Source organism: Achroia grisella, unplaced genomic scaffold, assembly GCF_030625045.1.
Source record: "Achroia grisella isolate CSIRO2021 unplaced genomic scaffold, CSIRO_AGI_Agris_v1 utg5640, whole genome shotgun sequence".
Taxonomy (NCBI): Eukaryota; Metazoa; Arthropoda; class Insecta; order Lepidoptera; family Pyralidae; genus Achroia; species Achroia grisella.
This window is the reverse complement of record NW_026712945.1, coordinates 4,336-148,514: the sequence shown is the minus strand read 5'-3', so window position 1 is coordinate 148,514 and position 144,179 is coordinate 4,336. Positions and strand designations below refer to the sequence as shown.

The 144,179-nt window shown below is 31.8% G+C and overlaps 1 protein-coding gene across 1 annotated transcript; it reads left to right on the top strand.

Annotated features, from left to right (window-relative positions):
• Window positions 1–58,287: 58,287 nt before the first annotated feature.
• Window positions 58,288–143,048, top strand: LOC131848597 (lachesin-like; the record flags this gene model as incomplete). Its single annotated transcript, XM_059198514.1, has 6 exons — window positions 58,288–58,304; window positions 116,307–116,330; window positions 124,707–124,839; window positions 125,515–125,726; window positions 130,048–130,261; window positions 142,871–143,048. Coding segments are annotated over exons 3-6 (680 nt in total), but the record flags the coding sequence as incomplete, so codon positions are not given.
• Window positions 143,049–144,179: the final 1,131 nt, after the last annotated feature.

Genomic DNA, 144,179 nt, shown 5'->3' with positions numbered 1-144,179 from the left:
AATATGTACACCAACTTTCAAATACACGGAGCGCTATTTATTGATTGGATTAATTCCTATACTGCGAAAAGATAATTTAAGGATAATCTCAATAAGCTGAGAGCGGAAAAGTCGTATGTGTCAGGTGACATAATAAACTAAAATTAAAAAAAAAAAATGTACTGGCTGTGAGGATAACAAATTCAATAAGACAAAAAAGATGTACAACCAATGTATAAATTTAATAATTTGCTAGTAAATTAGTCGTATAAGTACTTATGATTAGATTTAGATATAAAATAACATATTTGTCTGTTCTTCGTCCTTATTCAAAATAGTATCTAAATAACATAAGAGCGAATATTTAAGAGTTCTAAATACAATTCCATAGTTCCATTACGATATTTACAATGCTAAAAATAACCTATAGTGATATCTATAGATAACAACTAAAACGAATTTCTTTTTTAATTTCCGAAAAGTTTATTTTATTAGAATTTTTGGTCATATTACGTCCTTGGCAAATTCTTTTGTCTTATAGCTGTATAGTGTTGTAGAGACAATGATAAATTATTTATGAACTTGCGGATTTGTATAACCAAAATAGTCAGAGAGCTGACTACTTAAATAAATAAACACAGTATCTATATTTAGTTTGTGACTTTGGTACTTGATAGAGTCACGTTTTGAAGTATAAATGGAGTGAGTATAAAACGGTCAATAACACATTAATTTATACTTCAGGGAGCATTTATTTATTTCGTTTTTCTCGTTCATGTAAAGTTATTATAGATATTTGTTAAATAGGAAGTACCATATATCGTCGGTTAAATAGAAAAATGGCAGTATTCAAAATGTGGAATTGTACATTTTTTACAAGACAAGCATTTAGTGTTTAAATTTATTTAAATTATTTTTTTCTTTAAAGTTTTAAATTTACACTGAAATATTATATATCATTTTAAAGGTATTTAGATAAAGATTAAGACGCCGTGGTTAATTTAATTGACTTATATAAAAGGAGAAAATTCTAGCTTCTAATTTTGAAAAATGTCATTTTTCTATTTATTCGACGATATGTTTTGATTATTGATTCTTTGTTATCTTTTTTCCACTATTCAATATCATTTCACTTAAAAGTTCATTCTCCATAACGTTTTTATACGACGTTGTATATATTTCGACGATATATTTCAAGCCTTCGCTTCTTTCGCTTTCGAAATTGATATTTACAAAGTTCTTGTATATTCCACCATCAGTTATTGTCGCGGTTGCTTCTTTAGTTGGCGATAAATCAACACAAGAAATCCCCGTTATATTCGTTCCATGGGGATATGTAAACGTTTTAGATGCGTGTCGTTTGAAAAATAATAATCCATGTTTTTTCACTTCTGCGTAGGATATGCGTGTTCCAAAGTCGTAACCTTCGTATAGATCGTAACTTGAACATAAATGACACCAAGAAACGATATAAGTCACAGTGATAAGTAGAATTAACGTATGACACATCTTTTGTATTATAAATTAACTTACGAAATGCTGATACAATAAGTAGTCAGTTGACGCTATTTGTGTCAAAGTAGACTAATAATAAACTGATAAATGAGATTAAAAAGTTTGTAAACATAACTTAAGGGTAAATAGTGTTGTTAGTAAGTAATATTCTTTTAATTGTACAAAGTTTTTTAATGGAAAATAATGGAATTCTGGATATGCGTTGTAGCGCGGTGGTTCTTCTCACTACTGTAGCGTTATATGTATAGCTGCACCCGCGTCTTCTTACTTTATTGAATGAATTTAACTTTATTTTTCTAAAATAAAAGTAGCCTAAGTTACTCCTTATTACATCCATATAGAGATTAGCCGGAACAAACAGACAGACAAAAATTGTAAAAAAAGTTACTTTGGTGTATGTACTGTATTTATATTCATATGCATGTAGTAAAAAACGATTATTTCAATATTACAAACAGACACTCCAATTTTATTTATATGTATAGATGTATAGGTTCCTAAAACCACAGATAAGATAATATTACATACTAAAAGCTAACGTTTTTGAGATGTATGTACGGATCTTTAGTGTACCTAATGTGTACCTTAAATTTATAAGTATTCTCTAGCTGTGTTTTCACGACGGTGTCATAAGGGCTTTACGAAGAGATAAGTAATAAAAACAAGGTTCTACATTCTTTGAAGTTTTCTTTATAGAAAATAGTCTAAAATTATCTCCCTTTACATTACAGAGCAGCATAAAAAAGATTGGTGTTTGTCTTACATGACTAAACGCCTTAATAGCTTTTACCAGTGTAGTATTTTTAGATGTTGTTTATAGTTAGCGAGCTCTAAGTTATGTGATGACAATATAAATTAAATATAACCGTATAAATTTATATATAAAAAAATATAAAACATATTCTTCTAGATTTGTAGACGTCATGACTTGATTCTCTATTCAAAATAATAATTCAAAAACTTACTTCGTCGAGAGACCTAAATATAATTTTTATTCATAGGTTTCTTTTTAAAAATTTGTTAGACTATTATAAATTTATAATGATGTATATGATAATTGTACATATATATGTAAAATCATTCCTCTTAACTGATAAGTGTGTCATTGTGTTAATGTCATGTAAATAGTTCGAGAGCTGACAGCAAGTTTAGGATAGGTCGTTTTATATAACACTAATAGTTTATAACACTAATAATTCCAATCCGACTAGCTTCTCCCAATACCGTCCCATATCCATTCTTCCCTTCTTTTCCAAAGTCCTTGAATCAGTTGTCCATAATCAACTATATCATTATCTCTCTGCCAACCACCTATTATGTCCCTTCCAATCTGGTTTCCGTCCTTCTCACAGCACTACTGGGGCACTGCTCAATATTACTGAGGACATTCGACTAGCTATGGATGACACTAAGCTTACTGCTATTATTTTACTGGACTTTACTAGTGCCTTTAATTCTGTTGATTTTGACATTATGCTTGGTGCTCTGCGTGCAGTCAATGTGTCTATTCCTGTTATCGAATGGTTTTCTTCCTATCTTCTCGGTCGTCAGCAGTGCGTGAAGGTAAACGACGCCTCGTCAGTTTGGTCTACCCTCACTGCTGCACGTGCCTCCAGGCACGCCAGCAGTGAGGCTTTCTTCTTTACTCTTTTTGATATTTATTAACAACATATCTCGCACCATTTCTTCTCCCTACCATCTGTATGCTGATGACCTGCTATTATACCGGCACTTTTCACTGTCAGAATTACCACAAGCTATCGGAGCATTAAATAAAGATTTATCTGCCATTCAGTTGTGGGCTAATTCATTTGGCCTCGTTGTTAATCCTGCAAAATCACAAGCCATGATTGTAGGTAGCAGTAGGTTGCGCTCTAGATTAGACTGGACTGAAGTACCACCAATATTCTACAACGGTGTTACTGTGACTTACACCGATAAGTTAACAAATTTAGGTCTCGTAATGGACGGTACGCTGTCTTGGTCGCCTCACATTAATGAAATTAGTAGACGTATGCACTTTTCATTTCATTCGCTCAAACGTCTCCAATACTTTCTCCCATTCAATACCAAAATTATGCTCGCTCAATCTATTCTCCTCCCCGTTCTCGACTATGCCGATGTTTGTTTCATTGATGTGACTGAAGAGCTTCTAAACAAACTCGAACGTCTTCAAAACCTAGCCATCAGATTCATCTTTGGTCTGCGAAAATTCGATCATGTTTCTGTTTTTCGTAATAAATTAAAATGGCTCCCTGTTCGTCTTCGGCGTGATATGCATATCCTTTCCACTCTGTATAATATACTCTATGATCCCAATTCTCCATCGTACCTCCGTTCCCGGTTTCAATTACTCCCTCCACCCACTCGTCCAAAACGAGCATGTCAGGTTCAGTCTAGAATGTTGAAGCTTCCTACATGTAGAACCCATTTTATGGGAAATTCATTCTCTTTTAGAGCTGCTTTTTTGGTGAATAATCTGCCAATTCACATTCAGGAAAGTCCTTCCATCACCACATTTAAAAAAAGATTAAAATCTCATTTTCTCTCCATCAATACATGACGTGGTTTCAAATGTAATCATTATATGTAATAGTTGCTTATGTATTTGTTTAGGTATTTATATATGGTTATTTTATTATATTTATAATATAATATTTATTTATTATATGTATTGTATTTTATATATTTAGTGTGTGTATGCTTTTTTTTTTTGTTTGTTCTTTAAGTATACATTGGAATGTCTATGGTTATGTATTACAACCACTTAAAAACTCAAGCACTATCGTTGCCCGCTAATTACCACCTCTGTCACAGCATTAGGTTGGCTGGAAGAAATCTCTTGCAGAGATAAGCCCGCCCTTGCTCACAATTTAGTATAACTGTCTTTGTCTATTAATGTAATAAGTGCAATAAAAGTATATATATAGTTTCTAGTGTGGACGAAATTGTATGTTACTTGTCGAAGAGGAACGTTAACCTGCAATTTGATTCATACAACATGTTTTGCAAAAATCAATTTTTTTTTTATTACACTTAAATCGTATTATGCAATGGTGGGCGAAAAAAAAAAATTAACAAGATAATGATACTGTATAGATACAATATAAAATATGCCTATATAAAAAACGATTTTACCATAAAAAACACAACAACTATGGCTTATCTGTGTCTATGGTAACATCGTTCGTATTTCACATTTTTTAATACAGTACTAATAATTTCTAACTATGAAAATATAGTCATATAGTCACGTTGTGACACTATATTAAAACGTTACAGCTCTTCTTTTAAAGATATATAAATCTTTATAAATTTTGATGTTAGCTCTCTGACTACAATCATAGTAGCAAGCAGTAAGATAACTTGGAGTAGTACTTATCAACTACTTGTGCGGTGGCGGTCATGAACTACTAAATTTTAAAGTAATTATTGGGTAATTTAGCATGATGAATAAAATAATCAATGTTTAATGGTTAAAATATAACTTAAAAAAATCTCACTGATTATTAACTTCGTTAAAATTACACGAGCCTCAAAAGAGCCGTCAGATGGTACGGTAGTCCTCGACTTGGCGGGCTCACTGCCATGCCCTATTCGTACCCTATAGGAGAACGTACAAAACATACCAATTCACGCTACGTAGGTATAAATAAATAAATAACTCTGTATAATTAACACAGCATTATTTAGTCCCACGGTAAGCAAAAATTGTGTTATTGGTACTAAACAAGTGATATAACTACTTAGATATATATTTCTTTTAAATACATACATTATATACATAGAAAACACCCAGACCTATACAAATAGTCACTCATGAATTTGCACCATGCAAGGAATCGAACCCGCGACCATCGGAAGTAAAGCGTTGTGCTAATCCGCTAGACCTACGAGGCCGTCAAAGTCGAAAGTAGAGGCATGTAATACGTTTATGACGTTTCCATTTTCTATATTTGTTCAAACGTCGTGTTTTTTATTGACATTTTTTTCCCGCCAAAATAGCAGTTACTGTATTCATAAGAAAAACAAAAACTTTGTACCCCTTTTACGAAAATTGCGCCGACGGAGTTTTATGCAATTAGCACACTTATAGTTTGCATAGAGAAGAAGAGCAGAATGCTATTGTGTTTTTAAAACTGTACATAAAAATACATTAAATAATTAAAAAATGACAACTACGACTCTTTTGTTTATTGCCTGTGCGACTGCCTGTGCCTGTGACTATAGAAGTATTGTCTTTGACAGAACTTAATGTTCAAACTTATAATTTAAATTTACTATGGTCGAATTTCGACTACTAGGCGATAAATAGTTGAATTAAATAGGAAGCATTGGTTATATGCTGAGTGCGAAACAGCAAACAGTTCGCGCGCTAATGTAATCGATACGAAAGGTTTGAATAGAAACATTATCACAGCTCTCATTTTATGCTAGCATATTTTCCCTCGCATTTACAATACTCACGTATTTACATTTAGATATTTGTATGCAAATTTTATCAAAGAAAATATAGAGTGGAAAAAACCTCGTACATAACAGCACCTTTTCTCGATTGAGCAGACTGTGAGGGTGTGTATTTTGTCAGATTAATCGACTGTAAAGTTGTAGTGAGCAATGCTCAGGTGTAGTGTTGCTGCTAAGATGGATTACGGGACAACAATAAAGAATGGGACACGTGTTTTCCACAGATTACAAACAGGACGAGGATCGAATATACTTTTATTGTTAAAGACGTTTTTATGTAGGTACTATGAGAAATGCGCGCGAAATTTATAGCCTATGTGTTACTTTGATGTAATTATAGGCTATATTATTGTATAGTTTCAATAAAAACTATTTAGTAGGTACTTCTTGCGTGAAAAAGTAAGAAACATTCATGGATGCGTTTACAATATTAGTAATATTTCTCGTAGCACGTAAAAACTATTATTTTGAGAGAATTTAAACTTCTTTTATTCCTGTGTATGTTTGTCCTAGTAGTAGTATACCTATCAGTGGTATAAGATTTATGAGTTGCCATTCCGTCGAACTAAGATGTCATTCTTTCATATTAAAATTATAGCTTATTATAAGCAAGTAAAAGTCGATAATCTATGCTAAAAAGGAATACGAATACGCCATGCGCAGTGGCCACCAATATTGCAAACGCTGACTTCGTTATGGAATAATTTGGGACAAAACGCCCCGCCTATTCATAACACAAAAAAAGTGCATGCGCGTGAGAGAAAAATAAAGCGATTTGACAGTTGCAAACCACACTTTCAAAAATTAAAAATATTAACTTTACCGTCTATTTATATATTGGAGATAGCTGTATTTGTTCATGAGCATCCAACTGGCCCTACCAGAACCTAAAATAGAAATGTTTAGGGCGAGTCCGTATTACCGATCCATTGTAATATATAATAAAATCCCGGAAACCATAAAACAAGAAGATAAAATTAATTTATTTAAAAAAAGGCTTAAAGAACTACTGACGGACAAAGCTTACTATACAGTAAAAGAATTTTTAACAGACGTACTATAGGAGCTAACTGGACACTACAACAGATCTAAATTTTAGATTTTATTATGGGAATTAGTCATCTACGAAATTGCCATACTCTTTAAACAGAGTCCATGTGTATTGTTAATTGATCATATGTAAATTTATGTATATGCATGTGCAATTATAAATAAATAAATAAAAAATAAATAATCATTTTGAAGCTAGTCGTCCCGCTCGCCATCAATATTGCAAACGTTCACCTCGAATACAGAATTTGGGACAATGCTTTGTAACTGACCTCACTACTCGAGAGAAATAAATTTATTGTGATATAGCATGCCCTTGTGGAAAGCTGTTTGATACCTGAGGCTTTTGTGGAAGGCTGTTTATTCGATTAAGAGCCTTTCCGGTGAATACCGATAGCTGTATGAAAATCATGTCAAGTATTCCGTTAGCTATAACCACTGAAATAAAACTACATACAATACAAAAGTGACATAGGGCTACTCGTTAAGTTATCTATATAAAAAATATTATTTTTAATTTATTTGTTTATTGCAATATTACAATACCATAACAGAATACCTCTGTGTACATGTACAAATCTAATCAAAAATAAAATATGCGCTAATTAAGAACCTCTTTTATGTAAACTTGTACTGCTTAAACTAACTTTAACAGGAACCAAATCAAAACAGTTGAAGTTTTCCATTTGAAGATTATTTTTTGTGTAAATTTCTATCTAAATAATTTGTGATAATATTACCGTTTCTAAGGATTCCTTTTTAAAAAGTCTTATTCCCGCTTATGATTAATAAGTTATTATTACTATGATGTATTTAATCCCTAGTGAATTTTTTAACTGTCGCCCTTGACACTAATATGTGAACAACATATGTGTAATATCGAGAATTGAATGGAACAAGATATAGATAAGTATAATGAATAATTTAGTCAAATGTTAATATAAAAAGTATTTTTAATCATAATTAAATTAATATTATTGTCATTCATAAATAGTTTTAACACTACATTTCGCTCAATGGTCCGAAAGACACGATAAGCCCGCGCCGAAACAATATCTCTGGCTCAGCAATTAACTCGACCGCTGTTGATCGCTCTCGTAAATTATTTCGCGCCATAAACTGCGCACCGGGCACTAACTCGATTATATGGACTCAGGACTCATAACTGTACAGCTATTTTTATGTACCAATGGAATTCAGTTCGCTTTGTGTATTTATTATTGTATCTCTATAATTAAAATATAAGTATATGTACATATATTTTGACTTTTATGACCATTATATGTTTATTGTTTGCCTATTCATTTTTCTTTTGAGTGCTGGACAAATATTATTATTATTATGAGAAGTGTATTTACACTTCCAAATTGTCTAAAATTCCTTCCCTAAATTGTATCGACTGATAAAATCTATCCTGAGCCAAAATTCAAATTTATACAGATGTATTAATGTAATCTTACCTGAATTTTTAATATTTTTATATTATGATTAAGTAATACTCGTATATTTATCAAGGCACTTTTATTTTTAATCAACTCTCCGCTGTTCCAAATTTCTCATGGGTCTTCTTTTTTCCTAAATTGTAAATTATGAAATTAGGAATTTTTGTTTAGTTGAAATTGACAAATTTGTCACTATAATATAGAAATCCACTAAATAGGACCTTACAAGAGTAAGAGCCATATGTTCCTAATTACATTACTATAACAATTTTGTGTATTTTATGTTATTTATGAATGATGTAATTAACAAAAAATATAAATATTTTTATTTTTTCTATTAAATATGTATGTTAGTCTAGATGTTAGTTGTTTGTTAGTTAAGATATTTACAAGTGACAACTTAACACAAATCACAAACAGACAACGTTTGGAATATATGTATGTATAAGTTTGTTCAATATTCGTAAGTTACGATTCTAATTATAAGGTGGCTGTGAAAGATTGTGACTACATGATACACAAGACAAAGATAAAAGAAAACGGGATGACCAATAGAACCTGGGATGATGAAATACTTAAAACAGCAGGGAAACTATGTACCAGAATCACTCAAGAGACAGAACAGAATGGAAAAGATCAGAGGAGGCCTTTGCTTAGAAGTGAGTAGACGACCAAGTACTATTAGATATAATGTTCATTCATTCATTCATAATTTTAGAACTACGCTCTTGTCGGTGGAGCTCTTGCCACTTTCTGCGATCTTCCATCATGCTCTTTAAATGTTGATGTAACACGACTCCCATTTTGTCTTTAATTTGCTTGATGTAGTTGTCTCTCGATCTTCCCCTTCCTCTCTTGTCTCCTATTGTTCTTTAATAATAGTTTTCATAAAATCATCGTGCCGTATCAAGCGCCCTTACATTCTTCCTCGTCTATTTTCCATTTTCTGAAAGATATAGTGTAAACAGCAAAATAAATATATATTAATGTTACGTCTGAATAAAGAGCTATAATAATAAAAGTAGTTGGCTGAAAAGGTTTTGCCTTTGAATCGTTCTCAAAAACTTTAGGCATTAATTTTTATTTCTAGCTATTGTTTTATATAAATCGTTATGTACCTTAATATATAGTTTTAAGTCATTACAATACAATATATTTTTATTCTGGCAATGACATTTAAATTGGAAGTAAATTTATTAAATAAAAATCATTCGAATCATTTATCAATAGTAGTACATAATGGTAGAATTTCACAAATAGATTATCTTTAATGGAAAGAGCTATTTATATTATTGAAACGCCGTCTACCATTTGTGTGAACAATTTCATTGGCAGTTGTAGACATTTTAATCATCAAACTTTTTGTATAGAATATTGGTAATATTAATGGCTCATTTCGAGGAAAATACTTAAATATAGATATGAACGATATCACAGATATTAAAATTAAATCCTTTCTCTTTGTGAAAATAGAAACAAACATTTATAATACAGTAATTAATAATGAAGTTACTAATTTTCAAAGAAATAAAAAAATAGTAATACGTACTAATATTAGTGTTATATACCTGTAATTTATGCCTAATTTAGTTTAGTTATTTTGCCCAAATGAGGCTTGAATACAGTTAGTTCCACGGAGGGTATTGCCGCTGGAATCAATGTCGGGGCAAACTGGCTCGCCCTCAGGCCCCAATCTGCGTCTAGGGAGGGGCGGAGGATTGTAATAACATAAAAAAATGTACTAGTTGAGATTCTTGCCAGTTCTGAACTGAAGTGGCTGAACTGGACGGTAGGACGAGTGATAAAAAATATGATGTGCGCATAAGATCAATATACATGTTTGATTTTCAGTTTGTGTCCGTCATATAGCGCTTTGATTGATGCTACTATGTAATATTCTCTAATTTGTGCTGCCACTAAGCATTGCTTTTACGGTGGGTGTTATTAATTGAAATATATGTATTTCCATTTGTAAATATATTAAATATACTTGACGACCTCGGTGGTATAGCGGTCTGGCACACCGCTTTACGTCCGATGGGTGCGGGTTCGATTCCTCGCACGGCACAAACATTTATATTCATGAGTATGATTGTTTGTATCGGTCTGGGTGTTTTCTATGTATAATATGTATGTATTTACGGATAAAAAATATCTATGTATTTGTATCAGTTGTCTACTACCAATAACACAAGCTTTAGCTAGCTTATCTTGGTTCTGGATGGCGCTGTGTGAAATGTCCTGAGATTATTATTATTATACTTTCACTGTATTATATTGTTACTTGCTGATAATGTACCTATTTATAGATAAGGTACCGCAAAATCAGTTAGGTATTTTTTCAGTTCATTGTCCACTACAAAAAAATGTAATGATTAATTTTTATACTATAATATAAGTTTACATCTAATATACTAACTGTTACCGACAACTTCGTCTGCTAACAGGTATTGTTAGATAAAAATGGCCCAATCCGCCTTCGAGAATCGGTCTATACCTTCATATCTAATTCTATTCAATTTAGTTGTGAATATGAAATAAACAGACAGATATACTTTCGAATTTATAAAAGTAAATTGTATTTATAATATTTATATAAATTTTACCAGACAACATAATCAATAGATCTACCTCGTAGTTTTTTCTAATCTTGACATAGCCAGACAATCGCCGACCCACACGCTGGGAACCATATTAGAAAAAAGAACTGTATTTTTCGCGTGAAATATGTTTAAAAGGGTTACCTGTTATCTTTCTACCTGTAAGGGACATCGAAATATCGGCCATACATAAGGATTCCAGGGCTACCGTCACTACACAGTACTAAAGTTGTGTTTCAAAAGAAGTCCATGTAATAAGTATTCATTATAACAGTAACTTTTTTGCATAATTTATCCAAAGATATTGTATGTATTTACTGGTCGTGAGAAAAAAAAAATTACTAATAATATTTGTTTTTTTACTATATTTCTCCTCAGCTTTCACCAGTATGTTTGTTATTATAATTATTATTAGGTATTGTTTCTTCATACATAAGAGCATTAATTACCATCAATGTTTATCATATTATACACTATTACCCGCGATTTTATTATTTTTGACGAGAATAAAGAAGAAACGGAGGTTCGTAAGGTGATACAATATTCACGGCTTTCATTAAATGCAATTAGCTATAATATTAGTGTGGAAGTATGTATGAACCAAACGTACATACGTAAACCAAAGAAGAAATAGTTCATTGAAAATTAATCATCAAAAATATATTAAACGTTATGAAGAACTCTATAAAAATCTGGCAGAGATAGGACACGCCTAAGATTTATAAAAATGTACAAACTGAAGATTTTAAACGTAGTGATTAATTGCTTAGTGGTGAGGATGGGTTGAGGCAATAGATATAAGAATCATAAAGGCAAATTGTCAAAATATGCAATAAAAATAAAAAGAAACTGTGGCTTGTCGCCTTCAGCAACAAATAAATATCTATCACTTATTTCGTGCTCATAGTACTCGGTTTGTTGGATTGAGTCTAGAATTATTAATAAATAGATATTGCGTGATATAAACACGTTCAAAAACACAATAGACTTAAGAACCTCAAATAAAAACGTAGTTATTAATATTATATGAGATATGGCAGTATAATTTTGGGTTCGAAGCATGGCCATATTATTATAATGAATTAAGACCTGCATTGAAAGGTATTTGAAATAAAATTCTTTGAAAACCCATATTAAAAATCTGCTACCGCGCATTTTCTTTAGACCAAGGAATACTTGCTATACTGCTTTTGACGACATACTTGATACCGTTCAAGAGTCTAATTTGCGCTTGGAGTTGCATAAAGTGAATAGGCCTTTCAAAGCGACGTGAACGTCTTAATAATATTGTATATAAAAAACATACAAAATTATGTTTATGTACTCGTAGCTTTGACTATATACTCATAATTTTTTTTATTAAATTTAGCTTTGAACCCGACGTCGTTATAAATTAGGTCAATGGTTCGGAGGTAAATTTTAGTTCACAGGAATGGGGACGCATGTAAGTATCATGAATATCAGCATATTCTGTATCTATGATGGTGTTCATATCTATAGCGCTCAATAGCTTGTTTGTTAATATTGTTAAAAAATATCTGTTTAAGCGATGAGCAAATTCTACCGCCATTTTTTAAATTTCAAATTACATTTAAGTTTTTTTTCGTTCCACAGATATTTTTTTAATGTAACGTACCTACGTGACAAACATATTATTGTTAAGTACAAAATTGCTTATTCTACATCGGTTTTCATGTTTATTTTTGGAACTGTCTGAGTCCCATGTTATACCCATAATAAATTCATCTCCATTGGAGTTTTTTGTGGATTCTCGCGGGACTTGCGAGGTTTTATTTATTAATTATACCATTTGTGGTGTCTTAATGCGATATTTAACTGGAACTGGAATGGTAAAAAAGCTGACATCTTACCTGACCTGTATATCACGTAAATATGTGATGCCCATGATACGCATACATTGACATTCTGCAGTGTTAAGCTGCCATGCCTCCGTACTCCGTACACAGTAATTTTACTGCCTTATACCTCTATTTAGATTGAAACTTACTTTACAAAGCAAGTTGTTACATAGATGACTCGTCTATCCCGGTAAAGTTATGTAATAATAAATAAATAATAATAATAATAAATATCCCTGGACAATTAACACAGCGCCATCTAGTCCCATGGTAAGTAGAGCTTGTGTAGTAGACAATAGATACACCTAGACCGATATAAACAATCATATTTATGAATGTAAATATTTGCACTGTGGGAGGAATCCAACCCGCGACCATCGTAAGTAAAGCGGTGTGCTAAAACGCTAGATCACCAAGGCCGTCGAATAACAAAAAAACTATTTGCCTAACTACATTTTTTTAAGTATCACAAGTAGTACCTGAAGTATCACAGGTCATAGTACCTGATAGTAGCCCAAAACCCCCCCAAAAAGAACCAAAAATTTTTTCAACAAAAAAATTACTTTTACTAAAAGAGGATGATGAAATTTGGAGAGGTCTGGGGACATATGGCAACCCTATACCCGGGTAACGATGATCGACATCGATTTCTCTCAGAATTGGCTATCGTAGCCACTTGATATATTGTCATTATGTTACCCAAAAAGTTCTATCGTTGTATCCATGTCTACAAATATATATATATAATATAATATATAGTACATCAGTACACGAACGAGTATTTTAAAGACAGAATTTCGTTTTTGTTGACTCGTGGAAGACATCAAACTCATAACAGCTTTATTAATGTAGTAAATCATATCTTTACGCGTATAATTCTGTTCTACCGTTTTCAATTTTTTGTTTTAGGGCAATACTCATAGTGCCATATAGACCCAAGTTAAGCTAGATGAAGCATATGTTATGGGTACTAGGTAACTGATACAAAGACATAGATTTTTTTTCGTAAATACATACATATTATACATAGAAAACACCCAGACCGACACAAACAATTATACTCATGAATACAAATGCTTGTGCTGTACGAGGAATCGAACCCTCGACCATCAGAAGTAAGGCGGTGTGCTAAACCACTAGACCACCGAGACCGTCATGTAAATGAATAATCTATATTAGATTAATTTAAATTATAAATTGATTGAACTAAATTTTCTACTCGTGGTGGTAAAGTAGTAACTTTCATTGATTTAAGCGACGTTCTTATCGGTGGAGCTCTTGCGTCTTTCCACGATCTTCCATTATACTCTTTAAACGTTGATACGTCACGACTTCAATTCTGTCTTTAATTTGCTTGATGTAGTATTTGCCTTGGTCTTCCTCTCCCACTCTTTCTTTATCTTTCCCTATATAATAATTTTCATACATTTATCGTGCCGTATCATGATTTCTAACAACACTTGTACCACAACTGTAGTAAAAACAATAAATAAAGCATTTATACGACGCCGTCTTTAATTTTTGTTAACTTATGAATAAAATAGTAGGTAACGTATTAAAAAATTATTATTTCATTTTTAAGAATTTCACATATCTTTATTTTTAATTGTCTTTATCCTATATGTTGATGCATATTTAAGAATATGAATAAATTCATTAAAATTTCTTGACTTTTTAATAAACATGATTTTACGATTTTATTGTAATATGCGAAAGAAAATGTTATTGAATTGTTTTATTTTCCTCTCTACAATGTCTTAAGTTATACGAAATTACATTTGTAAGCAAAGGACTAGCATATTTGGTGCTCAAATCTGCGACACCTATAAAATTTTCCGCTCCAATTTGCTGTTTGCCCGAAATGGTGGATCCGCCGCTCGCCGGGAAGAAATTAAAATAATGCGGAATTTCAACGCCTGTTTTGCAAAAGGAATTTCTATTACCCTGGGTATTTTTTAAATGGTTTTATTAAAATGGGGGTAGTGTGGTGTGAGTGAGCTTCGGTGTAGACATTTTGAATATCTGCATTGAATGATTGCGTATTTAAATCTTGGTATTCCGGAATTAAAGACATTTTAAATTTAATTTACTAACTTTTACCCGCGACTCCGTCTGCTTTTCTTTAGATATTATCTAAAAAAAAGAACACGAAGTCGCCTATATACAGATTAGCACTTTTTGTTTATAACACTAGCTTTTACCCGAGATTTCGTATGCTATTTTTGAGATAAAAGATAGTCCTTGTCAATCTTACGATATTAATTAGTTTCATATTAAATTTCATTAATATCCTGAATGTCGTATAGTCGTGAAAAGTTAACATACAAACAAATAGACACACACACATATACAATATTACCATGGGAATATGGATAATAATATACATGGCAGGATTATGGGATTCAGTAAACCTGAATTTGCCTGCTCTTTTTTTTGTTAAATTACGCTAATATCATCATTCGTGTACCCTTGTAAAAGTAGTTACTATACAAGAGCATGTGAATGAACGGGAAATATCATCTGATAGTTAGATATTTCCCGTTATAAATATATAAACGAGAAATGTCATCAGATGATGACATTTCTCGTTTATAATATTAGGTTGGAAATATAAACTGATATTTCTTTACTACATCACATCTTATGCTCTGCCTTATCTATAATGACTGGTTGATACAAAATTCTATCAGGCTTGGCTCTAACACAATTATTTATATTATGCAAAAGAATAAATAAATGTGAATGTTGGAGTTATTTGTGCAAGTGTACAAGTGCCTTTTGTGAATATATTATGTACAGATATACTCAAACAGCTATCAAAGCTTGACGCGAAGTCAAGAGTTTCGCAAATATTGCGAGAATATTCGTAAATATTTTCGAAAACAAATCTCATTTCGAATATAATGGTCCACAATCAATATTACGTTGCTCGGCTTTTATTTATCTCTTCGCATTTTGTGAAGGTTTCGTTTGTTGAAACTTAAATAAATTGGACACTTTGTTGTTGCAATAAAATAAATATGTTCACGATTTAATTCCGGATGGCGTAGGTAGCGATATTTACAATATAATGAACATCCCTGTATTAATCGAATGTCATTTTTCTTTCATTTATCTTGGTTTCGAATTATCAATGTAAATAAAGACATATTGACGTATAATATTTATGACTATTATATATTTAAGATATTACTAATGCTATTCATTTGAAATATAAAATAATTTTAGACCAATCTACTCCTAATATGAAACAACTTTCTTTGCAATAGAAATCAAAATCTGTATATAGAAAATTTCTAAATATTATGCTAGTTAAATTTAAAGAGGTTCACTATGAAAACCCATTTTAATTCTCCTTTAAGTGTAATTTTGACCTATTGTGGAAGAAATAAGACATACCCTATCTCTGAAGTTTATGCAGCGGAAAAGTATCTTAAAATCTGTACATATAAATTGCACTATTGATATCACAAGAAAAATTCTTCATGATTTAATTAGTGCATGCATATGCATGCATTACTAATGTATTGTTAAAAATTTAAATTCAATAAATACACTTCTTTCTAAACTGAAAATCATTAACCATAAATGTTACTTTATAAACAATAACATATATAAACAAACCATTTTGCTAAAGTATTAACGGTAAATAATTAAATTGTAAATTAATTCTTATTGTAATTCTTTGTACAGAGGAAAAATAGTCACATTAAGAAATCCATTCTTTAAAACAACAAATTAATAAAAAATATGAACCAGTTTTAGTACTTCTTTGACCTTTTTGAACCACAACATTACTGAATATTTATTAGAAACAATGTGTAACCCTACTGTACCCTACTAACGGGTTATGAGGAGCACAGTGTCTAAAATGTAACATGCCACTGAAAGGAGAACTAATATCATCACAGGATGACTTAGGAAGTGGACTACAAGATTGAATATATCCTACAAACTTGGAGTCAATATATTGGTACATTTTTATGTAGAACACATCAATTATACCAATTTTTCCACTAGGATCCCATATAGAAGCGCGTAGTCACTCTATGGTTACGTCGTAGCATATCTCGGTTCCGAAAATATCCGACAGAGGGCGATACTAGCCGACTACGTACAGTCGCAATTCACAGCGCGTAGACACTGTACGCGGCGTAGCGTCTGCGTAGCGCATCGCGGCCGGAGTAGACTGTGCGCGGAACTTACGATAACTGTGTGCACATAATTATTATTTGTGTGTGGATTATTGTGATTTTGTGTGGATTTTGTGTTGTGCCGTGATACCTTGTTTGGAATTTTTTGTAAGTAACGATTTATATAAAAATTAGTTTAGTTCACTCGTATGTGAAAACTTAGGTAAAGTTGTTGGATTACAATATTTAATTAGGTTAATTGTTTGGCATATTGGAAGTGGTACTATAAAATAATTTACTATAACTTAATAATAGATTTCATTTATCATTTCATATCATATCGAGTTAATTTTAATCTTTTACAAATATATTGTTGACAGTAATATCAATTAAAAAAAAGTAATATCAATTAAAAGAAAGTTTATAAAAATATTATTTATAGTAGATACAATCAACATTTTGATAATTTTGATATAATAAATATAACTTTGAAATAATTTCAATATATAATTTTATATAAATTATTATTTCATTTATTAATATTTCAATTTTATTTTATGTTTCTAGATAATAAAGATGAAATAAAATGTAGGTAAATTGATTTTATTAATCAATAAGAAATAAAAATAAATCAGTATAATAATTAAATTTATATTAAAATAGTATATTATTGAATTATCTCATTTTTTAATAAATTTGTTTTAATTATTAAATAAATCTTGTTGAACTTTGAGTTGTATGTCATTTTTGGCATATTGTAAAAAGTATCTTTTTGGTGTTAAATTGATTATAGAATATTTAATTATTCCTCAAAAATAATTACATACTGAATTTTGGCACAATATCTGTGTGAGTACCTACATTTAATAAAAATTAATAATGAAGTCATTGTAAGGGTTGGGTAAGAGATCTCAATAGATGAAGCTAGTGGGCGTAAGAGATGGATCATTACTAATTGGAATTATTTGTCCTATTGTTAACCATCGCAGTAAATTCCTGATTAAATCCTGAAGCAAACACGCACTGAAAAATCATACATAAATGTTTGTTACTCTTTCACGCAAAAACTACTGAACAGATTTTGATGAAACTTTACAGTAACATAGCTTAAATTTTTTATTGAAATTTAATGCGGGTGAAACCGTGGGCACTTCTAGTATATTATAACTAAATATAAATTTTGTAAAAATAATTTATAATGTACACTTCCCACACAATCCGCCTAAATAAATATATTGGAATCATCGATGTTGGGGATGTAATTAATACATGTAAGTTATTATTAATAATAACACAGAGCCATCTAGTTCCAAGCTAAGAAGAACTTGTGTTATGGGGAATAGACAACTGATAGAATTGCTCATATAAATTACTTCTGTAAATAATGTTATGTATCTATGTAACATACATACCAAATTTTATTTCTGTAAATACGAGTACATACATAACATACATACAAAGGAAATAGACCGATATAAACAGTAGTTCGCATGAAAACAAATATTTACACCGTGCGAGGAATCGAATCTGTGACTAAAGTAGTATGCTAAACTGCTAGACCACCGAGGCCGTTATATGCATGTAGTATTGTAAGCTTGTTATTGATTAATTAAAAAAAAACTTACGTTAAATTAACTGATCTGACTTTATGCTCATTCTATAATTTTTCACTGGTTTGCATTGATATAAGTTGACTGGTCACAGTCAGATTGTACCATTGCAAGCCGGTACCAAAATTGATAAAATAAAAAAGGATCATCACCATCATCAGCACGCCGAGCAGTTCTCAGAACTTGTGACACGAGTGTAGGTATAAGGGCTCCTTGTCGATGTACGTCAAAACTCATCTTCACCGCTCGTGTTTCTCTCCCTGCCCAGCCAAAACATTCTAGTACAGAACCTACCTCATTTCTAGATGGGCTATGGTCATTTTGAGGACTGTAGAGACATTTCGCTGGCATACCTCTCGATGCAATTTCGATAGCATATCAATTAGTTCTTAACATTTTGTAATTGTTGATTTGTATTGCATAGTCTTTAGGTATATTTGTTTCCCATGATACAGTGAGCTCTACCAATATTACACGATTATTTTTCAAAATATAATTAACCTTACACAATACTTTGTATAAGATGTGTATTACATTATCAAATATTAACCATATCTACTTCTTGCATAATGTATAGGATTATGGCAATTACGGCGGCTCGCGGCTTACCACAATGGATTCAAATACCCTCAGCTAAGTGTGGGCGTGTCGTGTCTTTACTATACGAAAATAGATTTAATTAAGTACGTTATTCTCAACACGTAAGACATGAATTTTTATGATATCAACATTTATACACCCATATCCGTAGCAATATTAGATATTTAGAACATATGTCGATGTATTTTTCTATGAATGATGATGGAATGACTGACTAATGACCTCATTGCTAGCAATATACTATATCGGGTTGACTTCCACGATAAGTTCCTGGTGAATTTGTCATGATAAGCTAACTGACCTGACCTCATATTCATCTTATCCTCTACTGGTGCCCTGCCAGCGTAAGTCGTTAGTACAGGCGGAAGCACCATTTCAGTATCATTTATTTAAAAAAAAAAACTGCAACTGTTTCCAGCACGAACCGCGTGGAGGGATCTATCGACCTGATATGGTACATTGATACTAACAATCCCTTTTATCTGTATGTCGGTATGTTACACTTTCTCTACTAAACGGCTGAACGGGTCGTTATTAAATTTTGCGTGAACATTAATTGTATAACGAGAACAGATAGGCTATGCTTTATCGCAAAGGAGTAGACGAAGTTGCGGGCAACAGTTAGTACCTTAATAACTTGTATTGCTGCGTTGATTCTAGTTAATTCCTAGCTATGAAAGCCCTGAATGAAACTAATCATAGAGTGTCGCCTCTTTGAGTTTTATTCTTGTTATTTTTGATAATTATACGATGGAATTCTAAAAGATACTTAGATTTAATGGCATTGTTATATTCATCCATTCATATTCTTATTATCTTATAAATTGGAAAGACTTTCTGGCCGTCGTAGTGTTTTGGAATCATGTACAAGCTCATCTGAATAGGGTAAAATCTGAGTCTTTGCCAGTACTTCATTCGCCCGAAAGGTCTCTAAACTGACGGTAGATATGACATATCATAAGAGTCTCTAATACACTTTCATAAATAGAGATAATTTGATTTCATTTTATTTGTAAGGTATCACCTTTTCACGGCTAAATGGCTGAATATATCTCAATATAATATAAATGTGAAGACAGATTGTAACTCGGAGAATGAATCTATTCAGAAAAAATCTGACAAAGTCACTGTTAACAGCCAGTTACCCGAAAAAAAAGAGCATTGATAAGGCTGATAAAACTAAATTAATATAAAACTTTGTTACCATACGTGAACGATAGATGGCGTTCGTAGCCACTAAAATACATGATTATAAAATAATATTGAATAACATTGTAACATATAATTAGTACAATATTTTCGGAATAATATAGCCTACGCTATATTGTTCTGAAAATATTATCAAAATATTGTAGACGACTCATAAAACTTTGTAAAAATTACGTTAAAAATAATGAATAAAATGAAATAATCCAAATCAGATTTCTTATGATGTATGTATGGCAAATAACTTGACACTGTCCACCCGATGGCAAATGGTAATCGTAGTGAACAGCAACACTCAGATACAGAATACGTTAAGATTTTCTTCTTCCATCGTTGGTCTTAAATTTGAGTTTATATGAATAATTATTTCTATTATCTTTCCTCATATAAAAATTCGAAATAACATTTAGGATAACAAGAATTAACATATACAGAAAAAGACTTATTTATAGCAAAAATGAATTCAGATTCCAAATCAAGAATAATTTATTCAAATAGGACATTTTAGCCGCTTATGATCGTAAAATTTTTTATATAATATTTTTTCTAAGAACCTCACTAAGAAACTCAGACCTACTCTCTAAGAAACTCAGTTGAATATCTTATCATCATCTAGAATCATCTACAACTTCTATTCTAAAAAAAAATCCAGTACAATTAAGAGCTTTCCTTTAGAGTTGTTACAAAATTACTTAACAGAATAGCTATTAAAACTTGACAATCCTAACTTAAATGTGGGTAGGGACTTGCCGTCACAGTCCACTGCAGTAAAGTTTAACTAACATCTAGTTTTTGTGGTTACCATTAGTTAGTCCGCTTATAAAACTTCAAAATTAGACTTGACTTTACTGGCATGCAAAATACAAAACATATTCTACTTTATATATAAACTCAATTAAGTTTAATTTCGCGACCACCGACTTCATATACTATTTTGAGATACCAGTACGTAGATACCAGTATATCATTCCTTGTGATATTGTGCCTACATGTTCTTATTTGAGCTAGTGGTAGCGCAGTGGTCGAAATTCGACATAATAAATTCAATTTTCAGTAAAAATGTAGATAAATAATATTAGATTCTTTCAGCAGTTTAGTAATAAACAAATAGACAAATAAGCTCACTTCGCTTTACTAATATGAAAGTATGGATTATTTATATTTTTTCAAGTCTAGCTTGCCTGAATAGGTTTAACAGAGCTAGACTTTACAAAGTCGTCTATGTGACAATCTTTGGAAGGAAGTAGCCACCTTTGTAATAACAATTTTCTGCTTTGAAAAGATGTCTGTTTTATCTTAGGCAGAAAAATTGCAGTTCACGAGGTATGATACCTTAATCTTAAAGAATGATAGTGCATGTATATCATGGTAATCATATGATTTTATATCTTTGGTGCCGTTCTTGTATATAGGTGATGAATACCACTTCCATTGGGTGGGCCGTCTGATTTCTCTCACTTCTGGTATTTATTTTTCGTTGTACTATTTTACATTAATCTGAATAAAACATATTCTACTCTAAAAATAGAAGACGTTAAGGGTAGTTTAGTACAAATTAACCGTTTATCTTAAGTAGTTGATTACGAAACGTCCGTTAAATATATTACAGCATGTTAACCGCTCTTAGCTGATAAATGCCCATGACGCCGTAAGACACGCTAAAGTGCTATCGTATGTACTTCGTATTTATGTCGCAGTTGCCGTGGAAATTGTTTTGGACATTCTATATTAATGTAGACAAATGATGGGCTCATATGGGGAGTATATATAAGAATATACTCGGACGAATGTGGGCAATTAGGTTGTTAGTGTATTACTTCAGTTGTGTTGGATGAGAGTTGATAAATAGGCAGTACTGTCATAATATTATTGTTAGAAATATGTTTATATAGAACAAAACTGCATAGCTGTTTATCGTTATGTTCCTTTTCCTCGAGAATTGGCGGTAACTGCGAGAAAATAATTCCAAATTTAAATATTTACTCGCGTCAATTTCAATTTCTAGAAACTCTATTTAGCAGGTATTTACTGTCATTTCAATTTTTGAATTTAGAATATAGATACTATGGTATGTAGTTCGTATATATGTCGCAGTTTCTGTGAAAATTGTTTAGGGCGTTCTATATTAGTGTAAACAAACGATGGGCTCATGTGGGGAATATATATAAGAATATACTCGTCGAATATATATTTTTTTTATTTAGACCATAGATTATGTAGTCCTGAATTATAAAAAGATAAGGTTTTAAAGTGCCAGCTATTAGAGCTGTATGTTGATAGATTACTTGGAAGAAGAAGGTCAAATAAAAATTGTATGAAACTGTACGTAAGCTTTTTCGGCATTGCTATTAGTTGCACAGCTTGTTTTTTGCAGGCCCGCGTTATTTAGAATAAAATATTTTTTTAAGTCATTGTACAACAACTTTTTAAAATTCATAATCCAATACAACGATGGCTAGTGGACCAATACTAGTAATGTACCATATCAGGTCGTCTCCACGCGGTCGCACAAGTAATTTTTAGACACCCATTATCGAATGGTTACCTCATTAAAAGGACCATTTGACGTTAATTAACTCCTATAAATCCCACGAATCATTCAATCGTAAACAATTCTACTAGACCGGGACTAGGCTAATTGTTTAATGTAGTAGTGGAAAGGTCAACGTCTTTTCCTTATACCTAAATAACAACTTAGTTTCCTTATGTAAAATCTGATTTCCTGTACCGACAGAGACAAGAGTAGTAATTCAGATTACATAATAAACTTTTTGTAAGTAATATAAAGTTTTATATAATTATCAGTCAAAACGAAATGTAAATGAAAAATGTACGAATGTATTTATTTTATTATTTAACTAACTTTTGCCCGCGGCTTCGCTCGCGTTAATGTATCTCCTTAGGGGTGGAATTTATCAAAATCATTTCTTAGCGGATGCCTACATCATATCTACCTGCATGCCAAATTTCAGCCCGATCCGTCCAGTGGTTTGGGCTGTGCATTGATAGATCACTATGTCAATCCTTTGAGTTATATATATTTAGATAAGAACTTAAAATACGTTCAATTATTTTCTGAGTTTATTTAAATTTATAGTTGGTTCTTCTCTTCAAATCTTTAACAGTCCACTGGAATGGCAGCGTATGCGTAGTAGTAACGTTTGAAAGTAACGATACGATGTTAGCATCTACTCATAGTAGCAGTAGTAACGTATGAATATAACGGTAAGTACTATGTTAGCATGTGACCGTTAATGTATGTAAATTAGGCGACGGTATCACGTACCATCAGGTAGAATATAAGTTTTGTAGTCAATATTATACCCATTTTTTTATATAATTTATTACTTTTTACAACTTGACATCTTTATAAAAAAAACAAATGAATAAATGTTAAAGAATACAGCGCAAATGATGGCGACCGAGTGCGGAGACCTGTCAAAAGAGGTCTCCGTAGAGACTCCTTTTTATTATTTTCAAATTTATATTTAAAAAATTGTTCTTTTTATATGTCATGTTTTGGTACATTTTACTTATTATTGTACTTACGGTAATTTGCAGCTGTTTTTTAATATACTATACTGTTATTCTATATAATCAACGTGTTTTCATCATTTAGACACCAATATAGTCCACCGATTCGTCACTGCAAGTTTTGTTCTCCACATCTTTGTTTGTCTGTCAAATTAAAAAATATACCAATCATTTTGGGATTTTCTGTGAATGTGTACCTGTGATATAAATCTTTCATTCAATTAATACCAGGAGGTATAACACCTATACAGCGTAGTAGATGAAGGGTATAATTTGTTAATCTCTTTGAATTACAATGTACAGAATTCAAAACCGATCCCTTAATCTTAATTAAACCGATTGAATGGTAATAAGAGGACACAGAAGCGATTTGTACTTGATTTGAATAGTTTAGTACCCTTCAACAAGATAGGTATCGACGCAAAAACATTTGTGTAACGATAGAATTAATGCTATATGGTTTATTTAGATGTATTATGTATGTATTGACGAAAACAAAACTGCATTTAAGTATTTATATCAGTTGTTTACTACCCACAATAAAGAGGGTAGTGTATCGGCGTTACCGTGGCAGATGGCCATCGTCAGTGCCGAGACCATAGAGACAATTTGAATTTATATTTTATTATTATTTCTTATAAACCTTATAGACTTACAAGGTATTTATGATATGGGCCATGTAGCCTGAATTAAGCAAAATAAATAAAAGTAATTAAAGCTACTTAGGTTGGGCGTTGTGTACTCGTAAAGTGAATTGGATCATTATTGTTATTATTATTACTTCCTTTTCTTTTATGTAATTGAATCACGATATGATAGATATCACGTTATCATGTGACACATGTGATACCATTCAAGCATTACCGTTCCATAAGACTAACATGTCTTGTCTCTTATCCTGTGATTATCATCATGTATAATATAAATAATAGTGGTAACCCTGGACTATCCAGTTCAGGATTATTATTTGCACATATAAAATATTAATGTTACCTGTGACTTTCGTTTCCATTCATATATTAGAAAATAATTCTTTAAACATATCCACATATAATAAAATGGGATCAAAATCATTAAAAAACAAAAATATCTGTTTGTTTGTTAAGTCAGAAATTAGTAAAAAATTCTCATAATATGTTGTCAAATATGGGTCATTACATAAAATAAAAAAAGACGAGAAAATATTTCACGGATAAAATAATTATTTTTAAGAATATTTTTCAATATCTTATCAAATATTTTATAAAAAATAATACATTTCTTCATAATTGTCAATGTGTTTGTAGAGGAAATTAAATAAACAATGTTCAATAGCGGAGGAATGTAAATATAAATTAGGCGCCCCTACTGCTGCGAGCAATCTGTTTAAGGTAACCTTAGGATAACTGATTTAATTGTCGAATATGTAAGTATTTTTAAACAACTTAAAGAATTAAATAACTTTAACGTTATAAAGATTAAATACCAATTTGAAACTATTATTTTTATAGTTATTTCAAAACTTCCGCGATTATAAAACGAATCTAGTTTTTACGCAAATTAATAAACGGTAACTGGATTAATATTGCTACTATACTTTTTGCTTTACCGATATTTTGTGAAAAAATCGAGTGAGGTAAACGGTTTTTTAAGCTTTTTTATCACTAGCTGACTGGATCGACGGTGTCCTGTCAAATACAGCGATTGATATGAAAATAAACTAGTAGGTAGAGCTGCTGCAATCTATATATGAAAGCAAATACCTAAACTGTTACGTATTCTGTCGTTACTTCGTAATTCTTGAAGTAACTTAGGTACTGCAGTTATTTAGTGACTAAATTTATTAATTAACTATAGTTACTTAATTACTTCAGGTACTGTAACGATATTTTATCATACTAATAACCACAGATAACATCTTCTTAATCGTTTCCTCACTGCTGAGGATCGCGACTCTACAGTATCTTGTCGACCAGCTGTCGTCATCGGTTGCGCTCAGACGCCTGGTGTAGTGCGGCGCAAACTAGTAATGTAATGTTTAGCTGACCGGATACCTGGTCTGACCATCTTGTGGGACTTCGGCCTCGAGGTCTTTTACCCTCTATCTTGCCTGTTACCATTAGTGTCTCCATATTGTCTACACTGTCTTGTCTGCATCGCGCAATGCGTTGCAGACAAGTAGAAGACAGATGCCGTGACTCTTCCAATTTGAACTCTTTTAGTATAGAGACGTTTGTACGGTGGGCTGTCCACGGTATCCTCAATAGTCGACGCCAGCACCACATTTCAAAGGCATCAACTCTTTGCCTATCAGTGGCTTTGAGCGTCCATGTCCCTGCACCATATAGCACGATAATATAATATTACATAATAACTATTTACTTTATCTGTGGAGAAAAAAGAAAACAGAATGTAAACAGGTAGAGATATTAGGTAGATTTGTGAACAAAATAAACTAACCGTAACCTAAATTGTATGCATTATTGTAATCCAATAGTCAGCCATTGCAGATATAGCATTTATAGTAACAAATTAGAAATCATAATTGTTGATATCTGAACACTTTTTAATAATGAATTTAATATTACGGTGCTCTCTCAGAATACACGGTTTTATTTGGATACTACAAAAACACTAACAAATGCGGCCTACTACTGAATATTACAGGCCAAATATTTGGCCGGCCTAATTCCGAGCTGTTCCTAACACGTAAAACGATATCATTAGTATCAAAAGTACTAGTAACGTAACTAAATTGAACAACAGTAACAAGTACCAGTTGATTTAGTTACCAGTACTTACAGTTACAGTTACAGTAGTTACAGTGGTAAACCATATCGATAGTTTTATAGCTCAATGAACAAGTGAATCAATTTTTCGTCACTGTTTTACCAATTGGTTTCTGTCACAATATTTGCCTATCAGTTAACAAACGACATTTCCACACACGAAGCGTAACAAATTGGAATAGAAATAAAAAAGAACTAACCCGATATACCTTTCAAGCGGTAGTTGTGATCGAGAGTGAATATAAAAATATGATTTTTCCAACATACCCAGTTTAACAAGTTTTCCTTTGCTTATAACTCTTAATTGAACTACCTCACGGTAGTTGGAGAAGAGATAAAAAAGGTCGAGTAGATGCAAATACTACTGCTTGCACAAGATAAAAAAATATACAAATTAAATACTGATTTGATGTGTATATTTTTTTAAATGATATCATTCAAACTTACGGCCCGCCTGATGGAACTAGAAATTGGTTGAACCTGAAATTGCCCAACATAAGAAACTTTGTTATCCTTCGACAATTTACAAATTCGTCGCTTTGTAATCGGTGTATTGGTTAGTAGGTTGAGATATGACAGTGAAATTACAGGGTACAAGATACGTTAGTCTTCTGGAAAAACGAGAATGACGACATAACCATGGTCCAAAAATAAGCGAGGTTGCAACTTACCGTCTATTACTCAGTTTGATTGTCATTCCAGTTACCTAAAAATACGTGAAGTTATCTATGTATCTTGTTACCCGCGCCATCGTCTGCCTATACCATTTTTTTTAAACTATAAAATTAAAAAAATGTAGCCTAAGTTACTCTTTATAACGTAGCTATCTATCGGTGAAGGTCCAATCATTCCAGAGAAACAGAAAGGCAGACAAAAAAAATTATTATGTAAGTACCGTATATACTTTCATGTGTATTTAGTGAAGACCTATTAATTTTAAATTTGTGTAGATGTATGTTCATTTTATGTATGTATTTAACAGTGAAACTAAAATTTATACAGTTTTTATGTCGGTCAAATACAGGCTCGTAACCTTTTCAAGCCAAAGTGTAAACGACTAAGCTAGTACGATATATATAACAAAAGAATGCAAATAATCCTAGCAATACTATTATATACGTAACTTGACTGCTAACATTTGTTTCTACAAATTCCAGTCTATTTTTATAGAAGCAAAAGGTATCCATTATAAGTTTGAAGCGTGTATGCTGAAAGTTTGTGCGTCTGGCTGTGGCGTCGTAGCTCATAAATCGAGTTCAATACTTTATTTTCGTGTACTCCGCTCTAAACTGATTTATTTTCAGACATCTTTCACGAGAATTGATTCAATTATTTTTAGCTTATATAATACTAGCTGACCCGCGTAACTTTGTCTGCATCGCACTTATATGACGTTTAACATTATTTTATCCAATTTAGATAATATCTTTTAAAATTATAGCCTATGTGTTATTCTGATGTATAAGCTATATTACTGTAAAGTTTCATCACAGTCAGTTGAGTAGTTTTTGCGTGAATGAGTAACAAATATTATTATAATATTATTAAGATTAAGATATAGTTTTACGTTTAATTAAGTGAAGGTTTTTGGTTTACATACTGCTAATAATTGCTTGGACAGATTCCTCTTAAAACCCTTAATATAGCGTTCTTGAAAGACCGCATGTTTTTCTTTATAATAAAGGCTTTTGTATATTAGTATATAATAAAATTATTATTTAAATACATATTAAGTTTAGTTTAAACATACATGTGGTAAAGTTTGCAAACATATAGGCTGATAGGCATATGTCTACCAGCGTTTCAATATGTTTATGCGAACATATTCTGGATATATCATATCGAATTCCTAGAAAGGTTCATAGAAATGTACACCTTTCTACGAACTCACATAATCAGTTATGGCATTTTACACGGGGTTTGTTAAATATTTTATGCAACGGTTTCAACCGCGTGAAATTTATAGCCTATATGTTATTCTGACGTATAAGCTATATTACTGTAAAGTTTCATCAAAATCTGTTTAGTAGTTTTTGCGTGAAAGAGTACCAAATATACGTCCATACTCACAAACTTTCGCGTTTATAATTTTAATAAGATTTGTCTTATTAGGACACATTGGTTAACAAACAGTAAGTTTTTTGTTTCTATTAATAATAATAACGATATTGCTGGAGAACTTAAGCAGTGCAAGCCAAGCAGACTTTGTGTATGCGTACTAGAATAACTGTTAGATATACTGATATATTTAGTTTTGTAAATACACAGTCCAATACAAATAATCATACTTATTGTTGTCTGTCAACATTATTTATAAGACTGTACTGTTCGATATACAAAAATATTATATTTTTTTAATAATAGAAAATAAAATACGAACTATAAAAGTAAGTGGCTAATACGTCAGCAACAATATTCATAAATACAAACATTGGTTTATAACGTGCGAGGAAAGGAAGCTGTGGCCATCGGAAGCAAAGCGGTATGCAAAACCGCTAGACCATCGAGGCCGTTATGATTAAGCGAACGTTATTAGTATCGGTCTCGCTGTTTTTTAAGTACATTATGTATGTTTAAAAAAAAACGGAGTATGTATATCAGTAGTATAGTACCATAACACAAGCTTGCTTAGCTTGGAACTAGATGGCGCTGTGTGAATTGTCTAAAGTTATTGTTATAAATCCAAAGAAGTCTAATTTTCTATGTATAGTATGTATGTATTTATAAAAAAGAAACTAAGTATTTCTGTCCGTTGTCTTGTACCATAAAACATACTCTGCTTAGCATGGGACTATATTGCGCTGTGTGATCTGTCTAGAGTTATTATTATTCTAAATAAGCCTAAGTCTAAATTTGTACCGAAACATCAACAATAAAACTTACTTTTATTTATAGATAATCTTGTGCAGGACTGATATTAAAATTGAAAGGATGTCCCTCGAGTGAGTTATCATCCTTTCCCCATAATAAATCACATACAAATTGATTTCAATCTATTCATACATATACCCACGCACGTAACATTATACAATGAGGTCCATTTATATCACATACAATTGATATTTTCGTAATATGTTATAACAATATAATACTTTTTATATATTACCTGTATGTTAGAGTTGCTCCAATCGTCCTGTTTGTCCAGCACACGTCCTAGTTTATATAGTGTCTTGGATTGTCTTGAAAGTTACTAAACATAACATACTAACGTCCTGGATTGCTAAATTTTAAAATTAAAATGAGATATATATTTTATTTAAATACTTCTATTAAATAATAATATAATTGTTTTAAAACTTGAATTTCATTTCACGAATTTACAGTACATAATAAAATAACTATTGCAACTCTATTACTGTGTTCTGTTTTTATATTGAATTGTCCTGATTTTATCAGCTCTAATTCATCATCATCTGCTTCTTCCTTATCCCATTTATTTGGGGTTGGCGTAATATGTTTTTCTCTTCCATTCACATCTGTTCGCAGTCATCCTGTTATTTACTCCCTTTCTCACCATATCGTCTTTCACACAGTCCATCTCTTTTTCGGTCTTTCTCTACCCTTATAAGCATTCACATTCATATGTAACACCGTCCATAGGATATGATCTTCATTCCTACGCATTACATGTCTATATCACGATAGACGATTACTCTTTAATCTCTCCGACATCGGTGCCCCTTTCATGCTTCCTCTGATGTATTCATTCTTTATCTTGTCTATCCTTGTCACACCACACATCCATCTATTTTTATCAACTCTAATTCCTGGTTTATTAAATTTAGGGTTGGCAACCCTAGTCGAGATACACGTGGTATTCTAAAAGATGGCATGGAAACCTCCAGATTAAGTACTTATTCAGTCGATTTAAAAAAGGATATTTTTAATGAAACCGTACCAAACGAACTACAAAAAAAGTAGAGTCTCAATTTGATTGTATTTTTTTGTATTGCTTGAGAAACCGTTCTCTACAAACACTAGGGAAAATGAATTTTATAATTCCTTTTTTTATGTAGAAGTGAGTGCTTCCCATATGGTTCTATGTTTTTTTTATGAAGTTCTAAAGTTAATTTCCGAATTGTTTGTTTGTTATAACAGCTATACTACTTAATATAATTGAAAATGTGTGACTGTCTGTCCTATTATCACAGTTGTTATCAAACAGCTGAATAAATCTTTAATAAAATTTGGAGTAAGGTAACTGTACCCTGAGGACAGACATAGAGTATTTTCATTTCATAAAATCAAACGAAATCGCGATTACAGTTGGTATCCCATATAAATGTTTTTTTTAAACTGTGTATAACATCCTTCCATACCAAATTATTTACCGGTAAACTTATTTTATTTCGTTATTTAATTTACACAGCCAAAGAACTTTAAGCATCTAAAGCTGATATTACATTAGGACGAAACGTGCCTCTGTACAGAGGTTTAAAACGAATTAGTTAGGTTCTTACTTATGCCGACAGTGTATGTCGCTATATTATATGTACATATATTATTTTTATATGCCTAGAATGGCACGATTCATTATAAATTTTCAACGCATAATGAGGCATTATATTTTACAATCAATAATGAATATAGATCGTAAAATATAAAGCCTATAGAGTAGAGCTTGTTTATCGAATCGAATTTGATTTGATTTGATTTGATTTGACAGAACTTATGTATATTTATATAAAACTAACTACCCACCTCGGGTTCGTACGGATGTGGTATACTAATATGGGGTACTGTGGATTAATAGCTTTTCTGTACTATTATATATATATCATCATCATCATTGCCTTCCCTTTATCCCATTATTTGGGGTCGGCGCAGTATGTCATTCTCTTCCACTGCTCTCTATCGGTCGTCATATCTAAACATACTCTTCTTTTATTCATATCATCTTTCATTATACTATTATATATATATATTAAACATATAAACCTTCCACTTGGATTACTCTTTCCATTGCTAAAAATGCATTAAAATTCGTTGCGTAATTTAATAGATTTAAGCGAACACTTAGCGGAAGCGAATTCATTTTATATTAAACTAGCCACTCATTATTTAAATTATTAACCGGGTCTTAACACGAATAATTTTATGGCAAATAAAGGTATTTACCTCTCTCGACGTTTCGACCCTAGCGCACGAGCTTCGCACGCGTATACATGTATTATATATATAAACCTTTCTCTAGAATCACTCTATCTATTAAAAAAAATGCTTCAAAATCCGTTGCGTAATTTTTAAAGATTTAAACATACATAGGGACGGACAGATAGCGACTTTGTTTCATACTATGTAATTATAAAGACGAAAGAGACGAAGTCGCGTGTAACAGTTAGTGTTGTAATAAAACCTGAATAACTTTTATTTTGAATTCTCTGAAAGTGACGCCACGTATCGGAGTGTATGTAGCGTGTCCCGACTCTCTTTAACTAATGACATCTTTGTATTCACACATCTAAGATCTAATCAACGTGAGTCGCCTTGCTCATCTTGTATGTTCTCTACGGACAAAGTTTGTGAAATCTTTCGACAGATAAGCAGGCTTGGTTTAATTAATAAATGTATTTTGTTTGTCCAAAGTCTAATTTATCTTGTCGTACAAGTTGACAAAACAAGTGAGTGAAAGTGACAATGTCACAAAAGTCCATTTGATTTTCTAAATTCAAATAATGATCATTTATACAGTTTCAAGTAAATTTGTGTCCGTCTATTTGATGGTGATATAGAATCGGGTGCTGCGTGTGGGGACTGGTCTGTTCGGGTTACGAACATTGATTAGACTATTTGCTTTTGACAAAATCGCAATAACATATGCTGGTAATCACTCAGATTTCGCAATTTTAAATTAAAAATGAATTGGTATTAATGTAAACATGTATAACCATATTTGAAAAGAATAACTACGAGCTGAGTTTCTAGTCAGTTCTTCTCATTTCGAAATCATTACGAACTGACGGTAGATTTGACGTACCATAAGAATCTGTAATATACCTACATGATTAAAGATATTTTGAATTTGAATTTGAAAAAAACTAACCATATAATTTACCTTAGTGTATAAGTTGACAAAATAAGTGAATAAATGTGACAATGTCACAAAAGTCCATTTGATTTTGTAAATTCAAATAATCATTAATACAGTTTAAAGTTTGAATATATCATGGACTAATTTGATAGTGATATAGAATATAGTCATATCGTTAGACACTGTAGCACCATCCAATTTGTATTACAAAAATGACCCTAAAGTTCGTTTGAATTTTTGAATTTAAATAATGATCATTAATATAGTTTAAAGACAATATGTCATGAACTAATTTGATGGTGATGTCGAATCTAGTCGAATGGATAGACTATATGTATATTGTATATCAACATGAAATTTGTTTCACTTTGTGTTTAAAGTTAATTGTGGACTAATTGATATGGTTTATATGTCCTAAATATGCTTTTGAAAGTACTGAGATAGAAGTCATATAATTTGCCTTAGTGTACGATTAGATGGCGCTGTGTGAATTATCAAGGGATATTATTATTGTTGCCAGTACGCAATCATAAATTAAACGATTAAATTAATTTTCGATGGCGCTGTAAATTGTGAATTATCACAACCAGAGGATATTATTATTGTTGCCAGATATGTATATAATTTTGCATATTATACAGCAATCATGCACAAAATTTTTAAATTAAACAATTGTTTATTACCTTAGATTTCTTTCTTACCAAACCAGGTAAGAAAAAAATTCTGAGGTAAGACACATTTTTTTTGAACGGAGTTAAAACAAGGTACTAATCCCTTTTTGATTATAGTTGAAGTTTATTTGGCCAAGCACACAATCACAAGTTATGACTTTGTAGTGCTCATGACTGTTTCAAGTTAATCCACTACGTCATTTACAGCGAGTTGAGTATATCTTTAACTTATTGTTAATTAATTCAATTCGAGTACAGAGAAGCTGATACAAGAGTAAGTAGCACTATTGTCTGTACTACTTCGTCTCATAATTAATTAAATTAAGTTGATTTGTCAACTGCAATACGTATATTCTCCCTATTAACATACTCTAGACTATTGTTTATTTATTTATTGATTCTTTTGCATACAAAATTGTATACATGACGGTCTCGGTCTAGTGGTTTAGCACACCGCCTTACTTCCGACGGTCCAGGTTCGATTCCTTGCATGGCACATACATTCATATTTATGACTGTGATTGTTTGTATCGGTCTGGTTGTTTTCTATGTATGTTATGTATGTATTTAAAAAAAAATCAATTTTTTTATATTAGTCGTCCGTTACCTATAACACAAGCTCTGCTTACCGTGGGACTAAATGGCGTTGTGGTCATTGTCCAGGGTTATTTATTTAATTTATATTTATTTATTTATATATATTTTATTTATTTCTCTGGTAAAATGGGGGTGGAGTAGGGGGAGTGAAAAAACATGCAATTCGTGTGACGTCATTTATGAATACCCCCAATTCTACCTTGCCCTTAAACCCAAAAGGGTTGCAAACCCTTTACCGCAAACTTTCTGTAGCCCAAATTGGAACATGTCCATTTCTCCACGACATGTTCGACATATTCAGGCGAAGAAGCGACCGTATAATCATGTCGGAGATTTTAGTTACAAGTGCAGCTGAGAAAGATGTGTCCAAATTCAATTGCAAATTTACAATTTATGAAGAATAATGATGTGTAGAATAATACATGACAAAAATTGTGTTTCTTTATGGATTATCTACACATACTATAGTTATATATAGTATAGATAACGAATTCGTTAGAGTATTGGTTAGATATTAAATAGATCTAAAATACAAATAAAAACTTTGCCCTTTTTATTTTTATTAATTTACCATTTATCATTAGACGGGTCGTATGCTTAGCCATAAATATATTCCCGTACCATGCTGTAATAATCAATAAACTGAATGTGAACTCCACGTGAAGTGCTTAACCTGTTAGAACAGGAATGGTCCATCGGAATTAATTTGAACGTGAAACAGGGATGGTTTTTTAATAAACATGTACAAAGTAATTTCTAAGAGAATTTCTTTTTGGCACGAAAACACTCCGAACTGACGGTAGATTTGACATACCGCAAGAGTCTGTTATAGACCTACATGAATAAAGATATTTTGACTTGATTTAAATATTTTTTTTGTAAATATATACGTATAAAGAAAACACATATACCGAATATCTCAAGTTTCAATGGGTTAGTGATTTCTAAGCATGATTTATATAATTCTACTCCATATTGAAGTATTTATATATATACTGGTACATTCAAAGTTCGTACGTGCTTATTAGAAGTTATATTTGAAGGGTTAGTGAGAAGTTAAGAGTTTCCGGAACCGTAAAGCGTACACGAGTCGAAATTATAAAGAGGACTTTAACAACTTAAGAGATATACAGAAAACTAGTTGTTTATTGCGGTTTCGTTTATTTTCGAGAGAATTGTTTTTTTGTAGATGATTTATAATAATAATAAGGTAGGTAGAAACAGTGAAAACTCTCCCAATTATTATCTCGTATACAGGTGTCATTCCAACATCCTTACACACTAGCCTTATAGATATTACAAATTCATCAACTTACATACCTCTTCAAAAGTTGTAATACTAAACACATGTACCATAGGCCAAACATTTTTATTTTCTGTTTGAAAAAAAAACATTATTATCATTTCTTTTATAGTTGTCATTGTTTGGCAAAGACAAGTAGAAATAGAAATCTTTATTCAAATAAACTCATTACAAGCACTTTTGAATAGTCATATTTTGATTCTACTATTCATTCGGAATGCAGATTCATCACAAGAAGAATGAGCAAGAAACTTGTGTATTGCTCTTTTTAATAAATGTTTTTTTATATATATAATTACAGTATAAAAAGTAAGAGGCAAGCGATAATCAACATAGAAATCACTACACACTCATTATTAGTGTAACCAGATAATATTGTCAGTGCTATGGATTTAAAGTTTTTCTATAAAAACATTATTATCGTTAACGAATTCTTCAATTTTTTAGTAAGCTTTTTGCAAAGGAACTGTTTTATTTGATATTTAAATCAGACTTATTATATTTATAACAGACTCTGGTATTTTATTATAAAACCTTACGCAATTGTCATAAAACGAATTACTAACTTTAGCCAAACGACATTTAGGTAAAATTGGATTGGAAAAAATGAATGATTAATAATAATAATAATTTATTTATTTGCTTGCTACAGGGCACAGTTTTGGATCTTACTAAATAATAGAAGTGCATGACTTGCAGCACCCTGTAGAGGTATGCAAATATTGAAATGAAATTATAAATCAATTCAATACAAAGTTCTGTCGTTACATTTATAAATGTCACCGTCCTACAAAATCCGAAAAATAAATGCATTTTAATATTTATATTAATTAATTAATGTCAGCTTATGGTTAACAATTATTTAATGTCATCCATTCAGCATACAAAATAATCTTTCACTGAGTAAAAACACGTATTTATCACCCATTTCATTAATTTGTCTTTGAACCATTTTAAACAGAGTTTTGTAACTGTGGTAGATGTTCACTACATGGTAGTATAAAACAAAGTCGCTGTCGCTGTCTGTCCGTCCTTTAAAACGACGCAAGGGATTTTAAAGCGTTTTTTTATAGATAGAGTGATTCACGAGGAAGGTTTATGTGTATAATACATGTACACCCGTACGAAGCCGGGGTGTTTAGCTAGTATATTATATACTAGCTGATTCTCGCAACTTCATCTGCATTATATTGCGCCCAATTTACATAATATATTTTTGAATTATAGCCTATGTGTTATTCTGGTGTATAAGCTATATTACTGTTCAATTTCATCAAAATTCGTTTAGTAGTTTTTGTGTGAAAGAGTAACAAACATCCATCCATACTCACAAAATTTCTCGTTTATAATATTAGTAAGATATAGCAGGTATAGCCATTACTGTGGTACAAACGAGTTTTCATTTTTGAATGGAGATAATGTTTATAGATATAGAATATGTATGTGGAAAGGAGTTATGTTTTTTTATGTAAATCTCATACAAGCTAACGGCTCACCAGATGGAAAGATAATGATGTCCCGTTGTCATGTAACACCGTAGCATCCTTTATTCGGTGCTATTCCAGAGGATTGTGATACCTCTGACCCTATAATTTCACTGTCATAGTTTAGTTACACATTATTATAGATAAGTTCGAAAAGAAGTTAAGTTAAAGCAGAGGTTGAATAATAAAATAAATCAGTCACAGTTATCAGAGAGACCAGTTCCTATATTAATCTTTATAATATAATGCTTCATATTTATATGCGCAAACGGCAATAAAGGCGCCCAAATAATTTAACTAAAATTAAGTTGAAACCAAGTAATTATCTACTGTATGAGAATACAATAAAATAATGTGACCATACCTTTGTTTCTATGAATGGGACACTTGCGGAAAAAAAAACCAAAAATCTGAAAATAATAAAAAAATAATAATATTGTCCGTTTATTACATATTGTTGATATTAACATGAATTACAAGTAGCTATATATATATAATAATATGTACTAGGTACCCACCCCGGCTTCGCACGGGTGTACATGTATTATACATATAAACCTTTTTCTTGAATCACTGTATCTATAAAAAAACCGCTTCAAAATCCGTTGCGTAGTTTTAAAGCTTTAAGCATACATAGAGACGGACAGACAGCGACAGCGACTTTGTTTTATACTATGTAATGATAAAGCCACACCAATTAAGGAAAACAAATAATAAAAAAATAGACCAACATGCTACAATAAAATAGTGCTAAAAATGCTCATTAAAATGTACAGCATGTCCGAAATGATCAAGGAACCTATATATGACCCAGGTCATTAGGCTCCCTGACTATGGAAAACGGGACAGACAGCTTGAAACCGGCACTGTCCTACTACCGCGCGCATGTATGGTCACATTACAATACAACCATGTGAGCGTAGACTTTATCTCATTAGCATATTATTATATGCAGAAACGCTTGGTGGATGTAATGAATATCTAGGGTTTTAACCGGTTTATACTAGTTTAACCGACTTCATAAGTGCAAGTACTCAATTCCATTCAATGGTGTTTTTTAGCGTCCTAGTCTACTGGTTTAGCACACCGCTTTACGTCCATGGTCGCGGGTTCGATTGTATTCATGCGTATGATTTTTTTAATCGGTCTGTGTGTTTTATATGTGTAATATGTATGTATTTACAAAAAAAATTATCTATGTATTTGTATCAGTGATCTAGTATTCATAACACAAGATTTAGCTAGCTTAACTCAGGTCTAGATGGTGCTGTGTGAATTGTCTTTAAATAATAATAATTATTATATCAAAATTCAAATGTTCAAAATTGTTTATTTAGGTATCACAATTTTACAACTACAACACAAGATTCTACAGTTGTTGAAGAGTTCTTTTAAGCATAAAGATGCCTGTGCCAGGACGTATATCTCTCTTCTAGATCGTTCCCTCATTGCTGAGGATCGCGACTCTACATTATCTTGTCGGCCAGTTGTCGCTATCGGTTTCGCTCAAACGCCTGGTGATATACTATATAACGTAGTAATTATTGTCCTATAGTAGTTAATAACACCGTATAGGTCCTAAAAATCATTACTTCTTTTTCATGCAGCGCTCCAGCCGCTGCAGCATTACGTTGAGCACTGACCTATTCAGTAGATGCTTCGACAGACATACACATGTACGCACACGCGCTCACACGTAATTTGTGTACTGTTTTTTTTGTAATTGTTGCACTGTTTGTTTTTTCTTTTGTTTGTTTGTTTAATGTGTGTTTTAGTTTTTTCTTCTACTGAATAAATATCATTTCATTTCATTATTACGGATCTGAAGGAAACTGCTATAATAAACCAAAGTTATAGTAGAGATGCGGTACGCTAGTCCATTGTCACATTTGAATGTACTCACCCAAATGAGGCAATATCACTTTCTTTTAAAGGTTTTTCAGAAAATAAAGAGACATATAGCGTGTGTAGATTCAATATGTTTGTAAACTTAGTAACTGTTGGAATATGATCACCAATAGTGATGTTACAAACATGCTTCATGCTTCCTGTAGTGATGATCAGGTTTCTCAGGATGAATATTTGTGGTCTTGTATATGCTAATGGTAGAGGAATTAAACAAAATAATATAAATCTATTAGGCCAGCTAGTTTATTATTTCAGTTATATTATGTTGGTAATTTGGCTAACCGAGTGTTTTTATGTAGACTAGCTGTACATGCGACTTCGTCCGCGTGAAATTTAACTTTATTTTTCTAAAATAAAATCAAAATCGGTCCAGCCATTTTACAGATTAGCCGGAACAAGCAGACAGAGAGACAGACAAAAATTGTAAAAATGTTATTTTGATGTATGTACCGCATTTATATTCCATATGAATATAAATGCGGTACATACATCAAATTTCAGAGATTAGCCGGAACAAACAGAACGACAGACAGACAGACAAAAATTTTAAAAAGTGTTTTTTGGAGTATTCCTTATTTATATTCATATGCATGTAGGAAAAAACGGTTATTTCAATATTACAAACAGACACTCCAATTTTATTTATATGTATAGATAACGGTTTATGCTGGCAGAATACCAGTGAAGGATGACAGGATGAGCAGTCAGGTCAGTTAGCTCATCGTGACAAATTAATCAGAAATTATTCACGATGGTTTCCAGAGGAACCGCATGGAGGTCGACCGGCTATGGCAGCTTATGCTTCTACATTAACAGTAATATAGATATCAAGCAATCATGGCACATATGGTACTATAGCGTCAACCTGCTATGGTATATTGTTATGGGGTTATTAGTCCACATTACTAAACTTACCTCTACATTTACATCCCCGCTTACCAAGTGTTAGCACATATTGTAATAGTGTACCTACTACCCTAGTACTGATAAGAACATTGTTCCCATTCCCATTCGATAAATAACACGTAGTTCAACTATGACCATAAAATTAGAGAAATGGCTGCCATAAACATCTCTAAGACAACATTTGAAATTAAAAGTAAAAGCACACAATGTAAATATGAAACAATGTAAGTTGGAATTTAAACTACTTATTTAACACCGACTGCTCTAGTAATGTAAGTGGATTAGATATACTTTGAATATTCAGTACCAGTGATGCAAAACTTAGTTGTTTATTGAACACAGTTATATATGCATTTGAAAGAAAATCTTATTTAAATAAGATTATTATTTATATGTTCTTTATAGAATTAAAAAGAAAATAGGATATTAAACAAAAGAAACTATAAAAATATCATTTAATTTTTATTCATTTTTCTTTTTTAAAATACATATATATGGACATGGAAGAAGGGATGTATCTGACATAGGTATTGCTATGTTTACTAATTTATCACGACATTGCGTTATTAGAACCAAATTGTTTTTAAGTAAATAAACATTTTTTCATTTTTCAAAATATAATACAGTACAGTAAATTTTTGTGGTACTTGAATTGTTTCCAATTTCTATTACATATTTGAATACTAGTACGTCTACTAGATGGCGTTACCGAAAAATTTTCCTTTTTTTATACTACGATGGTGGCAATCAAGTATACGGCCAATCTGATGGTAAATGGTTACCGTAGCCTATGGACCCTATCTTCAAAATATTTTTGTATGTATCGTTTTCTAAATGTAAGCAAAATAAGAGCGGAAAATATAATCGATAATGTAAATACGAAACAATGTAAGTTACAATTTAAACTAGTTATTTAACACCCACTATACAAGTAGTGTGAGTGGATTAGATCTACTTTGAATATTTACGAGCAGTGAAGTAAGACTTAGTTGGTTATAGAACGGTATGTGTGTTTTTATTTACGACGGTATCGGTGGTCTTGCGGTTTAGCACACCGCTTTACTTCCGATGGTCACGGGTTCGATTCCTCGTACAGTACAAACATTTGTATTTATGAGTATGATGGTTTGTATCGGTGTGGGTGTTTTCTATGTAATATACATGTATGTATTTATAAATCTAAGTATTAATATCAGTTACCTAGTACCCATAACACAAGCTCTGCTTACCGTGTAACTAGATGGCGCTGTGTTAATTGTACAGGGTTATTTACTTATTTAATCTAATAAACAACATGCTTAACCTACTTTGATGTTATATCTATATATATTGTAATTATCACAACCATAATGTTAAATAATGGAGTTAATTATAAACAAGATAGGTAATTGTGTTCTTACTAAGGTTTCATAATATCTGCTCGTTTGTTTGGGCAAAGTTATTAGGGAATTTTGGGAGCATAATAATATGTTGGTAATTACATGTAATGTACGTACGTGTGCCTACATAAGCTGTACTACATTATAGACATTTACTTTACTTTTAAAATAATATATGACTATATATATTTTACTAGCTGTTATATGCGATTTTGACTGCGTTTTTGTGATAAAAGACCTAAAGTTATTCCTCCTAATGCAATCTTTAGTCATAAAAGGTAACAAACAAACAGTAATACTTTCATAATTACAATATCAGTGGATTAATCAACCAGCGCCCTGGCTTTGTCCGGTTTTTTTGTGGTCATACTATGTTTCTTTTAATGGTAGATAATGCAATGGTGCTCTCATCTAGGCTAAATGTTTATGCTGGCGGTGTATCAGTGGAGTATTATAAGATGAACACAAGGTCAGGTCAGTTAGTCCATCGTGGCAAATTCACAATGAATTAATCATGATGTTTTCAAGGGGAATCACGTACCGGTCAACCCTAGATATAAAAAAATCATATAGCACTGATAGAACAATGTGACCATTGCCATTCCAGAGAAATAAGATGTCATGCCTATGTAATCTCACTCCTTATTTCAATCTGGCCTCGGTGGTCTTTCGATGATCGCGGGTTCGATTACTCGCACGGTACAAACATTTGTATTCATGAGTATGATTGTTTGTATTTTTTCCACACAATAGATGATGATAATAGCTACAGGTGGTGACCATAGCCCAAACAACCCAATAAAAAAAATAAAAAAATGCGCTAACGGTTTACGCTGATGGGGCATCAATAAAACATAATAATATGAGCATTGAGGTCAAATGATAAGATGAAATGAACCACGATGGTTTCCAGAGGAAATTGCGTGAAGGTCGACCCATAATAGCGTGACATTAACAATACTATAGACATCAAGAATCATATCGTCACGATAACACAAGGTTTGCCATTCCAGAGAAATAAAATGTCATGCATATGTACTTTGTCAAATTTCAACCTGACATTGTATGGTCATTGATTACTCGCACGGTACAAACGACGGTTATCAATCCACATTACTAACAATCCCCTTTCCCCCCCCTTGATTGTTTGTATTGCTGCGGGTGTTTTGCCATGTATATTATGTATGTATTTACAAAATCGTCTAGTAGCCATAACACAAGGTCGGCTTAGCTTGTGACTAGATCGCACTGTGTAAATTGTATTGAAATATTATTATTATTATAACCTTCAACCTCAAAAATATTTTATGAAGCTGCTTGATGACTGAAGTATGTAAGGCAGAGGTAACAATTTAGACCTATTTATAAACTAGTGATTTCCATTTATGCATACCTTAAATAAAATTAATAATGTCACTTCGAGTAACCGTCCAAACACTTTACAATAAAGACCACCTTTTTATCAATTTCCTAAAATAACTTAACTTTATTCCAATCTTCCATTATTAAAAATCAGTTGGAACGTTCAAAGTTCGTTCTACTAAATTAAAGGTACTTAAAAACCCTCTCTTCGTCATCAATTGACCTCGTCTACCGACGGCTGTTTGCTAAAACCAATCCCAACAGTTTAATTTATATAGTAGGTAGTTTGATCTACTGGATGCGGGTGGAATCAGGGTTGACAAACGTAAATTTATTTGTCTCGTATGAAGAAATAAAAAGAAAGATTAAATATTAATAATAAATAACAACTTGGATAATTGATATTGAGTCATCTGGTCCCAAGCTAAGCAGAGCTTGTCATAGCTACTAGGCAACAGATAGAAATACATATTACAAAGGCCCAGAAGAGAGGCTAAATGCGGAGAGTAGAGTCCATATTACATTACATTACATTACTTACATATGCGGCAACGTGCTGGTGTTTCAGGCGTCCATAGGCTATGGTAACCGTATACCATCAGATGGGCTGTATGCGTGTTTGAAATCTACATAGTACACTACGACAAAAAAAAACATAATAAACAACTAAACCGATACAAACAATCATACTAATGATCCATGATTCATGAGTTATGTATATAAATGTTTGCACCGTGAGAAAAATCGAACCCACGATCGGAAGTACAGCGATGTGCTCAACCACTAGTTAGAGAACGTCAAAATCTCGTACATTACATCACTATGGCACTGCAACCTTGTTCATTATAGTATTTGACCGATTGTGCTAGGTGAAAATTTCTTACCAATTTGTATGAGGTTGCAAATGTCTTCACTTTAGTATTCGTACAAGAATCCTTATACGGTTGGCATCCCTAGATGGAATTGAAAGTTTTACTGATGGGCAGTCGCGATTGCGTACACCTTAATGAAATTAACAGAGAAATGAATTGACTCCTCGGAAACCATTGTTACCTAAAACTGCTATTCAATAATGATACTTATCACTTGTAAATTTATTCGTATGGCTATCTTATACTAAGTACTTAGCTAATAACTTAACAACTATATCTTTATATATTACAATGGTGATAAATGAGTATACGGTCCATCTGATGATAAATGGTTACTATGGACGCCTGAAACACCAGGAATGTCACGTGCGCATTGCCGAATCTTAAGAAAGCTTAGTAAACCCTTATTGAAAAACACCATCCTGTAGTTTCGTAAGAAAATCTCGGTAAGTTCATTCATTCCACAATCTAATGGTACGCGGGATGAAGCCGCACTGTACGAGATCACTTAGGTTTTAGTGTGTGAGGATGAATTCTCTGTTGATGGCGAGTGGTGCGATAGTGGTATGATACCTATCGAACAATTCTTCAAAACACACAAAGCGATGTTATGAAACTTAGTAACTATAAACTTAACTAAACACTTCTCACGACACTGCACAAGCAGGTTGGTTATTAATTATTTTCATGTGCCCTCAAATGGATCGAAACCGAAAATCAGTGTTTTGTTCCATGAACAACCTTCCACACTGAGGTTACGAGCTTTTTTTATATTGCTGTGGATCACACATAAGGACACAATATATTAGAGATAAATAAAATATTGTCTATTAAAAGATTAAGTGCTGTGTCCGGAATATTTTAGTTCTATCATATTTTAGTTATAGTGCTAAGATTTCTATACAGCACTTTGTGGACTTTCACTACTGTGGTTGCTGTGTAATCGACAGAATCTCCGATCTCGAGTGCTTTAAAGAAAACCAATGGAGTGAGTGAAATATTTAACTTTGACCTTTGGTTAAGAACTTTACCATTACTTGTATATCTAGTGGTATTTAATATTTATTATATAGTTCCAATTTGTTATATAAGTAAGATATTAATGTAGGACATCATGTTATAAGTAATTAAAACAATTATGTGACAACATAAAAGTAGAAGATGAAATCATCACAGTTTTTGATATTTGTGTTTGCACAGCTACTTCACTTGAGAAGACTGTTAGTGTTAGTTACATACATATAGTAGGTGCAATGTATATGTCTAACTAATAAAACAAATCGAATATAATAAGTATCAATCATCTTCATACTTGTGGTGAATACAGAACTTGAAATGTATAATTTTGTTCAGAAATTATATATATGTATAATTGTAATACAATGTGGAAGAAGACGAGCCATAGTGGGCTCGTCTCTAGTCTCTAGTCTAGTTTCTCTAATTTACGGTTTTTACCGTTGTTTTCTATCACCACATAACTATACCGTATACCACATAATTTTGGACTTCTGGAATGGCATCACATGATAACGTGATGTCGGTTTTGCTGTTCCTGTGTATAGGTAAAGATTACCACTTACCATCAACTGGTTTGTCATTACAATTACATAAAAAAAAGTATAGTTAAATATTAATTTTACATATAAAATTCTCGTGGCACAGATTTCGTGTTTATACTCCTCCGAAATGGCTTGAACGATTTTGATGAAATTTTATATGTATATTCAGTAGGTCTGAGGATAGGTTTACATCCAATTTTTATATCCATAAGTGTTAAGGGTGACTCATCACAAAATTATTTTTTTTAATTTTTCGACAATTTTTTATTATGTGACATTAAAATATATATAAATACAAACCTAAATTTTTACCCTTATAACATCAACCCCTATTTTTTAATAGCGATTTTAATTTATATGGTAAAACGACATTTACCGGGACAGCTAGTTAATATGTAAAATTTCACGGCTTATGATAGTTAAAAGTTAGGAGTACCTAATAAATTATTTTTATTTGGTACCCTAAATATTTTAAATATTATTTTACCATTTCTGTCACTCGCTTTACATGCGTCCAATTAATTTTCAACCGCATAATATTGCGAATTGCAATTGAAAATGTGTTCGAAATGACACCCGTTTTGTGGCCACTTATATTCACTAACGAGCCACCGCTACGAATTTAATTATATTTTAAATTTCTACTTTTAATTAAAATATTTACTATTTGAGTGAATATTTTTGCACATGCATTACACATGTTTGTACTGTAAGTGGTTATTGGATCGCACTTCTCTATCTATATGTATAATGACGAATATAAATCATATGTACGGAAAAAATAAAGACTTTTTTACAACTATAAGAGAAAGACAAGTATTTTAATTTTGATTTTAGTGTTCTGTGTACAGAGTAATTACATGAATAACGTGTGTAAAGTTGTGGTCAATTTCGCTAATCGTGATATTACCTGTGCCTTGTGTGCTTTTAGATACAATATAGTCTATGTGGCAGAATCTTTACGTCAGTTTTTATTCATTTACGTTCATAAAGCTGAACGTAAGTGAATAAAAACTGACGTAAAGATTCTCGTTCGTTAATAGGAAACAGAGAGACACAGTTTTGAATTTATAATATTAGTCGAAGATTAGAGGGTGTTTTAAAATTAAAATTGTTTTCTTCATTTATGTATTGCTCTCTTTAGAGAGAGACAAACCTCTTAACATTCCATGGATGCACAGTACGGATGCCGGATCCATCGTGTATCAAAGAGGGAAACTCCGAGTAGTTCCCGGGACTTATGACCCGGGTGTAGGTTTACGAGCACTCGTAAGTAGTAAGAACTATACCTGCTGACATTACAAAGAGGTAAACTTTGAGAGTTTGGATGTTTAGGATAATTTTCGATACTACTGATCTAATTTTGAAAATTCGTTTAGTGTTGGATAGTCAATTTATTGGGGAATATTATAGGCTATATAAAACAATGCTATGATTAATAGAAGTGAAGCTGTGTTGAAAAATGTTGATAAAACGGGGAAAATGTGACGCGGGCGAAATTACGCGGTTCAGCTAGTTCTAAATAAAATTATATTATAAAATCAGCTTATTTTATCTTGGGAATATCATGCAAGTTGACTTCCCAAAAGTTATGCAATCTTGTAACTTATTTTACTCTGGTGCCTCCCCGCAACTTCCATCAATTTAAAATGGTAGCACACTTTCTGTGTGAGAAACTTGGGAGGTATAACACAAGTTTGTCGTGAAAACTTAATTTTTAACACACTGCCAAAAGATTGTTCTCATTTGTACTGTTTTTTACCATAAAAATATGTTGTAACAGTAATATGTAATACTGGTTATTGGCTAGTCGATTACTGTGTTGAATGAAATAGAATTAGGTATTTGTGAATAAAGTAGATTTGCTTGTCTATATTATTTAAAGATTAATTACGATGAAGAAATCAAAGAAGAACAGACACAGAATCAATCAATCTTCAACACTGGTATAAGTTTTTTGTATCTATTCCTGTATGAGGTATCAGAGCTCCTAAACGGATGATATTTTGTTATAATTTAATTTTATGTCTACATATATAGGAAAATAACAATATAAGAAAAAAAACTACAGCACGTTACTAGCACGATTTAGCGATTCAAAACGTTCTAGGAAATTATAAGAAAACGGATGATATTTTGTTATAATTTAATTTTATGTCTACATATATAGGAAAATAACAATATAAGAAAAAAAAACTACAGCACGTTACTAGCACGATTTAGCGATTCAAAACGTTCTAGGAAATTATAAGAAAAATGCAAGGAGAACAAAGAATTATCAAGAATTGACGTAAAAACAAAATTGTATAAATAACAGAACTGTAAACTTAAATACAAATTTAGAATATAAACATATTTTGCTTAGCCGGTTACAACATATTTTAATGCGCATTGTTTTGTTTATAGAGCTGTAGTCGAGATGATTATTAGCAATAATTTATGAAGATCTAAGAAGGCGATTAAGGTCATGATCTCATTTTCTAGTTGCGGTAGTATTTTTATTGCCTCTTTATGTCAGGATATTTAAATTTTATGCTACTTATTTATTTGTATGTATTGCGATTTTTTAATTTATATGAACAGCACCACTGATCATAATTATGAGGCCTATGTTACTATTCATGCGTTACCATTTTGGAGGACTACTCTGTAAATTCACTGCCTTATCTTCGTGAAAATCAATTTATCAAAACCAAACGATTTTCTATAACTATTGGAGTTTTTTCGTTGTTTTTCCTAACATATGATATTTCATGATCATAGATATTTCATTAATATACTTTTTGTTATGTCCTCATAAGGTTTTATTTTTATATCTTTCCATATCTATCCCTTTATTGGGGTTAGCACAGCATGTCATCTTCATTCACCATTCCTTAACGTAGTCCAGTCACAATATCTGCTTACTGTCCTTTTATGCATATCATCTTTCACGTAGTACTTTCATCTTTTCTTCGGACCTCTTCCTTTAAATCTATCTACTATATAATTTAAGGAAGTGGTTTTTACATCCATCTACTTTCATATTCAAACTCATCTTTAAAACATAATCCTCACTCTTCCAAGTCCTTACTGTTCCAACTCTGACAAGTCCATATTGTCTATTGTAAAAATATATTTTTGTTTCGTAAAACCGCGTAATCTGCAGAAGCTCGTAAACGAAAGTGTATACGATATATAATATATTATTTCCCCGCATACAAGTCATGATTCAGGCCTCTCTACATCTTGGAAACTTGCCAATCGACATAAAGTGATATACTCATATCGAAGGTGAATATGAAACACGGAACTTCACTATATAAATATCAATAAAAAAAGTATATGACGCGTTAACGGCACATGCAAAAAGTGACTATACTCCTTAAAGAATAGAATAGAAAATATATTTATTCAAATGAAATCACTGAGTACGTTAAAACTATATCGGAGGACTATATACAAAAAATGGCAAATTATATTTTTTTAATAAAACTATATGTACATCTATATACAAAACTTAATCAAATTATATTTTTTTAATAAAAATGGAATGGTCTGCGATAACTTTTTAGCCGGACCAGTGGAGGATAAGATGAGCATGAGGTCAGGTCATCTTAGCCAGGTCTTTAGCCTATCGTGGCAAATTTACTCGGTATTTATCTCGATTGTTTCCAGGGGGAACTGCGTAGAAGTCAACCTAACGTGGTATATTATAGTAATGGGTACATTATTTCACAATACTGACATATTACTTCCTTCTAGTCAAACCAATAAGAAATTAATAATATAAGTATTAATCTTTCTTAAACAGCAACGCGCATGTCTTATCCATGGTGTTTTAGACGTTTATATGCTACAGTAAATGTTTAATATCAGACGCGCCGCCGATTTGTCACAATTGTGGTATATTAAAAAATATCTATCTAAAAAAGCAGTCACTGTTTCTTCGCTCACGTCTTTTAAACCACGCAATAGATTTTAGATTTTCAGAGAAAATTTCTTCCAATACTGTATAATTCATAGTAGAAAGTAGGCGGGAATTTAAAAAATAATTTGTCCCCGACAGGGCGGCATTTAGTATTTAATACGCTATTCTAACTTAAGATTCAATCACTCGACAATACCATTGATCTTTTGTTACTATGGTGAATACAATAGTCTTTGGTTTTTGTTCTTTGAGTGTACCATAGACAGTTGGTAATTAATCATGACCATTTTGTTCAGCACAACGGATCGCTTTGTAGGTAACAATCTATTTGTATTGAAACCACGAGATTTAGTAGGTACATTCGCAAAGAAGTACCTTTGTTATTATGTAATGTTTTCTTTTAGTATCAATATACGAAACACTATAATATATATACTAGCTGTGGGCGATAGTATGAATGAACTTCATGCGATATAAATCAAACTATGAATAGAAAATGGTAAATACTTATAATGAAGGTACAAACAGTAGCAAGGCAACAGTGACAATATAAAATATGACAATTCTATAAAGAAACTACATTTAGAAATGTGCAAAGAGTTTGCAACACTTGCTGTGCACATGGCTTCAGTCGTGTGAAATCGAAAAAATTGGATTCAAATATTACCATTTTCTTTATAAATTATAAGAATGCGCTATCTCTTACTCCTTCGTCCGCGAAATTTTCGTAAAAAGCAGTACAAAGTTTTTGCTTCACGTATTAATATATAGATAATAGGTATGTGTTTCAACAAAACATGCAACAATTTGAAACGATAGTCAGTTAATTGACTTGGTGATGACTCGGCCAAAAGATAATAACTTCACTAATTACTTCGTGTCAACGCTATTAAGATTATTGTACTTACTTACAAACATACAACAGGGCTGCCAACCACGCGCAAATGTACGTGGTACGGGGAGTACGTGGATTCTCATATCAGTAGGTACGATATTTATGATCTTTGGTACTAGGTACTACGGGCAGTACGTGGATTCTCATATCAATAGGTACGAAATTTTTGAACTCTGGTACTAGATACGGGAAGTATATGGTTTCTCAAGTCAGTAGGTATAAGATTTTTAGTCTTTGGTACTAGGTACGGGGAGTATATGGATTCTCATGTCAATAAGTATGAGATTCTTGGTCTTTGGTACGGGGATATTATGTATTTATTTTTGAATTGAGGGGTTTGGGCTATTACTTAGTACTTAGACCTGTAGCACTGCGACCTGTAGCAATCTACTGTGCTCGCCCTTTTTTAGAATTCGTTGCCTAAGCCTGTCAGAGACAAGAATTGAAGGATATTCTTTGAAGCGATGGTTTTCATCTCCTGCGGATAGATTGTGCACTTTCCAAAAGTACATATTTCGTTTATATACGAGTGAGCTACAACTTCATACTACATTTCCCAATATCTGTAAATCCTTGTTAAGCAAGAGGAGAAAAAGTGTCGGTAAGCAATTCGATACGCAAGTTGTGATTTTGTAAAACGGTAAGATGTAAAATTACAGGGTATGGAGGCATGACACCTAATCTTCTAGAACGGCATTAAAAGTACTTCACACACAGAGCCATATCCTGACATGGTGCTGTTCATGTATATATGTTTTACATTCCAGTCACAGAAAACATGTAAATGTCCCCAAATTAATAAAATATAATATATAAGGTGTACGAGATAGGATAGGATTTTCGAGATTTTTACCTACTCTATGAAAAGAAAAATGTTTATATTTTGTTAAAGGTTGGTAACCCTGACATCTAAGCTCCAAATAGCCTTTAAGAGAGCATTAACAGTTAGGATTAGTGTCTTCAAATTACGACTCACCCTTGACTGTTGGATCCTCGCATAATTCTCACAATTCTTTTGTCTACTCATTAACAACGTTTCGTAATGTCTTCATTTTCCTTTTGTTTTCTTTATTGGTCTGTTAATTAAAACAATAGATTGCTGTATAGTTGACATTTATTGTTTTACGGACCCTTGAGGACTTATCTTTAATAAATTGTTTTGTTCTTAATTCGAAATTATTCTTTCGAATTTTTCGTAATTCGAAGAGGCATGAGAAAATATGCAGCTTGCTTTATTAATATTAATAGAGAGTAATATTTATTCCCAATTTATTACCTCTGTGGTTAATTGCCCGTACATTTAAGATTCCGAATACCAGATATCGATAGATACTAATTAATTAAAATAATCAACACTATCTTCCATATACTTATCTTCTACCAGCGCCCCTAGCTATCGGCCATATTGCTAACTAGTAAATTAAATATGTCTCGTAAAGTCATTTTATGCAATTGATGTTGTTATATTTGTAATTGTGTATGTGTATATGTATACGTATGTCTACATTCCAAAATATATCTAGTAATTGAAGATATGTATATGTGTGTAGCAATACAATCGTTGACAATAAATATATTTTCTTTCTTTCGTTCTTTCTATAATGATAATGACCCTTTCTGTAATGATGAATAAGGACAATTTTCACAGCACCATCTAGTGTACATAGATAGAGGAATATCAAAATATATATATACTGGAACATGGATGTGTTCTCGACAGGTGAATTAACACTAGTTCATCATATAAAAGCAACTAACGAAAATGTTTGCGCAACGCATTATGTATCTAATTACAATGCAAATAGGGTTTGCCAGGTCGCAGCACGATGTTAAATTATCCATTTTCACAGGCGTCCATTATGTTTATATAATATAATGATAGTGCCTGTTTATATTCAATGAATGTAAATGAAGAGGCATGTTCATTATTTTGTTCTTGTTTAATTTAAATAAACATTGTGTATTTGTACGAATGTAATCACTAGCTTTAACTGGCGACATCGTCTGTTTTTTAGACCTATTTAAGAGAAATAACCATACTTTTATTTTATTATTTTAGTGCAATGGTTTCAATTAGCGCACGCGAAATTACTCTTAGATTAACGAATTTGAAAATTTAAAAAAATACGTACTTTACACTTAGGATTACATTTCTCCCAATACCATTACCCAAATCAATTCAAATCAAAATAATCATAGAACCTATATTTAGTTATTACATAAGTGTAATTTCATGCATAAGCTATGTTATTCTAAAGTTTCAAAGAAAATCCTTTCAGTACTTCTTGTGGGAAAGAGGTACAACCGTCCGTACAAAAATTCAAATCCCACACAAATTTTTGCGTGTATAAAATATATATTTGGGCTAGTCTACAGTTCATTCCCGACATTAAATGACACTAACAGGCATGTCCAATGATATTTTTGCTCGAAATATAATAGGGTTTCGAGTATTTATGTTTGATATTGTTACAGACATTTCTGACTTTTTACAATATCCCTTACATGACAAGAAAGTTGGAATATTCCATACTAAGGATAGAATTTATTGTCAAGATTGATCTCCTTCTTAACATGTCATATACTACACTAATACTATAGATGGGAGTCTGTCTGTCTGTTTCTTTTCTGTACGACTAAACACTACTAAATTGTATAGTAGTGTAATGTAATTTGACATGAAAATACATTATATTATGATGTATATTATATCTTAAAATCATTCCAAAAGAGGATGAAATTTATGCAGATAAAGCCAGTATTAATTACGTCAATTGAAGTGGAGTAGAGTTGTTTATAAGAAAAAAAATTTTTTTAGATACTTCTCTTCTTTCTATTAAACGATGTTACTCTGCGATGTGCTTTCTGGACTATTAGATCTATTAATTTACGTAACGACTTTTAATGCAGTTTTCAGCAATATAATCAAGAGGAAGGTTATATTGCTAGTATGTTTTGATATAAAGCAATTTACTAGCGTTAACTTTGAATTGATAGTTGGGACAAACAAATTTATCAGTAAATATAGATTAATATTTCAAATTACGCTAAATCTTTAATGCTCTATGATTATAGATATTTATGTTTTTTTTTGTCCCAACTATCAGCAAAGTTAACACTAGTAAATTGTACATTAGTAAAATTTTATTGTAATCAGCAAGACAATTATTGGGCTACTTTTTTATATTCATTTTCCTAATTAATCAACACTGTTCAGCCTTCATTTCAATATTTAGGATCAGTGCAGCAAATTATCGTCTGCTTCCGGTCTCTATCTACCGTCATATCTAAGCTAACTCTGCTTTTACACAGTTTATACATCTTTATTTTCGTATTGTTTTCTCTTTTTTCTCTAATTAATGTATTAATAAAAAAAAAATAAGATTAAGTAAAATAATAGAGAGGGTAAGATGAAGGTGAATAATATGAAGTGGTTTCAGAGGAGTTTCTTCCTGCGTAAATTTAGATAGCTACCTACCGAGATTTTCTTGCTAGGCGCGGGATACTTAAACTTAATATACCCTTTCTGAGAAACCTCATGGTGTAATCATGAGGTTTCTCAGAAAGGGTATATTAAGTTTAGATATTAGGTATATAAAATAATAACTGCGCCCGCGACTTCATCCGCGTAAAATGACGATACAGACAGACAGAGTTACTTTCACATTTATAATATTAATAAAGAAATAAGGATATTTAATTGGACTATTCATAATTCCACATTTCATATAACTACGTTCTTGTGACAACTGTGGTTACCGGTAAGAGTTTTGAGATACATTCGTTAAAACATTGAATACTATCACACCTATTTCACCTATTTATTATAGTTTTAGTTAGTAAGTCTGTGGTATTTTATTATAAAATTAAAAAGTTAAAAATCACTTGGTTTATTTTATGAATGCAATTATTAATATAGCTTTTCTTCTGGTGGGTCGTCAATTTGGTACTATTTTTAATTATATAAAAAAAGTAAGGTAAACTGAAGGGTTACGGAACTTCAAGCCTGAAGTTCTGTAAATCGTTGTTTAATGTTTAAATCATAAAATATTTTAGAACGTATAAAAAGAAAATACTTTTATTTACTGGCAACATAAACTTGTTTTAGTGTAGTAGAAAACACGTCCGTATCGGTGAGTATTTCTAACAAAGAGCACAGCATTGCCATTACACAAAATTGATTACATAGTTGTGTTGGGTAGCCAACTACAACATTTGTTTTTAGAAAGAGCAATTGGAGTGACTAGTGTTAAATGTTTACCTGAGTAGGAAACAGAAGTCACTAAAATGCAGATAATAAATTAGTATTGTTTTTACAGTAGGTAAATATATTTTTGTATAATGCAAAAAAGAGAGATTAATTAAGAATCATAAATTATTATAATTTCTGAATATTGAATTACTTGTGATTACTGGCTCATTTGTATGAACATAAACAATAATTTTCCCAATGAAAAGAGTTTTAAATTTAAAGTTTAGTTTTATTTAAAAATAGAATTCAATTTTAAATATTCTATGTGACTATTAAGTATCAATCATGGGAAAATAAAAATTCAAAAACAATGTTCATTAAATTACTTTAAAATGCCAATAAAAATCAACAGATCATTTTATATAAGCACAGTCTAATCTAGTGAACGGAGAATATAGGATTTTAATATTTTTTTCAGAATTTCAAATGTAATATATAACACTTTTCCTGTGATTTTCCTTCCTTTTTTTTGAGACAAAAGATAACCATGTCTTTTCTTGTCAGACACCTTACTTACCTACGTTCCATAGATAAAAATACAAATAATATTTTGAATAGTCACGTTTTTTTTCTTTTGTAATATAATAAAATTTTATTCTACTGGTGTGCCGCCAGTTGTTGATGCATAGATAAGAGCATATTGTAAAATATACAATTATTGGAACTACAAAGGAGCATAACAGAACAATCGGCTATGTCTATGTGTTTAGTCGTTTAAAAAATAACAAATAGACAGAAACACTTTCACATTTTAATATTAGTACATTAGTATTTTTTTAATAAATCTATTAAGATATTCAAATTCACAGTCTAAACATTTTCGAAACTTTCCTTTGCCTCCCTCGCTGGGGAGCTAAAACTAAACGCATTTACAATATTAGGGTACTTTCATTTCACTATAGTTCAGTACTTTGAGGGGTAAGTCATTAGAGTTCCACCGCAAGTTGGACCCCTGTTGACCACTAACCTATTATAAGTCAATAATAGACAGAATTAGTTCTGTAGTTTAATTTACATTGGTTTCAAACTTACAACTAAAATGGAAATCGACACCGTAAGTAACTCAATCTGTATCTGAAAGTGTCATATTAAATTTACGAGTCGTAATCATTTATTCACGGTAGTGTTAAAAAATTAATTTAATATTATATTATACGGCCATAATTAATTTAATTCTGTTGTAATTAGTAAATTTAATTTAGATATTTACACTAACACGCGCTCAGCCATAATTACCTCGACTATTTTATAATTAGTGAATTTATTATGGTTATGTTTGACATTCAGTAAGACAAATAATATTAATCTATTCACAATTTGACCATTCTTCAACGATAAACAAAAGAGTATATATGTATGTGATATTTCATCAAATACAATTAAATTAAATTCCATTTAAAAGTAAAAAATAAATTTTAGGGATGGACAACCCTTATCACTTAGGGGTATGAAAAATAGATAGTAGTCGATTCCTATTGGACCTATTTTAACAGCCCACCTGTGCTAACGGTATACGTTCGTGTAACACATTATAGGATGACATGCTGTCAGTTCAGTTTCTTAATCGTAGCAAATTCTGCAGTAGTTTATTACGATGATTTCCAGGAGTACCGCGTGCAGATCGAGTTAACATGTTTATTGCTAACTCTTTGCACATTTTTATGTGTTTATTTTTCTACCTATTTTGAATGTATTTTCTTTCAGAATTGTCATATATTTTTATTGTCACTTTATGTCTTACAACCATTTGTACACGTATCTTCATTATAAGTATTTACCATTTTCTATCCATTGTTTGATTTACATCACACATACAGTCCACTCATTCTATCACCAACATTTTGGTCCTACTTCGGTAGATTTCCAACATTTACATCCTACAATGTTTTTTTGTGTAATAGTTATTTCATGTATCCATAAAAGTAATTAGCTTGTGTTACATGTTATTGTTTGAAGACATATAGAATTATTCATTTATATGTACTACATATTTGCTATCTAGTTTATAAATAAAGGTCTCTGTATCACACAGAATACTGGAGAATCCCAAAGACTTATATAATGGCCCAATTAAGTTACCGACAAACAACTTGTTTGCTCTTAGGTTAGGTAAAAGACTAAACTGATTTACGCGGACTCCACTACAAACACCAAACTATAACAGAATCTATTCTTGGTACTTTTGTTACCATTTATTCAGATAACTTGGTGTATATAGGTAATCTCTTCTAGGTGATAGCTTACCGGGCTTGATTTTATTCTATCATCTTCTTACTTTTTTTAATTATCTAGTAGTAGATTATTAAAAAAAAAGTAATACGTGTGGAGGACCGATCGTCGTGGAGATCTATGGGGGAGGCCTTTGTTCAGCAGTGGACGTCTTAGGGCTGCGATGATGATGATGAATACGTGTGCCGTAGAAAGGGGAGCCAAAGTTGTGTCGCGTTGCAGATAGTAGAGAACATATGAGTACTTTAGTTCTTTACTAAATATATTTAATATACTAGCTGATCCCGTAAATATTGCTTTGCCATATAAACTAAAAACACTATTAAAAATAGGGGTTTATGATAGGAGGGTGAAAATTTGGGGTTGCATGTATTTTTTAACGCCTCATTATAAAATTAAATTTTGTCCAAACAATAAAAATTAATGTTAGGGGTGGACAACCCTTATCACTTAGGGGTTTGAAAAATATATAAGATTTCATAAAAATTGGTCTAGCCGTTTCTGGGGAGTATGGTAACTAATATTATGATACGAGGATTTTAATATAAGATATATAAGTATATCTTATCATCTTCTCGCCAGCATATACCATTGGCATAAATATATTACAAAAAAAAAATATATGTAGAGAGGAGGATTTATTCACCACAGATTGTATACAATAAACTTCCAACATGAGTATTATTAAAGATACAAAACATGCCTATATCATCCACATATTATTATATACAAGTAACAAACATACACAATAAGGACAAACATAAAATAAAAACATAATGCTGTACTCACGACCTTGTGCATTACATACATTCTTCTGTATTGCGATGGCTCTCTGGAGACGCCGAGGTCAGGGATGCCAACTGTACGAAGTTCCTCGTACAAATACGAGATTTTTAATCTTTGAGTACGAGAAGATATTTATTCTCGTACAATTTTGTACAAGATTTAGAGATATGCAAATTGTAGCCGTCACGCAGGGTGCTTTGTATGCTGTATTTCGGTGGTAGGGTACTGATTCGGCAGTGAAATTACAGAATAAGAAGATTGACATCTTAGTCTCTGGCATAGTAATGCATGAGCGGTATCATCGCAAGTGTCACATGATAACGTGATGTCCGTAGCCTATCATGTATAATGGTAACGGTTATCACTTACCATCCGGTAGGTCGTCAGCTTGTTTGCTATTCAAATTGGAAAAAAGAAGCATTTCTCACTACACCTGTAATATTTGAAATCAAATAATAAATAAAATTAATAAATCCATACTTTCGTGATTATTAAAATATGTAGGCAATAAATATAAATGTATAAAAATTTCTAGTTAAGTTACAATGTCATGAAAATTATTATTTAGTAATTAAAGGAGATGAGATTAGTGAGAATTTTACGAAAAAATATATTTAAATATGGAGGCAAAATATAAAATAGTACCTATTAATTGTTTCTTACTTATCTCTTGTCTATCCCTCATTCTCACCACTCGATAACAATATGACTGTACGAAAATGTACGAGATTCTCTTATTTATTTGTACGTGGTAATAGTTTCTGAGGATGACAACCCTGGGTCATGCTATTTCGCAAAATAATATCAAGCCAAATGCGAACATATGTAGCAAAACGAATTACAAATGACCGTGTCCCGTTCGTTCCGCAGGATGAAGTCGGGGGTTAGAAAATAATTTTGACGCCATTTTTTTTGAGTGACGTAATAGGCAGTGTGTTCCCAATTGCCTGGAGTTCATAGGATTACTTTTTTATTAATTAAACGAAGATTGCTATTGAAAATTTGCTGGAACTTTTTAGCGAGGTATACTTTGTACATATTAGGTACGGACCTTCAGATGATACTAGCTGTTACCTGCGGTTTCGTCCACTTTTGAGACAAAACATAGCTCAAGTCTGTTCACGTTACATCTTGATTTGACGTTTAATTTTATTTATATTAATTAATATATATATATAATATTTTCCATTACGAAGAGCGTGACAGTGCTTGTTTAAATCTATTATTTTTAATATTAATTATTGCATCTTTATTTAATTTTCTATCTACCGTCTGTTGACGTGTATTAACTTAAATAAAACGAGAATACCATAAGTGTTTGAATATATTTCTTTAATTTGTTTCTTTCAGAATCATCCTCAGAAAAGGTAGCAGTTTGAGAAGAGATTTATATAGAGGTAAATAAATAAATTCACCTTATTATATATACATTAATGCTACAAGGTCAGAAATGACGGAAATTTAAACTTTTTATTTCTTTGCTTTGGTGTTTGGATATTTTACTTGTACAGAAAGTACAAGTATATTTACTAGCTGTGCACCAGTAGAGAGGATCATAGATAATAGGATGATCATGAATTCAGATCAGTCAGATCATTGTGGTGAATGTAACAAGAAATAATCACGGTTATTTAGAAATCCCCCTTAGAAGGGATCGCGTAGATGTCAACCAGAGATGACATTTTGAAATAAAAAAAATTTATTCATGTAGGACATTTTAGCAACTTGTAAACAGTTCAGCATACATATATAATTAATAAGAACTCGCAAGAAACTCAACTGTATTTCTTTTTTTTAAAGACAGATATGTCTAACGTTAATTGAAAATTTTGTGCGTGAACAACTATTGCCATACTGGTTTGTCATTGCTAACACTATTACTAGCACTGACAAACGTGGACAAAAGTTAAATAATCCCTTTTCCCCGTGTGTTATGCCCCTTCATTATGGACTTTTACTATCATAACACCTTTCATTTCGAATGTCCAGTCATTTACGCAGCTTTGGGCAGGGAGAGAAACGGGTCCAGGTTCTCTGTCACACAATGGACCCGGCACCCGCACGGTGAATCCATGAAATGCTAAAAAATTGTACTCTACAAAGTATAATAGGTTAAAATTGTAATGATATTTATTGAACTACAAAGAGTATGGATGTCGCTACAATACGTATAGTCCATTGAGATATAGCAAAGTTTATTCTCGCTTCGAATTTATTCATGAAGGGTACTCGCCCTGTGATTTGTCGTTTGGGAATTGCACCGCGGAGATTAGGTAGGTCGTGATGTACGTGTTTTGTTTTAAACCGTACTTTGTGGTTACTTGGCGATCGTAAAATGAATCTTGTTGCGACGAGGTGCGAATAGACGGAACACTATTGGAAATAAAAGAGAGAAATAAAATGTAAAACAAAAGCGCTCGTAACCGTCTTTAGGTATTATATATTTGTACAGGTTATGTTTCTTTTATTACTGGAGCGACAAATGTAGCAACTATTGACAGTGAATAAAAATAAATCTTATTATAATGATTATTATAAGTAACAACCTATACATCTGTATGAAATTTTATACACTTATATTTTCCTGGATAATTCAAAGCTTATTACATGTGTATTAGAGGACTTATACATGCAGGTTTACCCTTATTGTAGTACATTGATCTTACCCTTATAGTAAATAATCTGTATTGTTATACTATTTGTAATTAAGCTTATAAGTGTGTACTAAGATACAAGTAACAATTTTCTATCTATCTTATATAAATGCATAGATACATTTTTGTTTGTAAATACATACTTAATATGCTTAGAAAACACCTAGAACAATATACAGTATCATATGCATGACTCCAAAATGTATGTACCATGCGAGGAATTGAACTCGTGACCATTGAAAGCAAAGCGTCGGGCCACCTAAACTACAACAGTGGTTAAATATATTATGCATGTATTTATAAGAAAAGGCATCTAAATATATATATGTATATATCAGTTGTTTAGTACCCATAACACAGCTCTGCTTAGTTTGGCACTAGATGGTGCTGCGTGAATTATTCAAGGAATTAAAAAACAATCACCGACATTACGTCATCATGTGGACGTTTAACATGTCGTGCCTCCGTAATCTGTAATTTTACTGTCATCAATCAATTACTTTAATACCCATCCTTCCTTCCTTACTAATATTATGAATACGGAAGTAACTCTGTCAGTCTGACGCGCTTTCACACCAAAACTACTGAACCGATTTAAATAAATTTGGTACATAGTAGATAGAACTTGAGATAGGACATAGGCTACTTGTTAATACGTATATAAGGTTGTACGGGGTTGAAAGGGGGATGTAACATTATATGGAAGTGTCGTAATTTTTAAATCTAGAAGCTTGAAACTTATCTTTACTTAACGCGGACGAAGTCGCGGGCATAGATAGACGTAAAATATAATATTGCAATATCTTCTACCGTTCGGAATGGATAGTATTGTGTCTTTGTTGATCAATAGTGTTTACTTTCTTATTATTCACATACATATTACATCATAACTAAAATATAAATATTTAGTATCTGTAAACAAAATATGTCGATCTACGTCTTCTTAAGACCTAATATTCACAACCCAATATAACAGAAAAATAAATTATAAAAATCTTTATTCAAATAAACTTACTATAAGCAATTTTGAATAGTCATAATTTTATTGATTCTGCCACTCATTCGGAACTCAGACTCATCACAAGGGAATCTCCATAAAGACTATAGCAAGACTACAAAATGGTTATTGTCTAAAATTAATGTAAATTGAGAAGTGCAATTTAATATAACTTTTAATCTTGCAAAAGTGTCGGCGCTTTGTAGCAGTACTATAAATATTCTGTGGCTTGGTAAAGGTTATAAAATCTCACTTTGTATACGGAAAAAAATGTTAAAGCCAACTTATCAGCATTTCACTTTAGAAGCGAACAAAAACTCGATACCGTTCGTTCTTATACTCATACATTTTGTGAACCAGAATATATATTTTGTATTCTGGAATTACCAACGAAGGTCGACTGGAATAAAAGTAATTTGCGAATACCGCGTTTCCATACAAAATGGTTGCTTACCATAATCTCGAACTTTTATAAATGTGTTTTGTCTACGCATTTACATGTGACAATGTGGTTTGAATAATATTATATACTTTATATGCGATATTTCATTACCCTACATGCTTCAAATATGGAGCTTTTATGTAAAAAATATTTTGCAACGCGAATTGGATTTCTGTAACAAGTGGACGTGAAAAAGTCAGACAAACATGGCAGACTGACAGTTCATTTTCTGATACGTCAGGAGTCGACCGGCTCTCTACGAATAAAAAGTGCTCTGAAACAGGGTTATATCATACCGCGCGTATATGCTAGTCTGTACAAATGTACGTAATATGTAATGATATCATTATAGACATTTCATACAACGCCTTCTAATTTCAAGCTAAGTAGAGCTTGTGTTATGGACACTAAACGACTGATACAATTACATTTTTTCCAAATATATTCATATAAAATAACTAGTTCGATACAAACAATCATATTCATGAATACAAATATTTGTACCGTGCGAGGAATCGAACCCGCGACCATCGGAAGTAAAGCGGTGTGCTGAACCGCTAGACCACCGAGGCTGTCAAATAGGCAGAAATTACACATAGATAGCTACAAGTTTGAGCAATAATAGGAAATTCATCGCGGACGATATCTCTATATAAATCAAAATAAAAGAATAAAAAATCTGTGCCCTCTCAAGAGATTACTCAGCTTCAAAATGCTCTGTCATAATTTAATGGCGCGTAAAAAGGAATATAGGTGAAAGTTATGGAAAACTCGACGCTGTACTCTCACATGGAAACACATTAATATTATGCGCGAGAGAACTGCTGACAGATTAAGAACGATGAATTCGTACACGGCCGTTTGTTTATTTCAATATTTGTCACCTGGATGTTGTAATAAAATCTCCTTTGAAATTAATAACAGAGCCTGCAACTTATTAGACATACATATATTGTTATTAAATCGATTGGAATGTAACGAACAATAAATTTTAGTGAAGCTTAGCGTGAAACCCGCATCCAAAACTAATAAGCTAACTCTGAGATAGAACACAAACAAATAAAAACATACAAAAAAGCTCTGCTTACCCTGGGACTAGATGGCGCTGTGTTAATTGTTCAGGGTTATTATTTATATAATAATATAGTCTAACTTTACTGTTTCTTTTTTATATAATTGATAAAACTGATGCAAGGTAGCTATATGATGTACATAACGTTATCATGTGACGCCCATAATATCATTCTTGCGTTTTCATTCCGGAATTCTAAGACGTCATGCCTCTCATACTCTAATTTCATTGTCTTATCTCTCCCTTCTCATAGACCTCACAAATCTTCCATGCGGCTGTAATAACTGAGACAGAGTTATTTTCACACACCACTTTTTATAAGATCTTCTTCGATAGATTTAAATTTATCGAGGTAGATTTGTTGAATCTACTTTCCGAAAATGCAGTAGTAAGTTACTTAAGTTTATTTGAATAAAAAATATTTTTCTTATCCATAGTCTCTCGTACAGGTGTTTCGTAATTGGACGTATTGCGTGCAATGCAATTATACTGTAAATTTTTGATAGCCATTTTATGATCAGTAGATCAGACAATTTTGTATACATCGTCTGTTTTAGTCGAAGTTAGTTATGCAACAAAATATATGAAAAAAAAATTCTGAAACGAGCATGATGTACACTTAAAGAATGTAGACTTAGGTGATAAGTACATATTCTGCGTTAACCTGAAAACCACGTTGTGAAAAAGTGCCTTTGCATTGCTACAATAAAAAGAGGACGTGGCCGGTCACCACCTGGTTGACTAACGTACATAGCGACATGAAGGGCCTGTTAAATGACGATGCGTACCACCGAAACGTATGGCGCCTTAAGATTCGAAAAGCCGACCCCGCATAATGGGAAGCGGCGGGGTGAGGAAGAAGGATAATTTTTCTAAGCTTATTGCGTTAATGTTATTTTTGTCGTTGCAAACAAGACGGAGCTGTCGTGGATTAAATTTGTTTGATGTTTGCAGAAAATTTTCTGCCGTGAAATGCCTACTGAAACTTACTTAACCTTTTTCAACAGTATCTTCGGGTCAGTCATAAAAAAGTTATGTCATAAATCATTTATTTCCAGTTAAATCTGGGAACATCTGTCGAAGTATTGTCTGACAGTTAAAATCAAAAAGAGATTTGGGACTTGGAACGCTCGGGGCGCGCGGGATGATCGGGGAATAAACATTTTATTTCTGGGACCTAGTTTTATTTGTCAAAGGTTTATTGTTTACAATGGTGGACCACCAATATTCAGCCAGAGCTAAAATATAATTTCGAGAAGTAGTAGTAGATATGCTTCTTGTCAAGTAAAAAAAAATTAAGTTTAAAATATGCTGATGACTGGTCTTCTGCACCTTCCTAAAAAGTTATAGTTGGGGCCTCAGGGCGAACCCCTTAGCCCCGGTATCAACTATGAGGTAATTGCCTCAGGAGAGCTAGAAGACTTACCTCTTGATTGGCAGAAATTATACATAATGAAAGAAGTAAACAAATAAATAGGGGAATTAAACAATTTACACTAAACCTAACTAGGGTTGTTATTATTATTTGATAAAATTTATATGGCACCACAAGACTTATGAGAAGCAGCACTTTTCAAATAAAAAAAACAACAAAATTGCTTCCCGTAGAAAGTATAAAACAATCCGAAAAATGATGAGCTACTAGACTGCCAACAAACAAATTCAATTGTCGAAATGAGAACCACCCCTTTTTTTTGAGGTTAAGAACTTCCTTTTTGAAGACGGTCAAACATACTGTACGGTAATAGCGTGAAGAAATAAGTCAGTTCGGCGACAAGTTAGAACACGCGAAAAGTGTATTAGTTATAAGAAACTAGTAATAACAACTTTATAAGTTTAAGAATCAAGTGTTTGAGATTTATACGTTAAGTTTGCTATGTAAGCTAAAACTACCTGCAAACTGAAAATGTTGCTGAAAAGAAACTTTTTTAAACTATATATTTTCTTATTTACCTGTGTTGTGGTAATAATTTAGCTAATAAAAAGAAATTGACGATTCACCTGATGATAAAAAATAGCTGACCCCGCAAACGTAGTATTATCATATAAATGAAAACTGATGTTGAAAAATGGGGTGGATGGTAGAAGAGTGAAAATTTGGGGTTGTACATATTTTTTAGTGCCACACTATAAAAAAAATGTCTACAAAATAAAAATAAAATATTAGGGGTGGAGAACCCTTATCACTTAAGAGTATGAAAAATAGATAGTAGTCGATTTTTAGACCAACTGAACATGCATAATAAGTTTCATAAAAATCGGTCAAGCCGTTTCGGAGGACTATGGTAACTAATATGTGACACGAGAATTATATATATAAGGTCTAAACTCCACGTGAATGTCCGGTGAAGCTGTAAAGGCCAGCTGCGGCCAGGCCTTCAACAGCATTAGAGTAGTCCGAAAAAAAAAACGTGGACGAAGTCGCAGACTCACTCTATTGTAATGAATAATGCAGTCTATATCCGAACACTGTAGGTACTAATAATTTGTACTGCAAACCAACATCCTTCGATCAGCTAGTTTATAAAATACAACTTAATGTTTTAGTGATGTTGAATTATAGTACCGTAATTGTTACTTATTTTAATTCTCATTTCATTTTACTTTGAATTTAATAAGGTCATTAGTATTCATATATAAAAACCTAAAACAGAAAGAAATGTGTGAATAGAATCAAGAAACTGAACAAATTCAATTGTTCACTTACTGACTTAAATTTGTAGCGATCAGTTAGTTTATAATTTACAACTTAATGTTTTAGTGGTGTTGAGTTATAGTACTATAACAGTTACTCATTTACTTTTACTTTAAACTTAATAAATTCGTTAGTATTCTATGCGCGTAAATATATATAACAGAAAGAATAGATTAATTATTGTTCAGTTTCTGGGTTAAATCTGTAGCGATTAGCTAGTTTAAAAAACACAACTTGATGTTTTGGTGGTGTTGAATTACAGTACTGGAATATGTAGTGATTTATTTCAAATCTCATTTAAATTTTACTTTGAACTGAAACTTTTATTACTACTCATAAAATAGAGTGAAAGTTTTATATCAAAAAGACGTACTTTTTCGTCTAAAATAATGTCGGAAACATAAGCATAGATAACTGAAAATACTTTTACATTCTTTATTTCTTCCATAAATTTATTTTTGGACTAAACCGTAACAAAATGGCTTTGGAATTATTTTTATTTAAATCCACTCATGTTTGTTTTTGTTGATTAATTGTAATGTACAAATGAAATCTACATTCACACCTGTCTATATGGGGTAGTTACTCGTCGACGTGTACTTGATACTTACTAAATTACCATGAGGTGTAAGGCGTCGTTATATAACAACATGATGTCTGTATTGCTGTTTATGTATAGCGGAAGACTTTGCCAGAAGTTGTACCTCCATCTCACCTATATCAGCTGCCAAGCAACTTGCTTTGGTAGCTGTTTATTTTGATTGATAGGCGATATAAGAGAGAGAAATTATAGGATAAAAGCTATGACCTTCGTCTTCTGGAATGCCATCGCATGGATGTCACATATTGGGATTTCCTTTTCTTCGAAACGAATTCCTTTTTCAAACACTCCATGTAAATTGCGTTTCTGTATTCCACGTCTGGTCGTCTCGGTTGCCTCGAACAGACAGAAGGCTTTCCTTTCTCCTTCCCATTTGAATACCCTATATGTATTAATGGGAGTACGACGGTACGACGGCGCCACCAATAATTCGTGACATTACAAATTAATCAAATGATTACTTTATATTTATATATAGAAGTTATACTATTGTTCTAAATTTGAAATGTAAGTAACAAATTAGTCAACCGAGTGTTCTTTATATATTGCAGCTAAACACATAATACCGTTATATTTCTAGGGTTAATATATATAGTTAGCAACCACTTATGATTGTCATTCCAATTATATTAAAAAATATATATACAATGCATATGATTATCTTCCATTGTTTACGTAAACAGCTCACGATACAGTTGTAGCAATGAAATACATGTTTTATATACTTGTGACATTTCAGTTGGCGCTTGAATTGTAAATGAGAAAAATAAAATATGATTATTTATGGACCCCCAAGTTATTCCATAGGGATGGAGCTTGCCGACAAATTAGGGTTGATGTGGATATTTCTGTCAGTACTCGTACCTCGCTATTGTTCGCTTACTACATGTGCCTGACTTTGTTCGCAATAGGTTTTAATTATTATTTTTACGTCTACCTACTGTTACATAGAGACTGCGGATGCTTTAAACATATATACTTTTAAGGTAATTTTTATTATACTTACATTTTAAAATATCATTTTTGTTTATTTTTCTGCAACGTATATTTAGACTAGTTGACTTATATTTAGCTTAATCTACTATGAAATTTCCATTATAATGCTTATATAATTACAATAAAATTATTGAATTATACCTATCAGGTTTTAACGACTGCGAAATGCAAGTCTTGCTTAGTTAGGAGCTTTTTTGTACATCCATAGTCCTTAATTTATTTTTTATCTTTATTGCAAATGTGTAAAATTTTCAAGTTAAATATCATACTTTAGCATTTTCTACATGTTAATTATAGGGCAAGATCATAAAGAGGCAACGTAAAATGAGGCATTTTATAATTTTATGGTGTCCATATATGTATGTCTGTCTGTAGTATTGTACCTTCTAAATGAATTATGATGTGGTTTTTTGGTTTGCACGCTGACGTAACTGAAATGGTTCTTAGCTACAATTTATCTTTTGTTCAGGAGTTACTTAAAAGTACTTAATTTAACTTGAAAGTAAAATTAAATTAACTTAACTAAATTTAACTTAACTTAAAAGTAAATAATTATAAAATTTTAAGTTACTTAAAATTTTATAATTATTTACTTTTAAGTAATATGTAGACAAATTTAATATTTAACAAGCTTTTACCCACTAAAGGACACGGTTTCAGAACTACGCATTATTTCAGTGGCGTTACAAACGAGCCGTGGTATGTGCTACACAGGAAAAGCACACATTTCAGGAATTCCTGAAATACCGTTTGTTATTCCACACTCATTTTAGATTCCTTTGAAACTTCGCATGTTTTGTACAATATATTTAGAGCGATATTTATAATTTAAATGCTTTTTTTTTTCAAACAAACCCCAATTAGCATGTGCACGATGAGAATATGTAATAAAAACTCGATTGAAAACCGTACATTTGTTATTGTTTATTTTCAATTGCTGTGACGAGTTACATTATGCTAGTGTACTCGCAAATTTTATTTGCGTCACATTTTCACCTCCTCCACTCAACTCCCCCTGGAAACCACTGTTTTTTTATGGATGATAGGAATGACGTATCCATTTTCGTCAACGGTTTACGCTGGTGGGGCACCAGTGGAACATGATAAAATGACCATGAAATCAGGTCAGTTAGTCCACCTTGAGGAATCACTAGGAATCACCATGATTTTCAGGGAGAAAGGTATTGTGTAACCTGACCTACCACAACATCATACATATGTATGATATTTGTGGCTTGGTTGACTAGATAGGGGTAGTTCCAAGAAAAGTAGAGCTTATGTTCGATTTATCTTTTTGTCCAGTACCCATTACTAGACAAAAAGATAAATCGATAAATACTTTTATAAATACAAACATAGGAAACAACCTGTGGAATCTCGACCCCATTGCTAGTAATGAACTATGTCAGGTTGACCGCCACGCGGTTGCCTCTGGAAGCTATCGTGATTAATTCCAGGTGAATTTATCACGATACGTTAACTGATCTGCCTCATGTTCATATTATCATCCTCCACTGGTGTTAGTAAGATGAGCAGGAAGTCAGGTCAGTCAGCTCATCGGTTATAATTCACCAGAAATTAACTTATTTACTTGTGTTTTGGTGGTTAGTTACCATGTTGGATTACAGGATTTGCGTGGAGAGTTATCAGCAATAGGGCCAATAGTTCCCGTGACTAATAATCCCCTTTCCACTCTATTATACTATGGCTGAGTTATGCACAAATAGTATTGGATATATCTAGACCATATTTGCAGTATGGGTTTATTTACTCATGTGACATACCGTACAAATGATGTGACCATTTATTTGCTTGCAAAGTGGGACGCCGTAAAACAGGAACGAAAACAAGAGAAACAATACAGTAATATTTTTACTCGTTCTTCATCGCTGAAACTGTTTCCACAACGGTAACGGTAGAATAAAAAATGACTGTTTAAAAGTGTTGCAAATTAAATTTTGTTTGAACAAAGATTATTGCTAGTTTTTTTTTCTTGTTTTGTATACCACTCTTGTGTACTTCTATTTTTATTTTTAGTATGCAAGTTTTTCTCTTTATTTTACTCACATAAACACTGTTTTAAAATTTATTACAAGGTTGTTTATAATTATACACATTATGCAGACGAGATGTTTAATTTATTTTTTTATGATATTATTAAAGAAATCCCTTTAGAAAGATGTAAAGGGAGGGGACGCCCTAAGAAAAGATAGATGGATTGTGTGAAAGATGATATGAATAAAAGAAGAGTATGTTTAGATATGACGACCGATAGAGAGCAGTGGAAGAGAATGACATACTGCGCCGACCCCAAATAATGGGATAAAGGCAAGGCAATGATGATTATTAAAGAAATCCTGATATTTAAGCTGTTGCAAATGTCCCGGTAATGGCTCGACTGAAAAATCAATATTGTAGTAAACAGCGTTATGAAATATATCGTTTATATGTTGTGTACAATTGTAATGTATGTTTCTTCTATTCCATCATGCGCCATCCACCACCTTCTGTCTTTTCTCCTCTACCCAAAGGTTTTCTGGAGAAGATCGTTTAAGCGATAAGACCACTTTTTGTACCTATATATTCTAAATACTGTTATCTTTTGTATTTTTTTTTTGTTACAATAAAGAATAATAAATAAATAAACAATGGCGAACAAAGTTTTAAAAACAATAATATTATTATGGTAAATATCTCGCTTATATATTGTTATAAAATGGTAAACAACTGTGAAATGAGTTTAAATTATTGTTGTAAGTAAACTGTATATTATATAAAAATTCTCGTGTCACAGTTTTCGTTCCCATACTCCTCCGAAACGGCTTGACCGATTCTCATGAAATTTTGTGAGCGTATTGAGTAGGTCTGAGAATCAGCCAACATCTATTTTTCATCCCCCTAAATGTTAGGGGTAGTCCACCCCTAATTTTTTATTTTAAGGCAAAACAACGATTGCCGGGACATCTAGTCAGTATATAATATTCTGATTGCATACTAAAAATAAAACACTAATACAAGAGTGGAACATAAAAAATAATTAAAAAGAACAGAAAAAATCTTTGTTAAACAAACATATTTTTTGTCCAACACAGTTCCCGCATTCTTTCTATAAAAACGGGATTTTTTACCTAGCGTCACAGCAGGATAGTCTGCAGGATTGTCCCACTTCCATACCTAGCTAATGGTCACATTAGTTACGAAGCACGAGTGCATGCTATATATTCATGCAGGTGGTTCTAAGCTTCAGCCGAGAATTAAAGCAGCTGCATTGCTTCTGATTTAATGTTTAGCCATAATACGCAATCTGTTAAGGCTATAATATATAATATACCACGTGTATATGATTATACAATGGATAATAATTTAACTCTTATTAATTCAACATCCTTACACGCTAGCATCACATACTAGAACTTCATTTGTATATCTTTATACTATTTCAAAAAGCTGTAATGTGTGGAATTATCATTCATATTATATTTGTTAAAATTTAAACACTGCGCGATATACAATAATTATTGATGTACAATAATTATATATTATGAAATATATTAATTATACAATATTTCATAATAACTACAACATATATCCTTACTAATATTATAAATGTGAATGTAGGGATGTTTGTTACGCTTTCACGCAATCTACTGAACCGATCATCATGAAATTTTGTACACATGTTCTTGGAGGTATTAGAATGAACATATGATTTTTTATTTAAAAAAGACAAATATTTTTTATTTAAAGGATTCAACGCGATCGAAACCGCGGGTCACAGTTAGTTATAAATATATTTGAAATTATCACTTAATCATTACTCAGTCGTGTTCGCAACACAACTTCGATTCCACTTTAACAGAGACACAGTTGTAAAGGGTGTTTGACATGACAATTACAATTGACACATTGTATGACAATAATTACAAGTAATAATATGTATTTTAATATAACAGTATATGTACAATAACCTTTATAATAAAATCATGATCTAGGTTGCACCGTTAGCTACAAATTCTTTAGCGTGTAGTTTCGCTGACGATGTAGCGTTTACCTATTAAATATGTAATATTATTTCATCAAAATTATAGGAACTGGCCTCCATAGTGGAGCTGCCAAAAGTGTAGTTATAATCAATAAATGTAATTGAATAAATAAATATATTTTTGAAGTTCTTCTCGGCTAAGTTATAATTAGGGACTATTTGCGCCTTTTCGTGAGATGAAGATCTTGATTTTGTAATAATAATAATAATATTTCAGGACACTTCACACAGCGCCATCTAGTTCCAAGCTAAGCAGAGCTTGTGTTATGGGTGCTAGACAACTGATATAAATACATGGATACAGTTTTTTATACATAGTAAATCAAATATATATATTTAGGCACATTGATTGAAGTAGAAAAAGTATAATCCATCACATTTAAAATAAGTATACAATCCACTGAATATCTCTATCAGGTTATGGACTAGAAAAGTGAATATAATTTAGTGAATTCAGAATATAGTGGTGAAAACAAATCAAAATTCTGAAAAGGCGGTATAGGTCCAACAGAAATTGTTACAGATTTAATTTTGGATATGTTTTTGCTAGTAGTTCTATTGTTTACTCTTCTGTATATTGTTTTATATTACAAATGTTTGTGTCTTAAATGTAATGGATTAAGGGACCGTATTAGCCATCACATTTAAAATAAGTATTGTTGCTAAGTAACAGTTTGTGTGTAACGTGCAACTGCAATCGACAACTGTATACGTAATCCAGAATATCTCTATCAATACTAAAGCGGTGTGCTAAACCACTAGACCACCGAGGCTGTCCAATAAAAGTCGGAGATTCCTGGCTAGTTTTGTAATTGAATGAAAATTGTACAATGGATGCTTATATGATCGTTAGCTAATTTGAATCTGAAATATAATGGTCGTTTTGATCTGTTCTGCCGAATACTAGACGTTGCAGTGTTGCAGTTTCAAAAATATATTTCTGGCCACACATTATGTCAATGCGCTTGAACAGGGACCAACTACAAATTACATTACAATTGACTAATTTAAATCTCCCGTCCAATTCATACGGGGTTCGAAATTACGACGGCCTGAGCCGAGGTTCGAACCTCTAGCGGTGCCCTCAGACTAAAATCATATCCATTAGGCGGGAGTTGGCCGTCAGATGTTCCATAAGTCCTTCATTTGGTTTGGAGTGCCATCTGAACTTGCCCCCTATCATCCATTGAAGCTGTAAAGGCCAGCTGCGGCCAAAAACATTAGAGTAGTCCGATAAAAAATTAAGAAGATTATGCTCCTCCCCATCTTTGTTACCGAAGGTCTTATTTTAATAGATATAATTTCATGTAGTAAAATTGAAATATTATGTCACAAAATCTGAGACCTCTCCTAGGATGAGAGGAGTCTTAGCTTTTATTATTTTTACACGAACTATTTTTATCTCCAATCTCTTGTTATTTAATGTCACACTTTGTCGTTCACCTCCTTATCGAGTGACATAATTTTATTTATGAATAGCCCTAGATGTCAGTTGCCACTTACCATCGAATGGGCTGTCAGTTTATCTGCCATTCCAAGTATAATCTTTGACAGTTTCGCTGGTCTAGAGTTTTAGCTTACCGCTTTACTATCCCATGGCCGCGGGTTCGATTTATCGGACGGTACAAACATTTGTATTCATGATTATGATTGTTTGTATCGGTCTGGATATTCTCTATGTATAATGTGGATTTATTTACAAAAAAAATGTAATGTGTGTGTATTACATGTATTTTATCGGTTGTCTAGTACCCATAACACAAGCTCTGCTTATCTTGGGAGTAGATGGCGCTGTGTGAATTTCTTGATATATTATTACATAATATAAAATAAAGTCGCTGTTGCTGTCTGCCCGTTTCTGTGTATGCTTAAATCTTTAAAAATACGCAACGGATTTTTAAGCGGTTTTTTAAATAATATAGAGTGATTCAAGGAAGGTTTATATGTATAATACATGTACACCCGTGCGAAGCCGGATATTATAGCACATGATAAAAAAATAGCAAATGTTACGCAGCGATGTTTTGTAATGAACTTAGGTTTATTCACCCGATATTGTCTGGGGTCGCTATAATGTGTTTTTTTGTAGGAATACATTATTATGATAATATTTCACAGGTAGTGGAAATATAAAAATGAGATAGATACGCGTGGGCGATTCCATTAAGTAATGTAGGCTACGTCGGAAACAGCTTTCATATTTATATATTTAATATACAATTAAATATATAATTTCTATTTCTGGAAGATTTTACGAAATGGGGTTACATATTATACCGAAAATATTTTTGTATACAGGCAAATAGACATTATTATTATTAATTTCTTTCAGATCTATGAAATCTACCGTTATGGTTTAATCTACCGTTTTATTGGAAACGACATATTATACATCAGCACACGGATTCTCGTGTCCTTCAATGTTTTTGTATTTCCGAACATCAACACGGTACAGGTCGAAACTAATATGGTTTCATTTACACACTTTTTAGCTTATTATTAATTTAATCATTTCTAGAAAAGCTTTTGGGACTTGGTATACACGGCAGTCTCCTTAGATTTAGGGTGGATTCTTACATAAGTAACCGAAGTCAGGCAGTTTGCCTCAAAGGATATCAATCTAGATTCAAAAATATTCCTTCTGGCATACCTCAAGGATCCCATATCGGGCCTATCTTGTTCATATTGTACATCAATAATATTGGAGACGTAATCAACAACTCAAACTACTTGTTATACGCAGATGACACCAAATTATACAAAATGATAAAGACCGAGAACGATTTAAACTTCAAGCTGACATAAATTCATTATTATCTTATTGTTCTACCAATCAACTATTTCTCAATGTGGATAAATGCTACATTATAACATACACTCGTAAATCTAAACCTCTTCTGTTCCACTATACCATAGGAAACACGCGACTAAGACGTACGAAAAGTATTCGAGATCTCGGTATTATCATGGACGAAAAACTAACATTTAATTTACATATAGACTCAATTGTCCAAAGAGCATTCAGAAGTCTCGGGTTCATTAATAGGGTCACCAAGCCATTTCTAGACGTATTACCCTATAAAATATTATATTTTTCATTAGTTCGTTCTATTTTGGATTTTAGTTCCGTCATCTGGAATCAAGGTGCACATCAATCGAATAGAAAGTGTGCAGAAGAATTTCATTAAACAACTAAATTATCGCTTGAGACACGTTGGTAAAAACTATGAGTCGTCTTTATTAGATTGTAAGATTATGAGTCTAGAAAATCGTCGTAAACAGTTTGATATGATTTTCTTATATAAATTGTTGAATGGTCAAATTGATTCTCCCTTCTCCTGTCATCCATAAATTTTAACGCACAAATTCGTAGACCTGCACACTCGACGCTCCAGTAACATGTTGGTACCACCACGGTTTAAAAAGAACTACACCAGTAATTGCTATATACCCCGTTCCGTCAATATGTATAACACAAAGTTTGTTGAATTGGATCCGTTTTGTTGCACCTTAGTTACATACAGAAAGAAACTTTTCGAAATACTAAAGTAACCCCCTTTTTATTTTTATTTTTGTTATTATAATTATTATAATGTTTGTATTGTAATACTCTTATTTCTTATTCATACTCATTTTTCTTATTGATTTTCTTTGTATTTGTATTGTTTTGTTTTTATTTTCACTAGGCTCACCAAAAATAAAATTGAGTAAAAAATTTTCGGCACTCAATGTCAAAAAATTACTTTTATTTGTATATTTATATGTTTTTATAACGACTTTTTGTTGCCAAAATAAAGAAAAAAAAAAAATTGCAAAATGGCGGACATCTGACTATGGAAAAAACACGTAATTATATAGTTAATAATAATTTATAAATCTTAAACATGTCCTTGGTAAATAAAATCTGTGGTTTAAAAAATGAAATTTTAAAAGAAAGTGAACCGATATGATATATACCCGTAATCATACGAGAAAGAGTGAACACTAAAAATAGTTAATTGCAACCCTCATGATTGCGCGTCCTAGCTCTTCTGTAAATGTAAATTGGACTCCGCAGTCAGTCTCTAATCTAGGCCGTTGTACGTGTAGAGCCGAGAATACTAAATAAGCCAGCCAGGCTTCTCCCAAAAGCGCAGAAGTCTCCTGGTGTTTTCACAGGCTTCAGGGAGCGACCTCACCGTTTTGAGGATTTGTGTTCGTTGTGTGGTCGCTGCTACGCATTCTAGGATTAAGTGAGCAGCCTTTTCGTTGGCTTCAAAGCAGCTCCGATAAAGGGGACTGTCTGTAGCACCTATTGTGTACAAGTGTTTGTTTAAGGGACAGTGGCTCGTTATTGTCCTACTGGAATTGCCACTTTTGATTGTTTGCAATCAGCGGTTTGTTTCCATCTTTGGTTTTATATTTCGGTACATCTCTATCGAATCCAAGTTCGAAATTGTGAGAAGAATAATGATGAAGAATGTACAGTATAAAGGCAGCTTATGAGAACGAAGCCATAACCATAGCTAGTGTATCATAAATAGCTTTAGTAATACAAGTAAATTCGTTGCGATGCCTACGAACCCCAATCAAATTCGAAAAGGGATTGACAGCTAACGTGTTAAAAGGTTATAGTCTTTTTATTCTTTTATTTTCAATATGACGTTAGTATATTTATTAGATTTCTTATTTTCTTTACGTATTTACTAGGGGTAGAGTGTAAAAAGTCGTAAGTAAGGCGTAAGAATAGCTAAGCTGCAGACCCACGCGTCGTACATATTGTTACGCCTGGGCAGCGGTTTATTAATAAAGAATTTGTTACCCACTGCTCAACTGTATTTTAGCTGCCAAGCTGCTTGCTGTGTTTCGATGATAGATTTCAAATTAGGCAGTGAAATATATATATCCAATACATAAGGTACTTATGTCACAACGTTCGTTGCCATACTTTTCGGAAACAACTTAACTGATTTTGATGAAATTTTATATGTATACTTGGTAGGTCTGAAAAAGGTAGTTATCTTTTTTAAAGAGTAACCCCCTAAATTAGATTTAAAATATACATACGACTTTAAAATTTTACCCTACTACCATGAGCCCTTATTTTTTAATAGCGACATTAATTGATATGGCAAAACAACGTTTGCCAGAACTACACTCGTGAGCAAAATATGGAATCACTCACTTGGAATCGATTCCACGCGATCTTGAGTACTTAATAACTAGTTATACAATTTGAAAGGTCAAACTGTTAACTTTACATTGATACTTAATTAATTTAAATCATACTTTTGCTAGCGAGTGTTTCTTTGTTAGTATATATAATGAACACTGGCGGACAGTACAAAATGTTTCATTCTAACATTATGAAAAATTTTATTTTATAATATTATTAAAACATTATAGTTATAGTTATTGAGACGACCTCGGTGGTCTAGCGGTCTAGCATACCGCTTTACGACCGATGGTCGCGGGTTCGATTCCTCGCACGGCACAAACATTTTGTATTCATGAGTATGATTGTTTGTATCGGTCTGGGTATTTTCTATGTATAATATGTATGTATTTACGAAAAAAAAAAAAATTATCTATGTATTTGTATCAGTTGTCAAGGCCCATAACACAAGCTTTAGCTAGCTTAACTTGGGTCTAGATGGCGCTGTGTGAATTGTCCTGAAATTATTATTATTATTATTATTATTATTGTGCAATTTGTCTGTATATAAATGAACGCAATATCTAGCGGGTATGCAATTGTTCTGGGAGCTTTGTCTGATGAATATGCAAAGATGAATTGCTCGGATGGAGATCACCCGAGACGAGATGTCATGTATATTTATGATTTGCAAGTGGTGTCATGCATTTCACTTGATTATTGTGATATTTTATTGTCATAGTTTGCACATTTTATTCTACGGTACTTTCTGTATACTTATTATTTTTCAGCGTTCCTTTATAATGTACTATCACAGATATTACACATGGTTAAATTTTCTACATACATTTCTCTATACAGCTCCACTCTTATTACTCATGATATTATATAGCCTATAGGCTTCTTCGTTAAACGTTCTTCATTAAAAAGATATCTAACATTAAAACTATTTTGAAGATCGGGCTGCCTTATCCCGAACATCTAATCATCAGATGGGCCGTAAGCTTGTTTATTGTAAGACTATACTCTGTCTAACAATGTTACATTTTACGACCTCATCAGTCGTTAAGTCGTGTATGTATTATAATAATAATAATAATAATTTTATTGCAATCTTAATTTGTGTTACATAGTTAAGTTGTACATAAGCGTGAAAATATATTTAAACCGGACAGTCGTTGTGTTGTGTATATATTTAATTCATGTTTAAAATTTCATGATTTTATTTTTAATATTTGAGAGACTATTGCAAGTAACAAATTTATTTTCTTGTACAATTACTCAGTTAGCACAAGTTCGTAGTATTATTATAATAATTCGGAATATTAAGTATTATCGTTACGTTCAGATTTAACAAAAACAGTCCAGTATTGTAGTCCATAACAGTTAAAACAATTTGCTCGTACTATCAGGCGCAATGAATTCAAATTTATTATTCTCAAAAGCGTTTCGCTTGAATCAAATGAAACTTCTGTTTAATTACTAATCCATTTCATTAAAGCTGAAACAAAAGGATTGGGTTTGTACAAATATTATTTTAAACAAGTTTTTGAGACCGTTTTCCACTATCAAGCCGAAGCGAAATGTTAAATCAAATGTTAGAATTTGTCCGATTCCCGGAAAGGAGGTTAGTTTCTGTGTTATAAATGGTAAATGTACATACATGTATGATGTATACATGCATGTTGGAAGACCAATAAGACGGTGAACTGATGACATTATCGACTAGGATAAGACTGGTTAACTATAGTCAAAAACATTGGAAAAAGATGGAGGAGGCCTTCACCCAAATAGGGGTTCATGTCCACAAATAGCATAATTGACATTGTAATACTAAGAAGTAGATCATAAGAAAAAAAACACTAAACACATTTTATTTTTTTATTTGTACAAAATCTGATGGATATGGAAATAACCGGCTTTATTATTATTATTATTAATAATTAAATCTGCATAAAACTGGAATGGATCGCTTATTAAAAATTCTCCTTGTCCAATCCATTTTCCCATTTTATGTGGGTTCGGGTCTCCCTGTACATCTGGGCCAGAGAAGCTCTATTATGGGTTGTCTGGGTAGTAAGATTGTTTTGGTCCATCTGCTTCTTAATATTGTACCACCAAATGGCGGGTGGCCTGCTTCTGCTTCTGGTGGAGTTTGGTATCTTGAGCGCTTGTTTATAATAATAATAATAATCTCAGGACAATTCACACAGCGCCATCTAGACCCAAGTTAAGCTAGCTAGAGCTTGTGTTATGGGTACTAGATAACTGATACATATACATAGATATTTTTTTTTTCGTAAATACATACATATTATACATAGAAAACATCCAGAGCGATACAAACAATCGTACTCATGGATACAAATGTTTGTGCCGTGCGAGGAATCGAACCCGCGACCATCGGTCGTAAAGCGGTGTGCTTGACCGCTAGACCACCGAGGTCGTCAAAAAAATTGTTTATAAATAACTACCAATGTGACATTTGGACGTGAACGACTTTTTACAAAGTCCACCCCGGTAAAAAGATGTTTAGAATTGTATTGTCTTATAATTCTAAATCTTTTGTTATTACACTAAAAATTATCTGCTTAATATCACTGTTTCCGTTAAAACAGTTTAGTTAGCGTTCAATAATTTCGCTACGGACCGTTTGCGGCCAACAATAATGTAATAGGGGTGGTGTAAGCAGCTATTATGTTTATTTGTTCAGGAGCCATGGCTAAGTTCATCTCGATAAAGGTGAAAATGGGGCATGGGCGTGTTCGAGTCTCTGGGGGTTTCATGTTTTTGGCGCCAAAAATAATTGTACCTGCGTGTTAGAACACAAAAGAAAATTAACACGGATAAATATAGAAAAAAAGGGAATGTTTTATTTATATTTAATTTTAATTACATTAATTTATTTATATAACGAATCTACAGATAGACAGACTGAAAATCTTTCGGATTTATTATATTAGGATAGAATAAAAAAGCCACGTAGTAGTCATTTTATGGAATGAAATTTTATTCTGAATCAATTAATTAATTTAAATCAATAAATTCAGAATAAAATTCTATATTCAAATACAGAATAATATAGAAATACCTTACAATGAAATTTAATTAATATATACTCTCATTTATTATGATTTTAAATCCTTTCTTTTAATGTCGTAAACATCGCCTATATACATTTTTTTAATATTAAGTCAGAGTCATGAATGTAGGTTAATTTTATATCAACTTATATGAAGACGAATTCAATATACATATTTATAGTTATTCTATATTTATCGACACTAGTAATATAGCATTTATTCTTGCATTAATATTACCGTATTTATATCTTTAGTATATTTATAGGAAAATGAGTAAACAGATATATTTCCCATTAATTCATCATAGAAACAGCCCGCTACTTATATCGTCATTATGACTCTCAGAAATAGAATATCGAAGGAGAAATATATAAATAAATTATAGTACTAAGAAGTCGATAATTATGCATAGAAATGTTTATCCTCTTTCTGATGTTATTTTTAACATATTGTAATAGCAAGCCCAACATTTTTAGCATATTGTAATAACAAGTCCACAGGATCGAGAAATCAATGTAGAAATTTAGGGCGCTATGTGTGTTATGTACAAATTTTTTTTATTATTTAAGTTAGTTATGTATTTCGTATTGGCGTATTTCACACTAATTTAATAGCTATATTAAAGTTATAATCATCACTTACGTAGCATGTGTAGGCACTATAAACTTTAAATTTAAAATATTAACGCCTCCAGATTTACTGATTTTTATGAAATTTCGTAATAATACATAGGTATTGTTTATATATATAAATATATAATAGGGGTAAAAAAGAAAAGACCGCGTAAAACTAAAAACAATTAAACATAAAACAAATTTCAAAAATGCATATAAAACTTATAAACAGCTAAAGTGGAGATGGATAGGTCACATGATAAGAGAAAAGGAAGAGAAATGGACAAGAATAACAACAGAATAGTATCCACGAGACGGTAAAAGAAATAGAGGTAGACAGAAAGTAAGATGGGAAGATGATATCAGGAAAACAGCCGGTCCAATATGGACTCGTAAAGCAAAGGACAGGACAGAATGGAAATCTTTAGAGGAGGCCTATGTAGGAAGACAAGCTGTACCGATTATCGATAGTAATATTAACCAAATGTAAAAATATTAGTATAGCAATAAAGGCTTTTTATTTTTATTTTGTTTATTGTTTATATATATATATATTTTGAAAGACGACTGGTGTCCGCAGTCGTATAGTGGAGAGTAAATTTTGTGAGCAAGAAATAGATTTTGTGGAAAGCACTAACAATGGACGACTGCTGGTTTGCCTTTAGGCAGGCCTCCCAAAACTTCGAGTTTGTCCGGACTTACCTTTTGCACCATGTTACGTGACCAAAACCAACAACAGGTCCTCTGCAGCGAATCACTCTCTTGCTTTTTAATATTTATTCTTTCGTGAATAGTACATAATACAATAATCCACAAACACAACTACAATTTATTACAATTGACAAATATTAAAATCACTACGAGAACGAAAAACGAGTCCATAATTAAAACGACAATGTCCTACAAATAATTTTTTTCTCATCCTTTTTAAAGTGGCAGTATTGCGAACTCATTAACCAAAATTGACTGTGAAAAATAAAAAATATATATGAGGCACTTAAAGTACCAATCTTTACAATTAATTACAAATGGTTGTAGGTTACCAAAGCAATTTTGCAAGTCCTAAAATACCTGGTATCAAATTAACTGGAGTTACTGTATACACTAACGAGGGTAATATTTTATTCTGACCGCGTAACCTTAAAAATAATTTCTTATCATTATTTATTAAGCACGCATAGTGTCAAATTATGAAATGTAGTTATGGTATCGATACAAAAATAATTACAGGGCCAGTTACAGTACATTGTTTACTATATAATTAATAAAACCATAGAGTTGTAATTAAATAATATACTAGAAATCATAATGAACATGACGACAGTAATAAAACAGTACTTTGAAATAACTCAAATGACTAAATTTGATTAAATATTATATTAATATTAACGTTAAAGTTTGATATGATGAAAACATAGATATTTTTTATTCTTACATGTAAAAATATTGGATGGATTCAAATATTTTTTTACACAAACAGATCATGCTCCACGATAGATGAGTATCCTTTTTACCCAAATATGCATAGTGCAAAGTATTTTTTTTTATACAGAAATGGTAAACAATTTAATAGAGACTGGTATAATAATCGATATAAACAATGAATCCGTTATATTTTTATTATATTTAAAATACCGTTCGTACCACTAAAATTGAAATGTAGTAGTACATGTTGACTTTATAATATTGTGATGACAGGAGCGGTGCCGGTGGTGAGAGTAAACATACGCACAGTAGTGTTGGAACTTGTGTATTAACTGTTATATCTTAATTTACTCTAATTCTGCACTAGTTATTCTACTCTTTATATTAAACACTACATGAATACGTGACATTAGATAAAGTTACTAATCCAACGTACACTGGCACAATCTGAAATGTATCACTATATCACAATGTCAATTAATGATACTATACAAATCATTTAAAATGTGTAAGTAAACTTTAAGGTTTTTTGTCTTATTGGCCGTTTGAGGTGCGTGATGTCTTCTCTAGCACATTAGCACATAATATATCAATGACATATTTACTTAATTATTGTTCGTATATATTACATAGTTAGGTAGAAAAATATTTTCATTTCTCTGGAAGCAATAATGGGAATAGGCAAATATTTTCACCTAATGAAGTTTACGAAATGAGCAATATGCCATAATTAAGTTAGAATTATTGTGAGCAAACATGCAAAGGAGTTGTTATATTATTAGCCATTCATACTGTACTTATAACAGTGTAACCTAATATTATAAAAGTGTATTTGTCTATTACGTTTTTTCTACTAAACTTCTGATTAGACCTTAATTAAAAAGGTGAAAATAGATTGTATCACAATAGGGGAAGCGATGTATATTTTATTTAAAAAAAGTATAGAAAGTTGCAGGTGAATAATAGTGTTATAAATGTGATAGTTTGTTTGTAATGCTTTCACTTTATACCCACTTTTCGCATATACCTACAAAAAAATGAATCCGTTAGTATTAAATCGATCACATGATCTTGGTTCACATATATATATATATATACACTCTGACACCTTTATGTATATATAGCTAAAATAGCTTTTAAATCAGTGTACACAAACCTATAAATGAGTTTAGTTTGACTCGTCACCTCGAATTACTTTCTGTTTGATGGCTTATAGAGAATTACAGTTTGTGATTACGCTCTTAATCATTAGGATGAGGGATGAAATTTGGTCATGGTAAATAGAGTAGAGTATAGTGTCACATTAAGTTGAGAAATATTTTATTTGTACTATCGAATACAAATTCTAAATTGGTTTCATTAGTTTGAATTAATTTAATTTATAGACTATTATTATTTTAGAGGTGGTAGAGAATCCGGTATGACCTCGAATGGTTGTCCAGCTCTTATAGGCTTGCAGGAACCGTGAAATACTGGACCTCTACAGAATACCGATGTTACAGCGTCCTGGTTCCAAAGGCCCATATTCTTCTCATCTATACCTTCTATGCGTAATTTTTAAGATATAAGCGTACAGACAGTGGCAGCTTTCTTTTATAGTATGTAAAGATATGTATCCAATATCTAATTATTGCATCTGATCGTTAGTTACAAAGTGGATACAATATACAATACCGATAAAATGGAATAATGCAAAATTATGCAATCTGTGCAAACACAAATAAATTATGAATCTTTTAGCAGACAACTGCAAAATACATACATTGTTTACTATAACTTTATCAACTAAACTATGGAATATGAAATGAGATAATTTTGTTATAATAGAATCATAGAATATATTGCGATGTAGTTAAAATAAGTAATTCCTATGTTGATCAGACTAGACCCTTCGAGATGTGATAAAAGAAGACAGCACATAAACAATAATAATTTTCATGTTATTTACTTAAACTGGGAAACGTTAAGTCCGCCATATAGGTACACCTTTGTTTTCGTATTTGTGAATTAAAGTTCTAATAAATAAAAATAAACTCGTCGCACTATGTACCCAGTCTCTTTATTTAAACTTATATAAAATCAATTCCGTACCTAATATCGATACTTACTAAATTGTAAATTATTTTTTATTAAAATTCGTTTTTTAGATCTTACGCCAGCAACTTCAATAACTATTGCAATAGCAAAGTATATGGCTGTATATAAATGTGTTCGTTGTCGTAAAGAGAATTAAAAATAAATTAACGCAACTTTTTGGCGGGAAGTCAAACTACGTGACAATGTTACTTGAAATGGAACATACAGTCTGTAAGTGAGAGAAAAAAGAGTTTTAAAGCAGTGTGCCAAAAATCTGTATAGAATATTGTCTGTAATTTTGTATTATAAACTTTTTTAAGTATACCTAATTCATTTGTAATGTTAACTAGCGATTGTTAAGTGTTCGAAATTCAAACATAATAGATTTAATATTTATGTGTGTGTGAAACACACGATATTATGTATAATGTTTTTATTATTAATTTAATGTATAGTATATCTTCTATAATTAATAATTATTATATATCTTCCTATACAATTTTCTTGTCACAATGTTAGTTACCATACTCCTCCTAAACGGTTAAACCGATTTTTATGAAATTTTATATACATATTCTAGGTCTAAGAATCAGTTACTATTTCTCATTTAACCCCTATTTTTTAGTAGCGGGGACAGTTAGTCATTAGACATATTTCCTCTTTTTTTTGCAATATTTATTTAAAGCGGGTATCTATATCTATTGGTATATAAAGCTTCACGTATTATTCTGTAAATTTATATTAACTATGGTAACCCTATTTAAAGACAAATCAACATTTCCTTTAAGAGCTTACACATATAGGCAGTGTAATTGACATATTAGTATTTAGGACATTATAATGCACTAGAATTACCTTACCCATCTTTTGTTGGTGAAAGCATACAATAAAACGTATATTTGTCTGTCTGTAATACACGTAGATCTCCATTCCGTAGCATCGCTTTAAATTTAATGGCCACATTCATAGTATTAATGGAACAATACACACATGTCTGTTATCAGCTGGGTTGTAATGGAAGTAATATAATTGTGGCGTTATTAAAGTAATGAATCTGTACCCAGATTTAATAAACACCGAGTGTTGTGGTACTGATAGTCACTTTTCGCAAATCTATGGAATTATTACTTTTTTTTAATACCACAGTAGTGGCAACCACAATCGATTACAGTAGTCTTTGGTTGCCTAAAACACTAAAGATATCACAGGAGAGTTATTTTGATTACAGAGATTGAGTACAAAATTATTATGGTGTTATTATTATTACAACCCCGACGGTCAAGCGCTATAGAACATCTCCTTACTTCCGACAGTCTCGATTCGATTCGTCACACGGTACAAACATTTTTCAGGTCTGAGTGTTTTCTGTATTATGTATGTATTTACAAAAACATGTATGTTGGCGACCGACCGCCGTAAACTCTTTTGATATTTTTCCTGGAGCTGGAGAGAAAATAAGTGAGAAGTATCTAGGCTAATAACTTTACTACCTTGACAGTCAGAAGTAAATCCCAATTAGTACGATTCCTAACAAACATTGAACTAGACAGCTCCAGCGTTTACCTTATAATAATTCCGTAGTGGTGCGGCATGTTTGATTTAGACGTCCAGGTCCGCTAGTGAAGTGGACAAAGTTCACAAATCTTGTTACACGAAAGTTTCTAATCGACCTAGTTCCGAACTACAATGAAATCTGTTCTGCGGCCACCAGATTGTGGTCCGAGAAACTTAATAAAGTGACAGTTGCTTGATAAGGCTTATATTTGTGTCTCCAGATATTAAATACTAGTAGATCATCTTGACTTGGTAACTGTTTACACAATAAATAGACTATATTTATGTCCATTACTTCTCTAAATGAATACTTCTCTAAATGAAAAATAAATTCAGGTTTCGAAGATCTTTTATACTCAAGCTTTGGAAGTAGGTGGTGTGCTGAACAGATAGTCTAATGTGGCCGTCATTGTATATCTATGAGACTAAGATGATGTAGTATACTCATGCAGATCAATAGAAATAAAAATAAACTTCTAACTTACTTATATATGTAAGGTATATATGCTTTTATTGTTTAATTGCTGTCAGGTAACAAACTCGTAGTCACATTTTTAATTACAGTCAATTAATTTTAATATGCAATTTGACTTGTTGGAAACTGTTTTGTGTAACTTTTTACTGTCTATGATTTTTTCTTCCTAGTCGTATTCTTGACAGAGTGATCATAGCTTTTATGACGGTATGAGTGGATTGTTTTCGTTATACTCTTTGGTATAAAGCTCCCTGAATTTGTCTCCATCTGATACGATTTTCGGCTGTACTAGAACATTTCACAATGAACTGCCGTGTTGCCGTTTTGATTCTATTGTTTTCTGTAATATTTTAATTTGTTTACATATGACATTAGTACAGTAAAATATTTATAAAAAAAAATAAAGGTCTTTGTGTACTCTCATCAAAATATACTCGCGTTAGTCTATGGAATCGCAATAAACTTGTAATTCAATAGTTACAGTCATACACACCCTGAATAATTCAACAGTACTTGGAAACTTTATACAAATCGCTAGACCGAAAATTTCAATTTTCTTGTATTAATTCAAATGTTGCCAGTCATGAGTCGTAATATTACATGTCACATGATTATTATCACGATAACGTTATAGCAGAATAAATTAAGTTAATCCATTATAGTGTGCGTGCTCGCTCATAAATATTTTGTTGTAGAATTTCTTATAGAGTATAATACTTTAGAATATTAATTTAGAAGATATAAATAATTTCTTGAGCTTATATAATAGGAAGTTGAGGTTAGAAATAATGTTAGTAGAACTTGGGACATAATTAGAATTTGTAAAAAGAAGCATACCCACCTCAGCCTCAGCTATTTGAGTCGCAAAGCAGCTTATTTTTGGTTCTATGTTTCGGATGTAGGATCAGATAAGTATAATAACAGAATAAGAGGTATGATAGTTTAGTCTTACGGAACGGCAACATGCGAAATATCAAGTGATAATGTGATGTCCGTAGTGCTGTGCATGTATATAAGAGAACAGTTGGATAGTCAGCTTATTTGCAATTATATATGACGACCTCGGTGGTCTAGCGGTCTAGCACACCGATTTACGTCCAATGGTCGCGGGTTCGATTCCTCGCACGGCACAAACATTTGTATTCATGAGTATGATTGTTTGTATCGGTCTAGGTGTTTTCTATGTATAATATGTATGTATTTATGAAAATAAAAATTATCTATGTACTTGTATCGGCTATCTAGTACCCGTAACACAAGCTTTAAATAGCTTAACTTGAGACTAGATGGTGCTGTGTGAATTGTCCGGAGATCATTATTATCATTATTATATTGTATAGCCTGTATCTCTGTTTTCATATCATATCATCCATATATATCCATACCAACTGCTAAGAAGTTTCCTTTTTTGTTCTGAACTATTGTAAAACTGTTGGCCGCAGCTGGTCTTTACAGTTTCACTGAAAAGTAAGAAGGACTTATGGAGCCGCTGAACACCAACTTCTGCCTAGCGGATACGACTTTAGTCTGTGGGCACCGCTAGGGGTTCGAACCTCGGCTCAGGCCGTCGTAGTTTCGATCTCCGTTTGAATTGGTTAGGGGATCGATCGTAGGGGTAAAGTCAAAATTTGCTTTGTAAAGTAAGATCTGGTTTGAAATCTGAAGTATGGTATATCGAGATATGTCATCTTGATTTTCGAAATGGCAATATCACGGATGTTGCATGATATCGTGATACATACTGTTATTGTAATACTCCAATTACATATAAAAATATGCAGTTAGTACAATTTCTAGTTCGTTTAAGTAGGTTGCCAATTTATCCGAACTAAAAATACGGCATATAAAAAGTAGTCATATTGTCCGAGCTGAATGTAGCCCGAATAATGCTTGTTTTATTTGGCAGAACGCCACGTAATGACTCAAACATGAGTCTTTTTTGAAAGTCACCCTTTGCCGATAAGTGTTGGGTAGTATAGAAAGAAAGGAAAACTATATTTGCTCCATTAAAGTAACACTAATAAGTATAATATTTTTTTACGCCTACTTAAGTCGTTAACTTATTTAAAGATATATTCTCAGTTCATCTAATTTTATTTACTAAAGACGCTTCGTATTGCGTATATATTTGTAGATCGCAATCTAAAATAAATTGGTTTTCAAATAATTTATTTTAGATCATTTATTATTTGATTAAAATAATAATTAATACAATTTTAGGTGTCGTATTGAAATTTTTCATATAATTATTAGTTCCCGTTTGGGGTATTACTATATTAATATCATACTACCATGACATCTTTACTATATATTAAATTACGAATCCTTACAAATAAGAAATAAAAATAGACAATCGAAATAATTTATAACAAAGGTGAAAGTGAGAAATTCCTGTTTTACCTAGGATAAACATTTTCCAGATAAGGTAAGTAATACTACATTTTTGCTCAGGAACATATGTACACTACAGGCTAAAGGCCATGTACTCTAGAGACTGAATTTATGGTAATTATAATAATTAAATTAATTCAGTATATTAATTGAGTAAAAAAATTGTTGAAGCGTATTGAGTAAAATAATAGTCTTGTAGCATTTTCTATTTAAAATTCTAATATTTTTATGCTACATTTAAAAGGCCACATGTTTTTATTAGTGGCCAGTATTATCGAACGCCCTTTGCTCTAGTAAGTAAGCTAGTGATATGACCTACTTATGCTAAGGAAGTATTGACTATATTACAATACAAAGCAAATTACATTAAATTTCCCAATCTTTTATGAAGAAGGTATGACTTTATTTATTTCCTTATTATTCTTTATTTTATTTTACTCCCAAATAGCAGCAAGCTTGATATGCCATTGTGTTTTTAGATCTGACAAACAGTGACTGTGCCGTTCGCTCTTCCAATACAATGAGTCATAATTCAGGACAAAATATTTGTCAACATCCCGCGTCTGACGGTTGTCTGATGTGAATAATGAACACCCAAGGCCTGACAAAGATATTGAAAAAAAAACAAATATTTCACAAACATAAATTGTTTGAAAAGAATCGTGATGATATCATTTTGACGAGGGAATTCGGAAATGAGAACTCGGAGTTTAGCGGCTTTAGAAGGTTATTTTTGCGGTGCGAACATTAGATGGACGTAATATTTTTTTTCCTCAATATTGAAAGTATTTACGAATGTCACAAACTAATGGAAAAGTAATACTTATAGATCATCATTGCCTTGCCTTTATCCCATTTATTTGGGGTTGGCGCAGTATGTCATTCTCTTCTACTGATCTCTATCGGCCGTCATATCTGAGCACACTCTCCTTATATTCATATCATCTTTCACATAATCATATAATACATTTTATATTATAGATATGGATTTTTATATGACAACAAGATGTTGGGGGATTTTTTATCAATCTGAAATCAATGTAAATTCTGGTAAATTCACATCCGTGGGCTAGCTGACGTGAAATCATAGACATGCTATAATTCTTTACTATTGCCTCGTCAGCATATACCGTTAGAGTAGGCCATCATTCTATTTATTACCTATACAAAAAGAACTTCTTCAGTGAAGGAAAACACCAATAATAAACTTTTTTTAAGGTAATAATTCACTCGCCGTCCTTTTATATTCTAATATTTTCACTGAAATATGGGTATGGCAAACCATCAACAATGCTGGCAATGGATATGCACGTACAACCCTATCTGTATGTACATAATATGTTTGTATATTTATTTTATTCTTTATTGCACTTTTAAATTGTACTATTTGGCGAGCTCCATGCCATATGGGATTCTCTACCAGTTAACCATTAGGTAAGAACAGAAACCGGTTGACGGGCAGTGGTGGGAAAGGACTAACCTATAATTTTACGTAACATAGGTAAATAGGATGATATTTATTTCGCCCAATTTACATAATATATTTTTAAATTATGGCCTATGTTTTATTCTGATGGAAAAGCTATATTACTAAAAATTTCATATAAATCCGTTCAATAGTTTTTGCGTGATAGACTAACAAACATCCATCCATACACACAAAATTTCGCGTTTATAATAGTAGTAATATATGTATAATCTTATATTAATATCTATTTAATGTATTTATATGTAATTTAATTTAATATACTAAACTGCTTTCGAACATCTCTGCATTCCCTAAGGTTGGCTGGAAGAAAATGCAAATAGCATCAAGTTCGCCTATTCTAAATCATTAGATAGTATAAAACAAAGTCACTGTCGCTGTCTGTCCATCCCTATCTATGCTTATCTCTCTTATATCTTTAAAACTACGCAAATAATTTTGAAGCGGTTCCTTTTAATAGATAGAGTGATTCTAGAGGAAGCTTTATATGTATAATACATGTACACCCGTGGGAAGCCGGGGCGAGTTGATTAATATAGTATAAATTAATAAACAACAATACAGTTGTGATATATATTGTTTAACCATAACACTATCATCGTACAATAGATCACTAACACTTGCTTACATTAATTACAAGCTACGAACCTCCGTAACACTAGTAAGTTCTGCCCGTTCATCCTACAATACGTGATTCGCATATAAACTCTGGGCAGATCACGTTTTATGAGGCCATGCACGAACATATGTCGCATTTGCTATATAGTTTGTTATCTACATGCTTGTCACAGGCACATACCGTATTTTATACTGATATAGATATTGCTTAATGGATTTATACTATTTTGTTTAATTCCATTACCATTGCACGTGGTACAAGTATTCAGTGCGAAAACCTTACTATCACTACTAGAAGCGTTATGACTTTCTCTATTGGTGATAAAATTCTGGCCATCATTCAAGCTACACCCATATTGCACAAAGTACTAAAGTTATCTATACATATAAATAAAATTGGAGTGTTTGTTAGTAATATTAAATTAACCGTTTTTTACTACATGCATATGAATATAAATACGGCACATACACCATAATAACATTTTTTACAATTTTTGTCTGTCTGTTTGTTCTGGCTAATCTCTGAAACGGCTGGACGGCTATGGAATTATAAGAAACATGTCTGCATATCCTTATCCTTACTCCTTACTTTAATATTATAAATGCGAAAGTAACTCTGTCTGTCTGTCTGTCTGTCTCGCTTTCACGCCAAAACTACTGAACCGATTTACATGAAATTTGGTACACAGATAGTCTAGACCCTGAGAAAGGACATAGGCTACTTTTTAATGCGAAAAAAGGGTTGTAAGGGGTTGAAATTGGGGATGAAAGATTGTATGGAAGAATCGTCATTTTTGAAGGTAGAAGCTTGAAACTTATTTTTGAGGCTGCTAATTAAATATAAATAAATATGACATACAAAGTTTTTAAAAATTTTACCCTTAAGGGGGTTAAATAAATTAGGGGATATTTTTTTTATGTAAATTCGTTATTATTGAAGCTAGAAGATTGAAACTTATTTTTGAGGCTGTTGATTAAATATAAATAAATATAACATACTAAGTTTGTATAAAATCTTACCCTTAAGGGGTAAAATAAAATAGGGGATGAAAGTTTTTATGTAAATTTGTCATTTTTGAAGCTGTTGATTAAATATAAATGAATATGACATTCAAAATTTGTATAAAATTACCCTTAAGGGGGTAAAGTAAAATAGGGGACGAAAGATTTTACGCCATTATTGGAGCCAGATCTATGAAACTTTTTTATTGAATTTAGTTAGTTTATTAAATACCTTACTAATATTATAACTGTAAAAGTAATTCTGTTTGTCTGCCAGTCTCACTTACACGCCAAAACTACTGAACAGATTTAAGTGAAATTTGGTACACAATTAGTCTAGATCTTGAGAAAGCACATAGGATACTTTTGGATGCGATAGAAGGGTTATAAGGGGTTGAAAGGGTACATGCCATGCATACGAGGTTGTCCGACCTACGGTTCCGGCTGGGTGTGACTGGATGTCGCATCCTAGAAGTGCCAGGCGCCGATACCGGCGACAAAGCGAACTCACTAGCTGCAAGGTTAGTGATCTTGCCAGTAGAAAAAGTCCGGGTCACCAGGCCGGAGAAATCAGCTGAGCTGAGACTATGTGACCTGGACGACTCGGTAACATCTGAGAACGTCGTTGCCGCGAGTGGGAGGATGCGCGGATACAAGCATACAGGCGGGCGAGGTCCGATTCTGGGCTCAAACTGGGTGCGATTTGCAAGGCGGGTCGGATTAAGGTAAGGTGCTTGCTCACGGGGCACGTAGGCCAACGGTGCACTGCAGGGTAAGACAAGCGATAGGTGCTATCGCTGTGGTCAACAAGTGTGTCGCGCCATCGCCACGTTGCTGGTAAAGTCGGACCATGGAGTCGGTAGCACAAAATTGTGTCGCTTGCCAAGGCCAGGGCCGCGGCCGCAGCGCAGGTCACCGGCGGGAGGGGAGGATTCGATGGACACCTGAGTCTATCAGCGTGGCCATCGAATCCATATTTGACCCTAGGGTGGAGGATTGTTAGGGCGATCCGAAGCTCACAAGCTAGGCATTACGGTGGCGTGCAGAGGCTATTCCCTGCACGCCTAGATGAAAGGTCCCTTCAATGGGAACCGTGCCGGTAGTCTTGGAGAATGCATATGCGATCCTATAGCTACGGCGACATGTTCGAGGAGGAATAGTCGTCAGGTTTTTGGCCGATATGAATCCGGCAGTCCCCATTTGGCCCCTAAGCCGGTGGGCCTCTATGAAGATTTTTTCCTGACGTTAAAAAAACACGGTTGTACGTAAGAATCGTCATTTTTAAAGCTAGAAGCTTGAAACTTATATTTTAGGTTGGTGATGATTGACCAACCTAAAATATAAGATGATGAGATGATGATTCATAGTTTGTAATAATTTTACCCTTAAGGGGGTACAATAAAATAGGGGATCAAAATTTTTATGTAAATTCATGACTTTTTAAGCTAGAATGATGAAACTGTTTTCATTGGCTTTTTTGGGTTTATTTATTAAACACCTCACTAATATTATAACTCTCGATCTCGCTTACATGCCAAAACTACTGAACCGATTTAAATGAAATTTAGAACATATAATCTAGAAGACCCTGAGAATGGATATAGGGTATTTTTTAATGTGGAAAAGGGTTGTAAGGGGATTGAAAGGTGCAAGGTTGTATAGATATATCGCCATTTTCAAAGCCTGAAACTGATTTTTAGGCTGTTGATTAAATATAAATAAAGAAAAATGGGTTGTAAGGAATTTAAAAGAGAGTCAAATGTTTACATACAATATTGTCGTTTTTAAAGCTAGAAGCTTGAAGTTTAATTTTTAGCCTATTTATTAAATATATATTAAGAAAAGAAGTTATAAGGGGTTGAAAAAGTTATGTATGTTAGTTATGTATGGAAGTATCATTTTTGAAGATGAAATGATGAAACTTTTTCATAGGCTTTTATTGGGTTAGATCATTAAATATTTTTTTCATTATTTAGTCAAGTTCACTATGTTACGCGGACGAAGTCGCGGGTACAGCTAGTTTAGCATAAAAATGCCAATGAAGATTATCACTTAAGATGTGCACCATTCTATTAACTTGTTTGTAAGTTCCCATGTTTTACAGCTGTAAGTGCCTAACGAGGCCACTAGTTACTATTACTAGTAATTCCCTCCTTCTCCACCAGTATAAAGTTGTAATGAACTGGTAGTGAATTATAAGAAACATGTCTGCATATTTAGCATAAAAATGCCAATGAAGATTATCACTTAAGATGTGCATCCATTCTATTAAATTGTTTGCAAGTTTCCGTGTTTTGCAGCTGTAAGCGTGGATAGTTCGCACTTGCAGCTCAAGTTTCGAAGTTAGAGTGTGGAACACTCCTGCCGTATCTTAAGATCTCTGATGCAATGTATTTCGTTTAAGTTTACAAGATTAATTTTATTAAAAGTTGGATTTTTTTTGTACAATTCAACCTCGTTTTTATACCTATTTTTTATACTTTTGAACTCAAAATTTTATGCATATATAATTGTTGGCAATAAAGAGATTTCTTATTATTAATAAATATGTTAATGTTGATGTATTAAAAGTATAAAATCTATAAATATTTAACATAATGTCACTATAAAAAATTTGTGTCTATTAGAAATATAAAATGACACAATTTTTTATTGAGTTGGCCAGATTTATACTTACCACCTATTGGGTTAATTCAAAGTGGTAAACTATTAAGGTGTGACGCTCTCAAAGTCTGCAGAGTCAAGTAAGAGGCGGCACATAATCAATTAATATCTTTGTAAAAAGTCATCTACGGGTACAACTTACCTATTTCCTCATTTCAGAATTGGAACGTCAATGCATTGTTACAGTTCCAGAAGGTTCCGCAGTACATAATAAATAAGTTTAATTTCTCAACAACAAACTTTTGTACAATGGACTCGCATCAAAGCAATATCTGTTTGTTGAAACAATGTCCAAGTTTTATGAAAACTTTGAGAAACTATGCATTCTAATGAAAAGTAGTGGGTACTGACAAGATCTTTCTAGAACATTCCATTGTTTCAATCACGGTAAATAACATTCTATTCACATACGATGTATACACATATAATACATATTATGTTAAGTTCCTTGATATTATATTATAGAATATCGTACGAAGGTAATAAATATATATAAGTAAATTTAGGATATGTACCGCTTACTGTGCTTCCATATCACCTTATTATCTCTGATTAACGCGATGGTTGAGTGGTAGAGAATAAAAACAGGTATTAAGTCCGCCATATATACATTTTTGCGTGCAAAAGAAAAAATAAATAAATGTTCTGCAATTTCACACTCTTCAATTACTCTTTAGCAGAAACATAGCATACAAAGCAAGCTGCTTAACGGCTGAATTAGGAGAGAGAGGCAGACGACTTTTTGCAAAGTGCACTTTAATAAAAATCTTTCTTCAATATTAGTGTAAAATCACACAACTTGTATAAAATTTGTAACTGTTGAAAAGTTCATAGAAAATTACAAATCTATAATTTTTTTTTCTTTTATATTACTACGTTGGTAAACAAGCATACGGTCCATCTGATTGTAAACCGTTGTTACAAATACTGTCTACAACATCTGGTATTATAGGCGTGATAATAGGCTCTATATTTATCAGTGTATCTATTACAACGCTAGCGTGACTTTGTATAAGCTTCTGTCTCGCGTTTTTCCTCTATTGAACTGATGTATTGTATTTCGTTCCCCTCTTCGGCGCTTACGACATCCTGAATGAAAAACAGCGGTGACATAGCGTATTCTTACTATGTTACTATACGGAAATTGTTATTACTCATCGGCGTACACATTATTTGTGTTGGTGGTTTAACGATAGTGTTTTCTCATTGCGTTACTTTGCGAAAATTGTTATCGTCGAAACTAAACTTTAACAAAGAAGAAAGGTTAATTTTTCGTTCATTCCTTTGTGTGTTTTAATTAATAAACTTTACTACTAACTTTAATACTTGCTACTGCACTATTGTTTGATTAAACAAAACCACGTACTGTTTAATACTTTTCTTTGAAAACTTTATATTTAAAAAGAAATAGAGATGCGATAATATGAGATTGTATATTATCAATTTATCACCTACCGTACTTAAGTTTTTTTTTTAAATAGAGAGATTTAAGTACGGTAAACATAAATTACTAACCTAAATGAACAGATTATATAATTTATGTATTATATATTAGTACTTTCGTACTAAATTCAGTACTTACTGGGTTGTAAGGTTATAGGTTCACTGATATTTGTTTTATTTTCCATAAGTGTATGTATGACTATTTTAATTTTGTTTAGGTTCATTTTACTTATTTCCACTTATAAGCCACCTTCTTTATTTTTTGTAAATACTCTTTTTCCGTAGGTTGTACGGAAGAGATTTAATTAACGATATGGCCGTCTTTTGTATTTAGTTTTATTTTTATGTTTTAATTTTGTTCACGTAATTTCTATGTTGATGCAATAAAGTGTTATAAAAACATCGTTATTATTACATTAAAGCCTTAGTTTTTGAATATTAATAAAACCGTGTCTCAATTTGTTGAGTAATCTATTCGTTCATTAGCATGACCCAAAAATTAAGTCGAAAACCGTTAAATTGAACGAAAAAAGTCCCCAATTGCCGTTGTACCTATAGAATCTACTCTCGGATGCTGACTAAAGCATTCTCATAGCATATTTCCAATTCAATAGTGAAAAGGCTTCTGTTTGAATGAACGTCGTTATCGGAGTCGCGTATAGTCAAGATTCATTGTGATGCACTTTTTTGTTCATATAAATTCTTAGAGAGTACTTCGATAGCGTAATACTGGCTGCCATATTTATTTAAAAAAACGGTACCAACCCTATTTTTAAATTTGGAATCCGTATCTTTTTTATAAACTTTGTATTTATAGGATTGTATTTATCTGTTTCCTTCTACCAACTGTAAGTTATAATTTGTTGGAAGAAAACTAATAATTGATAATAAATAATCCTTGATAAAAAAAAACTGTTATATATTAAAATTAAAAGTTATTTTATTAATAACCAGCTGAATTTTCTTAGTTTATCGAACATTTTTCATTGTAATTCCGCTTCTATTGGTAGCGATGTTATATAGCCTATGGACTTTCTTGATAAACGCGTGATCCAACACTAAAAAAGAATTTTTAAAATCCTATCCTACCGAGTAATTACACCGGAGATTATCAAGTTGAGAACATGCAATAGACTTTTATTATTATTATTGTTATTATTAAGATTAAATTTACAAACATTATCTCTTTATTGGTATCTTCTTATTCGATACGTTCAGAATAGAACGTCCTGGTCATTATGTAGAGGGGTATGATTTATGGTCAGTTTTAGAGAGTATGACTTGCTCTAAACGTCACGATAATTTGGAGTCCTTAAAACAATCAATAAGACTGACAGTGAAGAATTTTCACATGACAAGAGTGCGTCTTTATATTGATAACTGTCCTGAAGATTTACAATATAGTTCATATTGCAGCCAATGGATCATTTATAGAATAAGCGTTGTATATTTTTAATGTTTTTATATTAATATTCAAACTAACACACATTATAGTGATAAATGTTATATGCAATAGAAAAAATGAAGAATATTCCTTGTAACAATTTTATTTATTTCGGATCTGTTGTAGTTTTAGAGCCAGCAACAGTCCAAAATAGACACCACTGGAGAAGAAAGATAAGGAGAGCCGACCCCAAATGAAAATGGGATAAGGCCGGATGAAGAAGAAGGATCTGTTGTAGTTTTATTTTATTCATATATAGATAATAGGAAAAAATACTTGGAATAAGGAGAAAATATATATATTTGGATAGTATACCGACATAAAACAGAATGAAGTAACAAAACAAGAATGTAATATAAATGAACTATAAATTTAAATACAAATTTAGAATATAAAATACATTTTTGATTAGCGAGTTACAACAGGATTACCAACAATTTTTACAATCATACAATTTATTTAATCATATGTAAATGGTTATGATCTAAATATATATAATTTATACGTGAATACGGCATGCAAAATAATATATAAAAGTTATGTAACAAATATTTATGGCAAAACTAGTTATACTATCATCAGCCTGCGAATTTTTATCAATTTTAATTTTCCATATATTAAATTGCATAATGGTGTTTTCTTAGTCAATTAATACATTACAGTAGATTCGAACGGAAAAGTAAATTTTTCCTCTTTATAATTTCAATTTATGCAAGTATATCTTTAACTCTGCCTAATATTATAGGCGTGGGCTTATTTGTTTTATATTTAGATACCGTCATTTTTGATCATTAATTCATGAAAGAACACGAGGCAAAAAGTTAGTTAATTGAACTTGCGGTCTACATAGCAATTCATCGGTTCACTAAGCTTTCGTACTTAGTTTGTGTTCTCTATCTCTTAAGTAGGGCTGTCAACTTCTTGGGTAACTAAGAATAATAATTTTATCTACTTATAAATATTTATTTTTAAAAAACTTCATTTATAATTTTGTGTAATTCCACCCCCATTAGCATATGTGATATATCGCTACAGGAAGCGTTACGACCTCCTCTATTTGTGATCAAATTCCTACCATCGTTGTCTACACTTATATTGCGACCCGTGTTTCGCGTCGGAACGATTTAAATACTGACTTGCGGACCTCATAAAGTTGGTTTTGTTATATAAATTAAAATCCCTATTAAAAATATGGGTTGGTGATAGAAGGAAGAAAATTTAGGGTCGTATGTATTTTTAATGCCACATCATAAAACAAGATACAAAATTATCCAAAAAATAGGAGTAATAACTCTTATCACTTAGGTTTATGAAAAATAAATAGTAGCCGATTCTCATATCAACTGAATATGCGTATGAAATTTCATAAAAATCGGTCAAGCCGTTTCGGAGGATTATGGTAATTGTGTTATGAGGATTTTATATATAAGATTTTGTCATTTTTTTCTACTATAGATGCTATATTATTTCGGGTTGACTTTTATAAAAAAAATAGAGCTCCCTTTAATAATGCACCCGTGCAAAAACAGGGCGGGTCACTAATCACCAATATAACAGAGACTCGAGTAAATAATAGGACCCCAAATTCCACTACATTAACACAAAGAAACCTTCCCCCGCGAAGGTCGATTTTTCTATGCTTCTGTTGACTTTGTTAATTGAATGGATTTAGTGAAGAAAGAGTGGAAAATTTGTATTTTATCCCTTAAGATATTCTGGAACTATTTGCTGTTCTTTTTAAATACATATGCGTGTTAAAAAGACAAGTCATTTTATACGTGATTTAGATTAATTTCAATAACAAAGTGTAGTTTTAAAAATACCAGCTGATTCCAGATTTGCGTGCAGATAAATGTCGTTTAGAGGAACCTCATTAAAGGAAGACTCTGTTTTTTCTACGTAATTGGAATGACAAACAAGTTGCCGTCCCACTACATGCTAAGCAGTAAGCCGTTTAAACACATGAACAGCTCGAAGAGCATTATGTTATAGGGTGATATAAGTGATACCAATCATGCGTTGCCATTTCAGAGCAGTAAGATATTGTACCTTATGCTTTAACTTCACTTTTAAAAGTAGTCTACGTCCGAATCACTTGATTAGTTTCAGCCATCAAGGAGTTTAAATTAAAGGGTACAGGGACATTACACCACAACGTCACAGATATATATATGAAAATCGGGTGTCATTTATTTGAAATCCATTTCAGTTACATAAAATATATATGTATAAAAAGAAATAGTGTTTGGGTTTGGAAATGTGATGCATACTTTTTAAAACATTTCATCATAAAATCAAGCAACCCTATTCAAGTATGACCTAGAATCTCCCATTGAGGATGCCCTATATTCTAAGAGGCGAAAAAGAGCTCTTATATGAATAAAAGCCGATGACACTAGTAAATGTATGTTGGCTTTAATAATATATTATAATAGTTTATAAACATTCTGTTGTTATAGTAAATTTATACTTACATTTCTTTTAAATTCGATTTCTATTCCTCGCACGGTACAAACATTTGTATTCATGAGTATGATTGTTTGTATCGGTCTGGGTCTGGTCTATGTATAATATGTATGTATTTACGAAAAAAAAATCCAGGTATTTGTATCAGTTATCTAGTACCCATAACACAAGATTTAGCCAGCTTAAATTGGGTCTATTTTTTTTTTATAACACAGGGGACAAACGAGCATGCGGCTTACCTGATGGTAAGTAATTACCGCTGCCCATGAGCACCCGCAACACCAGGGGAATTGCAAGTACGTTGTCGGTCTAGATGGCGCTGCGTGAATTGTCCTGAGATTATTATTTATTATTATTAATATTATTTTCAAATTATCCTCCTTTTGTCTAAATGGTTATGTTTGTATATTTTAAATAAATGAAATAAAATATTGTTGATTGCGCCATATTATAATATTATAAAAAAAAAATACAATACAACAAGTAAACTATATTACAAATAAAGTTACCATTTTATATCAATAACTTATCATGTAAAACAATATTAAACTGCAGGTTGTTTAAATTAACTTTATTCATGTTATTAATTTTCTATTCAACAAAAACGTAAGTTACTAAAAATATTTTACGATGCCTAATAAGCTACATATAATATCTTCATTCACTTATGTAATTTCGAAATGCTTTTCTAAAACTGTAAAAAGTACACGAAATTTTCTAGTACCCATAACACAAGCTCTGCTATGCTTTGGCTCATTGTGAATTGTCCTGAGAAAAAATAAAGAAAAATATAACAATGAGTAAATATGACATGTTTTCGAAGCAATTCTTGTTTGTAAACACATCGGAGTTGAATTGTTAATCTTTGAGGAAAATGATTAACTCCATCTTCTGCAACACCTGTTATCGACATTTGAAGATTTACGATGACTGTCTTTATCTTCGTTTATCTCTAAATCGAATCGAATAATGGCTCGGAGAAATTGAAGTCGGTTCATCTTATCATCATGGGATATAATCTAATATTTTGCTCAAAACAAGTATATCTTGTTCGACAAAAAGAAGCTAATCCCGGAAAATTTTATAACAAATCGATAGGGAAGTTAGTTTATCGTTTGTTTGAAGTGTTAACAAAATTCGATAAGACATTTTTATATAACAACATACCTCATACCTACTTTTTAAATATTTTCTTCAATATTTAATTAAAGCCGAGTCCATATTACATAATTAGAATGCTGAACAAGCTTGGTCACTTTACGGTAAGTGGTAACTGTCGCCTATATACATGATCAGCAACGTTAACATGTGTCGCTAATGAAATCGCTTGTGTTGCTATCAAGATACGGCTTGACAAAAGAAAATAAGTTTTTTTTATATAACTATATGGTGACAATCAAGTATACGCCCACTGATAAACGAAAAATACGGAAACACTAAGTTTTTTTTTATATAACTATATACATACTTAATATTTATAATATTAAGTATGTATATAGTTACATATGTGTATGAAATTATTTCCGAGAATTAACTATTTATGATCAAAGATGTACGAAATACATTTCGATGTACATAAAAATGTATGTCGGTCACTCGTATTCTATTCGAAAACAGAAAGTAATGCGAAAATACAGCGTTGTAGATATATACATATATATATCTAAAAGTAGAATATTTCACATCTATGTTCCATGCAAACAGAAATGTTTACCCCAGCTTTGTTAACAGCGGGGAAAAATATTTATTTGTACGAGTTTTTGATATATTTTTCGGATGCGGATAACTCTGAACTGCTGTTGTGGTCCTAGTAGTTTTCGGGTAGGTTTGCTGTTATCTGTGTGTGATTCCATGTAAATGTAATATTCAATATTGTAAACCTCATTTAGCATACATAGAATTGAATATATTGGAACTAAATAAGATTTTTTTATTTATTCATCTTACAAGATCTTTTTGTAAAGACTTTTTTTGTTCTTTGGATGAAACTCCCACTGAATTGGTTAGTTTATTAAACTATATTTAAAAGAAGAATTCAAAATTGTTTGATATTTTCTAGTATAAAATAACTTCATACTTTTCGCATACAATAAAATTGTATCAACATTTAAGATAATGATGGAAGATAATGATGGAAGATCGTAGGTAATGGTAAGAGTTCTACAGACAAGACCATGTCTCAATTTGAATGAAATATTATTGTATTTTTAATAAAAATGAATACTATTTTATTATTTCATTAATGTAATTTAAAAATTGTAAACTAATAATATTTAATTACTTAATTATTGTTAGTTTACAATTTTTATATTTTTACAGTAACCGAAACGGTATAGGTAAAATAATATTATTAAACAGTAAAATAAATCACTGCACTTCATTTCAAATTAATTATTTCGAGATAATCATGTGATTAATGGAAATTCGTCCATCTAATTAAAAAACTATATAATATTTTCCGGCGCTGCTCTCATGTGTTCGGGTAAAAAGTATCTTTCTATTTGTTAATCCGGTATACGATTTATCTGTTGTACAAAATTACATTCAAATCCGTCTAGGTGTTTTAGTGTGATTGAGTAATTCAAACTTTAATTACTATATTCCTCATTAAAAAGCAATGCCTAAATTTATGTACGTGTATTACTTAGGACGGATTGTTGTTGTTTATAATTGTCCTGTCAATATTTCTATTAAAATAAATATTTAAAAAACCGTAAAGAAAAATGAATTTGTTCTTAGGAATAAAATATGTATATTAAATTCTCCATAATACACTGATGACTAAATTAATGTTTACTTATTCAGTTTTTTAAATTGTTATGTATTACAAGGGGAAGATTTTGTATAATTTTCTCTCTTTCTTTTTATACCCGTATACATGTGAAAAGTCGGGGCGGACGACTAGTTTTTTATATTAATAGTATAACAAAGATTTATCAAAGAATTCACTCTGAGATTCCAACGTATAATCTTATTATTTCGTTAGATTCTTACGCATCATTACTTTAACAAGTAATTTTTCATGTTCCAACCAAAACGATTTTGCGTCAGAAGCATCCTTGATGCTATATACGTATTACATACTTATTATTTTTGTGTGAAGCCTCGTTACTTAGTAGTTTACTAGTTTGACTCTAAAATACAGTTCTCGACAGTAGGTAATACAAATTTAGGCCAAAAAATAGTATTCGCTTAAAAATAGTATAACTAACTGAATGTTGGAATTCAGAATTAATAGTATATTTGTGATTATGTGAAGATTCAATCGGTAACAAAATATTTAAAAACTAAATTTCCAAAGATTTTTATATATTTAATTACTGAATAATGGAACACAATGAATAGTACTTAGTTAATCAGTCATATTTTATTTAATTCTTCAGTGTTGGCAACACTCATATTTAATTAAGCGGTGATAATATATAGTTGTATATGAAACAAGTTTTTGTTACTTTCTATCTTAGCTATGTGAACAAATCGTTGTTCAATATTTGCAGGAAACATTTTAAGACTTAAATATATTGTTGTAAACCGGCTTATCATCTTTCACACAGTTTTCCATGTCCATGCATCTTTTCTTTGGTCGTCCTCTCTCTCTATAATTTTATATTCAGCCTCGGTAGTCTAGTGGTTTAGCACTCACCGCTTTACTCTCCGATGGTTTTGAGTTCGATTCCTCGCACGGTACTAACATTTGTATTCATGAGTTTGATTGTTTGTATCGGTCTGAGTGTTTTCTATGTATAATATGTATTTATTTCCAAAAAAATGTATCCATGTATTTATATCAGTACCCATAACACAAGCTCTGGTTAGCTTGGGACTAGATGGCGCTGTGTGAATTGTCCTGAGGTATTATATTATATTCATGCACTTTCATATTAAATCGTTCTCACTCCTTCACATGACATCTAAGTTAATCATTTAGTACTTTTATCTAGTATTAACTTATATTACGTATCTAACGTAGGTTAATCTTATTGTGATTTAATAATGGCATAGGATACATACCCAGTCGCAAACTAAGGTTTAAACCGGGCTATAGGCAACATAATCCGAGCCTATTTTTCAGTCATGATACATACTTTGCGCTTGGTAATTTAAAAATTAAGGGCCCTAGGCACGTAACTAGGTTGCCTAGGCTTCAACCCGCCCCTGTACCTACTCTAAATTACAATACAAGGTTTTCTGGGTCTGGAAACTTATGGTGAAAGAGTGACGAGACTTGGCATCCAATTTTAACATCGAATATTTCTGATGGCATTAAATATTCCTGGGATGCCGGCTCCGAGTATGGCATTGAATTTTAATACCAGTATGGCGGGCGTGAAGTTTTTTGCTAATATCGATATAAGGGTATTTATTACGCATATGGTTTTGGAATATATTTATCCCGTCGACGTAACAATGTACTGAAATATCCCAATCTGTGAATTAATGTATGTCTATACAAGATTAATTAACATAAAATCCCCTGAATCACACAATACAGTCAGTACATGTCTAGTGTGTGGTTCGCCGTAACATCTTAAATGTAAGTGATTTTTTGGCTAATAAAGTTTATTATTATTATTAAAATAAAACCGTATATTATGGTACTAATTGGGTTCTTATTTGATTTTTCAAAGTATTGTTTAAGATTTAGTTTGTCAAATATATGTTATACCCAACAAATTTATATATTGTGTAGTATATACACTTCACAGTTTCACAGTATCTGTTTTGTATTTATACCACAGATAAGAGAATACAATAGAAGAAAATATGTCATACCCAGATATAATAGGTAGGTATCTCAAATCACACGAACCTTTCGACTATCGTTACGAAATGAAAACTACATAAATCTATAATATAATACATATAATACTAAATACGAGTTACAAAAATTTACATAAATAAATTTATGTAAATTTTTGACTAATCAAAATCTTACACATGTGTTTTTCTGATATTTTTTTGGCAAAGAAGCAAAACTATGGTAAAAAATGATGTAAGCGTTTTACGTGTTTGTGCGTATATACCGGAAATACGATTTTGTGTCACTAACAGAAATTTGAGCAAGAGCGAAGATTGAGTGTTTTAAGAGCGGAAACTGTAATAATAAGATTCTTTGAAAGATGAAGTTACGCGAAGACCTACGTAATAATTAAAAATAACTAGAAAAGGTGATTATGAATATTTATATTAAAAAAATAACATTTCTTAACAAATATACATGATTTTCATTGATTCCACTGAAAATCAGCATTTGAATATTAAAGCCTAGGCACAAAGCTGATTGGTAACCAATTTGCCGGCAACTGTGTATGTTAAATGGTTGATTGTAAAACTACATTTATGATGTTATTAATGTTTGATTTGTATGATACTTCTGTATGAGCCAAATAAATATAGATTTTTCTTACTTTCTTCTTTATATTTAACATGTTTGTATTTTTTCATTTCCTTTTTAAGTAATGGCACTATGTAATGGTAAGTTGCATAACATTAACAATACCACGGATGTCATCATGTGTCATCATCATCATCATACAATGATACTATATACTACTATACTCCTAGCAGCTTCTAATACAAGCTAAAGAAATTATTGAAATAAAGGAGACTATTTTGTTAATATTTGCTAACCTCGTTAGGTTATATATGCTAATGGAAACAAGGATATGAAAATGAAACTCTAAGTGGCCTCACCTCTTTACAGTCACGTGCAAACGGTAATGTAAGCTAATGACAAAGCGGCATGTGATATGACGTCATGAAAATAGGACTAATGCTCTCTACGTAGCTCTCTACGTGTGCTACGTAGCGCTACGTGCTACGAAGCGAGCTACAATGTAGCTACGTTCGTACAGTTCGCGACTCAACTCAGCGCAACAAAACCTCAACCTCCTTTTCTCAAAACCACTTAATTTTGTGTAGTTAGACTGACTTTTGACTTTGATCGAATTGTAGTACATGCAAAGGTTTGAGATGGCATTCTTGAGAAATGTTTAATATACTTTATTGCACTTAAAAGTGCAATAAAGTATAATTAAACATATATAAATACAAGTTTTGAATATATGTTACAACGTTTTACAATGTTTACAATGTTTATTTAAATTGAAATATTATCATATTAAAATATCTTAATATGTTTTACAAATATAATCTTCTGTAAGTGTTTTGTCACCAAATTTTTTTTAATTGATTTTATGTGTATTTTTAAAAACATCCTGCATGTTTTGAAAATATCAACGTTCTGATAGGTGGTTCGTAAATAACGGGAAGATGTATATTACCCAATATAATAGTTTTTTTTTTAACAAATTCTTTGACATTTATTTTGGCTATCTATTATACAATACTATTAATTTAGTACATTCACATATCTGATATGAACGTTATCTGATCATCATATATCTCCATCATTTTCTTATCGCCTAGTACAAAAGTTAATTACCAAACGTCAGTAATATATTGCATATATGTGAGTTCGCGTGTCGTAGTACATTACTTTAATTAAACGCTGGCATAACAGTCGCAAATATTGCGTTGGGTTATACAATTTTAACATAAAATGGAATTGTTTACACCATTCAAAATATTATAATAATAAAATAACATGTATAAATACAAAAAAAAAACCTAAATTAATAAAATGGTTTGCCAGTATTTATATATCAATTATCAATCAACGAACCGGTCTACTTTAAAAACTAATTACTATCAAATGACATTGATTGCTTTAGAATACACTGGTAAAGTAATATTAATTTCATATTTCGTATTTCATGAAATAAATAACTGTAATTTTTATCGATTTATTGAGTTTGGTCTTGATTAGTTATAATAATATATAGTTCTTTTGAAACTATGTGTATATATATACATACTTATAAAATAAATTGAATGGAAATCTATATTGAGATTAGACTTGAAACCTTGCAGATAAACTTGCGGCACTACTCTGGAGTATATCTCAATGTAAGGCAATTTATAAATTCCTTTTAAGTCGGGTAGTTTATTCAAGATCAAATAGAAATAGAAATATTGTTCATACAAATAATCAAAATAAAACACTTTTGACTAGTATTTTTTTTATTCTACCACTAATTCTTAGTAATATTGATAAAATTACTTTACAGCATTTTATTGTCTGACGTATTCTAAACCATGGATATATTTTGGAATTGCGAATTAATAAACCACTTAATTACGACTGTCTGCAATAAATATGTCATAAGAAAATACATTAGTTAGGCTTAATTTTATCTTGGGATTGGAATTTCAATTTTACTGCGCTGCGGTGTAACAAGCGGTCGGCGCAGGCCTTAATTTGCTCATTTGAGCTTAGTCATCTCAGTGAGGTCATTCCAAGTATTGCGTGCAAAATTCCAGATAAGGTACGAAAGGGTTTCAGCCAAATTCTCCTTTGCTGCTATGTTTGCCTAGTACTTGCGCGTAATAATAATTTCTCTTATTTTTTAATTTCTAAGTTTTATCCTTAAAGAAGTTTCTTTTTCTTGCTTATGTTTAGTAATGAAATATTATATTATCTATGGTAATGATCCGTTATTTATTGACAAACAAATTTCGATTGCATAATGAATAAATTTTCATGACTTTTTTATAAGTTTCACTACAATTATAATGTAGCTATTTTTTTATAATGTTGTACTTTGGTCATAATTTTCAAAAAAATAGAAAATTGTTTGAAAATGAAGTTAATCTATTAGCATAACAGATTAAATTCATTTTCAAACAATTTTTAATAAAATAAAATTATCTACCTTTGGTAACTGTCTCGATAGAGCAATGGTTAGACAAGTCCAATAACCATTCCATAACCAACTATTAAAAATACTTTATTAATTTTAATACATTAAACATTAGAGCAATGAGAAGTAGTGTATACAAAATCTTTACATTAGTAAGTTTAATAATAATTTTTATGGCTACGTACAGAAATTTAATAAGTTTGCTACATATCGTCTTTAATCAGAGTTTTCTTCAGGATGAGTGCTGAGCATTCCTCGAAAGTAGTAAGTTAATTAAATTCATGATCATTAAAAATAGTAAATTGAATTAAAATTTATTATTATAGATTATTGGTACAGATAACTAATATTACGTAATAATGAACTCAAATTTTGTGAGTACATCTATGACCTAGATGTACCTAGAATGAATGAAACTACTGAATCTATTTCTGTACTCCCATTATGTTTTAAAAAACGATAAATGCGAATTTAATTTTGAAACGACACACATTAGCATCAATTGCCATTTAACTGTTCGAGCATTTATTAATAGACATGTCCTTATCACAACTGTCCAGCTCTAGTTAAATTCTCGTTCTACGGTTGAATGTATTAAAATATAATCTGATTATTTGCCAGCTCTATCCACAAATAGATTAAAATAATTAAATTTGTGGTGTAATGTTGAATTAAACTGGCATCTGGATTTGAATTGTTTTTTATTCTGGCTCTCTTTAGTGGAGCTATTTGAATTTAGATAAGAAGTATAATATCTGGGATATCTTATGTCTGTGCATCAAATCCATTTAGTATTTTTTTCTTATAATAGAAACAATCATCAACCTCACAACTTTTTGCGTTTATATTACTATTAGGATTGTTATATTATTTTTAGCAAAGGGATGCTCGAGAAAGCTTGTGTAAAGATATAAGATCAGATACGTTTTAGGCCTGTCTTATTTCGTGAACTTGTATTCATGCTAATTTATCTGTATTATGCTATTTTATAGTCAGTTCTTTTTATTGTATAGTCAGTTCTAGGTCTTGTATCTCATATCTATAACATAGTAAAATCACAGGAATTCTATGCAGGCCTGCATAATGGGAACGCGGTGGTACCATGATAACGTGATATCTATAGTAACGTGATGTGCTGTTCATGTACATAGGCTGTGGTTATTGCTTACCATCAGGTGGGAGGACAGCTTATTTATTATTTCAATTACAAAAATAGATACGCTTTCTTAATCATAATATAATAGAAATAGAAGATTGACTGTTTATCAACTACATATGTAAGATAGTATTAGATAGTGAGATTGTCCGCATTACAGTAATTTTTATAATAACTATTACTGCATTAGCGTGAAATGTCACCGTTTATTTAGCAGCATGACACGCAATGGGTGAAGAAATAAATGAAAATATCGCAGTATGATTTATCGTTTTTGTTTCGCTGATCACAATCAGCAGACGTCATCGTCAGCTCCGACTTTGCCGCCGTTAATTCTCAATTCAGAAACAAATGACGACTTAATAAAAGACTAAATATGATTTATTATTGTTAGTTATCCTGGTCTATTGTTCTTGAGCGGTTGGAATTAAATAATAAATAATGCTAAGCTAAATATATACTCCAATAGTGTATCAGAATAGCAGTCAGTAGGGAGAAATGGCGAGCTGTCGTAATTGCGAATGGCATGTGCCTCCCACTCCACTACTTAATGACTACTACCGTTCTGTCAAGAGCGTATCGAATAAGAAGAGAGAGAAAATATCAATGTGTATTAAAGGAATTTAATTTTTAATTTTTATCTTTGACAATGAATATTTTTTTAATAGATCTAATTGTTTGGGACTTTTGTAGAAATAAATTTACTTTATTTATGTATTTAGTACGGTATTCATGAAGAAGTTATCTGCATATGAGGTATTATACATTTTATTGTTTGGAGTTGCAATGCAATATTGGTGTAGCAGCTGTTACATGATAATGTGATGTCTGTAGTGCTGTTAATGTATATGAACCATGATTACCACTTTCGATCTGGTGGCTGTTTGCCATTCCAATTATAAAATGAACCAAGTGTCAGCCAACGTTACTTTTATCTCATACGTTATTTATGTTGTCTGTGCTTGTACACATAAAATAGTTATTGCCTGGTTGCATTATCGTAGTGGTACAAATAACTTGAGATTGATTTTAGTACCAACCATGTCAACAATTTACGTTTATGTGGATTTTAGTACAAAATCTATTTCAAGTTGAAGGTGCAAATAAAATTGTATAAAGTCAATGATATAGACCATACTAAGTGTGGGTATATGATACCATGATACTACTCGTGCGTTGCCATTCCAGAGAACTAATATGTCATGCCTCTTATCATTCTATCATTCAAGCGTGTAGCAGCTTCTATATTAAATGTAGAATAGAATAGAATAGAAAATCATTTATTCAAATAAACTTACATTGAAGCACTTTTGAATAGTCATCACATTTTTTTAGTCTACCGCTCATTCGGAAAGCTATGTCATCACGAGAAGAACGAGCAAGAAACTTGGTGTGTTGCTCTTTTAAATAATTTTATTCTTACTTTATAATTTAAGTTTAAGTGTGTGAATACAAACTACCGATTAGCACTAATTCAATTAAATAATGAAATAGAAAAAATATTGAATACACAACAACTGTTTAACAATTAATAAGAGGAAATCGGTCAGAGTGATTAGAGCAGACCAGTCCCTACAAGCAGCACTCATTCACGAGTATGACGGATGTGCCAGCCATCACTGCGCTCGACCATATTTTAGGGAGCCCAATGACCCGGCCCACCACGCCGCCACAAGTCTGGAAATTCTAGTGAGCATGACTACTCAAAACACCAGACCACGTCATAGCTACTCACAATTGCTCTTAAATGTCGCATACATAATCCTTGTTAATGTATATTTACTTAGAACAACATTTATTTAAAAGAGCAACATGCAAGTTTCTTGCTCATTCTTCTTGTGATGAGTCTGCGTTCCGAATGGGTGGAAGAATAAAAAAAACTGATGATTGAAAAGTATATCTTAATACTTTTCAAGATTATTTCTATTATATTCTGTTTCTATTAAATTTATTCTATTAAATCCCCAAATGCCGGTAACCGAAAGAAAACTTACAAAGCAAGCTGCTTAACTGCTGAAGTAAGTGAGATTGCTCTAACCACGCTGATGTTTGTTCAGTTAGCTGAACGCTATAATCAAACTACTGTTGCAAATTTGTTGTTTGCTTCGATAGCTTATGTATAGATGATGTGTACTGGCCGTTTAACATAACGATGATTGAAATGATGATTTTTGAAAGTTAAACTTAAGTAAATAATTTTATATCTATGTATATATACATACATATCTAACCAAACAAACTGTTTTTTTATTAATCGTTAGTATAATGCAGTGCCAAACGACGAACAAAAATAGTAACAATTTATACTTAATGACATTTTTTCAAATCATAATACGATCTCTTCTGACTTATTAGTACTCTCTTAAGTATGAATGTAATAAATATATAGTTTAGTTGCTATTTTAATAACTACCACATTACAAACATAGGTTAGTTCTTGTTCCCAGAGACTCTTGGTCTCCAACAAACCACGGCACTGATGTGAGCTTAGGTAGCCGAATATCCTTGTTAAAGTTTGTTTGCCGCTTGACTTAAAAGAAAAACCAAATACAGTCTGTTTAGATAGTCATAAATCTCTGGTGTGCTTGTAATGTATTTTTTTACATTGCGTGTATTTTATGGCCCGGCGTTCCAGCGTTTTCTTTATTCAACTCAAACAACGAGGCAGTAATAATTTACCTATAATCTTTACGGAATTCTCTTTGCGCGCAATTTGATTTATTTTTATTTGTAGAAAAGGAATTCTTTAGTTTATCATACATTTAAAGAGATTAGAATATACCTATATGTATACTAGATAGCTGAAATCTGCGACTGCGTGTGTATTTATATCCCTTTAATAAACATTTTTTATTTTCTTATGGTTACCATCATTTTAATTACATTAAAAAGAGAAACATATATGACACTTTCTTTTCGTTTCGTTTTCGTTAACACTATCTAAGAATACATGTACGTTTGTAGAGACTTCAAACGAAACGTCTTAAAACATTCCATGTATACACCGTGCGGGAGCCGGGCTATCATGTAGCAGAGACTGACAGTCCGAGCCGTTATCGGAATTTGTGACCTGGGTATAGGTTGAAGGATTTTCGACGTTAGATTCGCCTTCACCAATCATGTTTCTCTATTTGTCCAATTGAATCTGCTAGTGCAGCTGTAGATACCTGTTCTGATAGAGAATTTATTGCAATTCTAGACAAGCTAAGATCTTTTAGAAGATTGTAAACAGATTTCGCTGGTATACGTCTCGCTCCCACTTTGACTAAGTACATATAAATTAATCACATAAGCAATTTTGTAATATCTATTTGTATTTAATGCATGATCTATAAGTATATTTGTTTTCTATGAGACAGTGAGCTCTACCAGTACCACGAGTTTAGTTTTTTATACTCAACGTTTTATAACACGTATCTATTCTTGTACAAAAAATCAATAAAATCAATTAAAAGTTTATTAGTGAAGGCATCAGGCTACTTTCATTGATGAGTGTTGTATAAGACTGTGTTGTAATGGGTAATACCATCGCCACTGTAGCGTTGTACATAATATATTATGTTGGTAAGGAGGAGCTATTTAGTCGTCTATCGTATTATAATAATAATACTGGACAATTAAAGCAGCGCCATCTAGTCCCAAGCAAGCTAAGGTATGCAGAGCCTGTTATAACACAAGCTATTAATAAACAACCAACATATAATTTATATAAGAGATATATATATATATATATATATATATATATATATATATAAATATATCAATATTATGTGTGTACTATGTATATTATGTGTGTATATATTTGTAAATACACACATAATATACATAGAAATCGGCTAGACCGATTTGTACCGTGTGAGGAATCGAACCCACGACTATTGGAAGAATAGCGGTGTGGTAAACCTCTAGAGCACCGAGGCTGTCATATATGTATTTTTAAATGTTCATATTGCAGTAATCCTTACTTGCTTACTAATATTATAAATGCGAAATTCTGTCTGTCTATCTCACTTTCACGAAAAATATCCTAACCGATTTAAATGAAATTGGGTACACGTAAAAAACATACTATTTAATGCAAAAAGAGAATTCTAAGAGGTTGCAAGGGGAGACGAAATGCTACAACATTTCGTCTCCCGAAAGTATCATCATTTTTAAAGCTAAAAGCTTGAAACTTTCCTTTGCCTTTTTTTTGATTAGATTATTAAAAAAAATATCAAAAAAGTCGCGGACACAGCTCGTATTTTATACTTATGTAAGGGAAATGAATGAACTAGAGATGAGAGTATGTCTGTCCATTTATACTTATACCTATACCTACCAAATGGAATAAAATAATCATACAATGAATGTGTTCGTATTCCGGACAATACGCGGGCCTTTGTCATACCGGAAATACATTTCTGCGGTATAATTCACGATGTTATTTTATTTGCTTTCTTACATATCTCTTAATTAAGGATCCCTGCCTCTTCTCGTATATGGACATTTTGGTTGAGTGGATTTACTTAATCTAAATTCATATTATAAGGAAATTCTTTACGCGTTTTCTTTTGTAATAGAAAAACTAAAAAGATAATAAAGAAATTTTAAAAATCTCTTCCAATTATGGAAACCTACATTATCAGCGTTCAAATTAAATACAAAATTCCTACAAGAATGGTACCCGTGAAAAATCGGAACAAATTTCTAGTAGTGAATAACTGAAGCAACTAGACGCTACTTCATCTATTTTTCATTTTGATAAAATGAGAAAGTATTTGACCATCTTCCTCTTAAATAAACATTAAGATCCGACTAGTCAAGCGTGAGTAGTACATTTATATAAATACATCCATATTAATATTATAAAGAGTTTGTAGGAAACAGTTAAACAGAGAATTTTTATAAGAGTAAACTCTATAACTGATGCATCGTTTTGAGAATTTTTTTGACTGTTTGAACGGTATATCATTCACATAGGTTACATTCTATGTTAATATATATAAAACTCACAAAGTTAGGAGCAACCTATCGAAATCAGGGATTCACTTGAATATAAAAAGGACATAAAACATATTATGTTGGTTGTTTTATATATGTATTTAATATTTTGAATATATTTAATTAGTATTATTTGGTAATTTATATTCACACAGTTTAACTTATAATTCCTGTATTAAAGTTTCAATAATTACTTAAAAGAGCAACACGCAAGTGGTAGTTTAAAAAAAAAGGATGACAATTAAACTGTGCTTAAATTTAATTATATTTGAATAGAGAATTTTCTATTCTATAAAAAGTACACTTTCTGAACAAATCAAGCGGTATAAAAATCATTATCATGATATTGAAAAAATACACTTGCCTAAATGTTACAGGTACCCATCTCTATCAGATCAATGTCTTTGATTTCGCGATAATAACTACACAGAACAAAAGAAAACGTTTTTATTTAGAAGTACGGACTTCTGTCAGTGCCATTGTTTTTTTTATATTACAATGCTTATTTTTACTTTGTTCATTTTGTTCTCTATTTCATTTGAAGTCAGGAAAACACACGTAGATTATTTAAGTAAACAAGATTCATGTTTCTCTTCGACGGAAAGGTCTCATTAAGTATTAATACTTACTCGTTATATTTACATAAAACATAATTCTTAAAAAAAACAAAATAAATCCGACTTATGTAGATAATATTTTCAATACATTTACATTACATTTTCCCGCTAAATTGTTTATGCTATTCGTACAGGTTAGCTTTTGTGTAGATAAATCACGAGTCAGGATTAATCCGGAATAGCAAATGCAATGGTGCTAACAGAGTAGGTATACCAAATTAGCAATTAAACAAAGCACAGAGCCTGGGACGATGCTGCCATAATTTAAGAGCCAATAGTGTTGCACGTACAGAATGAACCGCACCCTCGGGGTAGATAACGAATAATATATTTTGGCGGGTTTTCAAAGCGCGCGCTCTACGCAATGCGGCATAATGCAGGGTATACGTTCTTTTTTCAAATTTAAATTTTGTCTTACAGATTTGAAATTTGGAATACTATTTAATTAAAATTAATTTTTGTTTAATATTTAGAACAACTTTTAATTTTAATCTGTTTAATCATGACGAAGTGGTTACCTGCTCGTTGCTGCTAATAAGATACGTTTGCAGTTGCGTTATACACCCAGCTCCTTTACAATGCCTTTACTAAATGTAACTCTTAAGTGGTTCATACATCGTAGAACTGTGAATTTCAATCTATTTTAATTGCTCATTCTTATCAAATACATTACACTGGCGGAAGTATACAACAAAGTATATTCTTTAACAAAATCTGAATTTTTATCAATGTTAAAGCGTTTAATTTCACATAACTGTCCTTTATATTCAGTCATCGATATGATTCCTTTCAGAAGATTCTAATCACGTAATCCATTAAAGGCATATCGAACATGATCGCTGATCACAAGTTTTCAATGAGAAATTTTACAGTCTGGTGAATTCTTTATTTTTTAATCTAATATTTTATTTAGTAATATTGGGAACCTTTGGTTTACATGTCATCTCATTTCTACCATTTACCTGCTCAGGGAAATGAGTAGGATATTGATTCTTACCTTAGTACGTTTCTCCCACGTTACAAATATTCACGAGTTTCATTATTTATATCCGTCTGGGTGCTTTCTTTGTGTATTATATAGATAGTTACATCCTCATCTAAGATTACAGTGGTGAGATTAATATAGTATTTCTTCACGACCGTTATACCAGATGGGGTAGCCAGAGGTATTGTCCACTGTTTACGAGTGAATTCGTCATTATGGGCTAATTGACCTGATTTCATCCTTATTTTTTTTATCGTATCTTTATTGGACTGATGCCCTACCAGCGAGAGCTCATATTGATTGCATTTCATATTGATCCATAAAAAATGTACTTATATATATATATTTTTTTATGGATGATAATAGAATTGTGAAAAAAAAAGTGCTCCAATGTAAGTTTATTTAAATAAATGATTTTCTATTTCTATTTCTAATGGTGCATTCACTTCCCTAATGGTTTATGCTGGCGGGGCACTAATGGGGGATGATAAGATGAGCATGAGGTCAGTCAATTAAACTAATGTGACAACTTCACCAAGAATTTATCACGATGGTTTCCAGGAACCGCGTGGACGTCCTGACATGGTACATTGCTAGCAATAAGATCATCAATCGATATTACTAATAATCCCCTTTCCCTCGAACGTATATATTTATAAGTTTTTGTTCCGTCATAATTAAACCATTTTATAATATGTAAAAAAATAAAAACAAGTGATTGATGAACAATATTAACGTAACTATTGACAACATTACTAACAACAAAGACTTTCTAATCTCTTTAAACAAACACCTTTTTTTCTAGAAGAAAAAGCACAGTCTTATCCAATAAGTTAGCGCCGGCTATAAAAAACAAACTTCGCAATTTATCGCAGAGACGTGAGCAAAAGACTTTGAGAGTAAAAAAACTTTTCTACACTTCTGACGATATTATAATGTCTCGCGCCGTTTTGTATAAAATAAACACATACGTTTTTATATGAATAATTTTATTATGCATCAAAATGAAATGCACCCTGCACTGACGGTATGTGCCGGTACATCAATCCACTGATGAGTCGCTGAAGATAAACATATTTCTGTGTTAAGGTTTCATTCAAATTTCACAGATATCACTAGACTAGAAAACTGTTCGAAATATAATCGTAGAATTAGTTGTTTGTACATTTTTATAGAATATGTCACTTTCAATATCTCAGGAATTTTTCTAATGTCAACATATAAATTTTATCATTTTAATATATTTTAATATTTAATCTGCTACTGCTTTCTTTTATTTACAAAAAAAAAAAAGAATAAAAATAGATAGTTATCATATACATATTATGCCTTTACAATAGAATAGAAAATCATTCATTCAAATAAACTTACTTGAAGCACATTTGTATGGTCATAATTATTTTTCTTTTAACCTATCCTTTATTCGGAAAGCTGTCTCTCATGGTGAAAGAATGAGTACGAAACTTACGTATTGCTCTTTTAAATAATCGTTGGAAGTTTAAATTTTTAAGTCCAAATGTGTCATTAAAAACTACCAACTAGCATTGGTCATAGTTATCCTTCTTTTAATCTATCCTTTGTCGGAAAGCTGTCTCATCATAAGAAGAATGAGTAATAAAACTTGCGTGTTGCTCTTTTAAATAGTCGTTGTAACTTTATATTTTTAAGTCGAAACGTATTAATACAAACTATCAACTAGCACTAATTTATTAGGGTTAAATATTAAATATACAATAAGATGAAATCAGTCATAGTGATTAGAGTAGACCAGTACCTATAAGTAGCACTTGTTCACGAGTATGACGCCAGACATTTGGCAAGTACACTACACAATTTGCCGAGATCTACTTTGTACAAAGTCTACAAGAGTAACTTCATTATACATATTTCAGACGTCAAGCAGCTAGCTTGGTAAGTTGATTTACAGTATGAAACGTGGGATTTGGGAGTGAAATTACATATTGCAGAGGCATGATACTTTTGTCCTTCGGAATGACAACGAATAAGAGCTACTACGGGCATCATGTGTGTCATCCGTTAGCTATTTTGAGTTTGTTTGCCATTACAATTATAAAAAAACTATCTTCTTTGTTCCTAAATTTTAGTTTGGGCTATTACTCGACGCTAAAGAGACCTGCGACCTGAATAGATCTATTGTACTCGCCCTTTTTCAGAATTCGCTGCCTAGGCCCGGCAGAGACAAGTACTGAAGTATATTTATTTATTTATATAACTTCAAGACATAAAATACCTAGCTAAAAGTCATACGGTAGATTCAACGTCTTACGGCATTTCCTACCAGTCAACCATAGGTTGTGCAGAGAAAAGTTTTAGTGTAGTCTTAGAGCGATGGTTTGTATACCATTTAGATGAGTGTATACTTTTCAAAGGAGATATTTCGTTTATGCATGAGACAGAATTTTGGATACCTATTATTTAATAGTGCGGGAACAGTATGTAAAAATATAATAAACATGTACAATTAAACACAAAGCGTAATAATATATTTCATTTGTTTCAGACTAAGCTGTGACCGCGGAAAATGGTAAGTGTCAAGATAAATTAATACAACAGAATACAGGGTTAGTCGTAAAGTGTCCGAGCCAAAAACCCAATAGGATACACACGAAACTGAACCGTATTAATCGACAAATAGAGTTGAAAGTTGGTAGTATTAAATTATTAAAAATAAATTTTGTCACACCATAACTTTATCACTGGATGTAAATAGGTCTTTATTTAGGTACTATTAGTTAATTGATCTCTTTGATACATAATAGTGATAGCACCTATCTAACCATAATCTGATTGAAGCTGCAACAGGTGGGTACAGCTTAAGGATCAATTTACAAATTTTATATATTCTCTAAAAGGATATTTGTTATACGATGTATTATGTTATACATATTTGAAAAATTTAATGACATCAGATACAAGAAATTCCATTATTATCATAATATTTACACCTAATACACAGCTTTGTAAACAGGAATTTTGGTGGTACTTTATTTTATCGCCTGCTTACTCTTTACTGTACTTAATCTGTGAGTACCTTTTTAGAAATGTCATTTGTATTTTTTTTATTATTATGGAGTTTGGGCTATTTCTCGGTCGTTAGACCTGTAGCACTGTGACCCGCAGTGATCTATTGTGCTCGCTTTTTCAGTTGATCAATCGGTCGTTAAGGTATGTTCTTGTTTTTTTTTATTTATTTAATAATATTCAGTCTAGTCTATAGATATATATTTGTTTATGATTACAATTTAAAATAGTCATTTGCTTTTTAAATAATTTAAAAATACCCGTACATTTTTATGGTTACCTTCCTACAAGCTGTCCTTACGTAGAAATTTAATAAAAATGAAAAAATGTTTTTCTTTAATATATCAGCTTGTAAAATAACGAAAAACTGTTTACGTATAATTTCAGGTGGTTTGCTTATTTTCAATTAATTGAAGGTTTTTTGTTTCGTTTTATGCAAGATTATTTTAAGGTTCGTATGTTTTAGTTCTTCTGCAGTACTTGATCGGAAATTAGACGTCATGGAATTTACATTTTTACGGTATTTAATTTAACTATATATTATTTCTGAATAAATAAATAAACTGGACCGAATATCTCATTTACATCACAATCGGCATTGGGCAACTTTTTTTCTATCGATTAGTGCTAACTGTATGTCTATGATATCTTTCAGTAACATACTAAATGCCTATTTCCATACAAGACCTATGAAATTATAAGTACGATGACCCTTAATAAAAAATGCTAAACGACAACCCCCATTTGGAGATATATAATAAAATTATATTTTCCCAACTGCAAAAAATGTCCCATTTGGAAAGTATCCAAATATGAGAATCTTGAGATCGGCACGGACAAGGAAAATTAATGAGTCAGTGGATTTCATTAATTTTATTGAGATATACATAGCACCAGGGTCGGAATAACCATATGGGGGCCCCTAGGAAATGCAGTTCCAAGGGCCCCCTATCTAAAAAAAGTATTATAAATAGCTAGATGAATCATCATCACCATCATCAGCCCACTGTTGGACACAAGCTTCTCTCAAGGCTCCTTCTCGTGCAGTTCTTACCCTCAACCCTACATATATCGGCGTTCCACCTAGCTTCACCTAAATATTTATTTAGCTAAATGTTCTATGTATATTAATAGATAACAACAATATAACGTTACGATTGTTATCCCATATGGGATATCAGAGCCATTTTTAACTGTCAATATTGCTTTTTTAATACTATACTACTATATTATAGTGATATACCGAGCAAAATAAACGCATATGTGGTCTTACGACTGCAACATATTTATATTTTTTTAAGAGCGATATAAAAGTTTAAAATTTTGTTTCTCTTAAAATACTCTAAGTAAACCATCCATATTATTCGTTCTACTACTCAATACTAGGTTGAGTACTAAATTACTTGATAAACTACCAGCACGGTAAAAAACTATAGTCATTAATGATAAAAATTGTACAATTAAAATTTCACTGCATAAAATATTTTCAACGTTTCCGCTAAAGCAGGATTGGCTAAGGGCCCCAAGCCGACCCTGTCTAATAGCTAATCCAGCCCTGTATAGCATATTGGTTGACTTGGCGCCGGACGCTTCACTCTGGTCAGGGGATCTTTGAGATGTATACACTACGACTACATTGAATGATTGGACAAACATTGATGTTCCATTTGGAAAAATAGCTAAAATATAGTGGACCGAGGTAGATTTTGTACAAAATCTGTATGGGCACTGTCTGTCTCGTTTATTGTTGAGAAAACTCTTTTGATATTAATATATTTAAAGGTTTTTTCTATTCTATAATCAAAAATATAAAAACAAAAATTATATCATGTCATCTTCTCTATCTACCATAACATTAAAATATATTTTTCAGTCATTAATAGTTTTATTACATATTTATACAACATTCGTTATCAGCACGAAGAATAAATCAATTTAAAAGACGATTTAGTTCATTTATAATGGCTGGGAATAATTTTCGTGGTAATATAATATTGATAAAATGTTGAAGAATATACGGCATAGAAATTCAAAAGGAACATGAAGAGCTGTGAAATGTAGTAGATGGTTATGAATCCAGTGATGATACACCTATGCATGTGCGGAAACGTAAGAAGGCATTATCAAAAGTTTGTCTTTGTGTGGACGGTGCCGCAATGATGCATGTGAGGACAGCAACGTCAGCAAAAGAGGCCTGGTATGCCTTTGAATAAGGCATATGAAGATCTGAGTCTAGGTCGAAAATTGGTATGGAGAGACGGCTGTACAGGGGTACTCTTTATCTGATTTTTCTCATATCGAGTCGTACATTAATGCAGTCTTGACATGCTCAAGATTTGGCTGATATAGGCAATAAGATCGATAACAGTTCTCTAGCTGCGATACTGTTGGGAGGTTTGACATCACGTTTTGTACCATTAGTAATGGCTTTAGAAAACTCTAGTGTTGAAGTGACTTTGGAAATGGTGAAAAGCAAGTTGTTGAGCAAAATGTCAAAAGTTGCTCAGAACGACGGTGCTGAATTTCATACTTCGCAATTAAAAGAGAAAAAGTAGAGGCCTATTATATGTTTTAAATGTATGGACATAGTCCTGAATGTCTACTTAAAAGGGACAAGAAGGGAAATGTATCCAAAATAGAACAGGATATTAAAGATACAACGGATTACTTTTGTCCTGTAGTTGTATCTAGATTGGAAAACAGAAATTGTGACAAATGGATAATTTATTTATGGAACATCAGTATATATGACTTCACACATGGTGACTGGCTGAAGAAATATTGTCGATTAGGTATGGTCTTACTCAGAAAAGGTCTAGCCGTTGGAGTGGAGTACACGGAGGTTGAAAAGGAACCGTGTATATATTTTACTACGTTGTATTTTTGATACTGTTGTTTTTGTTACGTTTTGTTTTGTTATATATGTTTTGATTACGGGAGGATATGTTGAGAAAACTCTTTTGATATTAATATATTTAAAGTTAAGGAACTAAATGTTACAATTTTTTCTGATAGTCAGAGTGCACAAAAACTTGCGTTAAACCCAGTCCACCATAATAGGACTAAACACATAGACGTAAAGTACCACTTTGTAAGAGAAAAAGTCAACGATAAAATCATCGAACTAAGGTATATGCCCACTGACTTGTTACCAGCTGATGTTTTGACAAAACCTTTAGGAAGCGTTAAACATCTAAGATGTATCTCAAATATGGGTATAGGATAACCTTGCTAATTTGTAATTTTGATACTGTTACTTTTGTTACGTTGTATTTTGTTATATATATATGTTTTGATTACGGGAGGATATGTTGAGAAAACTCTTTTGATATTAATATATTTAAAGGTTTTTCTTTTTATTATTCTATAATCAAAAATATAAAACAAAAATTATATTGTGTCACCTTCTCTATCTACCATAACATTAAAATACAATTTTCAGTCATTAATAGTTTTATTACATATTTATACAACATTTATCCTTATTGCTAAGAACCTTATTTTGTAAGCGTTTGAAAGCTTGAGAAAATTATAACATAAACATATAAATAAAATTATAATGTCAAGGCCCTAAGGGATCTTCAATGAAATGGACTGTATGTTTAAATATAATGTATTGCGAATTTATAAATTAATCGAATAAGAGAGTGACGACGCGCGTCCTTGAAGCCGCTCGTGATGACATTGAAGAGTGATCGCCGACCGGCCGCTGCGACGACCTCGATGCAGCATCATACATTGCGTAGTAACATCAATGTAACATAAAAGGTGTGGAAGCATGACATCTTAGTCATCTGAAATGGTATCCTAACATGACGATAATGTTTACCATTTACCGTCACTATATATATTACATATAAAACTCGAAACATATCAAGTCGAAGCCGCAGCAAGTCATTTGACATTTATATATTGCATAACTTGAACTATCAATTTATTTTTTACATCTATTTCATGTAATAAAAATATAACCTCGAAAGTACCTTAGCATTTAAAAGTTTTTCGTATCCATGAATTTTAAATGATCTGGAATTAAAGAAAGGTGTTAAAACTTTTGAGTGCTCTAAGTCGATGGACCTGAATAGGACAAAGAGTGAGCTACGTCTTTGTATTTGAATTATCTAGTTTATATCTAATTAGAACTTCTTGAGAGCTTCTCTAGATGAATTTTGAAACTCGATTTTTATTTCATTTTTATTATTATTCTGTTGTAGCATATCTACAGCTTATGTTGTAAAATCGCTTGTTTGCCATAAAAATTTCAAAAGAAAGAATATATAAAATACTGATCGACTCGGCAAAAGCTGTTATTGCCATATAAATTAATATCGCTATTAAAAAATAGGGTTGTGGAAGATTGTTCGCGCATTTCCGTAACTCTGAAAAAGGTTAAGAGAAGGAACATCTTGGGGTTTTTAACCGGTAACAGTCCAGCAGTACCTCCCCCTGGGCGGGCGGGTCTCCATGAGGATTTTTCCCATGAAAGAAATAAGGGGTTGATGGTAGTAGGGCGAAAATTTAGGGTGGTATATATTTTATTCTGAATGATTAAAATATATGTCAATAAAAAATAAATATTTTTTAGGGTGGGCTCTCCCTTAGGGTATTAAAAATAGATAACAACCTATTCTCAGAGCTACCGAGTATAAATATAAATGTTCATCAAAAAGGTTTTAATACTTTAGGATTCCATCGCGAATAAACGACGTGACACGAAAGTTTTATACATTAAGATATTTTAATGGTATTGGTAGCTGGCCTGTACAGCTTCACTGGAAGCAAATAAGGGATTCCACAAGTTTGACGGATACGACCTTAGTCTGATGAACACATAAGATAAAACATAATCTGAAGGCACTTGTAGAGATTCGAACCTTGACTCTGGCCGTTGTAATTTCAATCCCCGTTAGTACGGAAATGGGATCGACCGGAGGGGCAATTTAATTATATGTAAAATTTCTCCTTTGTCTTCCGGTCGTAAGACCGCAATTCTAATCTAATTAATCAGATAGACAACAGTCTTGGCATGGTTTTATGAATATATTTTATGAAAGGTTATTAACGCGTCCTTAGTGTTCTAGCGATTTAGCAGCCTACTTTTTTTCCAATGGTCGTGGGTTGGAGTCCTCGTACGGTACAAAATTTGTATTTATTTTATCACAAAGGCTTGTCTATCGTTTTATGTCAGGGCTAGTCACCATTAGTCCATTACGTTTAATACAAAAAGTAGACAAAGTCGCGCACTAATATATTAGTGGGTATATAATATAATATGAGATATTACTTGATGAAAATGTTCTATTCAAATGTAACATATGCCATAAAGGCTCAATAAAGACTTAAGTCAATTACAAGTTTTGCAGTTACATGGAATTGGTTCTTTTATTTCGCACCATAGAGCATTCCCCGAGGATCTGAACTTACTTTTACGTATTAGCTAAGTATATTTTTAGCTTTTGACGTACATATCGATGTAAAAGAGAATTTGGTACATTTGATAAGAAAGTATAGGTAATAATAGCCTCTAGACAATTAACACAGCGCCGCATAATCCCACGGTAAGCGGAGCTTGTGGTATGGATACTAGAAAATAGATATACGAGTAGTATATCTATTTTCTAGTAGAGTTTTAAACTTTGATATTTTATGTAAATACATACATAATATACATAGAAAACACCCAAACGATACAAACAATCATATTCATGGATACAAGGAAGTCGAGGAATACGAGAGGTCATCAATATGAGGAATCGAACCCGCGACAATCAGAAGTAAACCGCTAGACCACCGAGGCCGTCAAATTAGATATATGATAGCTGACCCACGTAACTTGGTCTGCATCACACTTACTTGACATTTATCATTATATTTCGGCCAATTTACATAATATTTCTTTCAATGATAGCCTATGTGTTATTCTAATGTATAAACTATATTACTGCAAAGTTTTACTAAAATCCGGTCAGTAGTTTATACGTAAAAGAGTAACAAACATCTATCCATACTCACAATCTTTCGTGTTTATAATATTAGTAAGTTTGATTTAAATACAATGTTATAGCTGTTGCTAATACGGAAATTGCTGATGAGGAGCACGGCCTTGTACTTTGTGCCCGTACTTCGAAATGACGAATCAGCGCCCCACATCTTCGTTGAGCCACCGCGCTGGGCAACTGCTAACTCGACATCTTAATTGTGTTTCCGCGTCTCAGTATTTGTCACTTTAACTCAATTCGGTACCAACTTCGTCCGAAGATAGTTATAGTCATATTTTAGTTTGTAATATTTTATTTTTAATTAAATATATTAAAATAATTTCGGTTTTATTTAACTCCTGCGGCTGCGACGCACGTAATTACAATAAAAATAGATTACAGAAAGACAAACAAATTGTATTAATCCACTGGCAGTATTTGTTACACCTACTGAAATAGGACTTTTTTTTCGAATCCTTACATAATTATTGTGATACTATGTACCTATATTTAAACAGATAAGAAATTTCGTTGTCTTAATTATGTAATTTGTTTACACATTATCCTTATTTTGACAGACTACTCGTGTTTGATGCCTTATCACGGTCTAAACACGAGTGTTCTGGGTCAGAATAGTTTTTTATCTTTAAATGGGACAAGTTTGGGATTAATCCAATCTTATCTATCGAAGGTTTCTAGACACGCTACAAAGTTTTTGCTTTTGATTTCCAACTATTACTTTAGGTCAAATGTTGGTAAACAGAATTATCTGAAAAAGGGATCTTAAAGTACCCTAAAAGGTACTAGGGTAAGGTAGGGATCTTTTAGATAACCTTCACTGATAATGTTGATAAAACTATGGCATAATGTACATAAATTAAAAAAGAAAGTTTTTCTGTTTCTACAGAACTTCATGGTTATTATTCTTCACTAATGATTGGTTGGCAGTTATTGTTGCTAATCTGTTTATGTTGCTGTTTAGCAATATTTAGATATTCATTTTATAATAATAATTATAATTGAATAATACACACAGCGCCATCTAGTGCAAGCTAACTAGAGCTTGTGTTTGAATACTTTTACAATTTTATTTTAAAATAAATGCGTAATATACTTCCAGAAACCATCAGACTAATATAAATAATAAAAAAAAAATGACAAATTTATTAATATAAAAGTTTGCATCGTGCGAGGAATCGAACCTACGGCTATATTGAGAAAACTTTTAGACCACCGACTCCATTAAACCTAAAACCTTTTACCTACAAACTTATTTTTTAAGTGCTTCCATTTTGGAAATTTCTATTCTTATTTCTGGAGCGGTTATAGAGTAAATGATGTTTTTTATGATAAATGGACGACGTGGTGGTAGACCTGATATGCTACATTGTTAGAAATGGAAGCACTAGTCCTTTTGCTAAATACCTTCTCCCCTAAATATAGTATATACTAGCAGAACCTCCAAACTCCGTTCCGTTTCAGTATTAAATAATATATCAAAGGTTTTATGAAGTTTTACGCAATATATTTCTGAACGCACCCTGTTTGACAGGTACGAACAGTTTGTATGGGAAAATAATATGATTATTTTTACTATTTTCTATGCAGTTTCTTCATATTTTCTCACCACTTAAACCTTCCTCGGACTTCTACAAATATTTCAAAAATTAGCTAAAAAGGTCCAGCCATTCTTGAGTTTTAACGAGACTGAGAAACGTCATGTATGATTAATATTTTTATTGCCGTTATTATTATCATTTCCGGTTTTTGAAGAGTAGTGTAGTTGGTTAATATGAGAGATAGTTTTTTTACTTTAGTACTTTTAAAAATTGAGTACTGTCAACGATTGTTTGTTAAAATATATTCTACATATTTGAATGTTTTATTTTTCCTTGTTTCAGCAACAAAAACGGCTGGACAGGTGAACTCTATGGCTCCGAATTCAAGGGGCTGACAAGATGACTCCGGCTGGCCTTATGGTCTTCTGTTCACTTCTCACGAGGACGCTATGTGTGATAGCGCCGCAGTTACCAGGTACCATTATTTAATAATAACTCTGGACAATGCCATCTCTACACAGTGCCATCTAATCCTAATTAGCTTAGGACTAGATGGCGTTAGCGCTGTCTGAGCAGAGCTTGTAATAAGGGTATACTGGACAATTTATAGAAGGCTTTAATATTTATTGTACATAGTATACATAGAAAACACTGAGAAAATACAAACCATCACACTTATGAATAAAAATATTCACATCGTGGCAGGAATTGAACCAGCGACCATTAACCACTACATCACAGAGGCCGTCATATTAATACTTATGAGTAGATTTATTTAAGCCCGTTAAGATCCAGTGGCTTACTAATTATTTGACTTATACTCACAAATAAAACACATATAAATAATATTGTACTCACAAATAAGACACAAATAAAAACTTTGCTTGTCAGTTTATATTTCTGACTGACTCTTTAGTGCAGTAAATATCAATATCAAATATAAAAAATCTTAGTTACTAGTAAGGTCTTCCCTGCTACGTTGGGTTCAAAATATACTTAGAAAAATATGGGTATAACAATTATTAAGTATTGCGTTTACTACAAGAACTATAGTTAATAATGCTGCTAACTACCCCATCTGGGATTGCAGTCGTAACGGCATGTTCTTTTTATTAAAAAAAGTAACTGACTACTTACTCTATCTTTACAGATTTCAAAATCGGTGACAAGAAAGTAATCAGCGGCCCATTCTGGCACGAAGTGTTCACGGAGACATACGAGGATCACGACGAGGATGTGTCAACCACTACCTTGGAGCCACTACCATTCTTCGAGGATGACATTTCAACAAATAACGTGACAGCACAGTTGGGGAGCCGAGTGCATCTACATTGTAGAGTGCATGATTTGGGAGAGAAAACGGTAAGCTTATTTATACAGATATGGAATGTAACGATAAATCGAATAGATATACCAAAGTAAACTTTGATAGATAGATATATAAGTAGTTAATTTAAATTCTTACAAATCACACATCATTACACAAATAGAGAACAAAACATAGAGAAACATAGTATTATTAATTTTGTGTCATTATGTGTGATCTGCAACACAAAAAGGTCGTAAATTCAGCGTGGAAGATTGTTTAGGAAAAAACATAGATTTTCAGCTATGTAGAAAGTTGTCTACGTACCTCAGTCCACATATTTCAGCTTCCAAGGAACTTATTTCTATGCTGTGTTTCAGTTTTAGCGTGAATAGAGACATGATATCATAGTCCTCTGAAATTTTAATACATGTGTGGTATTACGAGCGTCACATGGTAATGTAGATAGGCCGTCAGCTTGTTTGTCATTCCCAGTAACGGTCCTGGTGGCCTTAATTACGAAGAGCGCGGATTCGATTCCTCGCATAGTAGAAATATTGTATTCACGAGTATGGTTGTTTGTATTGGTCTGGTGTTTTCATCAAATGTATCTGCAAAAAAAAAATGTAATTGAGAATATCTATATGTTGTCTAGTACTCATAATACAAGCTCTTTTTAGCTTAGGAACAGATAGCGCTGTGTGAATTGTTAAAAAAATATTAAATATCATCTAATTTTATTTTATACTTAGCATTTTTTTACAAATTCAAATATCTACATTTTCAGTAATAATCCCCAATTTGAAAGACGAGTGTTGAGTTTATAGACTTCCTATTTCTTATCTTTTGTATGGAGAGTACCGTCTCTTATAGTGGAATGTTAAAGTGTTGTTATAAAAGGAACGAATGAAATATAAATTTATTTCTAGTGCAGTTTAGAAGTCAGTGATCTCTAGATAATAATAAAATTCATTAAAATTGTCTAAGAACTTCTTGTGGCTAATATTGTGAACCAATCTGTTTAACAATAGATATTTTATAAAAATTAAATTTTCACATTAAATAAGTGTCTTACTTTTTAATATTTTATTAAATCTATTGGTACATGATAGTCTAGTATTTACCACCAACCCAATTTTAGGACAAAGAAGAATCTTTGTCTTAAAACGAAGGCAATTAAACCTTGTGTATCAGTTACATTTCTGACTGACTTTATGGTGGTAGTAACATCCATAACAAATGAAATAAAAGCAATAGGTTCCTGTCTCATTAAATATAATCATCTAGCCAAATTTGGACATATCTCTCTGATTACTCCATCTGGGATAATGACCGTGAAAATTTCCTTATAATTATGTTACTAGCTAAAATCGAGACTTCGTATCGTGTAATATTTTTCTTTTAAAACTGATTGGAATAAAGGAAACAAAATTTTACGCCAAGCTTAACTCTTTATTGCGAAATTTAAACGCACAACCAGCCAAATACTCTAACATTTTTTTTAATAATAATAGTAATACTTTATTTGTCATTTACTATTCTGGATTTTATTATTTCGATAATGTCTACTAATAATATTCTTTCGCATCGTTCAGTATCATTTTATCATACTTATAGATTTATATTTATTATTTTGGAATAAAATCAACCATTTATTATATAGAAATAGCTTCGTAAATACATTTTGGTATTACGCCGTAACATCTTTACATCGTCAGTCAATTTATTTCATAGACAAGCTTACTACGAGGGTGTGAAGGTCAGACAGCAAATATTTCGTAAAGATCTTCGTCATATCATTAAGGCTAAGTTAAGGCATCCCTGTAAGGCAGCTGACGTACATACTTTTTTTTTAACGTGGACAAATAATAACAATAAAAGTAATCTATAATAATCTCAGGACAATTCACACAGCGCTATCTAGATCCAAGTTAAGATAGCTAAAGCTTGTGTTATGAGTACTAGATAACTGATACAAATACATAGATATATTTTTTTGGTAAATACATACATATTATACATAGAAAATACCTAGACCGATACAAACAATCATACTCATGAATATAATTAAATATGTTTGTGCCGTGCGAGGAATCGAACCTGCAGCCATCGGAAGTAAGGCGTTTTGTTAAACCGCTGGACCACCGATGCCAACTTGGTAAACGCTTTGTACAGAATACCTAATCATATTTTTCATTTGTAATTTTGACTGATACTTTTGATCAGTGTTTTGGTCTAGTAATTATAATAATAATAATATATTTATTTGTCAGAATATGGTATGTACAATGGCGGTAATTATATAATAATATAGTAGTGTACTATTCTAAGTTATAAATAAAATGTTCGTGAGTATTGATTTAATCTAGAAAGACGGTTTTTTTAAATCAATTAGGTATTTTATTAAAAAAGAAATTGAATTACCTAATAGAAGAAGAATAGCGGTAGATTATGTATTGTAGTAATATTTGGTAGAAAAAAAGAAACTAAACATGTAAAAGATTTATTATTCGTTATTGTACATATTGTAGGATAAAAAAATGGTAGTATGATAAATGTAATGTACACATAAAGGCGAGCTTCTCTCTAAAAAGAGATTTCTTCCAGAAACCTAGAAAATGGTATATGATAATGTATTAACTCGATCAGCCATACATACGTGTAAGGAAAAAGGAGACATTGAGATATTGTTGTACCTAGATATAATAATAAGTAAAATCTATAAGAAAGTGTTGTTGTGTATTCATACATTGTATGCTTAATATTTAAAATGCATAACACAAAAATCGCACTAGAGAAATTGACTTTAATAGTTTTAATTGAAGGTTGTTATTCCAAATTTTGTAATTTTGGAGTTAATGCAGTTTAGAATTAAGCATATCATATCTGACTCTTCTATGATGGATACCTCTTACCACGTTATTTGCTACGTTGGGTTTAAAAATACGATTATATTTTATGACTTTATACATAAATAGTATCAGGGATATTACGCCATTATGAGTTGTCTATGGGACCCCATATGATACCATTCTGGAGAACTAAGAAGTAATACCCTGTACCATGAAATTTAATTACCATAAACCACATTGCCCTTCAAAAGAAACAGCTTATAAAGCAAACTGCTTGACAGCTGAAACAGGTGCGGTCTTTGTACCAAGTCTAACTAGATCTATACTAAAAATATAGCACAACAAAATTTCCATTGCCACATAACTGTTTATTGCGGTATGGTCAAATCCAATAAACCCATTAATTCGAATAGCCCTTTGGATCCTTTCAGCGTTATGTAAATTCAATACTCAAGTCCCGGAGGCGAGGCTCGGCGGTCGAACCCACACTCTTTATTGCACTAAAGCTCTTTTTCTACGGCCCGTGCGATGCGGTAATTTGCCAAAATGTTATTTTTGTAGCAATTCTACATTCCATTTTATACCGAAATCTTTCTTTTGAAGTCAAAATTCAAAAGGTTTTTCTCATTTACGATACTCTGGCCACTTATGCACGTCAGATTTTTTATATTGCTTTTTAACCTTTTAATTCAAAAGAACGAGGAAAAAATTGTTACCAATTGTTTATCTTGTTAAATTGTATGGGTGAACCAAAATTAAGGGTTATTATTTTGACCGTTATGTATGTCTGTTCACTCATAACTGTTAAATAAATAGGATAGCGATATCAAAAGGAAATCAGAACTATAATTTGTCCATTAGGTTTCCACCTTGGATTTTAGACGGTAGGGAAAAAGTTCATAAGTGGCTAAAATGTCCTACACGAATAAATTATTTTCGAATTTGAATATACAGTTTGCAATTTTGATACTGTTTGCTTAATTATAATAATAATGACAAATAATTAAAAAATAATAATTTAACTTTCTTTATCTTTAAATTATTACTTCTTAGGAGTATAGTTAGCTATAGGGGTTTCCAAATTTTAAATTAGTATAAAGTTAAGTAAAATATAATGATTCTAAAACGACCTGCAGTTGATCGATTTATTAGAACATGACCATAATTGATATTTATTTAAGTTAGGTTATGTTCTCAAAATCTTACGTACTAAAGTCCCTATATATATATAGCGGTTCTAAGCTAAGGAGTTTAAATCAAATACTTATATATGGACGGTATCTTTGTATAATTAAAACTTCTGATACAGAGAACGAATCAAATATAATACTGAGTACGCGAGTCGTTCTCGGTGGTGAGATATGAAGTGTCAGAGACCGTTCAGTGTTATTCGTATCCCCCTCGAGTCGCTGCCCCGCAACTTACAGACTCCAGTCGCCTCCGTATTTTTAGTTAAAAGGAATACAAATCTTTTGCTTCACGTGTTATGAATTATTGTACTGAAATGATAAATATTTTCTTGCAGATCTCTTGGGTCCGACGACGTGGTGAAGACCTGCATCTTCTCTCCTTTGGCACGCACACATATTCAGCTGATTCTAGATACTCGCTAGCCTTCGAGCACCCCAATGACTGGCGCCTGCTCATACAGTACGTGAACGAAAGGGACGAAGGATTCTACGAATGTCAGATATCGACGCATCCGCCTCTGGTCAGGCGAGTGCACCTTACTGTTGTTGGTGAGTTTTATATACTTTTTATTCAACCAAAGCTATACAACTGTATGTTTATAAAATTTTATGTAAATACGATATCATAAATAGAAAAGAGGTACATAAGTACATCAATAAATAGTAGTCAATGTTCAAACATGTGGTTGGTAGAACTTTATAGTGATAAGAGCAGACCAGTCCCTACAAGTAGCATTCGTTCACGGGTAATATATCTAAGTATATAACGTAAGAACTATATAACGGAAGAGCCAGCAACCATTGCATTTACCAAATTTTTGGCATAATGTTTGTTACAACTTTGGTATTATAAATAGGTATTACATTAATAATAATATTGCCTAGATAGTAGATAGTCAATAATTATATTTGTGTAATACAAAAATTTCATGTGTAGGTGACGTGTGGTGTAATGAAATGAAAATATCCGATGATCATGTTATATATGGAATTTTTCATAACGTCGTGAAAATACCAATCGCATAAGCCGCTCCTAATATTTAGAGTTCCTCAAATAACTAAATTGTAAACGAACCACAAATACTAATATAAAGTTATAATATGTACAACATATTTTATAACTCTATTATAAAAAGAAAATAATATGAATAAAAGAAGAGTATGTTCAGATATGACGACCGATAGAGAGCAGTGGAAGAGAATGACATACTGCGCCGATCACAAATAATGGGATAAAGGTAAGGCAATGATGTTGATGATGACTATAAAAAGAGAGAGATAGAGAGAGTATATTTTGTTATGAGGAATATATACTCCAGAAACACTGCACCATTTTGATAAATTCTTTCAAAGTTTTGAAAGTGGACTTTATTCCAGATTGACAGAGACTGTATATTATTATTTTACTGTACTGCATCACACTTACTTGACGTTTATTATTATATATTGCCCAGTTTACTTTATATATTTTTAAATTATAGCCTATGTGTTATTCTGATGTATAAGCTATATTACTGTAAAGTTTCATCGAAATCCGTTGATTAGATTTTGCGTAAAAGAGTAACAAACATCCATCCATACTCACAAACTTTCGCGTGTATAATATTAAGTAAGATTTATACTCTTTATTGTACCAGACATTGTTAATTACAATTAAAATGATAAGATTGCATAAACTGATACAAAGGGCGGTCTTATCGCTAAGCAATCTCTTCCAGACTACCTTTAGGTAGAGAAAATAACATTAAGAAAAAGGTAGGTGGTACACGCAATGAACATAAATATATATATATTTGTATATTTTGATATCTTATATATTATGTTGATATATACAAAATTCACAAAGTTATGTGCCCCTAGCACTAAGCCGGCGTTAATACATAAATAAATAAAAATCTCAAAAAAAAAAATTATCTCACAATAAGATTCGGTAGTCTGAGGTATTGTAATTTGTAGACGTTTATCGTACGCAACATCATTTGGTCAGCTATAGCTATATAGCAAAAGATATGGTATCACAGTCTCATACAAAACTTATTTTCTTTTAACGTTAGCGTTGACTCAAGCCTAACTGATATTATTATTGTCTTTTGTTTATAGCCTTTACTCATCTATTCCAAAATTAAATACGAAACGTTCTAAATTCAAATTGCCAGTAACATAACACTATAAATATTCCTTCGTATCTGTTTATACGTGAACAAAATGTTCTATTTGATAAAACGTTGGATACCTTTTCGACGGTCACATTTCCAAGTCGTGATTTTGAACGACAAAAATATTATGCATAGAAATATTAAATTCCTTTTGGTAGATATAAAAATATTTATGAGTTTATTAAAAATATATTTTTGTAGGTAACGGTTATAATAGTTTATTCATATATGAAACACTGATTGGTTATTTATATTATAGTACAGCAATAGTTTTAAAGTACGTTCGTAAAAACAGTACGAAGCAATTTTAGAAGAAAAAAACTAGTTTTAAAACATTTGTTATGCCTTCATACTATTTCGCAGGAGAATCTCGATTCTTATTTTTTTTTCTTCTTTATATGAGGTGCTATATTTAAGCGAACTATGAACTTTGGCTATGATAACATTTTTTAGGAAAATTCTTAAATCTAGGTAGAGGATATTCTCTTGTCTTTGGTATAGAGTATTTACAAATATTTTCTTAGGTACCTTATATTGTATATTTTAGAGAATTTTTTTTTTCAGAAATATGAATTGTCCTAAACTAGATACGAACCTATTTTGATTATTATTTTTCATACGATAGGATCTGCTCTCTTATAACATTTGCCTTTAATTATCATAAGTTATTTAGGAGCTTAACTTCTCATAACTTAACTTCTTAACCTCTTCATCATATTTTTATAGAACAAAAATATTGTTTTTTTTTATATGTTTACAAATATCATAAGCAATGTGAAAATATTGTAATACAGAAATAATAAAGGCTACTTATTTATTTGCGGCTTTTGTTTTGCCCTTGTGCTACTGAGTACACTAGAAAGAAAATAAATAGAACATATATAAACATACACAAAAAACTGTCAAAGCCTATGAAAATATATCGTTTCGTTAACGGTATTGTATTTCATTATCTCTATTTGAAGAACGGCTTAGTCTCCTTTTATATACGTACTAGTTATTTCCTACAGCTTTGTTCGTAATGTAACCGTGTAATTGCTTTTCTAAGCGTTAATGGGAAATTAATACTCATTAATAGGTAATACATATTGTCAAATTACACTTGCCTAAGGAATATACTAAATATATCACCCAATAATATAATTCGTCAATTTATAAAACAATTGACCCATTTTTGCTGTATCGAAACAAGAGTCATCTAAAGGGATATGTTAAACCGTAACACCACCAAATTCTATTGGAACTTCATGGTTAAATATATATCTGGCCCTTATAAATAGCAGCCATTGTTATTACAATTTTATATTTAGAAACATAGTGTGATATGTCTTTTATTGTTTGTAAATTTTCGCCATTGACATATTCTGAGCCTTTTACCTTTTACTAATTATATACATATTTTACTATATTTACACTGTGGAATAAACCCCTAGAAATTCGTCAGATTATGAAATTATCTATGATAAATATTAAATATGCTACAGTGAAGTATATACAGATATTCTAGCAATGTTTAATTTTTTACGCGCACAATAAGCTTTTGAAATTGGACAAATAAATTAACAATCTGCTGTAAAACTTGAAGTAAATATTTTTTTAAGTTGCTATTCGTTTTTCCACTTGTCCGTTGAAGTTTCACTTCTACTATATGTCCTAGCACACATTTTATTTTATAAATGAACTTTGTTTTGTGTCTATATAAAGACAAAGTTTTATTATAAAAACCATGTACTTTGTTTATACCTTTGTTAGTTGTTATTTTAAATGTACAGACTTCGATGCTTACAATTTTATTATAGCTTTTATGGAACCCTACACTTTACGCTCTTCCACCCCTTATCTTTAACGATCTTGGATGCCAAACGTTTCTTGTGGAAAAAATATTCACATACACGACTTTGTGAAATTGAGTTGAGATAATGGTCCAATATTTTATATATTACAATGTTTATATACAAATTCAGCTACAGGCTGATGCGTTTGTAATGTGTTAACGTGTTTTAAAAGCATCTGTATTTAACCAACTAAAAAAATAAATATTAAAATGAGTAAACTGTCTTTTTATTATTGTTATGTATATAACGGCCTCGGTGGTTTAGCAGTTTAGCATACTGCCTTACTTATGATAGTTGCGGGTTCGATTCCTCGCACGGTACTAACATTTGTAGTATGATTATTTGTATCGGTCTGGGTGTTTTGTATGTATAAGATTTTTTTTTGTAAATACGCTAATAATAAACATAGAAAACATCGAGACCGATACAAACAGTCATATTCGTAAATACAAACGTTTATAAAACCTTAAATTTACAGTTTGTCTTCAAGTATTGTAACAATTTCAAACTAGTAATTTTTTATTAATATGTTTCTTTAGATTGGTTTATTAAGCATCGAATCTAGATTTATAAGGCCATTTCATGGAATTATAGATTTCCTTTGTGTTTAAATACGTTACGGTTATTTTAGAGGTTTTTTGCACGCAACATTTATTATAAACGTGTTTTATTTATAACCTTGAGTTACAGCTCCTTTGCCTCAACGACGATTCGAATGTTAGAAAATATTGAATCGTGAATTTCTTTTTGAAGTAAAGCATGTAACAATGTAGTTATAAAATGGCTGACTGGTTTGAATTTGTTCGGTATTCCCTTTTCTAGACTCGATAACTTATGAGAGAAAAGTTTACTGTATGTACAGAAATTCTTTTCTATCTTTATAGATTTTTTAATAGAGAATTATTAAGTATAAGCAATTCTGTCCACCTTTGCAGCATCACAATTATTTTAGGATATTTTAATTTACAGAAATAACTGTGTGGGAGTTATTTTCAGCGTTACGAGAGTAGGTTTTAACTTAGTAATTAATTTAAAAATAGTACAAATTTTTATTAATAATCCCACAAAGTAATGCTGTATAAATATAATTTATTCTTTTTTATATCATTTGAAAACAACCACAGCCTCTTCTAATATAATAACTTAATCTATTTTGAAGTCTTCTTTTAATTACTTATTATAACTAAAAATCATAACTGTCTTCATTATTATATAAATTAATTTAGATTTATTTCATGCACAATTTATGATGTATCATTTAGTCACAGATATATTTTAATAATATTACTATATATTACAGCATGGCAATAGTATAATGTATTAAAAGTGTAAAAAAATGAAATCACCAATTCTTTACTATAAAGCGTATATATACTTTAGTCATAAAATTAAATAATTATCAAAAATCTTTATATATAAAAATTACGTGACAGGTTTGTCCGCGATGGACTCCTAAACTACTGAACGGGTTGTAAATTTGATTTGCACATTGTGTGCAATTTGATCTAACTTGAAAGGTATAGCTTACATCTCAATTTATAGTTGCAATATTATTTTATTCAAGAACCTTAGCCACAGCAGCACGTGGCCGGGTCTGCCAGCACGTAATAAAAAAAAACATTACTAAAGTACTAAGCAATGCAACCAACTCCTGCCTGACGGATCCGACTTCAGTCTGGACTGTGTGATGATATGGTAAGGGGAGTAAATAACGGGATGACTGTGAACATGGATGAATAGAAGCGAAAAACATATTACGCTGACCTCAAATAAATAGAATAAGAAAGAAGCAGATGATGAGATGAGATGATGACTTGATACACGTAACTTCGAGTGTGTGAATAATGATTAAATATATATGACACTGTTATTATCAGATATCTTTCTTTACCTAATTGGAATAGTAAACAAGCTGACGGTACATTTGATGGTAAGTGGTAATCATCGCCTGTTTACATAAACAGCACTATGCACAATGGAGATTCAAACTCCTAGCGATACGCGCAGAGGGTATCGCTAGGAGTTTGAATCTCGGCTCAGGTCATCGTAAATTCGATCCCCGTTTGAATTGGACGGGGGATCTATGTAACAGAGAGAGAAATTTACAAGCACGTTCGTTAGAAATGGCAACGCATAAGAGTCAAACAGTGTTTGGTGATGTTATGATGTTGTGTAATTTAATCTTCGGCGAACTAGTGGTTAAGTACACCGCTTTACTTCCGATGGTCGCGGGTTTCATTTCTAGCATGGTGCAAATATTTGTATTCATGAGTTAATTATGTGTATTGGTCTGGGTGTTTTCTATGTATGTTATGGATGTATTTACAAAAAAAATCTAAGTATTTAAACCAGTTGTCTAGTACCCATAATACAAACTCTGCTTACCGTATGACTACATGGCGTTGTGTTAATTGTCCAGGGTTATTTATTAGGCAATAAATAATACTTTTAAATTATAATTAGACCAATAAGGGAGTCTATATATGGTAGAAGAATAATTATAATATGTTAAACCGTCATAAGAGTAAAATTTCAAAAAGAGTCATCAGTATCAATTTAATTTTAATGAATTGTTCACAGTTATTATTATTATTATTATAAGCCTTGTTTGCCATTACAGTCATATAAAAAAAATGTTACACACTCAACCCAAATTCTTGTTGGTATAAAACATTGCAAGCTCAACCTTAATACGGAGAGATTTATCGTTGAATATATTTCGAAGATAAATATTTGATTATCTCGTAAATTAACGCTTGGGTTCGCTTTGTTTTATTGTACAAATTAAAATTGTTTATACGATGTTTATTTGGGTATTATGAAAGCTGTTTAAAGAAATTAATACGAATGACTTGATATACGCAATGGGTGGGAATGAAGATAATATTTTAAGGAAGGTGTTATATATTAATGTGGATGGATATTAGGGCCGAAAAAATAATGAATGGACTGTGTGATGATATGGTAAGGGGAGTAAATAACGGGATGACTGTGAACATGGATGAATAGAAGAGACAAACACATTACGCCGATCTCAAATAAATGGAAAGAAGCAGATGATGAGATGAGATGATGACTTGATACACGTAACTTCGAGTGTGTGAATAATGATTAAATACATATGACACTGTTATTATCAGATATCTTTCTTTACGTAATTGGAATAGTAAACAAGCTGACGGTATATTTGATGGTAAGTGGTAATCATCGCCTGTTTAAATAAACAGCACTATGGACATCACATGTTTCCTACCTGCATTACCATTCTCGAGGACTAGTGAGGGGAGGGATTATTTATAACGAGGAAAAGAGGTTTTGCTAGCAATGTACTATGTTAAGTCGATCTCCACACGATCATCCTAGACACACTGGTTCATTGTTGAATTTGGAGGAGGCGAGGAATGGAACCCGCGACCATCGGTAGTAAAGCGGTCTGCTAAACCGCAAGACCACTAAATTAATGTCCATGGTGTAATTACTTTCTATAGAAAAAATATCTCTATATAAAAAAAAAACCTAATAAAAAATGAACCTAACTCAAATAAGTAGCCATAACAACCGCCATTTCGCTTTAATGTTCAAATAAATAAACGTATGCACATTACATTGAAAAACATTACCCCCCTTTTGATGGGAAGTCGGGCAATAAACATAACATAAACAGTTATTATTTATTATTATTGGTTATTTGTTTCGAGCTCGTACAAAAACGATTTTATCTCGGTAACCGGAAAATGAGTGCGGACCAAATATTTGGCCGTTTTGTGGACTTATAAATATTGGACCTGCTTTTTTAGGATACAGAAACGGCCCGTTAGGCTATATGTTTGAATCTTTTGTGTAAACAAGTATACCTCTTGATAATGGACTGTGTTATGAGGTACGGCTTCATTTCATATCACTGTTCTAAATTACACACGTACTGCTCACTGTGAATTCATAAAAAATAGCTCTATAAACTTTCATTCATTTCAAATGTATATACCATATGTTTTGTATCGTATGGCCGTCAATGTATTATGTATGGTTCATACATTTGAAATGTATAGTTTATAGACATATTTTTATATAGAAAATATTGTATTATTGTTATTATTCTTCTTTTACCTGTATGTCTTTCAATACGTGTAAAATATGCTATTTATTCCTAAAAAAATCTTTCTATAATTACGTTTACCAGCACAATATTAACAGTCCCTTCGCTTACAAATATATTTCAATGAATATATTATTTGTGTTATTATGTACACCACCTACTGTTTTTCCCATATCTTTACCTTTCACCTAAAGGTCATCTGGAAGTGAATGTTTAAAGAGACCGACTTTTGTACAAGTTATTTAATCGTAAATTTAAATTAATACTTTTCTGTTTGTGATACAATAAATTCAAAAGCCAAGGCCAGACGCTGCGTATTGCGGGTTTTTGCGTTCATTTATTTATTTCAGGCTACTAGGCCCATATTATAAATACCTTATAGACTAACATACATATGAATTAATATTTTAAAATTAATATATTGGTATACTGAAATTGATCCTGTGTTCACGGCACTGATAATGGCATTCGATATTCACACTCTTCGGCCAGTAGTCCTCCTTAATGAAGGGGGACAGCATGTTAGTGGGGACCCGGGCCACAAACACCTTGAAACACGCGTTGTGACTGGACTTCAGCTGCGTTACCCCCACAGTTATATAACTTTCTCCCCTGTAAGTCAGCCAACCAAGCTATTTGTCCATATTCCGATACAATTTACATCAAATGACGTCTATTAAGAAGTATTGTAAGGTATTGAGATCAATTCTTCCATAATGTAAGCTAAACAAAATTGAAAATTTTCGTCAACCCTTGACAATTTAATCTAATTTCTTTTTTCATGCTCGATTCCAGACGAGGTTCTCATTTCTTGCAATATAATTGAAATAAGTTTCGTATCATAAAATTGTCGTAAGTTAGAACATTTTATTTTATTTAAAGATCGTGTCGATCGAGATCGAGTGAGTTTGAAGGCCTTAATCGGAGGAATGACAAATAACACGCGGACAATGTCGCAGGCATCAGTTAGTATACAAATTAAAATTCTAGTCTGTACGTGATATACATCCTCATTTCTGGCGTATACTTTATTTTAGAGTTTTTTTTAATTTCACGGTTTCGGTAGTCCGTTAATAGTATTAGACACGAGAAGGCTAACAAAATTAGTGCAAAATGAATTCGTGAAGAAGGTCTGTGGAGAATTTAGTTGTTGGAGAATTAAATTCTATTGGGGTTACGCACAGAAATTTCTTGGTCCATTTTATATACACTAGCAGACCCGGGCAAGCATTGTTGTGGCTAACAGTTTCTTTATATATAAAAATAATTGGCAATAAAATAATATTGCGACTATAAATTGAGATGTAACCTATCCTACCTTTCAAGTTGGATCAAATTGAATACAATGTGCAAATCAAATTTGCAATCGATTCAGTAGTTAAGGAGTCCATCGCAGACAAACAACGTCACACGTAATTTTTATATATAAAGATAATTCACAAGAGAAATACAATGGTAATTAACTGGAATGGTAAATAAGTGAACAACCCAGATCACAACGTTTTACAATGCTAACATTGTAATTGTTATTATTAATTAACAGCTATATATTATTTGGAAAATTTAAAAGAGCAAATAACATACTTTAATCAAATTAGGTATTATTTTGCGGAAGTCCTATTCAGTACTTAATTAAATAAATTTTTATTATTTTGTTAAATTCCGCTACAGTTACTGTGTTTTCGGTTCAGTCGCCGAACAGTCAACTCTAGGCTTCCAAGCTATATTCGAACTCTAATCTAATCAATGCCTGATGATGCCTAGTTCAGAGGCGAAACACGTGTCGTAATGTGGGTAGACTTAATAATAGTCAGAATTTGATCACGATTAGAGAGAGTCGTAACGATAGTCAAGTTTTCGAACCGAATATGTTAATTGTAGCGGAATTAAACAAAATAATAAAAATCTATAACGTAGTGAAAAGTTCTGAGGTTCGTTAACGAATTAAAATTCCGGTTGAATTGACAACCTCCTCTTTTTTAAGGTGATTTAAAAAGAAAACCACGTAGATATAACACGTTTTCTGCTTCATTCCGTACTTGCGATGTTGTTTTCTTTTTACGACTGTCCCGCTAATTGAGTGTTGTGAACAATAACTGTTTCAAAAGCATTAATCAAAATAAATAGTCATGTTGTAAGATAACAGCTTTGTAATAAATAATTGCCTCACTGGTCTAGTGGTTTAGCATACCGTTTTACTTCCGATTGACGCTTGTTCGATTCCTCGCACGGTGCAAACATTTGTATTCATGAGTATGATTATTTGGAACAAGGTGTTTTGTTTATATGTATATTGTATTTAAACAAAAAGATGTATATAAGTTTTTATGTCATTTAGCTAGTATATTCATAATTCAAGTTCTGTTTACTTTAGGACTAGATGGCGTTGTGTGAATTGTTCAGGGATATTGTTATTATGATGAGAGACGAGGATAAATGTTAGGGCACTTGACACAACACGATGAATTTTTGAAACTAATTATTAAGGGAAAGATAGAAGGAAAGAGGGGGAGAGGAAGACTAGGCACAGCTACATCAAATTAAAGACAGAATTGGATTCGTGTCGTATCAAGGCTTAAAGAGTAAGATGGAAGATCGTAGAAAGTGGCAAGAGCTCCATCGACAAGAGCGTTGCTCTTAAGTTTATAAATGAATGAATAGTTATTATTATTAATTATATAAACTGAAATTGATCCAAACAGTTTAATTTGAGCCAACTGATTCTCAATCAACTAAAGGTAGACTGTAAAAAATCTTTACTTCTTTATAATATTAATCTAAATATATATAACTCAATGGTGACTGACATAGTGATCTAATAAGGGCAGGATAGATGTTATGAGGGATAAGGATTTTGGTAAATTCCACCCCTAAGGGGATAAAATAGGGGATGAAAGTTTGTATGAAACTGTCAATTTTAAACCGATCGGGCTGAGACTTTGCATGCATAATGCTACTATGACGTAAGCATTCCCTAAGAAAGGATTTTGGTAAATTGCACCCCTAAGGGAATAAATTAACGCGAGCGAAACCGCGGGCAAAAGCTAGTATACAATATATAAGTACTAGAGTTTATTATAAGGTAATAGTTTATTTATTTTATAATTCATTTTTGTGTAGTTACCAATATCTAAGTAACTAATAGTTAAATTAAATAAAAAGCACTACTTAAGTATTCACTAACCAACGTTAGGAAAATTCAAACAGTATGTAGTTACGAGATTGTCTAATACCAGCCAAGGAATTCCAATTTCGGTTCTACATTGCCGTAACTTTAACCTAAGATGTCAAAGGTTATTCTCTGATTTCAATTTGGATCCTGGATCTAAAGGCTTTGACAATGACAGATAGGTGTCACTGACAAATCTGTGCGCATAGACACAAATACAGTGAAGGAAAATGTAATAAGTTGGTTGCTTTACAAATCGGGATAGACTTTGTTCAATAAAATTATTTAGAAATAGAAATAGAAATAATCTTTATTCAAATAAACTTAATATAACTTGCATTACTTGCTCATTTTTTTTGTGATGAGTCTGCATTCCGAATGAGTGGTAGAATAAAAATATGACTATTCAAAAGTGCTTGTATTTAGTTTATTTGAATAAAGAATATTTCTATTTCTTCCTATAGCTGCGGGTTCGATTCTTTACAAGATGTATATATTTGCAGTCATGAATATGAGTGTTTGTGCCAAACAGTAAAATATGTACATTTTGTTTGTTTTGGTTCAAAAATATGTCCAATGATGACACCAGTAAAGATTAATTTTATATAATGCTATTTGAGTTAAAATTTGTGGTAATTCGATTTCATTCGATTAAACTCCACATAATCCCGTGGGACTTAAATAATATTCAATTAGTCACAAATTTTGTTATAAATATTTAATTATATTTTCACAATAATCCTATTATTTGTGAATACATTTGTTTACAAACGATATATGAGTTACATTGTCTGTCTGGTTACTCCGGTTGGTATATCTCACGACTAACTGCTGAATGAATGTTTGACTTGAAGTTAGATTTTACGTCCAATAATCATACACATAAATACAAACATTTGTATTTATGTGTATGATTATTGGTATCGGTTTGTAAGTTTTCCATATTTCTAAAAATATATCTATTGTTTATATCAGTTGTCTAGTACCTATAACACAAGCTCTACTTACCTTAAGACTAGATAGCGCTGTGAATTGTCCCGACATATTATTATTATTATTATATCGTATTATTGTTACTCACTTTGTAAAATATTATTTTTGAGTTCCAATGAAGACATATTATTATTATTATTATTGAATAAAAATCACAACTCTACAACAGTAATAACTTCAAGCATATTCTCTCGAGTTCTTTCTGAATTACGCCTTTCAAGGTGGTTCATAAAGATTACTATTATTATATGTCAGGAAAATTCAAAATTGCGTAATTGTTAAGTCGAATCACGTCTGTCACCAGGTCGTATGCGAAACACGAATACTCGAATGCCTCGTATTTGTATGGATTTTAATTTTATTTACTGTGCAATAAAGCAGAATTGTATGACTGTATAGGTGGTCTAGCGGTTTGACATACTATCTTATCACGTCAATGGTCGTGGATTTGATACAAACATTTGTATTTATAAATATGATTGATTGTATTGATCTTTGTATTTCATATGTAAATTGAGTAACTATATGTTTAAAAAAATATGATATTTAAGTATTTCTATCAGTTGTTAATTATGTGCATAATATTTTTTTATGTAATATTTAAAAAATGTATACAATTAGCAACCATAATGCCATATGAAATTCTTTACCAGCTAACCACTGGGTAAAACAGAAAGCGGTGGGAAAAGGCACACTTTTGATATTTACTTAACTTAGGTAAATGTTGTTCAGCATTTACCTAAGTTAAGTAAATTCTTCAGCATAAGTTCTAGACTAGATGACGCTAAGTAAAATGCTCATAAATATTGTTAGTACCTAATGTTTAGCCTAAACTCTACTTAGTTTGGAACCAGATACTGCTGTACAAATTATAAAAAAAATATCATGTGTTTCTGTTTTGTTTAACAGTGCCAAAAGTAGAAATAATAGACGAGCGTGGACGTCCACTTCAAGATAAGTTCTACAAAGAAGGCTCGATTATTGAGTTGCGGTGCATAGTCAGCGAGGTGCCGCAGCCTACGCGTCAGGTCAACTGGAAGCATGGTGCAAGACTGCTGAACTACGATACGAAGAGAGGAGGAGTTAGGTATGTATATAACTTCACGACTATTATCTTAAAGTACCCCTTTAGTGTAATAAGTACCAGAGGGATTCTCAACTGTCAATATAACATGTCAACTATCTATAAACATATTTTGAATGTATTGTGTTTGTAGCATTAATTGTATTTCAGTTGATATGAATAGGGAGAAAGGCACTGTTAGTGGGGAATAATAATAATAATCTCAGGACAATTCACACATCGCCATCTAGTCCCAAGCTAATCAGAGCTTGTGTTATGAGTACTAGACAACTGATATAAATACATGTATATATTTTTTTTTTTGTAAATACATACATATTATACCGATAGGAACAATCATACTCATGAATACAAATGTTTGTGCCATGCGAGGAATCGCACCCGCGACCATCGGTCGTAAAGCGGTGTGACCGCTAGACCACCGAGGTCGTCAAAAATAGTATAGTAATCTTATTGCTAAGAATTTACTATATTTTATCGACCTCCACGCGGTTCCCATTGAAATTACCGTGGTTAATTCCTAGTGAATGTGTCACGATGGGCCTACATAACCTCATGCTCATCATAGAATCCTTCACTAATATCCAGCCAATCTATACAGTTACCGGCGGCACCTGCATGATTCCATTATTATCTATTAGAAAAAAGTTGTTGTGAATAAAAATTTGATCTATCTATTTACAAAATCCAAAATGGTAAGGACCGACCAATCGTCATATCTCGAATTAATGTCGTTTATTATTGTTTTTTCTATAAATAAAGAATAAACAGTCGAAATAGAAATTAACGTGCAATAGTCTGTGGAATTAGCTAGATTTGAATTCACTACCTCAGCTGTATAAGTTGCAGTAATAAACCACTAGCGCTAGAATGCTCTACATTTTCGATCAGCCACATAAAATTTTAGCTCATTTAAAAATAATAGGAACATAGCACACTATTACTATGCGAGTATAGCATAAACAATGAGATATTGTTATGTCTTCGTCTTTATAGGTGTAGTAAAAACAGTGTTAAATGGCAACATTGAAAACAGTACATAAAACAAAATAGCAATACGAGAATGCCATTAAAAGATAAAACAAAGTGGGTTTAATTTTACATTACAAAAACTAAGCATATATGTAACAAAAG